At 31.8% G+C, this 140,838-nt stretch overlaps 14 protein-coding genes, 7 non-coding genes and 9 pseudogenes across 26 annotated transcripts in view; 21 read left to right on the forward strand and 9 right to left on the reverse strand.

The window, feature by feature from the left end:
- The first annotated feature begins 1,534 nt into the window (after positions 1–1,534).
- LOC111297404 (U11/U12 small nuclear ribonucleoprotein 65 kDa protein-like) lies at positions 1,535–5,209 on the forward strand (annotated as a pseudogene). The gene is made up of 8 exons (XR_016326312.1): positions 1,535–1,685; positions 1,987–2,179; positions 2,323–2,361; positions 2,458–2,539; positions 2,795–2,876; positions 3,018–3,212; positions 3,363–3,510; positions 4,414–5,209. The product of XR_016326312.1 is annotated as a U11/U12 small nuclear ribonucleoprotein 65 kDa protein-like (transcript).
- A 739-nt stretch (positions 5,210–5,948) lies between these two features.
- On the reverse strand, positions 5,949–8,100 carry LOC111296890 (Tryptophan/tyrosine permease). The gene is given in 2 exon segments (XM_022891365.2): positions 5,949–6,202; positions 6,308–8,100. Coding segments are annotated over 2 exon segments (1,647 nt in total). The 5' UTR covers positions 7,876–8,100; the 3' UTR covers positions 5,949–6,123.
- Positions 8,101–9,089: 989 nt separating this feature from the next.
- LOC111297026 (thioredoxin-like 1-1, chloroplastic) lies at positions 9,090–11,525 on the forward strand. The gene is made up of 4 exons (XM_022891557.2): positions 9,090–9,508; positions 9,825–10,004; positions 10,122–10,286; positions 10,781–11,525. Exons 1-4 carry the CDS (start codon positions 9,260–9,262, stop codon positions 11,075–11,077), a joined length of 891 nt encoding a protein of 296 aa, XP_022747292.2. The 5' UTR covers positions 9,090–9,259; the 3' UTR covers positions 11,078–11,525.
- An 8,767-nt stretch (positions 11,526–20,292) lies between these two features.
- LOC111297330 (uncharacterized) lies at positions 20,293–25,221 on the forward strand. Its single transcript, XM_022892046.2, has 4 exons — positions 20,293–20,562; positions 21,577–22,263; positions 23,902–23,942; positions 24,037–25,221. Exons 2-4 carry the CDS (start codon positions 21,945–21,947, stop codon positions 25,027–25,029), a joined length of 1,353 nt encoding a protein of 450 aa, XP_022747781.2. The 5' UTR covers positions 20,293–20,562; positions 21,577–21,944; the 3' UTR covers positions 25,030–25,221.
- Positions 25,222–26,833: 1,612 nt separating this feature from the next.
- LOC149515558 (uncharacterized) lies at positions 26,834–37,503 on the reverse strand (annotated as a pseudogene).
- Positions 37,499–38,882, forward strand: LOC111297405 (germin-like protein subfamily 1 member 7 pseudogene; annotated as a pseudogene).
- A 962-nt stretch (positions 38,883–39,844) lies between these two features.
- On the forward strand, positions 39,845–40,041 carry LOC149515559 (U2 spliceosomal RNA). The gene has a single exon (XR_016326416.1). It is a non-coding gene; the product is annotated as a U2 spliceosomal RNA (small nuclear RNA).
- Positions 40,042–42,857: 2,816 nt separating this feature from the next.
- Positions 42,858–46,334, forward strand: LOC111297406 (uncharacterized). Its single transcript, XM_089741717.1, has 4 exons — positions 42,858–42,878; positions 43,029–43,422; positions 45,088–45,128; positions 45,224–46,334. The coding sequence occupies exons 1-4, from the start codon at positions 42,858–42,860 to the stop codon at positions 46,214–46,216; spliced, it is 1,449 nt and encodes a 482-aa protein (XP_089597843.1). The 3' UTR covers positions 46,217–46,334.
- A 13,375-nt stretch (positions 46,335–59,709) lies between these two features.
- LOC149515560 (germin-like protein subfamily 1 member 7 pseudogene) lies at positions 59,710–60,559 on the forward strand (annotated as a pseudogene).
- A 694-nt stretch (positions 60,560–61,253) lies between these two features.
- On the forward strand, positions 61,254–61,450 carry LOC149515561 (U2 spliceosomal RNA). Its single transcript, XR_016326417.1, has one exon. It is a non-coding gene; the product is annotated as a U2 spliceosomal RNA (small nuclear RNA).
- A 92-nt stretch (positions 61,451–61,542) lies between these two features.
- Positions 61,543–62,124, forward strand: LOC149515562 (germin-like protein subfamily 1 member 18). The gene is made up of 3 exons (XM_089741719.1): positions 61,543–61,566; positions 61,692–61,922; positions 62,038–62,124. Exons 1-3 carry the CDS (start codon positions 61,543–61,545, stop codon positions 62,122–62,124), a joined length of 342 nt encoding a protein of 113 aa, XP_089597845.1.
- Positions 62,125–63,128: 1,004 nt separating this feature from the next.
- LOC149515563 (U2 spliceosomal RNA) lies at positions 63,129–63,325 on the forward strand. The gene has a single exon (XR_016326418.1). It is a non-coding gene; the product is annotated as a U2 spliceosomal RNA (small nuclear RNA).
- An 829-nt stretch (positions 63,326–64,154) lies between these two features.
- On the forward strand, positions 64,155–67,495 carry LOC149515564 (uncharacterized; annotated as a pseudogene).
- Positions 67,496–72,051: 4,556 nt separating this feature from the next.
- On the forward strand, positions 72,052–74,031 carry LOC149515565 (germin-like protein subfamily 1 member 7 pseudogene; annotated as a pseudogene).
- Positions 74,032–74,710: 679 nt separating this feature from the next.
- On the forward strand, positions 74,711–74,907 carry LOC149515566 (U2 spliceosomal RNA). The gene has a single exon (XR_016326415.1). It is a non-coding gene; the product is annotated as a U2 spliceosomal RNA (small nuclear RNA).
- A 1,677-nt stretch (positions 74,908–76,584) lies between these two features.
- On the forward strand, positions 76,585–76,781 carry LOC149515567 (U2 spliceosomal RNA). Its single transcript, XR_016326421.1, has one exon. It is a non-coding gene; the product is annotated as a U2 spliceosomal RNA (small nuclear RNA).
- Positions 76,782–84,985: 8,204 nt separating this feature from the next.
- On the forward strand, positions 84,986–85,983 carry LOC111297407 (germin-like protein subfamily 1 member 7 pseudogene; annotated as a pseudogene).
- Positions 85,984–86,813: 830 nt separating this feature from the next.
- On the forward strand, positions 86,814–87,010 carry LOC149515568 (U2 spliceosomal RNA). Its single transcript, XR_016326414.1, has one exon. It is a non-coding gene; the product is annotated as a U2 spliceosomal RNA (small nuclear RNA).
- Positions 87,011–88,725: 1,715 nt separating this feature from the next.
- Positions 88,726–88,922, forward strand: LOC149515569 (U2 spliceosomal RNA). The gene has a single exon (XR_016326420.1). It is a non-coding gene; the product is annotated as a U2 spliceosomal RNA (small nuclear RNA).
- A 740-nt stretch (positions 88,923–89,662) lies between these two features.
- LOC111296693 (E3 ubiquitin-protein ligase SIRP1 pseudogene) lies at positions 89,663–90,905 on the forward strand (annotated as a pseudogene).
- Positions 90,906–90,972: 67 nt separating this feature from the next.
- Positions 90,973–93,210, reverse strand: LOC111296610 (pyruvate kinase, cytosolic isozyme-like). The gene is made up of 3 exons (XM_022891006.2): positions 92,880–93,210; positions 92,058–92,519; positions 90,973–91,952 (listed from the first exon to the last, which is right to left on the reverse strand). The coding sequence occupies exons 1-3, from the start codon at positions 93,117–93,119 to the stop codon at positions 91,152–91,154; spliced, it is 1,503 nt and encodes a 500-aa protein (XP_022746741.2). The 5' UTR covers positions 93,120–93,210; the 3' UTR covers positions 90,973–91,151.
- Positions 93,211–95,163: 1,953 nt separating this feature from the next.
- LOC111296609 (glucosidase 2 subunit beta-like) lies at positions 95,164–100,596 on the reverse strand. The gene is made up of 14 exons (XM_089768980.1): positions 100,345–100,596; positions 100,109–100,222; positions 99,766–99,861; positions 99,355–99,594; positions 98,815–98,999; positions 97,704–98,010; positions 97,500–97,604; positions 97,310–97,411; positions 97,145–97,202; positions 97,000–97,068; positions 96,252–96,339; positions 95,893–95,954; positions 95,718–95,769; positions 95,164–95,639 (listed from the first exon to the last, which is right to left on the reverse strand). Exons 1-14 carry the CDS (start codon positions 100,460–100,462, stop codon positions 95,577–95,579), a joined length of 1,659 nt encoding a protein of 552 aa, XP_089625106.1. The 5' UTR covers positions 100,463–100,596; the 3' UTR covers positions 95,164–95,576.
- A 1,071-nt stretch (positions 100,597–101,667) lies between these two features.
- On the forward strand, positions 101,668–107,776 carry LOC111296081 (sodium/hydrogen exchanger 2-like). The gene is made up of 15 exons (XM_089768981.1): positions 101,668–102,270; positions 102,891–103,226; positions 103,356–103,474; positions 103,827–103,924; positions 104,110–104,169; positions 104,253–104,299; positions 104,394–104,588; positions 104,672–104,718; positions 105,009–105,075; positions 105,194–105,294; positions 105,430–105,531; positions 105,730–105,868; positions 105,955–106,017; positions 106,257–106,340; positions 107,143–107,776. The coding sequence occupies exons 2-15, from the start codon at positions 103,050–103,052 to the stop codon at positions 107,473–107,475; spliced, it is 1,632 nt and encodes a 543-aa protein (XP_089625107.1). The 5' UTR covers positions 101,668–102,270; positions 102,891–103,049; the 3' UTR covers positions 107,476–107,776.
- A 481-nt stretch (positions 107,777–108,257) lies between these two features.
- LOC111296082 (vesicle-associated protein 2-2-like) lies at positions 108,258–113,450 on the reverse strand. Of its 3 annotated transcripts, XM_089768982.1 has the most exons (10): positions 113,097–113,220; positions 112,591–113,002; positions 112,353–112,433; positions 111,576–111,646; positions 111,351–111,432; positions 110,688–110,803; positions 110,430–110,612; positions 109,747–110,166; positions 109,516–109,593; positions 108,258–108,590 (listed from the first exon to the last, which is right to left on the reverse strand). In XM_089768982.1, exons 3-10 carry the CDS (start codon positions 112,399–112,401, stop codon positions 108,477–108,479), a joined length of 1,113 nt encoding a protein of 370 aa, XP_089625108.1. In that variant the 5' UTR covers positions 112,402–112,433; positions 112,591–113,002; positions 113,097–113,220; the 3' UTR covers positions 108,258–108,476. The 3 variants fall into 3 exon arrangements, with proteins under 3 accessions (XP_089625108.1, XP_022745867.2, XP_022745869.2); XM_022890132.2 differs by lacking the exon at positions 112,591–113,002 and having other exon boundaries at positions 113,097–113,450; XM_022890134.2 differs by lacking the exons at positions 108,258–108,590; positions 112,591–113,002 and adding an exon at positions 109,095–109,238 and having other exon boundaries at positions 113,097–113,450.
- A 6,999-nt stretch (positions 113,451–120,449) lies between these two features.
- Positions 120,450–123,469, forward strand: LOC111296101 (acyl carrier protein 1, chloroplastic-like). The gene is made up of 4 exons (XM_022890154.2): positions 120,450–120,726; positions 121,470–121,580; positions 122,146–122,268; positions 122,978–123,469. The coding sequence occupies exons 1-4, from the start codon at positions 120,676–120,678 to the stop codon at positions 123,104–123,106; spliced, it is 414 nt and encodes a 137-aa protein (XP_022745889.1). The 5' UTR covers positions 120,450–120,675; the 3' UTR covers positions 123,107–123,469.
- An 18-nt stretch (positions 123,470–123,487) lies between these two features.
- LOC111296100 (protein CANDIDATE G PROTEIN-COUPLED RECEPTOR 2-like) lies at positions 123,488–126,795 on the reverse strand. Its single transcript, XM_022890153.2, has 6 exons — positions 126,316–126,795; positions 124,980–125,171; positions 124,442–124,604; positions 124,248–124,350; positions 124,054–124,135; positions 123,488–123,904 (listed from the first exon to the last, which is right to left on the reverse strand). The coding sequence occupies exons 1-6, from the start codon at positions 126,604–126,606 to the stop codon at positions 123,827–123,829; spliced, it is 909 nt and encodes a 302-aa protein (XP_022745888.2). The 5' UTR covers positions 126,607–126,795; the 3' UTR covers positions 123,488–123,826.
- Positions 126,796–127,430: 635 nt separating this feature from the next.
- Positions 127,431–130,870, reverse strand: LOC111296753 (beta-hexosaminidase 2-like). Its single transcript, XM_089768983.1, has 2 exons — positions 129,865–130,870; positions 127,431–128,536 (listed from the first exon to the last, which is right to left on the reverse strand). Exons 1-2 carry the CDS (start codon positions 130,700–130,702, stop codon positions 127,584–127,586), a joined length of 1,791 nt encoding a protein of 596 aa, XP_089625109.1. The 5' UTR covers positions 130,703–130,870; the 3' UTR covers positions 127,431–127,583.
- A 1,292-nt stretch (positions 130,871–132,162) lies between these two features.
- On the reverse strand, positions 132,163–138,669 carry LOC111296983 (protein CANDIDATE G PROTEIN-COUPLED RECEPTOR 8-like). 2 transcript variants are annotated; one of them, XM_089768984.1, is made up of 3 exons: positions 138,192–138,650; positions 136,850–137,041; positions 132,163–132,183 (listed from the first exon to the last, which is right to left on the reverse strand). In XM_089768984.1, exons 1-3 carry the CDS (start codon positions 138,480–138,482, stop codon positions 132,178–132,180), a joined length of 489 nt encoding a protein of 162 aa, XP_089625110.1. In that variant the 5' UTR covers positions 138,483–138,650; the 3' UTR covers positions 132,163–132,177. The 2 variants fall into 2 exon arrangements, with proteins under 2 accessions (XP_089625110.1, XP_022747233.1); XM_022891498.2 differs by lacking the exon at positions 132,163–132,183 and having other exon boundaries at positions 136,566–137,041; positions 138,192–138,669.
- On the forward strand, positions 134,348–137,044 carry LOC111296984 (superoxide dismutase [Cu-Zn]-like; annotated as a pseudogene). The gene is made up of 8 exons (XR_016346813.1): positions 134,348–134,497; positions 135,285–135,373; positions 135,459–135,560; positions 135,682–135,777; positions 135,917–135,948; positions 136,070–136,144; positions 136,516–136,569; positions 136,710–137,044. The product of XR_016346813.1 is annotated as a superoxide dismutase [Cu-Zn]-like (transcript).
- A 641-nt stretch (positions 138,670–139,310) lies between the features above and the next one.
- Positions 139,311–140,838, reverse strand: part of LOC111296981 (beta-hexosaminidase 2-like) — a 3,552-nt gene continuing 2,024 nt past the window's right edge. Inside the window, exon 2 of the mRNA XM_022891497.2 lies at positions 139,311–140,424. Coding sequence (XP_022747232.1) covers positions 139,472–140,424 — 953 coding nt within the window. The 3' untranslated portion in view covers positions 139,311–139,471. The remainder of the gene's footprint in view (positions 140,425–140,838) is intronic.

Below are 140,838 nucleotides of genomic sequence, written 5' to 3' on the forward strand. Positions count from 1 at the left end.
CTACATCAATTTGGTACTTTAAGAGTTGTACTCTCACATGCTCGATGCAAAAATTGAACCTTGATTTGATAAAAAAAAAAGAAAGTTTTCTCCTCGCCGATTAAACAAATCCATATGGGTGATTACATATGCTCCTTAAAAATTTTATTATGATTCTTAAAAAAGATTGATCCATTTTATAAACTTATCATTCATGATTACACATGCTCGCAATTATCCAAATTTTGGTTCAATTTAGTTGTTTATGATTTTTATTGATTCGTCAAAAACAAATTTTTAATATAAGAAATCATAATATGAAATAAAAAATATTATAAATTTTAAATTTTAAAATTCAAATATTATTTTTTAAAAATAATTATATAAATTAAATAAATTAAAATTTAATTTCTCAAAAAATTCAATACACTCTTTGACGTCCATGGTCTGAGCAAAATTATTGAAGTACCGAGCAATTGCTTCTGTTGAGGAAATGGGCAAATGATTCTGTAATAATGAATAGCATTAAGATAATGACAATGACAGTCACGAATACCACTGGCGCAAAAATCAACCTAAGAATCAGTAGCTTGTCGCATTTAAGGCCGGAAGCCTCCTTTTTCTTTTTCTATCTTTTGCTTTTTCTTTTTCTTACCTTTTCCTTTTAGAAAAGAAAAAAAAAAGTGGGGAATCTAGCTTCGAAAATTCTTATCAAGTTTTAATCTAAATACCAAAATATTCCCAACCAAATTCATAGCTATTAGAGAATTTTGAATAAGTTTAAGTGATATATTGTATCTACACTACTTTTGCAACAGCAAATACATCTCCCTTCTTTAATTCACCTCATAAAGTATAATTAAAGTTTTAATTAAAAAAAAATTAAAGCAACTGACATTGATGCTGCAATTTTATATTTATTTGTTCTCGCATGAATTTTCAAAATTTATCTTTTTTTTTAATGAAAAAATTAGTGTGAGAACTAATGAAGTATAATCAATCTCATACAATCTCACTCGTCAAAGAAAGGAATACAAAATTAATATCATATAAATTAACAATCAATCATATGATATGATATGTTGATAAAATATTAATTTTTTAATTTTAATGTTTAAAATTTAAAATTTGATAATCTTAAATAAAAAATGATTACAAATAAATTTGCTTTCATTAAGAAAATGTGAGCATTATATCAAGTTGAGGTTACAGTTAATAAAATGTTTTTAAAATTTAAAAGTAAATTAAAATTAATAAGATGAGAAAATGTAGTTAAGCCAAGTCAAAATTTGTGGTCTGAAAGCGAATTTGTAAGATAAAAACTCTTTGATAATGAAAATAAAAATTATGCAAATTAAAATATTAGGTGAACTTAATAAGGAAAATGAAAGTTGATAAACAAGCCCAAGATCATGTTTAGGTACAAAAGAAAGCCCAAGATTTTGGGTCTCAGAAGCCCATTATGAAATCCTCCAAGCCCCCCCACAGACCCACTCTTACAAACCCATCATTTGTTTCTTTTCATTGCGAACAAAATTCTTCAGGGAAGGAGCAGGCTACCGTGCTGCAGCAAGCAGCTAGGGCAAATCAGTACCCAAAACTCAAAGTTACACTTTTCGCTTTCCCTTGAAATGAAAATTATATAAAAATATGAAATTACACATGGGTTTTTGAAAAGTTTTCTTCTTTTGGACTAAAATTTGAATGTAAGAACATTTGTTCTTGTTAGTTTTGTTAAGTTTAATGTTGCCATGTGGGTGATGTATCATTTTTTTTTTAATCTTGTAAAGTTGATTTTATTTATCATATTATGAATTTTGATAATACCCACATCAAACAAATCAAAATTCAATGTAAGAAATATGTATGTTAATATTCCTTCTAGTTATCTGCATTGCAAAGACTTTTTTTTTTTTTTAAAGGTGTAATCTTTGGCTTATTCATTGTTATAGCAAAGGAAATAAATTACTGTGGATGCTTTAATGGCTGCTATTTCTGTCCTCACAGCCTTTTAGCAATCCTCAAATGCAGCATTTTGGATAACAAAGTGTTGATGGAGCAATGTCAAACCCTCTAGAATTGGATTCTGTAGAGACCCTTTTGATCCGGCATCTTCCTGAGGCCATTTCACACTACAGCCTTTTACGGCTTTTCTGTCACCATGGCGTATCCTCTGTTCCTCCTTGCTCTAGTGGAAAGTAAATAAATGTTAAATGTTTGGTGGTTCCTTATAAATTTCATTCAGTTCTCAATTAGCTTTCTAGAAACCCTTTATTATTTCTAGCTTATATATGAGTTATTTCTGTGGTTGCTCAGCCTGAGATTTATTGGTAATTGGAAAAGTCTTATCATTGGAGAGAGCTAGTAAGCCATCTGAGGAATGTAAACCTCACAAAATTGGAGTTCAGCTTGGAAAGGATTTTCCACAATTGGCATCTTGGGTGAAAGATGCTAACTAGACTAGATACCTGAATCAAGGTTCAAGATCAGGATCAATGCCTGCTAGTGAACCAATTGCTCCTACACTTGGTGTAGACTATCCATTTCCTCCTCACCTTGAGTGAGTCTTCCTCATATTTTCATGTTTTTTTTTCTCTATATCCAAAAACCCTTGAAATGTGACGTTGCAAATATAGTGTCAAGCATTTATGTACTCATGGTATAAAGAGTTGTTGGCTTTAAAGTTTGGTTTTCCAACTAGTGCATAACACTTTAAACAATAATTGTTTTATAGCATTGATCAGAGTATGCTGCTTTCTTTCTAAATGCTTTAATCATGTAGATATAAGCAAAATCTTATACACTTTTGATGCAGATATTCTTATGTTTGACCAGATGGAAATATGTTGTCCAATATTATTAATGCTCTTATTGCTGTTCCTCGCTTCTATACCCAGGTTTTCTTTAATTTCACCTTTATTGCAAAGCTACTTAATTATTTATTAATGTTTCTTCTTAGGTTCTTGTAATTAGGTTTTTACTTGATTTTATCTAATTGCTATTATTGGAGTCCGGAGATAAGAGTCTTTCAACTTCAGGTGTTGCACCTAATGAATAGAATGAATATTCCATCTCCATTTTGTATGGCTTTTCCCACTCCCCCTGTGCCACCTTCAGTACATGTGCCACAGCCACCACCCCCACCCCCACCCCCACCTCCTGCTCCCACACCTGCAAAGCCACTTTTGGCAGCTGCATCTTCTAGTGAATCAGAAATGGAGTCATCAGATGAGGTAAGATAGTTCTTCTAACTTGTAAACATCAGTAACCACATATTAGATTAAATTAATGAAACATATATGCCTGAAAGAAGCACTCTGGCCAAATTTAATCCTATATAATTCCTGTAGTTGGTGATTGTTCCTTGACTAATATGTTTGTAGGAGGTCAAAGACAAATGTGTGACAAAATCTAAAAGGAAGCGTGTGAGGCGAGAAGCTGTTGTAGGCCCTGCAATTGATAAAACTGTGGCTCATGAGGCTGTTGGAGTTTGTGACATTTCTATTAGTTGAACTTGGCCATTGTGCTTTGGTATGTTTCTCTAAGGTTTCTTGTGTTGCTGTGACAAATGAGTTTATGCATTTTGTGTACCTTGTAAAAGTTGCCTCATAACCTGCTCTGGTCTCTAAAGATTGTTTAAATCAAACCAGGGATGCATTCTAGGAGTAATTTTAAAGCAGTGATATCAGTTGTCCTACCTAGCAAAACCAGTTGGAAATAAGTTTCTCACTTGGTACTAACAAAAACAAAAATGAGAGAAACGAATTAGCTGTCTTCATGAGTTGTTATCTTGTCAACTTAATGGCTTTTAACAAAATTGCCAACCTGGTTTCCTTTCCCAGTAATTTTTTTCCATGTGATAAAGCTAGTAAAGCTAAACAACATTCAGCTCTCATATATCTGAAGAATAAAAGCTTTTGTTAATACTATGTTGTTTGTTAGCTGATGACAATCTTTTGAAGTTCAAAATTATGTTCTTGATACTCCCCTGCTAGGTTCTTTTTTTTTTTTTTTTTTTTTTCCTTAACAAAGGTAGCCATAGCCTAGCAATAAGAGAAAGGATTGCAAATACTGAGATTTGAACCTCAGACCTGTTAGATGCCGGGTGATTGTATGAACCACATGAGTTAAGCTCCGGGTTCCTTCTGCTAGTATTTTTAATACTATGCAACTATTAGCTTGTAAAATTCATGCCAATGAAAGACCTTTATTAATAAGTTTTTAGTTCTAGTAGCAAGCAATCGCTTTAAACCATGTTGTAGGATAGGTAATTCTTATTACACAATTAATTCACACTTTTTTCTTAATGCCTCACTGTAATAATTACTCCCAGGGAATGCTGTTTTAGCTCTAAGGTCTATTAATTCTTTGTGTTATCTCGTGTAGTGACGACAAATTTCTTATTCAGTGGTCAATTGTATTCCTTCTTTGCAGAACCTCATAAATGGATAACTGTTTAAAGGCAAACCAATAATCATCTAGTTTGGTCGGAATCCCGCCACTGCAAAAACAAATTAAAATAATATGCAGTGACATGAGCAAGTTTCCTTATGTCCACTGTATGGTTACTATATTGGTGATTATGGCTTTTTATGTTTTTAAGCAAGGATGTCTACCTCCATAATTTTGTAATCCCAAGGCTGCGGTGAGAGGAGATGTGTGCAAGAGCTTGTGAAATGATTATCTCGCCAATACATTTTAACAGAAATAATAACTTGGCCGCCTTGAGGGTCTACTTCAAATCATAATTCATATCATCAGCGGTGATGGAAGAGCAGAGCACAACAGGGTCTTGCTACTTGCTGCTACAGGGGTTTAAAGGTGCAGAGCCTCTGTTTAAGGCAGCAAGCCTTAATTTTGGTGTGGCTGTAGCATGACCCTTACGATTTTCCTTGGTCCACCCTAAACCTGGGTACAAGCATGCTGGTGATTGATCAATACAACAGTGCAAAGCAACTTTTTCCGAGGCCTGGGCCGCTTGGTACCCCCGATTGTTGACTTTTGAGGTCTCACTGCTCAAATGTGGTTTTCCCAAATTTTTTTTTCTTTTTCTTTGACATATTAATCACATTTAATATAACATTCATTGTTTGGAAGAAATGGAAAGATAAAAGGAAAGACTTTACACTTTTTTTGGCATCGAAGAGAAAGACAAAGGCTTTATGCTTGACTCTTGAGTTTGTAATATTGACTTTGTAAACAATGATTGGAATTTTTTCCTTGTTCTTCATTTTCACTGCCTTTTTTTTTTTTTTTTGACAGTCTTCATTTTCACTGCTTGATTCAAGAACTATTGGAAATTCCTGTTTCTATGTGTGGTAAATTTGTTAAGACTGTCAGCTGTCCAAAATGTAAGTGAATCATTTCAAATGAATTCCATAAAAAAAAAAAAAAGTTCTCCTCATAAACTTATTGCCTCTCTTTCAGAATTCAACTCCAAGATTTCTATTAGAGATTTCAAATTCTAACAAATTCTGTTTCTAAAGAGGGGACTTGAAGCAAAATCACGTACCAAAAAGATAAAGTACAACAAAATTGTTTTAACACATTTTCAAAGAAAATTTTGATGTAATAAAAGATTGGCAACCAAAACTTTCCCTATGCCATGTTAAGAAAGTAAAAGAGAGGAAATGAAGATTTTTTAGAATTCAATGGGGTTCAGCCTCCTACACCAAGTTCTATATCTTCCAAACACCTCAGTAGGTGATCATCAGCTGATGCATATACCTGAAGAATCATGTTCTCAGAGGTTTCCCTTTCTTTAACTAATGCTTTGCAGGAAGCATGCTCTGAATTCAGTTTCAACCTGAAGCCTGAAATTCAGTATCAATTGATTCCCTGGATGAAAATCTTAGCCCAGAAGGATCTCAACTACTTCACTTTAGGAAATGTGCAACTTCATATAAATAGATTGTATGATTATCAGAAGATTTGGTACTGAAATCAGATGAGTTACGCCTGCTGAGACATTCAATTGGAATGGTATAACAAGTGGCAGATATATGATTTCTATTCATTGTTTGTAGTTTAATAAAAAAAAATATTGCTATATAGAGCTGATCAATCGATCTTGACTATATAGAAGATATTTTTGTCTCGGTCGGGGAAGACAATGTTTTTCTGTTAGATCTACCTGCTAGCCATCTAATGCCAAATCCCCAAAATGACTGCAATGCCAAAGAGTAGTGCAAGTGTAGCATCTCCTCCCAGGAGGATAGACAACCTGCCAAGTTGAAGACGTTAAATCAAGAAATCAGGAAAATGCAGTAGAGACAGTAATGTTTACTCTGCCAGGAATATGCCGTAGATTGCTGTATACATGCAATACCTGAGCTTCTTCCTTGACTGCTGTATGTATACCATTGCTGGAGGAAGGATGCCAAACAGGAAGCAGTTTGCAAAAACCCCAGCAAAATCAAGGGCTCTTGAAAAGGTTGAAGGGAAAAAGGAAGCTATAAGAACTGGAGCACAAAGCACTAGTGGCATTACAAACATTTCAAATGACTTAAGCTCAGTCATTCTTAACAGCTGTTCATGTTCTGAGGCTGCAACACTATTTGATCCAAATGAAACTTTCCCAAAATTTCCACGATCCTTCTAATCTGAATAGATCACAAAACCAACTCTCCCAGAGCCATCACCATTAGAGACCAACTGAGACTGATAATGGTTTTGCTTTTCTAAACTTGTTATCCCTAAAATCAATTCCAAGGTATCAAGGAGTTGCTTTGGAAAGCTTACAGCATATCCTATCAGGCTAGTTGCCAAAGCAGAGAAGGCAAAGCCTTGAAGTGCAGATAAAGCAGAAGGATTCACAGAAAGTAAGAGGGATATAGGGTCTTTTGGTGAGGTAACTGAGGTAGTTCCAGCGAGCCCTAAAACAATCAAATTCCATGATAGAACCATAATCAATGGAACAGCCCCTCCAATAAGTACTGCTTTTCGAGCCTCAGTTATAGAATTTCCAGCAATCTTGCAAATAAAAGGAGTGATGACATGGAAGCCTAATGTGAGTACAGTAACAGGTATAGCTGGCAAAATTGATGACAGACTCCACGAGGCATGAGCAAAGGAGCCTATTACATTTGCTCTGGCCACAGATAAACCAATGGCTACTAATGCAGTTATGGAGAAAAGCATGAGGAAGCACAAAAGCCTGTTTGTAACATCAATGACCTTAAACGGAAAGAACATAATAACAGTCCCAACGGCAAGAGGAAACAAAGCGTGAGCCAATACCAAATTCATCCAGGGAGACCATTGACACATTATTGAACCAATGCCTGAAACACAAGCCACTAACAAAGAAAAACTAAGGGAGGCGTAAATGATCGCAACAAAAGCACCAAAATGACTTCCTAACGCCTTTGTTGCAAGGCCAGTAAAGCTCACCTCTGCAAGCCCATCTTCTTCTATTGCTGCAAAACTAAGCCCTGCCACAAGAATGATGGAGGAAATAACATAAACCCAAGAAAGAAGAATGGCAATGGTTGATGGAAGTGGACCTGATTTTATTGTTGCAGCTGGTAAACCCAGCATTCCAGGCCCAACTGCAGTACCAATAATTAAACTAACAGCACCCCAGAAGCTCTTCCCTTTGTCTTCTTGTTGGGATTCTTGTGGTGACTGATTCTTCAGTGTTTCAACATTATTTTCCTCATCATCAAGGGTAACAATAGGAAGATCCAAACTTCTGGGTGTACATTGTGCAGTTAAAAGGAGAGGTTTGAGATTCTTAGAGGGATATTGGTTTATGGTGAAGGATGTAGTAGGCTTATTATTGAATGCTGCTGCGTAGGGAATGGATAGCTCTGGAAGCTGGGTGTTGAGGCAAAGAAGATTAAATCTTGACTTCAATGGAGAGTAGGGAATGGATGGATGGTGAGAAAGTAGCATCTTGGCAAGAAAATTTTGTGAGCAATAGAATCTTTGTAATGGAGATTCCCGAGTAGTTTCTTTAGGTAAGAGCAATCGAGTCTTTGTAACGGAGATTCTGTTTAATGGGAAAATCTTCGGTTCTTTCTGGTCAGAGCAGTCAGATTGGAACTAAAACCTCAGAGGGAGATCAAATAATCACCATAATCATAAAATTTTAGACCGATTGGGGGCCCAAGAATGAAGAATGGGACCTATATCATAAACTATATCCTGTTGCATTGAAGTGTTCTGGATTGGCCTAAATGTGAGCAATGGGAATGATGGAATCCCAACCAAAATGAAAATGAAGAAGAAGAGCATGATTCAACTCTTGTTTCATGGGCCTTATTATAAGTGGGCGTACACAAAAAAGGTTGGGTAAGGTTGGTAACAAGCCCATGTCATAATTCATGGTAATTGATGTATTGTGCCATGTTTTATAAAAATATTATATATTATAATTCACATTGGTATTGAAAATATAAAATATAATATTTTTATATATATTTAATTTTTGATAAAATTTTAAATTATATTATTTTAATATTTTATAAAAATTTTTAATAATATTATCGTATCATAAATTATTAAATTTATTTTCATTGTCGCTTCTTTTTTTTTTAATTTTTATTCATAATCAGAGTTCTAGTAAATTTTTTTTTATTTTACAAATGAAATTAAAAAATTATCATAATTTTATTTTTTAAATATATTAGAAAATTTTCGTGTTATTTTACTAATTTTAGTTATAAAATATAAAAGCTTCGCTAATTATAATTTTTCAAATGAAATTTGCATATGAAAATGAAGAATACAAGGTTGATTTTTGGAAAATAAAATAAAAAGAAAAAGAAAAAATTTCAAAGCTGGCCCACAAAAACGTAATGAGGTGGCAAAGAACCGACCTTTTATCCAAAGCATATCCGAAACTTACTTGTATTGTTGCAAAATCTTAGGTCTAATGCCACGTGTCGAAAAAGTCACTAATCACGTCACGTGCATCTTCAAACCACCATAAAAACCGGAGGACGTTAAAGAAACCAAAGAAAAAACCTTATCCAAAACGTTTTTTCACATAAAAAATTGCCAATCACAAAAAATCATCGACCGTTAGATTCACATCAAGCAAACGGATCAACGGTTGAAGTCAATCCTTAGACCTTAAAATAACCAACAAAAGGGCAAAGCCAAGAGAGAACAGAAAGGAAAAGGAAACTAGGAAAGCACTTTTTCTTCAAAGATACAGAAAAAACTATTTTTTATATTTTAATCTTCACTGGGAATAAAGCAAAGGATCAATTGTCAATCTGGGTTTTGGTTTTTGTTGTGAGAAAAAAAGGGAAAAAATAGAAAAAAAATAGTTATGGCTGAGGTTTTGGGGATGGCAAATCTGTTCACAACTTGTAACTATAGTCAGAAGAAGAATCAAGAAGGTGGAGTTTCTTTGTTTTCTAAGAGAATTTCTGAGCTTTGTTTAAAAAAGAATAGTTTTCCTTCTTTGAAGGTGAAATCTCAGGCTTTGAGGAGTGATTTTAATGGGCAAAGACTGGTCTTTTTGGAGAAGAAAACTGTGAACAAGAGAAGGTTTTGTCAGTTTCCCATTAAAGCACAGGTTGGTTTAATTCACTTTTTTTTTATTTTTTTCCAATTTCAGGATCTTTCTTTTTTTTTTTTTTAATTTGTTTTGAGTTAATATTGTCTCTTAATTTATTTTATGATTTTTTTTAATTTTTTAATTTCTTGATAATTTACATGTGTTTCTATTATTAGCTTCCTACAGTGAAGTTCTTAGCTTAGTTTTCACATTCATAAAAGTAGAATATTGGTTTACGATTTTATTTTTTTTTTCATAATTGGATCTATTGCAAAAATCTATACAGAAATACTAATTGGTTTTTCTTTTTTCTAATCTTGTTTAACTGAATCAGATGCAAACTGGCCTTATTGGTAGAAGTCAAAAGTGGTGGGAGAAGGGGTTGCAACCAAATATGAAAGAAGTCACATCTGCACAAGATCTGGTTGACTCTCTTTTGAATGCTGGGGATAAACTTGCATTAGTAGATTTCTTTTCCCCTGGTTGTGGTGGCTGCAGGGCTCTTCATCCCAAGGTATAATAATATAGACTTATAGTTTTAGATATTTGCTTTTGCATAGTTGTTTATCACCATATTTTTGTAGTGTTTGTATTTGGATTAATTGTGGGTTTGGATGTTGGGATTTGGCAGATTTGCCAATTGGCAGAGATGAATCCAGATGTGCAGTTTCTTCAGGTGAATTACGAGGTGCATAAATCCATGTGCTATAGCCTTAATGTCCATGTGCTGCCTTTCTTCCGGTTCTATAGAGGAGCCCATGGGCGTCTATGCAGTTTTAGCTGCACCAATGCCACGGTTAGTCTTGTATCCCTCCCTTCTGATGCAAAGTTTATCTGATATGTTTAGTAGTTAGAATTGAAAACTAGCCTTTTTTGTCATTCTATGCTCTTGTTTTTATGTATGATGCGTGCCACTTGAACATATGGGACTTGATTTCCAGTAGGAAAAATCCATAATTCCGTTTGGATTAATTGATTTTCAATTAATTTACAATTTTCAAGATGTAAGAGCTACATGGCCATTTGTTTTTCCTAGCAGGAGTAACTTTTATGAAAATTGCATGGCGCATATTAGTTATCAATTGGTTTTGTAATGACGTTGAGGCTCAGCTATTTTTGTTGCTACCACTTAATTTCCAAGATTGTTGACAGGTATATTGCTGCTCATCTGATGCAACTGGTTTTGTATCTTAATTGACCTGAAATGATTAGTCTATAATGTATGGTACTTGTCCATTGTTCACCATGTTTATCATGATACATGTTCTTATCATAATGATGATTCCACAGATCAAAAAATTCAAAGATGCATTGGCCAAGCACACACCAGACCGATGCAGCCTTGGGCCGGTAAAAGGGCTTGAGGAGAAGGAGCTTTTGGCATTAGCTGCCAACAAAGATCTTTCCTTCAACTACACACCAAAACCAGTTCAACCTGCTCCTGTTCCTGCACAGGAAGAGGTTCTGGTATCAAAACAAGTTCCATCTGATTCAGGGACAAAGCTTCCTCTTCCTCTTCCTCTTGCTACAGCATCCTTAAAGCCCAAAGATAGTGAGGAGAAAAGCTTGGTTGGTGTTGGGAGATGATTTGGCTTGTTTTTCACCAACCTCATTCCCCTCCCAATCGCCATTGTACAGTTACTACTACAGTACTGCTCCCATGTTCATCTCTCATGTACTAATATCCATGTTAGAAATGAACATAGAGGAGTTGAAGCCATACGGCATCTTGTCTCCCCATGGAGTTGCAGGTTTTTGGATTTATTTTTTGGGATCCTAGCCTGCTTGATTCAAGGGTGTTTGAAGAGCAACTATAGCTGTGTATATGTTAGAGTCGTCATTTTTATGTTCAAGGGAAATCCACTTAGTGAATGTAAAAATCATATTGTTTTATAGTATTTATGGTTATAGAAATTGAAAAAGCCTTTTGTCTTTTTCATTTTCTATTTTCCCCTCTTTTATGTGTTGGAAACAGAATATGAGTATTTGTATTGGATATTTAGTATCAATGACAGGTTACTGCCTTGCCTTTTTATTTTCTTTGTTTTCTATTTTTGTTGAATTCGGATCACACAGCTTGTATCAAGGGATAGTCCATTAGATGTGGATGGTATGTTAGTGACAAATAGATTCCCAGATTCCACCAAAAGAGTAATAAAAGGAAAAATATCCCCAGATTCAATCATTCAAACAAGTGACTGGGATATGAACTGTTACTGTTAAGCACACATTATTATTTTTTTAATTTTGTGTATGTTTGTGGATAAGATAACAAGACAGTTTAAAATTTTAACAAAAATAATATATTGGTTAAGCAAAAGCTAAAAAATATTTTACCTGTTTATCACATCAATATGAATTGAATGCAATAATATTTATATTTTATACGTATTTGACAAAAAATAAATATAACATATTAGGTATATATCGTAATTAATGTGGGAATCCTTGAAAAGGATCATCCAAAATTAGTTTACGCAATACATGCCCTCTCCTTTGCTTACATTGACAGATATGCAAGGCACAGAAAAACAAAAGCGTCATGTTCCATGTATCCTTCGTTAAAAACTCAAAAAAGAAAATATCTAATAGTGTTGGCTGGTCCAGAAACCTTGGACGTTTCAAGAATTGTTTGGAATTCTGCCTGGACAGTGGACATCATCATCAACCACTGTCTAAAATTTGCAGGATTGTCTCAGAAGTGACCAGAACAGGTCCAGATCATTGGTTTTCTATCCTCAACATTGTCAAACAGGCATAAAGATCCCATTACCCTACTTGATTAAAATGAAACATAGATAAGCTCATTTGGATGGATCAGACTTGTTTTTTTTCATTAATTGTTAGATTCAACTTATCTTTTGCATCTGTAAATCCAAATGGATAGATCTTTTAATTTTTTAGATCATAAAAATGATGATTACAGGATTACAAAGTACTAATCGAATCCACAGAAAAAAAGAAAGTGTAATATGTAGTTGGCTGGACATGGAGTGGACCACAAGAGAATTATAGGTAGGAAATTTTGGAATAATGGGAAAAGGTCGGATAAGGTTTTGTGTGTGTACTGAGATGCATCAATGGAGCCTACCTTGCTTTTTCAGGATTTTTCTAAATCTCAAAGCTCCCTTCATCTGCTCCCAAGCGCCTAACCTCTTTCCCAACCTTCTTTACTGTTCCCATATGTCCAAGGCATATCCATTGAAGTGTTGCCAGGCTGCATTATTTGTGTTGTGTAATTCCTATGCAGTTAAAAATAATAATTTGTATATTTGTATTATGTTTATTTTGTATTATAAATAAGTATAAAATATTAAAATTTTATATTATAATTTACATAGATAAATCAAAAATAAAAAATTTTTAAAATTTTTATTAAATAATATATGATTTTTATTAAAATTTTAAATTATTTTATTTTTATATTTTTTGTATTTTTATTTTTTATCAAATCACTACATCATATTTAAAATTATCGTATCTTTCATTATTTCCTTTGGTTGAATTTAATTTGTGAGATGCAGGAGGAATTGATTCAAAGTTAAAAAGGAGGTTGTTTCTTGCTCACGTGAATCGTGAAAATATGCAGACGATTAGCCGAACAAGGCCTTGATTTAGTCCCGGTTGAATGCTTGAAATATGAGTAATTAATTAATCGGTTCGATTCGATAAAATTAATATTTAAATTAATTAATTTTTATTTAATAAGTAATTGAATTTATTAAAAATTTTTAAATAATCATCATAATTAAATTAATCAAATCAATTCAATTCAATTAATTGAATTAAATAACTTAATTTTTTTATCTTTTTATTATAAATAATTATTTAATTATAAACTTAATTGAATAAATTTTAAATTTAAATATCATTTAAATTAAATCACTAAAAATTTTAATAAATTTAAGAATATTATATAAGAAAAAGATAAATAAAAATATTTATTTTAATATTTTTATCTTTATTAAAAATTCGAGTCGATTATTAAATTTAAAAACTGAAAATTCATCAATTTAATCAAATTAATTAATCTAAAAAATTAACTATATGCAAAACTAAATAAATCAAACGGAATTGATCATTTTTCATCGATCTCGATTGATTAAATCGATTTAAACAGATTTCTCCTCACCACTAGCTTGAAACGTGTATTTCTTCCTAGACAGTGACGCTTCGGTTACTAACTCTACCACGTCATCTCTCTTCTTTATTTTTTTTTTCTTCACCCAATAACAAAACTAAATCATTTTACTATTTGCAAATTGCTAATAATAATGATTAAGGATGATTATAATATTATACTTAAAAAAATTATATTCATTATATTGTTTTAATAATATTTTTAAAAATTAATATATTATTTATTTTTTAAATATCACTTTAATTTAAATAAATATTATGATGCATAAAAGGTTGTGTCATGCACTTTTAACAAACATGAAGCATTAATCTACAGCCAATAGGAAGATAAAAATCATTGGGCATATAAACATTATTATTGCATACTCTAATAAGCTGGTTTTGTAAGAAGAAAGTGATGATTAGGAATGTCAATGGTAGAATGTGAAGTGAGTAGAGCATTTCTCATCTCATTTTTTATTTTTTATATTATATATATTTTCGTACCTATTTTCAACGTGTATTTTAAATTTATTTTTTTTTGTGAATATTTAATGGATATAAGTAATTCGTATATCTATGACTTAAAAAAAATAAATAAAAATAAATAAAAATAAATTTTTTTAATTTTTTAATTTTTATCTTACACATTTATTTAAATTTTTATAATTATTTTAAAATAATACAAACATATTAGTTCCAATTAATTTAAAATAAAATTTATATTATTAAATATATATAAATTTACATAGAGTATGTGTAAGATATGAATGTTATCTTACCCATTCTCATCCACCCTGTAACGAATAAAAATTTAAAATCATACCTATTTCCATTGTTATCCTCAAAATTTAATATCTAGTTACATTCTCACTATGATAAAAAATCAAATTGTTTATCAGGTTTGGATAAAATTGACATTTTTAGTGCTAATCATGGGACAAATGGTATAAAAACCAACTATTCACTCATTTGACTCTATACCAAGCAACCCAACCAGAGTAAGCCAATTTGACCGCTTAACAAAATGCCATGATAAGATACAGTGATAAAATTTAACCACACCGAACACTTAAAAAAGAGTAAATATGATGACAATAATAATAAAAGATATCATGAGATTGGATGAAAATGAAGAAGAATATCATACCTTACGTCTTTAAGAAATAAATAAGATGCATTAATCTCACATTAAATAAAAAAAAATCGATGAACATATAAATTTAGAGTTACACATCTTAATAAGTCGATTTTGAAAAATAGTGCTGTTAAATCTTTTCGAAAACGAATTTTTGAAAAGTTATAAATTTTTTCAAAAAAATCATACAATTTTTTAAAAATAAATTTTTAAAAACCTTTAAGAACTACCGAAAATAAATTTTTAAAAGTTCTTAAAAATTCCGAACATCTATTTTCATAACCTTAGATTTCACCAAATCTCCCTTTTTATCATATCTCATCTCCTCCTCTCTTTCCAATTGAAAACTTTAAAGGATTTTAAACCAAATCAAGCCAAATTCAAAGGAAATTTCACCATTTTGAAGTAAAATGCATAAATCAAAGGTAAATCATTTATTTTATTTTTTTTTACTTTTTCTTTGATTTTATACTTAATTTTGTAAGATTTTATGTTAAAATATTTTGATACGATTTAGAACTTTTGAAAATTGAATTTTAGAAAGTTTTAAAGTTTTTTAAAAGTGGATATCTTAAAATCTTTAAGAACTTTCGAAAATAAATTTTTAAAAAATTTTGAAAATTTATGAAAATTTATTTTCGAATAATTATATAATTTTTTAAAAATTTATTTCTAAAAAAAATTTATAACTTTTCAAAAATCCATCGTAAAAAATTAATACGAAAGAGAAAAGGTAATTTGACAATTCTCTTTTGAAATTAAATAATTTCACTTATAACAAAATTTTAAAAAAATAAAGTGTGAAAAAAAAAAAAACAAAGGTGTATACGACAATTCTCTTTGATAAAAAGACAACGTACCATCCACGCAATATTTACACTGCGCTACACATCTTTTTAACCTTTCTTTTCTGCAGGACCCTTAAAAAGGTATAAAAGAGGACACATTGGGCTTAACATCTTATCCTGGCATGATCCATTGGAAATCTTTACATGTGTTAGAGGCCGGACGCCCACAACTTTCGGCCTAAAAGACCTGATGAGAAGCTAAGAGGATGCGTGTACCCGTATCCATGCCTTCCAAAACATTGGGTCAGATTTATTGGGAAAAATGAACCATACAAAGGGTAAATGAATTCATATTAATAAACCACATTTTATCATAAAAAGCTAAGGGAAAATAGTAGATAAACTACAAATTACATAGGCCGATAATATAAAGAATCAAATTGAATAATATTCTAATACTTACCCTAGAGAAAAAAAGGATAATAAAAAAAATTATAATTTAATTCATTTAGTTCATACAATATCTTTAAAATGTAATATCTAATAAGTTTGAAATAAAAATTTAACATATGTAATTTTTTTTTATTTTCAAACTACCAATTTTATAAAAAGTTTAATAATGTTAATTGTTTAATGTCATTACTATGTATAGATAGATTGACATGTAAATAGATAGAATTAAAATATAAAGCTAATGAATCTACTAAGTTATGTAATTTTCACATAATGGGAATTGATAAAGCATTAGATTTGGTATATATAGATACTTTTGTAACACCAATAATATTTCTTGACATATAATCAATCACCAAAAGCCTAGCATGAGGAGCCGAAAGAAAAATGTAGCCAAAGAGTACTTGCCGGCTTCATATATCCATTCCATTTCAAATATCAAAACAGATCGATATAGCAAAGGATGGAGGAGTCGGAGACGGCAAGTCATCCTTGGCTGCACCATCCTTTCAAGACCTAAACGCTAGGCTGCTGGTGAAGGGTTGGCAATGGCACTCTGGCACAACAGAAGAGTAAAGCAAAAGAAAGAGTAGTTTTGAGTTATTTGAAAGGCAAAGAAGAGAAATGAAATAGTGAATGAAATGAAGCTCGGAAGAGGCTGATAAGCTGGACCTTATATAGAAGTGAAGTGAAAGAGAAAGGGCAGTGATCAGTGGCAATATGGGTTGATATTTTTTTATAAAAATGGCAACCATATCGAGGTGATGATGAGTGAGGACAGCTAATTCGAGACCCAATATTTGGTCCTAGTCGAATATGTGATAAGGTTTCTGCTGTCCCATCACACTATGAGAGACAGGTAGAATATGTTGATTATCAAGAAAATCTACTGAGTTTTCGATATCTGATAGGCTAACTGACCATAAAATAGTAACTTCTCGTCGAGTGCATGCATGTGTGTAAAGAAGAAAAATCAAAGTAGATATTTCAGTTAGGTTAAGTGATCATACAGTCATGGCAGAAAGTCTTATGAATACATAGATTTGATAATTTGTAAATTTTTATCATATATATTTATATTAAACACATATAAAATTAATCACAAACACGAATGATCTAGGGAAATAAGTGACTCGAGGATCAAGGCCCTGCTTTGCACTCAATACAATGCGAAAATATTACAAGCACAAGTAGCTTGGACACATTTCCCTACCGTCCATTTTTACCTTGGTTTGCCATACATGATCTGCTCTCACTGACAAAATTAACAGAAATCTTGATTGATTTGCATTTTTTTAAAGTAACAGAAATCTTGATTGATTTGCATTTTTTGTTCCTTTCCAGGGCTGAAACCTTTAAACTTTTACCTAAACTCACGCCCTTAAATGTCAGATTGACGGCAATATATGTTATACCACGAGCTTTAAGGGACAAAATCTCAGCATAATGGAAATTAAGGATTCCTACATGGAAAAAAGTGCCCCACTTGTTCATGGTAAGGTAGAAGACAAAGAAGAAAATTAAAGATGATCAGGATACAGGTCAGGAGTCAGCATGTGATAATTGGTGTTTCGGTGATTTCTAAGGTATCAGAAATCATTCCATGATTTTTAGAATTAAAAGGCACCTTTTCCTGCACTTTTTAAGGCAATGACAACTTTTGGTGTGTAGATACAATGGATGAAATCACATATTGAAGCTGCCATGCCAATCAACTCAAGGCAAAGATATGGGTCAGCTAGTCAAGATTTTGTTTCCCACAGTAATATATCTAAATTTCAAATCCAATTGCAGGCTAAAACGTACTAGTAGTTTGGTATCTCACCTCAATATTGCGTATGGAATTGCTGACTACAAACAACCTAATTAGCGGCTACTTGATTTAGTAGTGCTGATCAACAAAAGCGGAAATCGCTTGGCCGTAAGTCCCCATATGGCCAGGCCAACCTGGACCTTACCGGTTGCCATCAATCAAGTGATTTCATGCATGAACCATACAAAAATCTAGATTGATTGATTACCAATTCGATTGTGAAAAAGTGGTTCATGTCATGGATCAATCATGGATATGCTTCAAGTTGAAAGATACAGCCACCTATATAATTATGCTTTCAATATAATTAGGCTTTCATAGTTTTGGCCTTCTTCACCAACCAAACAGTATTGACCAAATTGTCTCAAACCAAACGAAACAAAAAGCATATAATATCTGTATAGTTACGTACTCTGATCAGTTTTAGCGATCATAAGGAATTTCTTAAAAACAAAAGCATGAAAGAGCTACCTTCAAGGTGGGTTTGCTTTGCAGAAACCAAGACGTAGATACCTCTTGGAACTCACATTTTCGTAGAAGAAACGTGCCCTAGTAACTCTCACGGTTGCAGGAGATATTATAACTAATACATTCTTTGGAAATTGGGTTCAAAACTTGGCTTATTATTAACATTTCCTATTAATAAATTAAGGTTAAACATGACTCTGGAGTTGAAAGAAAGGTCACTATTTTTTCTTGCATTTCATCAATTAAGGATCAAAGACTTTGGAGATGCATATTTAAACCGGATGATTTGTGTAATTATATCATGTAAAATAACAAAATTTATGCATTTGTATCATATTTTATACGAAAATTACGTGTCATAATTTATATTGATATAAAAATATGAAATATATTTTTTTAATTTTATTAAACTCATTTATCGTTATTGCTAAAATTTTAAAATATATCACTTTCGTACCTAATTTTCATATTATATTTATGTCGTGTTACTATGTCATATTTTAAATTATCATGCCTATCTATATTTATGGGAATAATTTATTGTGTATGTATTATAATTGAATTATCATTGTGATTATCGATATTTATTATTTTTTACGAATTTATAAATGATTGTAATTTATAGAAAAAGATCATGAAGTTCATATCAATCAATATAAACAAATTTAATAATGTTGCATGGATATTATGAATCTTATAGGAAAAAAGTAATACAAATTTTCCAAAGATTACGTTAGTAATTAATTAAATAAATAATTTTATTTAATCTAATTGATTTATATAGCTATTTTTATGACATGCATTCAAATTCTAAGATGGAGGGATGAGATTTATGGGACGAGAGAAGGCTACTTTCCATTGTGTAAGTCAATATCACATGTAAAAAATGCTATTTTCTAGTAATCTTATATTTTTTAAATAAAAATATATTACTGAGATAACAAGATCATTACTTGGGGCTGCAGGCCCATAATATGGTGGCATTTTGGTAAATAGCCACCCACAATAGAAAAGACCATTCCATGGCCTGGCATCGGAGATGTTCAGATATGGGCATGGATGTCTAAGTTATTAGGCCTCACTTCTGAGCCTTTAACCCAAACCCACCCTTACCCACAATGGGACCCCTAAAGGCGGAAAAGGAGCAAAACCCACAGTTTCAAGGTCCAAAAGAAGCTAGCTGGATCCCAATTTTCACTCTCTAGCTTCTATTTGCATTATTTAGGCTTGATATGCCACCTAGGATGCTTCTCCATATTACATTTTGGACATTGAAGGCATTTGATTTTCAAGTTGGACTCTTTTTGATTCACTTACCGTTACTAGGAAAATCATGATATTTTTTTTTTCACCGATTACATGACTTGGGGCAACGACGCAAGAGGTTCGATAAAATCCGAATGGACTATAAACGTAAATAATAAAAAAAAATGTTAGGAGCTTTATCACTAACAATCACGACTTAATTTTAATTATTAAAATTAAAATTTTAATATTTAATTAATAAATAAAAAAATTAACAATTTTATTTATGAATATTGAAATATTAAAAATAATCATACTCAAGCTGGACTTTTTTAAAGAAAGGCTAAAGTGATTTATTTAAAAAGTAAAAAATTGATAAAGAAAAAAAAAAAAGGCCAAACTTTTTTTATTTATTAAACTTGAGTCTTCTGGTATAAAATTAGCTTGGTTCATTTTTATTTCTCTATAAAACTTAAAATTTCTTCAAAAAAAAATCATTTTATCGAATTATTTTAGTAATAAATCAAAGAAGCAAAAGAATTTTTCACACAAAATTTTTTTTTTATATGGATAAAAAAAAAAAAACGTAATTCATGCTTTTAGTTGAACTACTCTCTCATTATTTTTATTGATTTAAATTAATGATTTAACTTTTTTTTAAAATTTTTATTGGCTTTTTAGAGAAGATAAGGCTGTGACTTTGTTAGGACAAGAACAGAAAACTTTGTCAGGTAGTGAATTTTTTTAGAAGACATTATCGTAATCTAACGTTGTCGTTGTAGTAGTAAAAATGCGATGCCCCGTCATTTTCACTTCACATCACATCATCCTCTTCCTTTGCCTTTTTCTTCATTCACTTTCTCTTTGTCTCATTTTCTTTTCCCTTTTTTTTTTCCTTCTAAAACAATCATAAAACAAAACAAAGAAAAGGAAACAAGAGCGTTTATAGAATGGCTCAAAACAGCTCAAAATAGGGTTTCGTTTGTTTTGCTTTACTTAAATCCCCCAGATTTCTTCATAACCCAGTTCAAGTTTAGCCTATTTTAAGGTACGCTCTTTTTCTCTCTTCATTTTGCTTCATGGGTTCTTTTTTTTTTTTTTTATGGTTTGTCTTTTTAGCTGATTAAATGATAAAAATGAGCAACTTTCTTATTGTTTGGTTTTTTTTTTCCCGTTTTTGAGTATTTTTCTTTTATGGGTAGTTGCTATTTTTGGATGAAAAATTTGAATCTTTTTGGGACCATTGAGGTATTGGAAGTGGGAGGTTATCATTTCCTTTTATAAGGTTTAGGAGTTGGAAATAAAGTTTTTTTTTTTTTAATGTTTCCAACGATCGATTGTGAGGTTAGATTGGTGTATTATTGTGAACATAATCTTAGGTTTAAAGGTGTTAAGAAACATAATAATACTACTTCATGTTTTCAGGACACTTATTCAGAAGTTCTTTAAGGTTTGTTACTAACAATGAATACTTGCCTGCTTTGTTCTGTGGTTTTCACTCTTTATTATTGCCTTTTGGCAATAATCTTGACTGCACCCGTTTATTGACTGTGGAATGCTGCTTTGCAAAGAAAAAAGACTTTGGAATGCTGCAACATAAATCTGTTCAAATCTACGATTCTTTGAACAAAAATGCAGCTAAAATGAGAAACGCTATAAAAGAGGTTAACAATGTGCAAAAATTAAAAAAAAAAAAGTTTGCAAATTGTGGCTGAATTTAAATTAAGTGCCGAAAAATAAAGTGTGAAGCTTGTAATTGACAGCACTTTCTTTGCACTTCTTTCAGCGATTGACATTGTGTTAGTCTGTTGTACGACTTACTGATTGTCGTTTCTTTGAGTGTGAATGTGCGTGTCTAGATGTATGATATTACTTGGTAATCGTATGCCTATGTTATCCTAAAATGCATTTTGTAGGCTTTATTATTGTTTTGTGCTCTTCATTTTCATTATTTTTCTATTTTATTTTTGAGATCTATAGCAATTAATTTTTTTCCTTTCTCTAGATAGACAATATTATTTTATTCAGTTGCTCATTACATTGTGCATATGGATGAATGCAGCCAGGAATAGCAGATTTGTGGTGAATCTTATTTGAAGTGGCATACTGGAGTGGAAAGTTACTTAAGTGCACTCCTGTGTCCCATTGTTATTCCTCCAAAGATGGGAATCTGATATGCCTTCTGGTTTGCTTCAAGTCTTGAGTGGATCGCAGTGAGCTTCAATAATATCTGTGCTTTAAGTTTGTTGACATTTGGCTATGCTTGATTTCTGATAAGCATGTAGAGTTCCATACTTTCATGAAAATCTTAAAATAGATTACTGGACAACCTTATTGTGCCAATAGAATATAGCTAATACGGGTGCACTTTGTTGTGTGGCCGCTAGGCCACATGGAACAAAATCACCAACAACCAGAAGGGACTGTTCCATGGATCATGATGAACCACATTGGAGGACAAACTCTAGTTTTTCACCTCCTCCATTGAGGATATGGGACTGTAGGTTACATTCAGATGGTTTGCCACATGGGTCACATGGTACAGGTTTACATGTTTCATCAATGCCCTCAAATAGCAGGGGTAGCAGAAGCAGGGTAGGCAGTGAAGAGTACATCAATCATCACCATTCTGTTTCCGATGGTGCACTCTCTTATTCTGGCAGCCCGCCTGATAGTGCTCAGGTACCACGATGGACTTCACCCATACAAAGGTTCAATCTAGAGGAACTCCCTGCCCCTAATGTTGGAGGTAATCTTAAGTTGATATTTCTTCTGTTATCTCACATGGCATTCCCTGCTTAAATTTTATTCTTATTTTTCTTGCAAATTGAGACTTACAATCTTATATCAGATGCCACTTTCTGTGTTGCATGTCTAAGTGCATTTTCCTTTTATCTTTTCCCTTCTTAACAGAATGCTAAATGTCTTGATACTTTCTTTTGGTCAACTAATATTTATATAATCATAGTTAATTATCTTTTCTGAAATGAAGGGCTGATGAAAATAGTTTGGATACCTATAATTGGTTAATATCGGAACAGATAAGTGGCATGATATCATAGATTCTTGGAAGTCTTTAGTTGCCATAATGCAATGAATACTTTAACTGTTCATTACTGACTATTTATTATGATTACCCTCATTCCTTATCTTCTCTATCTTACCATTAATGATTTCTATTATCATAGGTTTTGCCTTATCATACCAATTTTAATTTTATGATTTTTCATAATAGGATGTTGTCTTATCATTTAGTGAATTGTTCAAGAATGTATAAATGCAAAATTGGAAAATGATCTGTGCTTCGGAATTAGAGGATAGATAGAATACTAGGTTGATTTTTCATGATGATGATGTGTTCTGATTCATCTGAATCAATACCTTGTTAGAATTATAACTATGCATCTAAATTGCATGAATGTCTAAAAGGTCTTTTAGACTGGCATATAATTTTCTCTTGAAATTTTTTCTACTTCTGTGAATGAAACTAATTTCTCATTCCCATCGAAGATATATTTAAAATGTTAATCCTCTGGTTCAGCCTTGAGAGTTGAGATAACCAGCACTATAGGGTTCATTAAACATTTGAGGGGTCCTCTATTAATGATTACTTTTGGGCGTTGAGCTTGTCTGCCACCCATGGTGTAGCCAATTCTCCTTCATGATGAGTTTCTGTTGCTTCTGAGTTTTGTAGGGCAAAAAGTAAATAAAAATAAACTGCCACTTTTGCTGGCAGAATCAAGTCAGTTGACCCAATTCTGGCTGGTAGTTTACTATAATATTTTTTTTATTCCCAAGCTTCTGTTCCATTGCTTATATCTATATATCGGTTTTAGTGGATTGGCTGATTCATCCCTTTTAGTTTAGGTTGTTAGTTGAGGCTAGCCTGATTCAGCCTATTGGGGTTGTTGCATAAATGATGCTCTCAGATCATGGATCCATGGTGTCGTGCTTATTAATAGTAGTCTCTTACAATACAACAGTAAAATGCTGATTATAATATGTTGATCATGCTGTTAAAACTTGAAACATTTTGTGAAATTGCAGAAGTGATGGGTGTTTCCAGAGCAGTGACTTGTATTGTGAGGTGAAACTGTAGTTCACCAAAAAAAAAAAGATGTACGAAGTGAGGGATGTCATATGCTTAATCAAATTCTGTAGATATCTTTCTCTCCTCCTTTTAGAAGGCTATAGCTAGTTTGCCAATGACCATTTCCCTGAATTTTAAACCAATCAACCAAAATGAAGTTTATTATATATGATTTAGGGCAGACTAATTGTTTTTTCTCAAGTCAGATTTAACTATTATTTGCAGTTTCACTTTTATAGATTTCGTGTTATTTGTTCTATCATATGTTTGCTTTCTTAACCTATTTTTAATTATCAGGACCAATTCCCCAGACCTCTTGGTTCCCTTGCTCCGCTGAGGTGACTTGTGTTTCAACTTGTTGGGTTTGATATCAGTTTAATAAGAAAAAGCTTGTCATCAAGAATTTCACTCTTTTTGGTGTTCTTCTTGCAGAGGCAATATGTTTTTAAAGCAACTGCAGCATCCCCTAGCTTTGGATCCCTTTCCTCACTTTCTGAGTCTAGTCTCTGGGAATCCACTAGCAAGCAGCTCTTCTCATTTCCTAACCGCAACTTCTCTGGTCGATGTTCTTACATGACAAAAGCAGTTTACCCACTAGTGTTTCGCAACCCTGTCTCGGATTCTGAAGGCTTTGGTGATGCTGACATTAACGATGTTGGCAAGTTGACACCCAGTGAAGATCGCTTCTCACCATTTCACTGGCATGAAACCAGCTCCAGTGTTGAGCGCAAGTTTCACAAAACCCTTTCTGAACTTCAAAGGTCTGAAGCATCACCAGACCCCAGTGCTAGCTCTAGAAGAGAAGGTTTTAGGTGGAGCAGTGCCAGCAGTTATGATCTGGGGTTAGATGGAGAAAAGTTTGAAATGGCGGAGCATATGGATGTAGAGAGCCTGAGGTCCCCTATTGGTCCTGTGGTAGACAACAAGTGTGGAGTTTGCGGAAAACTTTTGTGGCAGAAGTCCCCCTGGAGTTCACATCGAATAATTAGAGGTGGTGACATGCCAACTGCTGGGGTTCTACCCTGCAGCCACGTGTTCCATGCTGAATGCTTGGAGCAAGTTACCCTGAAGTCCCAGATTAATGAACCTCCCTGTCCGTTGTGCCTCAAAACCGTTGGAGCACTAGAAGAATCTGTATCAGTTTCAGAACCTTTGCAAGTGGCTTTAAGATCTTTGCGAAGGAGCAGGGGTGCCATGATATCTGAAGACCAGGAAGATGATGAGGTCTCAAACCATATCAAGGAAAAACTAAGGAGAAACTGGGCTCCATCAACCCCACGATGGAATGACAGTTGTTCTTCAATAAAAAATCGTCTTAAGAAGCATTTCAAGTTTAGAGGAAAAGTAAGGAAAGATATATTCAGCACAAAGGTATTCCAGAGGATTGGTTCATCTTCTTCTAGTAGGGAAGCAGTTCGGCATTGAGTATCTATTTGGTAATTCCAGATACGTAACTCACTGGCAAATGATAGATTTAGTCATTTTGTGAACTCTCTGTTTCCTTTGAGTATATTATCCTTTCACCTTGGTTTCTCAATATGGTTGTAAGTACATCTTGAATGTCTTATTGCATGCTTAATCAGAATATGAGTTGCAAGTAAGTCAGGTTGTTTCTAATGTGTTATGAAATCAGCTATCTGTATGATCTATAATGTGTGAAGTTCAGTTGATAGACCATGATTTGCAATGATCTTAACAACCTTGAATGTTTGGAGATCAAATCTCGATTTTAATGTGTCAATTGTCAACTGTTGGGGAACAGAAGGGTGAATCTCAAAGCAAATAATAAAAGTTTCCTTCCTTTCTTTCCTTGGTCATATTCGCATGAAAAAAGAATGCATAAACCAGCATGGATGGCAGAGATTTGTCCCGGCTGAACCCATGGAGAAATATCATCTCCGGCGAGCATCAATCTCCAACTTTTTTTGGCTGTTATCTAACTCAATTTTGAAATGGATTTCGAGTTCAGGATTCAATAATTGCATGTAAATAAAAGGTGTTCGTTATTAGTTTTAGAAAGCATACGAGTGCCTAATCCGACATTCCCAAGACATAAAAAGAGAAGGCAAGAAGCAGCGTTTAAAAAAAAAGGGGCTTACAATTTCATAAAAATAAAACAATTTTCAAGCTATACCAATGGACCATTGAGGGTTCTACCCACCTAAGGGCCATGATTGAGATTTTATAGAGATGACTTTGGATCGAAGCTTTAATTCTATAAAAGGCCGCCCATGTTTGATATGATCTTAATATTCGGCCATCGCAATCGTCATGCCCTTTTCGTTTCCGCCATACGAAATTTTCGGATTAACGGGAACAAGTACATCTGCATATGATTTTCTAATTCATGCTAGTAACAGGTTTGTAGAGATGAATAGGATTTGGGTTGGGACTTGGGATTGAGTTAACCCATATCTAATTTTTGCAACAAATTGTAAACCCAAAATTTAGTTTTAATTAATAGTTTTTCTAGAACAATACCAAGGAGAAAAATTAGACTGGACTTTCTCACTTGTTGCTGAGTTGGTCGACTTGTACTAATCCTTTAAAACCGGTAATTGTTTTTATTGTCTTTTTTTTCTTTTTAACTTCTTAATTAAGAATATTAATATTAATAAAAAATAATGGCTCAGCTGGGTGGAATTGTCAAGCTAGAAAAAAATATTTTAGATATAAAATGAGTTGAAAAGAAAAAATTTATTAGTATTTTTTATAATAAAATATTTAATAAATATGAATTTTAATTTTAATATTTGTAAATTTTTTTATTTTTATTTTGTGACATTCTTAATAAAAAAATATGTTAGCTGATTAAATATTACTCTTTGGTTACGTGCATGTTCAGAAAAGCTAAGAATATCTAAGATGTTGATGTTGAGGGTCTGGGCAGGTAGATCAAAGTAAAATATAGATAGAATTCAAAGTGAGATTTGTAAAGTATTTTTTAAATGTGATTTAATAAAATTTTAATAAAAAAATTAACAGAATAAAAATTAAAAATATTATTTATAATTCAAATTTAATTAGCATTTATTCAAAAGTAAAAGTTTTATCAAAATTTTTATTAAAAATGATTAGTCAAAAAAAATTAAAATTTTTTAATTTTTTAAAAATTTTTTACACATTTAATTTATTTAATAAAATATTTTAATTTTAATTTTAATTTTTAATTTTTAATCATTTTAATAAAAAATTTTACAAACTTCACTTAAAAGTTTTGAAAACTTCATTTAAGTTTTCTTAAGACAAGTTACTGTATTCATTTATAGGGTTCATACATAATCTATTTATTAAATAATATAATATTTCATGAAATTTAAAAACTTCCAACACAGCAAATAAGGGGACAACCTAAATCCTCAATGTTGCCTTCCGCTTCTTAACCTAATAATTAAGAAGTTTTGAATAAAAGACGTGGGCGTATATTTTAACTACGTCAATCGTATTTCCCTTATAAGAGTTTTACACTTTTATAAATTAAAAAAAAAAAAAAAAGCAACGACATCGTTGACCCGATCACGATTAGAATAGACACAAACGCCATGCCCCATACACCACATCTTTTGACCCAAACCCCATACGCCGCTCACGTAACTCGTTGTTGCCACCACCCTTGGCGCCACCCTCAATATTTCCAGGTGCTTCGTTTGCAATATCAAGATTGTGATAGCTAGAACTGCCTTCATGCTCTCCACCAATATTTCCGCCACCAGCGGAGCGGCTCCCGCGAGATTGAGCTTCGTTCAACAATTCAGTAAAGTCCCTCGTAACTTCCTCTATCAAGCCCTTAATGCTTTCCTCGCTAAGGTTCTGACCATTATTCTCTTGAAGGTTATCAACTCCTGCTTCAATGACAACGTCCAGCAAGTCATCAGCCAGTTTTGCCATGGCTTTTTACTCTGAAAGCACTCTCCACTTCTCTTCAAGTGCACCTTTTTTTTAATTTTTATCAATAAAGCTTTTTCTTTGGTAATTTTGTCTTTATATATATATATATATATAGGGTGGATGTTGGATTACTTGGACTCCAATCTCAAGTTTACACACTATTTTTTTCAATCACTCTGAAGAGATTGTTGGTAATTTTTTAATATAGTTATAATTTGGTGTAATCGAAAATAAAATAATGATGACAATGATTTGTATCGATAATATTAACACATTCCTAATTTTTTTGCATTTGTTCCGTTTTCATAGCCACGTAATTTTTTTTAATAATTCTTAATTTCTCGCATTTGTTCTATGTCATAATCACTTCATTTTTTAAAGAAAAATTAATCTGTAATTTCTTTTTCTTCTTTTATCTTCTCTCTTTAGACCTTTTTTCCCCAGTAAAGTTAAACTTTTAACAATTTTTTGCTGTAATACACTAACATAACGCCGTCAGTTTTTTTCATAGTGAAAAAAAAAATTACAACAACATCTCACAATATATACATATTTATCAAATTATCTTAGTTTAAAATTTAAATAATAAATCAAATGGGTCTCTTCAAACAAAAAGAAACAAAAAAAAAAGGGATTTTAACAAAAAGAAATTCTTTCTTTTTTTGTAAAAATAAAATAAAATAAAATAATAGTGATGACATGACAAAAACTGTAAGACATTGAGAATTAAGTTTAAAAAAATACAATAGTTTTATAATATAATAAGATATGCTTAAAACCTCCTTCTCTATATTTTACGGTAAGAAGAAGCTACTCCAACCAACAGAAATGGGTAACGTTTTATGAGCTTTTTGAGTAAGGCTAAGGAACAATACGAGGAAGTAAAATGTTTTTATGAATTTAATTCAAAAATATTGGATGGTATGTAATTTTGAATGCTTGAAATCAATGAAAGATTCTTTTACTTAAAATGTCTATTAGTGAATAATACCTCTTAATACGTGCATTCATAGTATGCACGTGGTCTATTTTTTATACAAATATTTATGTTATGTTTTATAAAAAAATTATGTATCATAATTTTAATCGATGAAAAAATATAAAATATATTTTTTAATTTGTTAATTATATATGATTTTTTATAAAATTTTAAATTATATCATTTTTATATTTTTATATCATATTTTAAATTGTGAAGTAGCCATTGTTCTTCTCACGTTCAAGGGTCCCAGGCTTTCAACTATCATTAACTTGGCATGGCGCACCTCAACTAAAAATGCTTGTTAACTGGGTTGGGCCTTATTGTATAAAATGGTTAATTGGGACTGCAATACAAGCAGAGATCTAGTTGATCATGAACCCTAATTTCAAATAATTATATGGCTTTTGCTTGGTTAATCTGGTGATTGATTTGATGTGGCCCAATTCTTTGAATCAGCAGCCTTGCGCACTGCTATTTGCTGGTATGAAGCCTTGAATTTGCCTCGCGAAACGTCAAAACCCAAACAAATGGGCAATTTTATTAAGCAGTAAGCATCCTATACACACGGCAAGTGCAAAAGCAAACACGATCCTCACATTCACTGTAACAAAGCTGATGGAAACACACATTTCATATATAAACATAAACTCAGATTCTCTTGACAATGAGTTTATCCTTCGTTACAAAGATAAACTGCTAGCCTAACAAGCTCAATTTTCCTCTTCATTCTATGAACCTTTTCAACTACTTTTCCCAGTGCTGTTGCTTCTTCCTCTAACAACATCTTCATTAACATGGTCTCCCCTCTTATCTTTGCGACTGCAACTGTCATTCTATTCAGAGTCTTCCTTGCTTTCTGTTTGGGTAGGCAGGCAAATTAAAGATTAACAAGATATTCTAACAAGAAGAGAGGCTAAAAAATAATTATCCATATGATACCAGAAGGCCTGATGTTTTGCGCTTGGAGTTGCTCCTTTTTGTTTTTGCTATGATTTCTTTTCCTGCAAGCCAGTCAGGACACAAGGGGGGAGTAGAATCAAATGCTTGTGAGCGTATCGATTGTTTGATCAAAGAGAAAAAGAAAAGGAAAAAATAATTCCATGCAACTTTTTATTATTGAAACACATTAATTCCAAACGAAGTTGTTGTTTGTATATTTCACCTCTTTTCGTGCGAGCGGAGGAATATCGGCACTTCTGCGTGCCTTGTTTTTTCTCTCGTCTTGAAAATGCCCCAAATGAGCTGTAGACAGATTGAAGTTACAAAGATACTCTTCCGATCAGTCAATATGAAGATAATATTCAGGTTCTTTTCTAAATAATTTCTTCAGATCCACGTAAAAAAAAAAAAAAAAGAAACATGTAAGCCTTCTTTTCTTAAACTTTAAAGGGAAATTAATTAAAGAAATTAAATATATATCAGAGACCATTCAAGTCTAACCACGTCATGCACTCATATATAGTTTAATTATAGAAAAAAAATTGTATATTTAAAAAAATCCCATTAAGTGATACTTAATTAACATGGCGACATATATATATATATATATATATTTCCAGGTATAATAAAATATAAAAATAATTAAAAATAAAATATTACTTTTTTAAATTTTATTTATAAAATTAAAAACTATCGATATTAATATATCCGAGTGAAGTTAAAATTTTGACACTATTTGTGAAATTTTAAAAAGTTTAAATTCTAACACTATTTGTATAATTTAAAAAATTTAGCAGTGCATAGAAAATAAGATATTATCAACTTAATGTCTTTTCATTCATTTATTTTTAGTGTATAAGATTGTAATATTTGAAAATTTGAAGCAATGACTCCACGAGGAAATCACCAAAAAGCTGCGAGACTGGATAGAACTAAGGCTAGGGGATTATAAGCGAGGATTGGATCGGATTGATTCGATTATTTCGGTTAATACATGATATTAAAAATTTTTAAAATTTGATTTACATTAGAATTGATCTCTTTGAAGTACAAAAATGATTTGAATTAAATTTTTATCAATTTAATTTGTTTATCAATTTTTAAAAATTAATTATTTTTAATTATTTGTTTAACTTTTATATTAATTTAAATAGATCTAAATATAAAATAACTATTTTATTTTATATATATAAACTAATATAAATATATAATTCAATTTGATTTGAATATTTTTTATTTTACCACTTTTTATCCAAAAATCAAATTGAACCAAATTAAAACATACCATATCCGAATTTAAACCAAACTAAATATAAAATATAGATCCAAAGATAATAATTTCTAATTAATTTTTTATTTTCTCCATTTTTGTAGGTATAAAATCATAAAAAAAAAATACAGTTAACAAGCCAAATTACATATTAACCCAAAAAAATTGTAATTAATGTATAGGAAGAAATCATGGCTGCAGGTGATAAGAGAGATTGCTGTAACTTTGGCAATTTTCTCTAACCTTTGGCGGCCTGCTTGTTCATCTCTAACTTGCATCCTTCTTATCTTCTGGGACAAAAAGAAATTAAAGGCACGCGTCCATTGGTCAGGAGCAAAATTAAAACAATAATAATCCAAAGAAACAAACAGCAATCAGTATAATTAATTGATCATAGAAATTACTGCTGAAAATAAAATACAAGTATATGAATTGTATAGTATTTTATGCGCCCTTTGCTTCAAATTCCGACGACTGTGTTTTAACCGTTGTAACAGCTACTCAGTGCTTTCTGTTGCACAGTGAGTTGGTATATATAGACGGTTAAATAAAAACCCCCTAATATTATCATCAAAAGACACAACCTCCCCTGTAATATTTTCCCCCTTACCAACTGCATGGTAGATTTACCGATACTTAATTTTGGGTTGATCTAATGGAATCCAATTTTATTTGACTGCATCACTCTCTGATTTTGTTTAATTTTAAAGAATTTTTTAATTAAGATCTGGTTTTCAGTATCCATTCTTCACTAATTGATTTGTTTTAATTTTATTTTAAACTATTTTTGGTGTTAAAATTAAAAAAAAGGTTCCATAATTTTCTTTTTCATGTTAAGAATTTACTTGAAAGAACAGAATTTTATTTTTCTTTTAAATTGAAAATTTTTACTGAAATATTTTCAATTTTGCATCTAAGATTAAGAAATTGATACATATTTTATTTATTTATTTTAATATACATTAAAAAATATATATCATCTTATTAAAGATGACTGATATAATTTTTTTACATAAATTTTGATGCAAAATCAAACAAACTTGAAAAGGTCAAATTTGTTTAAGCATGCATTTTGCGTCATGATCTGTTTGTAACTTTTAGATTTGGCCGTTTCCAGCTGATCATATTAGGCACTGAATATTAAAGATTTATTATTATTATTATTATTATTATTATTATTATTATTTAGAATTAGCAATATAGAGTCATTATCCAAATTATGCCAAATCTCTTAGATAAAATGTCAATTTTACTATATATCTTATGACTTTTTGTGGAATGTTCTCTTTCATTAATCCCAACTACTTAAACATATATATATATATATATATGTAAAGTTTATTAAGCTTAACAAAATATCTTAAACATATATATATATATGTAACGTTTATTAAGCTTAACAAAATATCTTAAATATTATTTGTGCATTCATTTATTAAATGAACTGAACATGAACAAATGTTTGTTCATTTATTTATATTCACAAATAAGCTCGTTTATGATTCGATTAAAATTTATTTATTTATTATTTGTTTGCTATTCGTTTATAATAATATTAATAAAATTATATTTTTATTAATCATATTTTATAAGTGAAATTTATGAAGTTTTTTTATAAAAAATGAGTAAATAAAAATTCAAACCAATAGATTGACAAAATTCAATGTAAAAATAATAATATGTAAAAAAAAATTAAAAATATTATTTATAATACAAATTTGATCGATACCTATTTAATGGTAAAAATTCTATTAATATTTTTACTAAAAATATCTATTTAATAAATATATCAAAATTTATTAAAATTTTTTAAATTTTGTATGTTTGATCTATGTGATGAAATTTTTTAATCTATCAATTTTTATTTTTAACTTTAATTTTAATTTATTTATTTTTAATAAAAAAATTTCATAAACTCTACCTATGAAACTTCATATAATTTTTTTTTTCAAGACAGATCATCATCGGGCAACATTTCAACAAGTCGCTCGAGAATCGTCCGACTGCTTTCGACCATTAACAAAACATAAATGTCCATTGAAGATGAGTTCGTAAGTTCAAAGTCTAATCTTCATAAATTGTTTATTACAAATTGATAACATTGAATAATTTCGATGTGAACATCATGCTTTTTTATTATAATTATTCTCCTTCGTGTGCTGTAGAGAAATGCAATAAACCAAATTGATTTACAATAAAGTAATGCAAGTACCTGGCAAACTCCACATAAATTAGGTCATTCCTTACGTTTGATTGACATTTTCAGGATAATCATGCCTGCAAAAAAAAAAATGTATATATATATATATATATACATATATATACATATAAAAAGAAAGAAACAGACAACGAGATGATCATGTATAATATTGATGGAGAGTGACCCTCATGGCTGACCAATTTTTAAAGAGAGAATAGATTGGAGATTAGGTATGAAAGTGTGAATGGTTGAGTCTGAATTTGATTTTTTTTTTTTTTTTTTTACTTTTACCATTTCAATAATGTGGTTTTGGTTATTCTTGCACCTTAATTTTAATAATTATATTTTTATAAAAATCAATTTAAAGAGAATTGATAACATATATATATTAATTACGAAAGAATTGATAATAATATTAAAATTTTATAATCAAATTGACTTGGTTAATTAATTTTTTGTTGATACCATAACATGTTAAGTTATTCTTTTGACCGCCTAAATATATTAGGACAAAAAAACTATTTTTAGTAAAAAAGACTAAAACTTGGTTTTCTAGAGCTTAAAAAATATTAATTATTATTAATAAAATATAATATAATTTTTTTTATATGTTTTGTAACTGTAAAATTAATCCATCTCAACATATCAGGTAATCATTAAAATTTTATGTCATTCCAATTTAGGGTAAAATGTTAATATTATTGTTAATTATTCTTTTAAATATACTTTTAATAAAAAAAAAGGATTAAATTCTAAAAAATTTTGAAGTAGAATGACTAAACAGTAAAATTAGTATAATAAAAGGATCAAATTCAGATTTTAATCCTATTTGAATCCTATATACCCTAATTTGTTTTTTTAATTATTAGAAGTAAATATGGGTATTAACTCTAAAATCCTAATTTTTTTTATAAAAAAAACATCATTTTTATTTGTAAGAGGCCTCACATTGCATGTGTTATATTTAAAAATATTAATTTTACTCATACTTAATAAAAAACCATGATTTTTTACCCAAATAGATATGAGAATAGATGTTACATTGTAGAATGGATATGAGAATGGGTATATTTTAAACTTTTTATCGGCTATAGAAGTGAAAATGAGTAATATGGTACTGTCCTATATTTATATCATATTCTGTTTATATATTTATATATATTTAGTAAATAAAATTTTTATTAAATAATATAAATTATTATTTTAGATTATTTAGAAGTAATATATTTTTATTTAAAACATATATTAATTTATTTATAACAATAAATAAATATATAAAACAAAAATAAAGAGAAAGCTAAAGTTTTTATTTTTTTTTATTTTTTTCAAAATATTATGGGTATAAAAATTATTGCATACCTATTAAATAATCTCAAATACAAAAATAAAGATAAATTTAAAATATTTATTAAATATGAATACAAAATAAATATAACATAAAAATTTAAAATAAAAATAAAAATATTCTACTCACTTTATATCTTAGTCATTGATTTCCCTAATTATCCCTTGACGGTCAGTGGCTTTTGGCTAATTTTAAACCACGCAATGTCCAACATATTAAGCCTTCCACTTTCTAGTAGTCTTGCAATTTCCCCTCGATATGTCAGGAATCTAGTGGTGAAGCTTTAGGAAATACCTGATCAAAATATTGACATATTTACATTTAATCTTAAAAAAATAATAATTGCAACATTAAAATTTAAAAAAAAAATCATTAATATTTGGATTTTTGTGGAGTATCTCATCAAAGATAACAGAGACGAAATTATTTTTTTTTTTATATTTCGGATTATTAGCAATTGAACTATAATCATTACAAAGTTAGCAGAAAAAACACATTAAGGATTATTTAAATGAATGGTGAGATTAATTAACAGGAGTTGCCTTTGAATCCAAGTGAGGCCTAAAAGCCTTATTCAGGGAGGGGAGACATAGCTTTAAAAACTATACACCTGCAGACGCCATTCTTGAACTAATTAACAGGATAGCTTCAAAATATATGATATGAAAAAAAGATAACTTTCTCTCCCTGACACCAAACCAGAGAGGGAAATCTTATAATCTGAGCAAGAACCGAACCTCCAACTAGGTTTAAAAACAGGGAGAGCTAACCTGTTATGACCACAACTAACCAAATGATGCGATGAAAGGAGAAGATGGAGATTAGAAGGAAATAAAAGAACCAGAAAAATCATATCGTATGAAGTAGAGAGAGAATCTGTTGCCAGTCAGTCAGATAACCGTTTTTCTTTTTTGCATGACTCGAGCTGCTGTCGACCTATGGCTAACAACCTCGTAGACTCCATGCCGCTAAATACCTCAATATATATGACTACTAACAAGACTATTTTTTAGTCATATTCATGTATTTAGAGGTATAAATAATATATTAATATTTAATAATTATTTGAATTTGATTTAAATAAAATTTAAATTTAATTTAATTATTATTTAATTTAATTCAAGTTCAAATAACTCGATTTATTATTCAAATCGAATTCGAACATTTTTTTATTCAGTTTGAATAATTCATGAATTTAATCAAACTTTTATATTTTAATATATTTTAATTAATAAAATATTTTAAATTTAAGTTTGAATATAAATAATCAAATTTTTATCTAATATAAAAATCTATCTTATTTTTATATATTAATTGAGACTAATCGAATAAGTTCGAATAATTCAAATTTTAATTTAAGTTGAATTCAAACTTAAAAATAAAATTAATCGAGTTTGAATCGAATTTTAAATCTCAAATTTTAAATTAAATTCAAATTTAAAGTTAATATTATATTTACTATTAATTACATTTTTAATATTTTTTTTTAGACAAAAAGGAGTTATTTCCGCGCCTCTTTTTTGACTAGGAGCAAAGATTGCTATTTACTTTGGGCAGTGGATGTGGGAGCATGGGACATGCATGAATGCTCCTAACAAAAACAAAATGTGGGACATAACAAGAAAGTCGTATATTATATTTGGTGAAATGACGGCATTACGACATCATCACTATCATTGCTTCTGGATCAATCTCATGTAGGAAGTTAGATCAAATGCCAAGTCATTTTAAAAGCTTTTGCAGTCTAGATCATCCAAAAAATTACCTAGGAGTCATTTGATTCACGGATATTTTAGATTTTCTTTAAAAAAATTATTTTATTTGATAGATTTCAAAAAATGGATAATTAAATTATTTATTTATTTGTTTTGTTAACAATTTATTTGACATATAATTTATTTATATATTTACATAATATATAAATTATTATTTTAATTTATTTTTAAATTATTTATACATTTATTAAACATGTAAATTTTATATTTTTTATTTATTTAACATGTAAAAATATCTGTTTCTCTCACTTATTTAAAAATGGAATCTGAATCTTTAACCATGTTTTACGCAAACTAAATTGAATGTGAACCAAAGACAGTTCTCTTACATCATCATTATTTCTTGGTTACTCTAGTATAAAAAGAAAACGCTCGAACTTTATAATGGAGCATAGATACCAACTCCAGATGCAACTATGGCACTTAATCCGCAATCTCTGCATTTCTTTGGCTGTGCTTTAATTTGATTCGTAACAAGTCAGAAGTGCACTTAATCCACAATTTCTACATTTCTTTGGCTGCCCTCATGCCTTCGCCAATATTTCCACCATCAGCGGGGCGTCTCCCGCGAGGTTGAGCTTCGTTCAACACTTCAGTAAAGTCCGCGAGATTACTCAGGTAGGAAGAATCTGAAAAAAAAAGAAAAAGAAACGAAAAAACTACAGATGGAATAGGAAGAAGGTTTCAAGGGTTCCATTATGTATTACTTATCCCCTGTGATCCTTGAAAAAGATTATAGCATATGATATTTGACCGGTAAATTCGATACATAGAGAAGAGGCCATTAAAACCTTAGAGCTTGGGAAATGTCTCGAGTTGTCGTTTAATGGTGATGAAGAAATTATTATTGAGAAGCTGATGAAATTGAAACAGAGGGATTTAGATGATAATGCTAGCAACTAGTATTCGATAATTGGCACATGGTGGTTGTGTGTCTTATGATGATGTGGTTGATTCTTCATCAACAGGTCATTACTTGATATCTTTGATTCTTGTCTTGCTTTCGATGATTAGTTGTTTATATTTTCCTTCAAAACTCGAGTGTGGTGGGCTATTTCATTGTTTGTCATATTTTGGATACTTGTTTTTGTATCTTGATTGCTCTTGAATTTTGGAGATTGCAGGGTGCTTTTCTTCGTTTTATTTTTAGGAGATCTTTGACACTCATGCGGGTTTGTAATGGTATTGGGGATTATGTTTTTGCTAGTCTTGACTAGCTTTGTAACCTTTTGATTTAGAAAAAAAAAAAAAGTCCCTGATCATAGCTTCCTCTATCAAGCCCTTCATGCTTTCCTCGCTAAGGTTCCGACCATCATTCTCCTGAAGGTTATCAACTCCTGCCCCAACGACAACGTCCAGCAAGTCATCAGCCAGTTTTTCCATGGCTTTATACTCTGAAAACACTTTCTTCTTCTCTTCAAGTACACTTTCCGCTGCTATTAGCCATGCTTCCATGCTTATTTTCTCCTCTCGCATCATTGCCAATTCAGCTTTCATGGCCTCAAGTTCACCCTGTAGGCTGTATTGAACTGCCAAAAAAAAAAAACTATGAATCAAATATAAAGTCATAAATTTATATTAAAACAAGCAAAAAAACTAGCGAGTAGCAAGTTGGATGGTTTCAACAGGTAAATAACAAAAAATTGTAGGATACTTGCCGATTGGAAGCATTTTACTTATAATTTTTTTCCTATAATTTTTCGATTAACCATTCACAATATCAAATTATATAAGGATCAATTATTTATAAATAATATAATATTTTAATATATTCTACACAATTTAAGATTATAAATGATTAATTATATATTATAATAATTAAGATTTTATAAGATTTTCTTGCGAATTTAAATTTTTTTTCCGGTACGGTTAAACTTTTAACCTTAACAATTTTTTTTCTATATTACAATAACAAAACACCGTCAAATTTTTTTCATAGTCCAAAAAAAAGATAATAACATCTCATAATATATACATATTTATCAAATTATCTAAGTTTAAAATTTAAATAATAAACCAAATGGGTCTCTTCAAACAAAATTAAAGAACAAAAATTCTTTCTTTAACAAAAAGAAATCCTTTTTTTGTAAATTAAAAAAGTAAAAGACATAGTGAATTTTTCTTTAAAAAATTATTTTTTTTATGTAAAATATACTTATATATATTTGTATTGGTTTACTTTTATATTCAAGAGTATCCTATTTCAAAAATGAAATTAAGAAAAACTATATTCTGGCAAGTAAAAGTGCCAGTCGGCATTGAACGAAAAAAGTTTGAAAAAACAAAAATTGTATTTGTATTTGTATTTGTCATGGACTGATACCAACGAATCTACACTATATGTCAATCATGTAGTATTTGTCAATGGGGAGGTATGCAAGGATCTAAAGCTTGTCAAAGCACAAAACTTCTTTCCAGAGCTTAACATGGCAGGAAACGCACCAAATCAATTAGGATCGAAAGTCACAGCTGTCAATGTTGAACAAAGACCAGGACCTAACACTCTTTGGCATCTCTCTGGCTCAAATCGACTATGCACCCTACGGTGGCCTAAAACTCCCTCACACTCACCCTCGCGCCACAGACATCCTGGTTTTCTTGTAAAGAACACTTTATGTTGGCATTGTTACATCCAACACGACAAATCACCTTTTCACCATAGTCCTATATCCTGGAGATTTTTTTGTCTTCCCAGTTGGTCTAATTCACTTCCAGTTTAATATAGGGAAAACTTATGCTGTCGCTTTCGCTGCTTTGGGCAGCCAGAATCCCTGTGTGGTAACCATTGGTCCTGATATTCTTGCCAAGGCGTTCCAGGTGGATAACAATGTCGTCAAACATCTTCAGTCACAGTCCTGATAGAATAACAATAGAGAATATTTCAGCTTTCAACATCCATCAAGTTCTATTTTGTTTGTGATAGTTCTTTCGACGGTTTGCTCAGTAAGTATTATGTAAGCTTCTTTGTATGTTGAATTTGTTTTTAATCACGGTGTATGTATTGCAATTTGTTTAAATTCTTTGACCAAAAAAGGGGCTGTCTGTCTGTCCCCAAGGTGCCATGAAACAATAGAAACACCAAAAATAGTTCAATTAGACCATTCAACGTATCAAATTTGTGAATATCTAGACTAATACACATAAAATTAGCTACCCAAATTCAAATGAGCCTTAAAATGATTTTCATGAATGCCTTGGTTTTCTTTGATGAAGCACCTGAAGTTACTGATATTTCTCCACATTGTGAGCAGTTTGATGAACTTGGGTTTGATTTCTACATTGAAATCTGCTTAGCTTTGGTTCGCCATTCTGCTTCTGGTAATCTTTCCAATGCATTAATTAAAGATGTTTAGCTGCTCTGTTATACCCAGCAAACCTTGCTTCTCCTATGCAAATGTACACTAGAATTCTCCTAAACTTGAAATCCATTTCTTCTTTTTGTTCCAAACACCAGACTACCTGTTTCTCTTACCTATTTAAAAATAGAATTTGAATCTTTAACCTAATGGCAATTCATTTTATATCCTCATTATCTCTTAACTACTCCCATGAATGAGATGGAAAGTTTCAATTCCAAAAGTAAACGCTCAAACTTTATACTGGAGAATAGATGGTAATCTTATATGCAAATATGACACCTATTTCACAATTTCTACAATTCTTGATTTTTTAACAAGCCAAAATTGGCCCAGAAATAGCCTATTCAGGAAGGGTTTTTTGTTTGTTCGAGCACAGCAGTCAGAGCATTATTGTCGGTTTACTTAAAATCTCACATCAGAAGCGGACATGAGAAGCAGCAAGAAGCTGGCTTTAAATTAAGCGAAACTTGATCTGTCAAATCATACCTTTCTCGGCCTTTTGGCTAAGATCAAGTGTAGTATCTGTTCTTATCAGTTTAATATCTGATACGTGAGCCATTGGTTCACATGATATTAAATTTATTTTTTTAGGGGGAGAGTCCATTTACAGTAGCTTGCTGCTGCGACTCTCGCGTGTCGCCCAAGCGTTGCACTGCAGCTAGGGCCTGGCGCACCCCACCCAATTGAAGTTAAAGTTTTTTCTAAGTAGTTACAGTTTTGGACGCAACACACCATTGCACCGTAATTGCTCAGAAAAGCTGCCTTGTTGCAATGGAAGGTGTTAAAATCCTCGTGGTAATTTCCCTGTTGGCTCTCGTTTTCTCATTCGCCATTTCCTTCGATTGTAGCCCTCTTCAGGATTTCTCTTGTGTGTTTGAAAACCTGGTTTGAACTTTGAATGTATTCAATCAATTTCTAAGCACTACGCTAAAGAAATTCAACAAAGAACCAGAATTTCTGAACAAATTAGAATCTCTATGTTTTGCAATGCATGGTACAGTGGGAAGTTTATTAAGGACCCAAAGCTGGCCAAAGCAGAGGACTTCTCCCTTTCAGGACTCAATATGCCAGGCAACACATCAAATCAACTAGGATCAAAAGTTACTCCAGTCAGTGTTGAACAAATACCAGGCACACTTGGCATATTTTTGGCATGAATTGACTATGCACCTCATGGCCTAAACCAACCCAGATAATAGTCTCATCACTAAAGTCCTATATCCTGGAGGTATTTGCGTTTTCCCAGATTGTCTACTTAACTTCTAGTTCAATATAGGGAAGAGTAATGCAATTGTCTTTGCAGGTCGCAGCAGCCAGAATCCTATTGTGAATACCATTGCAAATGCAGTTTAATCGTGATGTTCGTGCCAAGGCTTTCCTGCTGGATAAGAATGTCGTTACCTATCTTCAGTCATGTTTCTAGTAGAATAACAATTAGATCATTGTTTTCAACAGACTTGTAGTCTTTGAAGTAGTCACTTATTTCTGATGATGTTCGACAGGTTTTCTCATTATAGAAATTAGTTCTTGTTGAGGAATGATGATGAGGTTCTTTATGTACGTTTTCTTTTTAAGGCTCTCTGTATGTTAAATTTGAGTTTTACAAGATTGCTTTTCCTTTACAAACTTGACCAATGTCGTGGTATAAGTCTGTTTTCAGTAACTTATTGAGGTCCTAAATTTGTGAATATTTGGATGAATACACATAAAATTAATTACCCAAAGTCACAAGAATATTAAAAATTTTGAAAAATGGGATTTCTGATTCTTTTAAGATGAATAAATTAAGAAAATTCCAGTACTAAGTGCCAGATCGAACTAGCAAAAGTCAAAAAGTCCAATGGTTTGATAAAAGAAAAGAAATGTGCAGCGATGAACAAAGTTAATAAGAAAGCAGCAATAAAATACAGGGCACAAAAGATTTGCAAAGCCAAAAGCTGTTTTTATCCTAATAAGAAGAAAAAGTGTTTCCCCCATTGTTGTTTCCTCTTTAACTACCTGTATATATGAACATGCTTCAAGGATATAGTTTTCTACGTTCTCATTATTTCTTGACCAACAAACCTGAATCACAGTCTAAAAGGTAGATCGCAGGAAAAAAATACAATGCTGAAACTCAATAATAGATCGAAGAGACCAACCCCCGAAGAAATTATTAGAGACAATGCACAACTCCAATCACAGTAGCTTGCTGCTGACGCTCTCGTGCGTCGCCCAAGCGTTGCACTAAAGCTCGGGCTTGACACTCCCCACCCAATCCAAGTTTAAGTTATTGGTATTTGAAGTTCGTTCAACAAGTGGTGTAACGTATATTATGCATGATTTTGCAATGTTGTTTTCCTAAATGGAAAAAGCTCAAAATCACGTAATTTTCAGTTTTGTACCCAATGCCAACATCCCAAAATTAGAGGTGCTGAGTAATCTCCAGGGAACCAATTGCCTAATTCTCATTACAAGAAAAGCAAATAAAAACTCCATATTTAAATATAAACTGTTTTGACATTAACTGGAGTTATGCGATTGAAGCATATACAATGATTATTGAACTAAAAGTGTCCTCCAACAGAAGAGAAGATTATGGAAAAAAAAAGAGAGGACACCATTCTTTTTGTCTACCCTTTTTTACCTCTAAACTCGTTTCATGATCTTTTCCACATCATAATTCATCAATTCCTTCATCCTCTATCTGAAAGGTACCAGAAAAACATCTTCTCTGCTCATCATTTTTAATGACATCTCTGTTTGTTAATGTCTCTTTTATCTTGTTTTTCTTTAAAATGTCTAAGTTGGTGTTAGAAAATAATATAAGAAAGGATTATTGTGTTATACTTTTAGCATTGAACAATTCAAGTTTAATCTTGTTCATAGTGTCCTGTTTCATTTGACATGTTCCAGATTTTTTTTCCCCTTTATGTTCTTGACTCATAGATGGAGCTGCCAATATTGTTCTTAGTTTCACTTCTAAGAAGAAACAAAGCATTCATTGTTATCTTTTCTAATATTAAAAAAATTTTCTTTTTGTTGTATTACAAGACGTTAATGTAAGTTTGTTGCGTTTGTAGAGAAAGATGGAGGATAGGATGGCAGGTAGGTACTGGTGTCACATGTGCTCTCAAATGGTGCATCCAATTTTAGACCCTGAGATCAAATGCCCTTTTTGTGAGAGCGGATTTGTGGAAGAAATGACCAGCATAAGACATTACTCCAACACCAACGGCATTGATTCAGGATCAGTGAACACTCTTGCCCTTTGGGATCCAATCTGGCTTGGTTTGATTGGTGGTTTAGGTTCTTCGCTGTTGCGTATCATAGGCAGGGAGCAAACCAGTGATAGCAACTCACAGGATGCATTGGATGATGAACTAGGAAGAGAATTTGAATCCTTGCTTAGGAGGATTTGTGGTGAATCTTAGTTGAAGTGGCATATTGGAGTGGAAAGTTACTTAATTGCACTCCTGTGTCCCATTGTTGCTCCTCCAAAGATGGGAATCTGATATGCCTTCTGCTTTGCTTCAAGTATTGAGTGGATCGCTGTGAGCTTCAATAATTTCTGTGCTTTAAGTTTGTTGACATTTGGCTATGCTTGATTTCTGATAAGCATGTAGAGTTCCATACTTTCATGAAAATCTTAAAATAGATTACTGGACAACCTTATTGTGCCAATAGAAAATAAGGAATACGGGTGCACTTTGTTGTGTGGCCGCTAGGCCACATGGAACAAAATCACCAACAACCAGAAGGGACCGTTCCTTGGATCATGATGAACCACTTTGGAGGACAAACTCTAGTTTTTCACCTCCTCCACTGAGGATATGGGACTGTAGGTTACATTCAGATGGTTTGCCAAGTGGGTCATATGGTGCAGGTTTACATGTTTCATCAATGCCCTCAAATAGCAGGGCTAGCAGAAGCAGGGTAGGCAGTGAAGAGTACATCAATCATCACCATTCTGTTTCCGATGGTGCACTATCAGGCCTGCCTGATAGTGCTCAGGTACCACGATGGACTTCAGCCATACAAAGGTTCAGTCTAGAGGAGCTCCATACCCCTAATGTTGGAGGTAATCTTAAGTTGATATTTCTTCTGTTATCAAACATGGCATTCCCTGCTTAAATTTTATTCTTATTTGTCTTGCAAATTGAGACATAATCTTATATCAGATGCCACTTTCTGTGTTGCATATCCTAGTGCATTTTCTTTTTATCCTTTCCCTTCTTAACAGAATGCTAAATGTCTTGATACTTTATTTTGGTCAACTAATATTTATATAATCATAGTTAATTATCTTTTTTGAAATGAAGGGTTGATGAAAAAAGTTCGGATGCCTATAATTGGTTAATACCGGAACAGATAAGTGGCATGATATCGTAGATTCTTGGAAGTCTTTAGTTGCCATAATGCAATGAATAATTTAACCGTTCATTACTGACTATTTATCATGATTACCCTCATTCCTTATCTTCTCTATCTTACCATTAATGATTTCTATTATCATAGGTTTTGCCTTATCATACCAATTTTAATTTTATGATTTTCCATAATAGGATTTTGTCTTGTCATTTAGTGAATTGTTCAAGAATGTATAAACACAAAATTGGAAAATGATCTCTGCTCCGGAATTAGAGGATAGATAGAATACTAGGTTGATTTTTCATGATGATGATGTGTTCTGATTCATCTGAATTAATACCTTGTTACAATTATAACTATGTATCTAAATTGCATGAATGTCTAAAAGGTCTTTTAGACTGGCATATAATTTTCTCTTGAAATTTTTTCTACTTCTGTGAATGAAACTAATTTCTCATTGCCATTGAAGATATATTTAAAATGTTAATCCTCTGGTCAGCCTCGAGAGTTGAGATAACCAGCACTATAGGGTTCATTAAACATTTGAGGGGTCCTCTATTAATGATTACTTTTGGGCATTGAGTTTGTCTGCCATCTATGGTGTAGCATTGAGTTTGTCTGCCATCTATGGTGTAGCCAATTCTCCTTCATAATGAGTTTCTGTTGCTTCTGAGTTTTGTAAGGCAAAAAGTAAATAAAAAAAAACTGCCACTTTTGCTGGCAGAATTAACTCAGTAGGCCCAATTCTAGCTGGTAGTTTACTATAATAATTTTTTTATTCCCAAGCTTCTGTTCCATTGCTTATATCTATATATCGGTTTTAGTGGATTGGCTGATTCATCCCTTTAAAATTGTTAGTTTAGGTTATTAGTTTAGGTTGTTAGTTGAGGCTAGCCTGATTCAGCCCATTGGGGTTGTTGCATAAATGATGCTCTCAGATCATGGATCCATGGTGTCATGCTTATTAATAGTAGTTCCTCTTACAATATAATATGTTGATCATGTTGTTTAAACTTGAAACATTTTGTGAAATTGCAGAAGTGATGGGTGTTTCCAGAGCAGTGACTTGTATTGTGAAGTGATACTGTAGTTCACAAAAAAAAAAATGTAGGAAGTGAGGGATGTCATTTGCTTAATCAAATTCTGTAGTTCACTTTCTCTCCTCCTTTTAGAAGGCTATAGCTAGTTTGCCAATGACTATTTCCCTGAATTTTATACCAATCAATACAAATGAAGTTTATTATATATGATTTAGGGTGGACTAATTGTTTTTTCTTAATTATGATTTAACTATTATTTGCAGTTTCATTTGTATAGATTTTGTATTATTTGTGCTATCATATGTTTGCTTTCTTAACCTATTTTTAATTATCAGGACCAATTCCCCAGACCTCTTGGTTCCCTTGCTCCGCTGAGGTGACTTGTGTTTCAACTTGTTGGGTTTGATATCAGTTTAATAAGAAAAAGTTTGTCATCAAGAATTTCACTTTTTTTTGGTGTTCTTCTTGCAGAGGCAATATGCTGTTAAAGCAACTGCAGCATCCCCTAGCTTTGGATCCCCTTGCTCACTCTCTGAGTCTAGTCTCTGGGAATCCACTAGCAAGCAGCTCTTCTCATTTCGTAACTACAACTTCTCTGGTCGACGTTCTTACATGAGAAAAGCGGTTTACCCACTAGTGTTTCACAACCCTGTCTCGGATTCTGAAGGCTTTGGTGATGCTGACATTAACGATGTTGGCAAGTTGACACCCCGTGAAGATCGCTTCCCACAATTTTACTGGCATGAAACCAGCTCTAGTGTTGAGCGCAAGTTTCACAAAACCCTTTCTGAACTTCAAAGGTCTGAAGCATCACCAGACCCCAGTGCTAGCTCTAGAAGAGAAAGTTTTAGGTGGAGCAGTGCCAGCAGTTATGATCTGGGGTTAGATGGAGAAAAGTTTGACATGACGGAGCATGTGGATGTAGAGAGCCTGAGGTCCCCAATTGGTCCTGTAGTAGACAACAAGTGTGGAGTTTGTGGAAAACTTTTGTGGCAGAAGTCCCCCTGGAGTTCACATCTAATAATTAGAGGTGGTGACATGCCAACTGCTGGGGTTCTAGCCTGCAGCCACGTGTTTCATGCTGAATGCTTGGAGCAAGTTACCCCAAAGTCCCAGATTAATGAACCTCCCTGTCCGTTGGGCCTCAAAACCATTGGAGCACTTGAAGAATCTGTATCAGCTTCAGAACCTTTGCAAGTGGCTTTAAGATCTTTACGAAGGAGCAGGGGTGCCATGATATCTGAACACCAGGAAGATGATGAAGTCTCAAATCATATCAAGGAAAAACTAAGGAGAAACTGTGCTGGACCGACCCCACGATGGAATGACAGTGGTTCTTTAATAAAAAGTCGTCTTAAGAAGCATTTCAAGTTTAAAGGAAAAGTAAGTAAAGATATTTTCAGCACAAAGGTATTCCAGAGGATTGGTTCATCTTCTTCTAGCAGGGAAGCAGTTAGTCATTGAGTGTCTATTCGGTTTCCAGATACATAACTCACTGGCAAATAGATTGATTTAGTCATTTTGTAAACTCTCTGTCTCCTTTCAATATATTATCCTTTCACTCTGGTTATCTTTTCTCAAATGGTGGTAAGTACATCTTGAACGTCTTATTGCATGCTTAATCACAATATGAGTTGCAAGCAAGTCAGGTTGTTTCTAATGTGTTATGAACTCAGCTATCTGTATGACCTATAATGCAACATACAGGAGCTTTTCTGTGAAGTTCAGTTGATAAACCATCATTTGCAATGATCTTAACAAACCTTGAATGTTTGGAGATCAAATCTCGATTTTAATGTGTCACTTGTCAACTGTTGGGGAACAAAAGTGTGAATCTGAAAGGAAATGATAAAAGTTTCCTTCCTTTCTTTCCTTGGTCATATTCGCATGAAAAAAGAATGCATAAACCAGCCACGGATGGCAAAGATTTGTCCCGGATGAACCCATGAAGAAATATTATCTCCGGCGAGCAACAATCTTCACCTTTATATGGCTGTTATCTAACTTAATTTTGAAATGGATTTCGAGTTCAGGATTCAATAATTGCATGTAAATAAAAGGTGTTCGTTATTAGTTTTAGAAAGCATACGACTGCCTAATCCGACATTCCCAAGACATGAAGAGAGGAGGCACGAAGCTGCGTTTAAAAAAAACGGGCTTACAAGTTCATAAAAATAAAACAATTTTACAAGCTACACCAATGGACCATTGAGGGTTCTACCCACCTAAGGGCCATGATTGAGATTTTATAGAGGTGACTTTGGATCGAAGCTTTAATTAAATAAAAGGCCGCCCATGAGATGACTTTGGATCGAAGCTTTAATTCTATAAAAGGCGGCCCATGTTTGACATGATCTTAATATTCGGCCATCGCAATCGTCATGCCTTTTTTATTTCCGCCATATGAAATTTTTAGATCACCGGGATCAAGTACATCTGCGTATCATTTTCTAATTCATGCTAGTAACAGGTTTGTAGAGATGAATAGGAGTTGGGTTGGGACTTGGGATTGAGTTAACCCATATCTAATTTTTGCAATAAATTTTTACCAAGAAGAAAAACTGGACTTTGGACTTTCTAACTTGGTTCATGCCCTACACCAATATTTCCGCCACCAGCGGGGCGGCTCCCGCGAGATTGGGCTTCGTTCAACAATTCAGTAGAGTTCCTCATAGCTTCCTCTATCAAGCCTTTCATGGACCATGATTCTCTTGAAGGTTATCAACTCCTGTTTCAAGTGCAGCAAGTCATCAGCCAGTTTTGCCATGGCTTTTTACTCTGAAAGCACTCTCTTCTTCCCTTCAAGTGCACTTTTTTTTTTCAATTTTTATCAATAAAGTTTTTTTTTGGTAATTATATATATATATATATATATGTATATATTGAGGGTGGATGTTGGATTAGTTGAACCTCAGTCTAAATTTTTGCGCACTATTTTTTCAATCACTCTTAAGAGATTGTTGGTAATTTTTTAATATAGTTATAATTTGGTGTAATTGAAAACAAAATAATGATGATAATGATTTGTACCGATAATAATAACACATTCCTAATTTTTTTACATTTGTTCCTTGTCATAGCCACGTAATTTTTTTTTAAAATAATTCTTAATTTCTCGCATTTGTTCTATGTCATAATCACTTCATTTTTTGAAGAAAAATGAATTTGTGATTTCTTTTTCTTCTTTTATCTTCTCTCTTTAGAATTTTTTTTTCCAATAAAGTTAAACTTTTAAACAAATTTTTTTTCTGTATTAAACTAACATAATTTTCACAGTGAAAAAAAAATGACAACAACATCTCACAATATATAAATATTTATCAAATTATCTTAGCTTAAAATTTAAATAATAAATCAAATGGGTCTCTTCAAACAAAAAGAAACAAAAAAAAAATTAGGGATTTTAACAAAAAGAAATTCTTTCTTTTTTGTAAAAAAAAATAAATATAAAAAAATAGTGATGACATGACAAAAACTATAAAACATTGAGAATTAAGTTAAAAAAATACAATAGTTGTATAATATAATAAGATATGGTTAAAACCTCCTTCTCTATATTTTACGGTACGAAGAAGCTACTCCAACCTACAGATATGGGTAACATTTTATGAACTTTTTGAGTGAGGCTAAGGATCAATAGGAGGAAGTAAAATGGTTTTATGAATTTAATTCAAAAATATTGGATGGTATGTAATTTTGAATGCTTGAAATCAATGAAAGATTCTTTTATTTAAAACGTTTATTAGTGAATACCTCTTAATACATGCATTCATAATATGCACGTGGTTTGTTTTTTATACAAATATTTGTATAATATTTTATAAAAAAATTACGTATCATAATTTTAATCGATGCAAAAATATGAAATGCATTTTTATTTTATTAATTATATATAATTTTTGATAAAATTTTAAATCATATTATTTTTATATTTTTTCATATTATTTTTATGTTATATTATTATATATTTTAAATTGTGAAGTGCTACTAGCCATTGTTCTTCTCAAGTTCAAGGGTCCCAGGCTTTGAACTATCATCAACTCGGCATGGCGCACTTCAACTAAACTCAAGCATAAAAAATGCTTGTTAACTGGGTTGGGCCTTATTGTATAAAATGGTTAATTGGGACTGCAATACAAGCAGGGATCTAGTTGATAATGAACCTTAATTTCAAATAATTATATGGCTTTTGATTTGGTTAATCTAGTGATTGATTCGATATGGCCCCATTCTTTGAATCAGCAGTCTTGCAAACTGCTATTTGCTGGTATGAAGCCTTGAATTTGCCCCTTGAAACGTCAATACCCAAACAAATGGGCAATTTGATTAAGCAGCAAGCATCCTATATACACGGCAAATGCAAAAGCAAACACGATCCTCACACTCACTGGAGCAAAGCTGATGGAAACACACATTTCATATATAAACACAAACTCACATTCTCTCGACAATGAGTTTATCCTTCGTTTCAAAGATAAACAGCTAGCCTAACAAGCTCAATTTCCCTCTTCATTCTATGAACCTTTTCAAATGCTTTTCCCAGTGCTGTTGCTTCTTCCTCTAACAACTTCTTCATTAACATGGTCTCCCCTCTTAACTTTGCGACTGCAACTGTCATTCTATTCAGAGTCTTCCTTACTTTCTGTTTGGGTAGGCAGGCAAATTAAAGATTAACAAGATATTCTAACAAGAAGAGAGGCTAAAAAATAATTATCCATATGATACCAGAAGGCCTGATGTTTTGCGCTTGGAGTTGCTCCGTTTTGTTTTTGCTATGATTTCTTTTCCTGCAGGCCAGTCAGGATACAAGGGGGGAGTAGAATCAAATGCTTGTGAGCGTGTCGATTGTTTGATCAAAGAGAAAAAGAAAAGGAAAAAATATTTCCATGCAACTTTTTATTATTGAAACGCATTAATTCCAAGCGAAGTTGTTGTTTGTATATTTCACCTCTTTTCATGCGAGCGGAGGAATATCGGCACTTCTGCGTGCCTTGTTTTTTCTCTCGTCTTGAAAATGCCCCAAATGAGCTGTAGACAGATTGAAGTTACAAAGATACTCTTCCGATCAGTCAATATGAAGATAATACTCATGTTCTATTCTAAATAATTTCTTCAGATCCACGTAAAAAAAAGAAGAAGCATGTAAGCCTTTTTTTTCTTAAACTTTAAAGAGAAATTAATTAAAGAAATTAAATATATATCAGAGACTATTCAAGTCTAATCACGTCATGCTAATCACGTCGTGCACTCATATATAGTTTAATTATAGAAAAAAATTTGTATTTTAAAAAAAAATCCCATTAAGTGATAATTAACATGACTGACAAATATATATATATATATACATATATATTTCAAGTTATAAAAAAAATAAAAATAATTAAAAATAAAATATGATTTTTTTAAATTTATTTATAAAATTAAAAGCTATCAATAGTAATGCATCCGCATCGAGTGAAGTTAAAATTTTGACACAATTTGTGAAATTTTAAAAAGTTTAAATTCTAACACTATTTGTATAATTTAAAAAATTTAGTAGTGCATAGAAAATAAGATATTATCAACTTAATGTCTTTTCATTCATTTATTTTTAGTGTATAAGATTGTAATATTTGAAAATTTGAAGCAATGACTCCACGAGGAAATCACCAAAAAGCTGAGAGACTGGATAGAACTAAGGCTAGGGGATTATAAGCGAGGATTGGATCGGTTAATACGTTATATTAAAAATTTTTAAAATTTGATTTACATTTGAATTGATTTTTTTAAAACACAAAATTGATTTGAACCAAAGTTTTATCAATTTAATTTGTTTATCAATTTTTTAAAATTAATTATTTTTAATTATTTGTTGTAATTTTTATATTAATTTAAATATATTTAAATAGATCTAAATATAAAATAATTATTTTATTTTATATATAAACTAATATAAATATATAATTCAATTTGATTTGAATATTTTTCATTTTACCACTTTTTATCCAAAAATCAAATTGAACCAAATTAAAACATATCATATCCGAATTTAAACCAAACTAAATATAAAATATAGATCCAAACATAATAATTTCTAATTAGTTTTTTATTTTCTCCATTTTTGTAGGTATCAAATCATAAATAAAAAAAACAGTTAACAAGCCAAATTACATATTAACCCAAAAAAATTGTAATTAATGTATAGGAAGAAATCATGGCTGCAGGTGATAAGAGAGATTACTGTAACTTTGGCAATTTTCTCTAACCTTTGGCGGCCTGCTTGTTCATCTTTAACCTGCATCCTTCTTATCTTCTGGGACAAAAGAAATTAAAGGCACGCGTCCATCGGTCAGGAGCAAAATTAAAACAATAATAATCCAAAGAAACAAACAGCAATCAGTATAATTAATTGATCATAGAAATTACTGCTGAAAATAAAATAGAAGTATATGAATTATATAGTATTTTATGCACCCTTTGCTTGAATTCGGACGACTGTGTTTTAACCGTTGTAACAGCTACTCAGTGCTTTCTGTTGCACAGTGGATGGGTATATATAGGGATGAAATCAACCATTATCATCAAAAGACACGACCTCCCCTGTATGGTAGATTTACCGATACTTAAGTTTGGGTTGATCTAATGGAATCCAATTTTATTTGACTGCATCACTCTCTGATTTTGTTTAATTTTAAAGAATTTTTTAATTAAGATCCGGTTTTTAGTATCCATTCTTCACTAATTGGTTTGTTTTAATTTTATTTTAAACTATTTTTGGTGTTAAAATTTTAAAAAAAGTTCCGTAATTTTCTTTTTCATGTTAAGAGTTTACTTGAAAGAACAGAATTTTATTTTTCTTTTAAATTGAAAATTTTTACTGAAATATTTTTAATTTTGCATCTAAGATTAAGAAATTGATACATATTTTATTAATTAATTAATTAATTTTAATATACATTAAAAAATATATATCATTTTATCATCGATGAATGAGATAATTTTTTTACATAAATTTTGATGCAAAATCAAAAGGTCAAATTTATTTAAGCATGCATTTTGCGTCATGGTCTGTATGTAACTTTTAGATTTGGCTGTTTCCAGCTGATCATATTAGGCATTGAAAATTTAAGATTTATGATTATTATTATTATTATTATTATTATTATTATTATTATTTAGAATTAGCAATATAGAGTCATTATCCAAATTATGCCAAATCTCTTGGATAAACTGTCAATTTTACTATATATCTTATGACTTTTTGTGGCATGTTCTCTTTCATTAAGCCTAACTACTTCAACATACATATATAAATATGTAACATATATTAAGCTCAACAAAATATCGTAAATATTATTTATGCATTCATTTATTAAATGAATTAAGCATAAACAGCTATTTATTCATTCATTTATGTTAATGAATAAACTAATTTATGATCCGTTTAAAACTCATTCATTTATTATTTGTTTGCTATTCGTTTATAATAGTATTAATAAAATTACATTTTTATTAATCCTATTTTATAAGTAAAATTAATGCAGTTTTTTTATAAAAATGAGTAAATAAAATTTAAATAAAACTTTGAATCAATAGATTGATAAAATTCAATATAAAGATTAATAATATGTAAAAAAATATTTAAAATATTATTTATAATTCAAATTTGATCGATACTTATTTAACGGTAAAAATTTATCAATATTTTTGCTAAAAATATATATTTAATAAATTTATTAAAATTTATTAAAATTTTATATATTTAATCTATGTGATTAGATTTTTTAATTTATCGATTTTGATTTTTAATTTTTAATTTTATTTACTCATTTTTAATAAAAATTTTCACAAACTCTACTTATGAAACTTCATATAAATTTTTTTCTAAGACAAATCATCATCGGGCAACATTTCAACAAGTCGCTCGAGAATCGTTCGATTGCTTGCGATCACTAACAAAAGATAAATATCTATTGAAGATGAGTTCGTAAGTTAAAAGTCTAATCTTCATAAATTGTTTATTACAATTTGATAGCATTGAATAATTTCGATGTGAACATCATGCTTTTTTATTATAATTATTCTCCTTCGTGTGCTGTAGAGAAATGCAATAAACCAAATTGATTTACAATAAAGTAATGCAAGTACCTGGATAACTCCACATAAATTAGGTCATTCCTTACGTTTGATTGACATTTTCAAGATAATCATGCCTGCAAAAAAATATATATACATATAAAAAGAAAGAAACAGACAACGAGATGATCATGTATAATATTGATGGAGACTGACCCTTATGGCTGACCAATTTTTAAAGAGAGAATAAATTGGAGATTAGGCATGGAAGTGTATATGATTGAGTCTGAATTTGATTTTTTTTTTTTACCATTTCAATAATGTGGTTTTGGTTATTCTTGCACCTTAATTTTAATAATTATATTTTTATAAAAATTAATTTAAAGAGAATTGCTAACATATATATTAATTACAAAAGAATTGATAATGATATTAAAATTTTATAATCAAATTGACTTGGTTAATTAATTTTTTGTTGATAACATAACATGTTAAGCTATTTTTTTGACCGCCTAAATATATTAGGACAAAAAAACTATTTTTAGTAAAAAAGACTAAAACTTGTTTTTCTAGAGCTTAAAAAATATTAATTATTATTAATAAAATATAATATAATTTTTTTTATATGTTATGTAACTGTAAAATTAATCCATCTCAACATATCAGGTAATCATTAAAATTTCATGTTATTCCAATTAAGGGTAAAATGTTAATATTATTGTTAATTATTCTTTTAAATATACTTTTAATAAAAAGAGAAGGATTAAATTCTCAAAAATTTTGAAGTAGAATGACTAAACAGTAAAATTAGTATAATAAAAGGACCAAATTCAGATTTTAATCCTATTTTATAAGTAAAATTAATGCAGTTTTTTTTATAAAAAAATGAGTAAATAAAATTTAAATAAAACTTTGAATCAATAGATTGATAAAATTCAATATAAAGATCAATAATATGTAAAAAAATATTTATAATATTATTTATAATTCAAATTTGATCGATACTTATTTAATAGTAAAAATTTATCAATATTTTTGCTAAAAATATCTATTTAATAAATTTATTAAAATTTATTAAAATTTTATATATTTAATCTATGTGATTAGATTTTTTAATTTATCGATTTTGATTTTTAATTTTTAATTTTATTTACTCATTTTTAATAAAAATTTTCACAAACTCTACTTATGAAACTTCATATAAATTTTTTTCTAAGACAAATCATCATCGGGTAACATTTCAACAAATCGCTCGAGAATCGTTCGACTGCTTGCGATCACTAACAAAACATAAATGTCCATTGAAGATGAGTTCGTAAGTTGAAAGTCTAATCTTCATAAATTGTTTATTACAAATTGATAACATTGAATAATTTCGATGTGAACATCATGCTTTTTTATTATAATTATTCTCCTTCGTGTGCTGTAGAGAAATGCAATAAACCAAATTGATTTACAATAAAGTAATGCAAGTACCTGAAAAACTCTAGATAAATTAGGTCATTCCTTACGTTTGATTGACATTTTCAGGATAATCATGCCTGCAAAAAAAAAAAAATGTATATATATATATATATATATATATATATACATATAAAAAGAAAGAAACAGACAACGAGATGATCATGTATAATATTGATGGAGAGTGACCCTCATGGCTGACCAATTTTTAAAGAGAGAATAGATTGGAGATTAGGTATGAAAGTGTGAATGGTTGAGTCTGAATTTGATTTTTTTTTTTTTTTTACTTTTACCATTTCAATAATGTGGTTTTGGTTATTCTTGCACCTTAATTTTAATAATTATATTTTTATAAAAATCAATTTAAAGAGAATTGATAACATATATATATTAATTACGAAAGAATTGATAATAATATTAAAATTTTATAATCAAATTGACTTGGTTAATTAATTTTTTGTTGATACCATAACATGTTAAGTTATTCTTTTGACCGCCTAAATATATTAGGACAAAAAAACTATTTTTAGTAAAAAAGACTAAAACTTGGTTTTCTAGAGCTTAAAAAATATTAATTATTATTAATAAAATATAATATAATTTTTTTTATATGTTTTGTAACTGTAAAATTAATCCATCTCAACATATCAGGTAATCATTAAAATTTTATGTCATTCCAATTTAGGGTAAAATGTTAATATTATTGTTAATTATTCTTTTAAATATACTTTTAATAAAAAGAGAAGGATTAAATTCTAAAAAATTTTGAAGTTGAATAACTAAACAGTAAAATTAGTATAATAAAAGGACCAAATTCAGATTTTAACCTATTTGAATCCTATATACCCTAATTTGTTTTTTTAATTATTAGAAGTAAATATGGCTATCAACTCTAAAATCATAAAATTAAAAAAAAATAATAACATCATTTTTATTTGTAAGAGGCCTCACATTGCATGTGTTATATTTAAGAATATTAATTTTACTCATACTTAATAAAAAAACATGATTTTTTACCTAAATAGATATGAGAATAGATGCTACATTGTAGCATGGATATGAGAATGGGTATATTTTAAATTTTTTATCGGCTATAGAAATGAAAATGAGTAATATAGTCCTGTCCTATATTTATATCATATTGTTTATATATTTATATATATTTAATAAATAAAATTTTTATTAAATAATATAAATTATTATTTTAGATTATTTAGAAGTAATATATTTTTATTTAAAATATATATTAATTTATTTATAAAAATAAATAAATATATAAAACAAAAATAAAAAGAAAGCTAAAGTTTTTATTTATTTTATTTTTTTCAAAATATTATGGGTATAAAAATTATTGCATACCTATTAAATAATCTCAAATATAAAAATAAAAATAAATTTAAAATATTTATTAAATATGAATACGAAAATAAATAAGCATAAAAATTTAAAATAAAAATAAAAATATTATACTCACTTTATATCTTAGTCATTGATTTCCCTAATTATCCCTTGACGGTCAGTGACTTTTGGCTAATTTTAAACCACGCAATTTCCAACATATTAAGCCTTCCACTTTCTAGTAGTCTTGCAATTTCCCCTCGATATGTCAGGAATCTAGTGGTGAAGCTTTAGGAAATACCTGATCAAAATATTGACATATTTACATTTATCTTAAAAAAATAATAATTACAACATTAAAATTAAAAAAAAATCATTAATATTTGGATTTTTGTGGAGTATCTCATCAAAGATAACAGAGACGAAATTTTTTTTTTTTTATATTTCAGATTATTAGCAATTGAACTATAATCATTACAAAGTTAGCAGAAAAAACACATTAAGGATTATTTAAATGAATGGTGAGATTAATTAACAGGAGTTGCCTTTGAATCCAAGTGAGGCCTAAAAGCCTTATTCAGGGAGGGGAGACATAGCTTTAAAAACTATACACCTGCAGACGCCATTCTTGAACTAATTAACAGGATAGCTTCAAAATATATGATATGAAAAAAAGATAACTTTCTCTCCCTGACACCAAACCAGAGAGGGAAATCTTATAATCTGAGCAAGAACCGAACCTCCAACTAGGTTTAAAAACAGGGAGAGCTAACCTGTTATGACCACAACTAACCAAATGATGCGATGAAAGGAGAAGATGGAGATTAGAAGGAAATAAAAGAACCAGAAAAATCATATCGTATGAAGTAGAGAGAGAATCTGTTGCCAGTCAGTCAGATAACCGTTTTTCTTTTTTGCATGACTCGAGCTGCTGTCGACCTATGGCTAACAACCTCGTAGACTCCATGCCGCTAAATACCTCAATATATATGACTACTAACAAGACTATTTTTTAGTCATATTCATGTATCATTATTAGAGGTATTATATATTAATATTTAATAATTATTTGAATTTGATTTAAATAAAATTTAAATTTAATTTAATTATTATTTAATTTAATTCAAGTTCAAATAACTCGATTTATTATTCAAATCGAATTCGAACATTTTTATATTCAGTTTGAATAACTCACGAATTTAATTAAATTTTTATATTTTAATATATTTTAATTAATAAAATATTTTAAATTTAAGTTTGAATATAAATAATCAAATTTTTATCTAATATAAAAATCTATCTTATTTTTATATATTAATCGAGACTAATCGAATAAGTTCGAATAATTTAAATTTTAATTTAAGTTGAATTCAAACTTAAAAATAAAATTAATCGAGTTTGAATCGAATTTTAAATTTCAAATTTTAAATTAAACTCAAATTTAAAGTTAATATTATATTTACTATTAATTACATTTTTAATATTTTTTTTTAGACAAAAAGGAGTTATTTCCGCGCCTCTTTTTTGACTAAGAGCAAAGATTGCTATTTACTTTGGGCAGTGGATGTGGGAGCATGGGACATGCATGAATGCTCCTAACAAAAACAAGATGTGGGACATAACAAGAAAGTCGTATATTATATTTGGTGAAATGACGGCATTACGACATCATCACTATCATTACTTCTGGATCAATCTCATGTAGGCAGTTAGATCAAATGCCAAGTCATTTTAAAAGCTTTTGCAGTCTAGATCATCCAAAAAATTACCTAGGAGTCATTTGATTCACGGATATTTTAGATTTTCTTTAAAAAAATTATTTTTAAAATTATTTTATTTGATAGATTTCAAAAAATGGATAATTAAATTATTTATTTATTTGTTTTGTTAACAATTTATTTGACATATAATTTATTTATATATTTACATAATATATAAATTATTATTTTAATTTATTTTTAAATTATTTATACATTTATTAAACATGTAAATTTTATATTTTTTATTTATTTAACATGTAAAAATATCTGTTTCTCTCACTTATTTAAAAATGGAATCTGAATCTTTAACCATGTTTTACGCAAACTAAATTGAATGTGAACCAAAGACAGTTCTCTTACATCATCATTATTTCTTGGTTACTCTAGTATGAAAAGAAAACGCTCGAACTTTATAATGGAGCATGGATACCAACTCCAGATGCAACTATGGCACTTAATCCGCAATCTCTGCATTTCTTTGGCTGTGCTTTAATTTGATTCGTAACAAGTCAGAAGTGCACTTAATCCACAATTTCTACATTTCTTTGGCTGCCCTCATGCCTTCACCAATATTTCCACCATCAGCGGGGCGTCTCCCGCGAGGTTGAGCTTCGTTCAACACTTCAGTAAAGTCCGCGAGATTACTCAGGTAGGAAGAATCTGAAAAAAAAAAGAAAAAGAAACGAAAAAACTACAGATCGAATAGGAAGAAGGTTTCAAGGGTTACATTGTGTATTACTTATCCCCTGTGATCCTTGAAAAAGATTATAGCATATGATATTTGACCGGTAAATTCGATACATAGAGAAGAGGCCATTAAAACCTTAGAGCTTGGGAAATGTCTCGAGTTGTCGTTTAATGGTGATGAAGAAATTATTATTGAGAAGCTGATGAAATTGAAACAGAGGGATTTAGATGATAATGCTAGCAACTAGTATTCGATAATTGGCACATGGTGGTTGTGTGTCTTATGATGATGTGGTTGATTCTTCATCAACTGGTCATTACTTGATATCTTTGATTCTTGTCTTGCTTTCGATGATTAGTTGTTTATATTTTCCTTCAAAACTCGAGTGTGGTGGGCTATTTCATTGTTTGTCATATTTTGGATACTTGTTTTTGTATCTTGATTGCTCTTGAATTTTGGAGATTGCAGGGTGCTTTTCTTCGTTTTATTTTTAGGAGATCTTTGACACTCATGCGGGTTGTAATGGTATTGGGGATTATGTTTTTGCTAGTCTTGACTAGCTTTGTAACCTTTTGATTTAGGAAAAAAAAAAAAAAAAAAGTCCCTGATCATAGCTTCCTCTATCAAGCCCTTCATGCTTTCCTCGCTAAGGTTCCGACCATCATTCTCCTGAAGGTTATCAACTCCTGCCCCAACGACAACGTCCAGCAAGTCATCAGCCTGTTTTTCCATGGCTTTATACTCTGAAAACACTTTCTTCTTCTCTTCAAGTACACTTTCCGCTGCTATTAGCCATGCTTCCATGCTTATTTTCTCCTCTCGCATCATTGCCAATTCAGCTTTCATGGCCTCAAGTTCACCCTGTAGGCTGTATTGAACTGCCAAAAAAAAAAAAAACTATGAATCAAATATAAAGTCATAAATTTATATTAAAACAAGCAAAAAAACTAGCGAGTAGCAAGTTGGATGGTTTCAACTGGTAAATAACAAAAAATTGTAGGATACTTGCCGATTGGAAGCATTTTACTTATAATTTTTTTCCTATAATTTTACGATTAACCATTCACAATATCAATATATAAGGATCAATTATTTATAAATAATATAATATTTTAATAGATTCTACACAATTTAAGATTATAAGTGATTAATTATATATTATAATAATTAAGATTTTATGAGATTTTCTTGCGAATTTAAATTTTTTTTCCGGTACAGTTAAACTTTTAACCTTAACAATTTTTTTTCTATATTACAATAACAAAACACCGTCAAATTTTTTTCATAGTCCAAAAAAAAGATAATAACATCTCATAATATATACATATTTATCAAATTATCTAAGTTTAAAATTTAAATAATAAACCAAATGGGTCTCTTCAAACAAAATTAAAGAAACAAAAATTCTTTTTTTAACAAAAAGAAATCCTTTTTTTGTAAATTAAAAAAGTAAAAGACATAGTGAATTTTTCTTTAAAAAATTTTTTTTTTTTTATGTAAAATATACTTATATATATTTGTATTGGTTTACTTTTATATTCAAGAGTATCCTATTTCAAAAATGAAATTAAGAAAAACTATATTCTGGCAAGTAAAAGTGCCAGTCGGCATTGAACGAAAAAAGTTTGAAAAAACAAAAATTGTAATTGTATTTGTATTTGTATTTGTCATGGACTGATACCAACGAATCTACACTATATGTCAATCATGTAGTATTTGTCAATGGGGAGGTATGCAAGGATCTAAAGCTTGTCAAAGCACAAAACTTCTTTCCAGAGCTTAACATGGCAGGAAACGCATCAAATCAATTAGGATCGAAAGTCACAGCTGTCAATGTTGAACAAAGACCAGGACCTAACACTCTTTGGCATCTCTCTGGCTCAAATCGACTATGCACCCTACGGTGGCCTAAAACTCCCTCACACTCACTCTTGCGCCAAAGACATCCTGGTTTTCTTGTAAAGAACACTTTATGTTGGCTTTGTTACATCCAACATGACAAATCATCTTTTCACCATAGTCCTATATCCTGGAGATTTTTTTGTCTTCCCAGATAGTCTAATTCACTTCCAGTTTAATATAGGGAAAACTTATGCTGTCGCTTTCGCTGCTTTGGGCAGCCAGAATCCCGGTGTGGTAACCATTGGTCCTGATATTCTTGCCAAGGCGTTCCAGGTGGATAACAATGTGGTAAAACATCTTCAGTCACAGTCCTGATAGAATAACAATAGAGAATATTTCAGCTTTCAACATCCATCAAGTTCTATTTTGTTTGTGATAGTTCTTTTGACGGTTTGCTCAGTAAGTATTATGTAAGCTTCTGTATATGTTGAATTTGTTTTTAATCATGGTGTATGTATTGCAATTTGTTTAAATTCTTTGACCAAAAAAGGGGTTGTCTGTCTGTCCCCAAGGTGCCATGAAACAATAGAAACACCAAAAATAATTCAATTAGACCATTCAACGTATCAAATTTGTGAATATCTAGACTGATACACATAAAATTAGCTACCCAAATTCAAATGAACCTTAAAATGATTTTCATGAATGCCTTGGTTTTCTTTGATGAAGCACCTGAAGTTACTGATATTTCTCCACATTGTGAGCAGTTTGATGAACTTGGGTTTGATTTCTACATTGAAATCTGCTTAGCTTTGGTTCGCCATTCTGCTTCTGGTAATCTTTCCAATGCATTAATTAAAGATGTTTAGCTGCTCCGTTATACCCAGCAAACCTTGTTTCTCCTATGCAAATGTACACTAGAATTCTCCTAAACTTGAAATCCATTTCTTCTTTTTGTTCCAAACACCAGACTACCTGTTTCTCTTACCTATTTAAAAATAGAATTTGAATCTTTAACCTAATGACAGTTCATTTTATATCCTCATTATCTCTTAACTACTCCCATGAATGAGATGGAAAGTTTCAATTCCAAAAGTAAACGCTCAAACTTTATACTGGAGAATAGATGGTAATCTTATATGCAAATATGACACCTATTTCGCAATTTCTACAATTCTTGATTTTTTAACAAGCCATAATTGGCCCAGAAATAGCCTATTCAGGAAGGGTTTTTTGTTTGTTCTAGCACAGCAGTCAGAGCATTATTGTCGGTTTACTTAAAATCTCACATCAGAAGCGGACATGAGAAGCAGCAAGAAGCTGGCTTTAAATTAAGCGAAACTTGATCTGTCAAATCATACCTTTCTCGGCCTTTTGGCTAAGATCAAGTGTAGTATCTGTTCTTATCAGTTTAATATCTGATACGTGAGCCATTGGTTCACATGATATTAAATTTATTTTTTTACGGGGAGAGTCCATTTACAGTAGCTTGCTGCTGCGACTCTCGCGTGTCGCCCAAGCGTTGCACTGCAGCTAGGTCCTGGCGCACCCCACCCAATTGAAGTTCAAGTTTTTTCTAAGTAGTTACAGTTTTGGACGCAACACACCATTGCACCGTAATTGCTCAGAAAAGCTGCCTTGTTGCAATGGAAGGTGTTAAAATCCTCGTGGTAATTTCCCTGTTGGCTCTCGTTTTCTCATTCGCCATTTCCTCCGATTGTAGCCCTCTTTAGGATTTCTCTTGTGTGTTTGAAAACCTGGTTTGAACTTTGAATGTATTCAATCAATTTCTAAGCACTACGCTAAAGAAATTCAACAAAGAACCAGAATTTCTGAACAAATTAGAATCTCTATGTTTGGCAATGCATGGTATAGTGGGAAGTTTATTAAGGACCCAAAGCTCGCCAAAGCAGAGGACTTCTCCCTTTCAGGACTCAATATGCCAGGCAACACATCAAATCAACTAGGATCAAAAGTTACTCCAGTCAGTGTTGAACAAATACCAGGCACACTTGGCATATTTTTGGCATGAATTGACTATGCACCTTATGGCCTAAACCAACCCAGATAATAGTCTCATCACTAAAGTCCTATATCCTGGAGGTATTTTCGTTTTCCCAGATTGCCTACTTAACTTCTAGTTCAATATAGGGAAGAGTAATGCAATTGTCTTTGCAGGTCGCAGCAGCCAGAATCCTATTGTGAATACCATTGCAAATGCAGTTTAATCGTGATGTTCGTGCCAAGGCTTTCCTGCTGGATAAGAATGTCGTTACCTATCTTCAGTCATGTTTCTAGTAGAATAACAATTAGATCATTGTTTTCAACAGACTTGAAGTCTTTGAAGTAGTAACTTATTTCTGATGATGTTCGACAGGTTTTCTCATTATAGAAATTAGTTCTTGTTGAGGAATGATGATGAGGCTCTTTATGTACGTTTTCTTTTTAAGGCTCTCTGTTTGTTAAATTTGAGTTTTACAAGATTGCTTTTTCTTTACAAACTTGACCAATGTCGTGGTATAAGTCTGTTTTCAGTAACTTGTTGAGGTCCTAAATTTGTGAATATTTGGATGAATACACATAAAATTAATTACCCAAAGTCACAAGAATATTAAAAATTTTGAAAAATGGGATTTCTGATTCTTTTAAGATGAATAAATTAAGAAAATTCCAGTACTAAGTGCCAGATCGAACTAGCAAAAGTCAAAAAGTCCAATGGTTTGATAAAAGAAAAGAAATATGCAGCGATGAACAAAGTTAATAAGAAAGCAGCAATAAAATACAGGGCACAAAAGATTTGCAAAGCCAAAAGCTGTTTTTATCCTAATAAGAAGAAAAAGTGTTTCCCCCATTGTTGTTTACTCTTTAACTACCTGTATATATGAACATGATTGTTGTTTCCTCTTTAACTACCTGTATATATGAACATGCTTCAAGGATATAGTTTTCTACGTTCTCATTATTTCTTGACCAACAAACCTGAATCATAGTCTAAAAGGGAGATTGCAGGAAAAAAATAGAATGCTGAAACTCAATAATAGATCGAAGAGACCAACCCCCGAAGAAATTATTAGAGACAATGCACAACTCCATTCACCATTCTTTCGTGCGCCATCGAGTTTCTTCAGGACTCTAAATTCTAAAACCTTATGTTTAGATCCCACATGATGCCACTAAGACAAGAAGAGACAGGAAAATGCCCTTAAGAAAAGTGGGCTTGAAGACAGTAAGCATACCTTTCTCGGCCTTTTGGCTAAGATCAAGTGTAGTATCTGTTCTTATCAGTTTAATATCTGATACGTGGGTCATTGGCTCACATGATATTAAATTAATTTTTTTAGGGGGAGAGCTCTTTCACAGTAGCTTGCTGCTGAGGCTCTCGTGCGTCGCCCAAGCGTTGCACTAAAGCTCGGGCTTGACGCTCCCCACCCAATCCAAGTTTAAGTTATTGGTATTTGAAGTTCGTTCAACAAGTGGTGTAACGTATATTATGCATGATTTTGCAATGTTGTTTTCCTAAATGGAAAAAGCTCAAAATCACGTAATTTTCAGTTCTGTACCCAATGCCAACATCCCAAAATCAGAGGTGCTGAGTAATCTCCAGGGAACCAATTGCCTAATTCTCATTACAAGAAAAGCAAATAAAAACTCCATATTTAAATATAGACTGTTTTGACATTAACTGGAGTTATGCGATTGGAGCATATACAATGATTGATAGAATAGCTATTGAACTAAAATTGTCCTCCAACAGAAGAGAAGATTAGGGAAAAAAAAGAGAGGACACCATTCTTTTTGTCTACCCTTTTTTACCTCTAAAATAGTTTCATGATCTTTTCCACATCATAATTCATCAATTCCTTGATCCTCTATCTGAAAGGTACCAGAAAAACATCTTCTCTGCTCATCATTTTTAATGACATCTCTGTTTGTTAATGTCTCTTTTATCTTGTTTTTCTTTAAAATGTCTAAGTTGGTGTTAGAAAATAATATAAGAAAGGATTATTGTGTTATACTTTTAGCATTGAACAATTCAAGTTTAATCTTGTTCATAGTGTCCTGTTTCCATTTGACATGTTCCAGATTTTTTTTTTCCCCTTTATGTTCTTGACTCATAGATGGAGCTGCCAATATTGTTCTTAGTTTCACTTCTAAGAAGAAACAAAGCATTCATTGTTATCTTTTGTAATATTAAAAAAATTTTCTTTTTGTTGTATTACAAGACGTTAATGTAAGTTTGTTGCGTTTGTAGAGAAAGATGGAGGATAGGATGGCAGGTAGGTACTGGTGTCACATGTGCTCTCAAATGGTGCATCCAATTTTAGACCCTGAGATCAAATGCCCCTTTTGTGAGAGCGGATTTGTGGAAGAAATGACCAGCATAAGACATTACTCCAACACCAACGGCATTGATTCAGGATCAGTGAACACTCTTGCCCTTTGGGATCCAATCTGGCTTGGTTTGATTGGTGGTTTAGGTTCTTCGCTGTTGCGTATCATAGGCAGGGAGCAAACCAGTGATAGCAACTCAGAGGATGCATTGGATGATGAACTAGGAAGAGAATTTGAATCCTTGCTTAGGAGGATTTGTGGTGAATCTTAGTTGAAGTGGCATATTGGAGTGGAAAGTTACTTAAGTGCACTCCTGTGTCCCATTGTTGCTCCTCCAAAGATGGGAATCTGATATGCCTTCTGCTTTGCTTCAAGTATTGAGTGGATCGCTGTGAGCTTCAATAATTTCTGTGGTTTAAGTTTGTTGACATTTGGCTATGCTTGATTTCTGATAAGCATGTAGAGTTCCATACTTTCATGAAAATCTTAAAATAGATTACTGGACAACCTTATTGTGCCAATAGAAAATAACGAATACGGGTGCACTTTGTTGTGTGGCCGCTAGGCCACATGGAGCAAAATCACCAACAACCAGAAGGGACCGTTCCTTGGATCATGATGAACCACATTGGAGGACAAACTCTAGTTTTTCACCTCCTCCATTGAGGATATGGGACTGTAGGTTACATTCAGATGGTTTGCCACGTGGGTCATATGGTGCAGGTTTACATGTTTCATCAATGCCCTCAAATAGCAGGGCTAGCAGAAGCAGGGTAGGCAGTGAAGAGTGCATCAATCATCACCATTCTGTTTCCGATGGTGCACTATCAGGCCTGCCTGATAGTGCTTAGGTACCACGATGGACTTCAGCCATACAAAGGTTCAATCTAGAGGAGCTCCCTACCCCTAATGTTGGAGGTAATCTTAAGTTGATATTTCTTCTGTTATCAAACATGGCATTCCCTGCTTAAATTTTATTCTTATTTTTCTTGCAAATTGAGACATAATCTTATATCAGATGCCACTTTCTGTGTTGCATATCCTAGTGCATTTTCTTTTTATCCTTTCCCTTCTTAACAGAATGCTAAATGTCTTGATACTTTATTTTGGTCAACTAATATTTATATAATCATAGTTAATTATCTTTTTTGAACTGAAGGGTTGATGAAAAAAGTTAGGATGCCTATAATTGGTTAATACCGGAACGGATAAGTGGCATGATATCGTAGATTCATGGAAGTCTTTATTTGCCATAATGCAATGAATAATTTAACCGTTCATTACTGACTATTTATCATGATTACCCTCATTCCTTATCTTCTCTATCTTACCATTAATGATTTCTATTATCATAGGTTTTGCCTTATCATACCAATTTTAATTTTATGATTTTCCATAATAGGATTTTGTCTTGTCATTTAGTGAATTGTTCAAGAATGTATAAACACAAAATTGGAAAATGATCTCTGCTCCGGAATTAGAGGATAGATAGAATACTAGGTTGATTTTTCATGATGATGATGTGTTCTGATTCATCTGAATTAATACCTTGTTACAATTATAACTATGTATCTAAATTGCATGAATGTCTAAAAGGTCTTTTAGACTGGCATATAATTTTCTCTTGAAATTTTTTCTACTTCTGTGAATGAAACTAATTTCTCATTGCCATAGAAGATATATTTAAAATGTTAATCCTCTGGTTCAGCCTTGAGAGTTGAGATAACCAGCACTATAGGGTTCATTAAACATTTGAGGGGTCCTCTATTAATGATTACTTTTGGGCATGGTGTTTGTCTGCCATCTATGGTGTAGCCAATTCTCCTTCATAATGAGTTTCTGTTGCTTCTGAGTTTTGTAAGGCAAAAAGTAAATAAAAAAAAACTGCCACTTTTGCTGGCAGAATTAACTATTATTTGCAGTTTCATTTGTATAGATTTTGTATTATTTGTGCTATCATATGTTTGCTTTCTTAACCTATTTTTAATTATCAGGAACAATTCCCCAGACCTCTTGGTTCCCTTGCTCCGCTGAGGTGACTTGTGTTTCAACTTGTTGGGTTTGATATCAGTTTAATAAGAAAAAGTTTGTCATCAAGAATTTCACTTTTTTTTGGTGTTCTTCTTGCAGAGGCAATATGCTGTTAAAGCAACTGCAGCATCCCCTAGCTTTGGATCCCCTTGCTCACTCCCTGAGTCTAGTCTCTGGGAATCCACTAGCAAGCAGCTCTTCTCATTTCGTAACTACAACTTCTCTGGTCGACGTTCTTACATGAGAAAAGCGGTTTACCCACTAGTGTTTCACAACCCTGTCTCGGATTCTGAAGGCTTTGGTGATGCTGACATTAACGATGTTGGCAAGTTGACACCCCGTGAAGATCGCTTCCCACAATTTTACTGGCATGAAACCAGCTCCAGTGTTGAGCGCAAGTTTCACAAAACCCTTTCTGAACTTCAAAGGTCTGAAGCATCATCAGACCCCAGTGCTAGCTCTGGAAGAGAAGGTTTTAGGTGGAGCAGTGCGAGCAGTTATGATCTGGGGTGAGATGGAGAAAAGTTTGACATGACGGAGCATGTGGATGTAGAGAGCCTGAGGTCCCCTATTGGTCCTGTGATAGACAACAAGTGTGGAGTTTGTGGAAAACTTTTGTGGCAGAAGTCCCCCTGGAGTTCACATCTAATAATTAGAGGTGGTGACATGCCAACTGCTGGGGTTCTATCCTGCAGCCACGTGTTTCATGCTGAATGCTTGGAGCAAGTTACCCCAAAGTCCCAGATTAATGAACCTCCGTGTCCGTTGGGCCTCAAAACCATTGGAGCACTTGAAGATCTGTATCAGCTTCAGAACCTTTGCAAGTGGCTTTAAGATCTTTACGAAGGAGCAGGGGTGCCATGATATCTGAACACCAGGAAGATGATGAAGTCTCAAATCATATCAAGGAAAAACTAAGGAGAAACTGTGCTGGACGGACCCCACGATGGAATGACAGTGGTTCTTCAATAAAAGTCGTCTTAAGAAGCATTTCAAGTTTAAAGGAAAAGTAAGTAAAGATATTTTTCAGCACAAAGGTATTCCAGTGGATTGGTTCATCTTCTTCTAGCAGGGAAGCAGTTAGTCATTGAGTGTCTATTCGGTTTCCAGATACGTAACTCACTGGCAAATAGATTGATTTAGTCATTTTGTAAACTCTCTGTCTCCTTTCAATATATTATCCTTTCACTCTGGTTATCTTTTCTCAAATGGTGGTAAGTACATCTTGAACGTCTTATTGCATGCTTAATCACAATATGAGTTGCAAGCAAGTCAGGTTGTTTCTAATGTGTTATGAACTCAGCTATCTGTATGACCTATAATGCAACATACAGGAGCTTTTTCTGTGAAGTTCAGTTGATAAACCATCATTTGCAATGATCTTAACAAACCTTGAATGTTTGGAGATCAAATCTCGATTTTAATGTGTCACTTGTCAACTGTTGGGGAACAAAAGTGTGAATCTCAAAGCAAATGATAGAAGTTTCCTTCGTTTCTTTCCTTGGTCATATTCGCATGAAAAAAGAATGCATAAACCAGCCACGGATGGCAAAGATTTGTCCCGGATGAACCCATGAAGAAATATTATCTCCGGCGAGCAACAATCTTCACCTTTATATGGCTGTTATCTAACGTAATTTTGAAATGGATTTCGAGTTCAGGATTCAATAATTGCATGTAAATAAAAGGTGTTCGTTATTAGTTTTAGAAAGCATACGAGTGCCTAATCCGACATTCCCAAGACATGAAGAGAGGAGGCACGAAGCTGCGTTTAAAAAAAGGGGCTGACAAGTTCATAAAAATAAAACAATTTTACAAGCTATACCAATGGACCATTGAGGGTTCTACCCACCTAGGGCCATGATTGAGATTTTATAGAGATGACTTTGGATCGAAGCTTTAATTCTATAAAAGGCGGCCCATGTTTGACATGATCTTAATATTCGGCCATCGCAATCGTCATGCCTTTTTTATTTCCACCATATGAAATTTTTAGATCACTGGGATCAAGTACATCTGCGTATCATTTTCTAATTCATGCTAGTAACAGGTTTGTAGAGATGAAATAGGAGTTGGGTTGGGACTTGGGATTGAGTTAACCCATTTCTAATTTTTGCAATAAATTTTTACCAAGAAGAAAAACTGGACTTTGGACTTTCTAACTTGGTTCATGCCCTACACCAATATTTCCCCACCAGCGGGGCGGCTCCCGCTAGATTGGGCTTCGTTCAACAACTCAGTAAAGTTCCTCATAGCTTCCTCTATCAAGCCTTTCATGGACCATGATTCTCTTGAAGGTTATCAACTCCTGTTTCAATGACAACGTCCAGCAAGTCATCAGCCAGTTTTGCCATGGCTTTTTACTCTGAAAGCACTCTCTTCTTCCCTTCAAGTGCACTTTTTTATTTCAATTTTTATCAATAAAGTTTTTTTTTGGTAATTATATATATATATATATTTATATATTGAGGGTGGATGTTGGATTAGTTGGACCTCAATCTAAATTTTTGCGCACTATTTTTTCAATCACTCTTAAGAGATTGTTGGTAATTTTTTAATATAGTTATAATTTGGTGTAATTGAAAACAAAATAATGATGATAATGAATTGTACCGATAATATTAACGCATTCCTAATTTTTTTGCATTTGTTCCTTGTCATAGCCACGTAATTTTTTTTAAAAATAATTCTTAATTTCTCGCATTTGTTCTATGTCATAATCACTTCATTTTTTGAAGAAAAATGAATTTGTGATTTTTTTTTTCTTCTTTTATCTTCTCTCTTTAGAAATTTTTTTCCCAATAAAGTTAAACTTTTAAACAAATTTTTTGCTGTATTACACTAACATAACGCCGTCAGTTCTTTTTCATAGTGAAAAAAAAAAATGACAACAACATCTCACAATATATACATATTTATCAAATTATCTTAGCTTAAAATTTAAATAATAAATCAAATGGGTCTATTCAAACAAAAAGAAACAGAAAAAAAAAAAGGGATCGTAACAAAAATAAATTCTTTCTTTTTTGTAAAAAAAATAGAAAATAAAAAAATGGTGATAACATGACAAAAACTATAAGACATTGAGAATTAAGTTAAAAAAAAAATACAATAGTTTTATAATATAATAAGATATGCTTAAAACCTCCTTCTTTATATTTTACGGTTAGAAGAAGCTACTCCAACCAACAGAAATGGGTAACGTTTTATGAACTTTTTGAGTAAGGCTAAGGAACAATATTGTTATTCTTGTTCCTTAATTTTTTTTTTTTTTTACTTTTACCATTTCAATAATGTGGTTTTGGTTATTCTTGCACCTTAATTTTAATAATTATATTTTTATAAAAATCATTTTAAAGAGAATTGATAACATATATATATTAATTACAAAAGAATTGATAATGATATTAAAATTTTATAATCAAATTGACTTGGTTAATTAATTTTTTGTTGATACCATAACATGTTAAGCTATTCTTTTGACCTCCTAAATATATTAGGACAAAAAAACTATTTTTAATAAAAAAGACTAAAACTTGTTTTTCTAGAGTTTAACAAATATTAATTATTATTAATAAAATATAATATAATTTTTTTATATGTTATGTAACTGTAAAATTAATCCATCTCAACATATGAGGTAATCATTAAAATTTTATGTCATTCCAATTTAGGGTAAAATGTTAATATTATTGTTAATTATTCTTTTAAATATACTTTTAATAAAAAAAGGATTAAATTCTAAAAATTTTGAAGTAGAATGACTAAACAGTAAAATTAGTATAATAAAAGGATCAAATTCAGATTTTAATCCTATTTGAATCCTATATACCCTAATTTGTTTTTTTAATTATTAGAAGTAAATATGGGTATTAACTCTAAAATCCTAATTTTTTTTTAAGAAAAACATCATTTTTATTTGTAAGAGGCCTCACATTGCATGTGTTACATTTAAATATATCAATTTTGTTCATACTCAATAAAAAACATAAGTTTTTATCCGAATCGATACGAGAATTGATATGATTTTAAATTTTTTATCAAATATAAAAATAGAGTCAAATAATATAGTATATGTCCGATATTTACACACATACTTTACATATATATTTAGTAAATAAAATTTTTATTAAATAGTATAAATTATTATTTTAGGTTAATTAGAAGAAATATATTTTTATTTAAAATATATATTAACTTATTTATAAAAAAATAAATATGCAAAATAAAAATAAAAATTTTTATTTATTTTGTTTTTTTTCAAAATATTATAGGCACGAAAATTATTTCATTTTAATTTCGAAGCTAAAAATAAAAATAAATTTAAAATATTCATTAAATATGAATATAAAATAAATATAAACATCTAAGATATAAATAAAAAATATTCTACTCACTTTATATTTTAATCATTGATATCCCTAATTATCCCTTGACGGTCAGTGATTTTTGGCTAATTTTAAACCGCGCAATTTCCAACATGTTAAACCTTCCACTTTCTCGTAGTCTTGCAATTTCCCCTCGATTTGTCAGGAATGTAGTGGTGAATAAGCTTTAGGAAATACCTGATCAAAAGATTGACATATTTACATTTATCTAAAAAAATAATAATAATTACAACATTAAAATTAAAAAAAAATCATTAACATTTGGATTTTTGTAAAGCGTCTGATCAAAGATAGCAAAGACGCCATCATTTTTTAATATTTCAGATTATTAGCAATTGAACTATAATTATTAAAATAAGCTAGCAGAAAAAAACACATTAAGGATTTTTTAAATGATTATTTAAATAGATGGTAAGATTGATTTTGATGATATTAAAAATAATAGTAAAAGTAAATTTTATTATTATAACAGTAAAATTAATTATTATAATAATGAGATTAAAATTAACAATAAAATATGTGTTTAAATATAAAAATAACAATAAGAATGAGATAAATTATAATAAGAATATAAAATGATTATTAAAAAATTTATATTAAAACTTATATATAATAAATTTATAATATATATTTAATATTTGTGAAATTAATAAATAATTAAAAATTATTAAAATTATTTTATGTCAAGTAATATTTTTATTAATAAATTAAAAAATACTAAAATTATTTTTATATCAAACAATACTTTATTATTAAATATTTAAAAATTATTTTTTATGTATATTATTTTTGTAGCAAACAACAAAATAATAAAAATAACAAAAAAACCAAGGCTAAAGCGAAATATTTTTGTTCCGTCACTATTGTTTGAGGGGTAAAAAAGATAAAGAAAAATAAAAGGTATTACGAGAAATGAGGCTGTAGCGAAGATGAAAATTTTTCACCGGCCGATAGGGCGTGGCCAGTGGAAAAAAGATGATATAAGGTGAGTTTGAAGCCAGCTCCAACTGCATTAATGTTGTTTGCTAAATGCATGCATAACGCATTTAGCACAGAAGAAATCTCCATTGATGTTGTTTGCCAAATGCTTGTATGATGCTTTGGCCACAACTTTTCAAACAAAGAAAAAACTCCACCGGAGTTGGCTTCGAATCCAAGTGGGCCCTAAAAGCCTTATTCAGGGAGGGGAGACATAGCTTAAAATAATATACACCTGCAGACGCCATTCTTGAACTAATTAACAGGATAGCTTCAAAATATATGATTTGAAAAAAGATAACTTTCTCTCCCTGACACCAAACCAGAGAGGGAAATCTTATAACCTGAGCAAGAACCGAACCTCCAACTAGGTTTAGCGACCAGGGAGAGCTTACCTGTTATGACCACAACTAACCAAATGATGCGATGAAAGGAGAAGATGGAGATTGGAAGGAAATAAAAGAACCAGAAAAATCATATCGTATGAAGAAGAGAATCTGTTGCCAGTCAGTCATAACTGGTTTTCTTTTTTGCATAACTCGAGCTGCTGTTGAACTATGGCTAAATATATATATACATGGCCACTAACAAGACTATTATAACTACGGCCCATAAGCCTTAAAAAATAAGAAAATGACTTGTGTTTTTTTTAGTCATAGTTAAGGGTATAAATGATATATTAGTGTAAATATATAGATGTGTGTTTGGGATGAATTGAGATCAATTAGTTAGAGATATTAGTACTTTTATTAGTATACTATAATATTATTATATATATTATATTATACACTATAATTATTATTATTATATATATTATATTATACATTATAATTATTATTATCAATATATGTTATATATTATATATTATATACTATAGTTATTATTATATATATTATATTATACATTACATTATATATTATAGCTATTATTACTATAATTTTACGATTAACCATTCACAATATCAAATTATATAAAGATTTATAAAAATAAATTTTATATAATATTTTAATAGATTCTACACAATTTAAGATTATATATGATTAATTATATATTATAATAATTAAGATTTTATGAGATTTTTATATTATGCGATTTTCCTGCGAATTTAAAATTTTTTTCCAGTATAGTTGAACTTTTAACCTTAACAATTTTTTCTTGATATTACAATAACATGACACCGTCAAATTTTTTTCATAGTGCAAAAAAAGATAATAACATCTCATAATATATACATATTTATCAAATTATCTAAGTTTAAAATTTAAATAATAAACCAAATGGGTCTGTTCAAACAAAAAGAAACAAAAAAATTTCTTTTTTTAACAAAAAGAAATCCTTTTTTGTAAATTAAAAAATAAAAGACATAGTGAATTTTTCTTTAAAAAAATTATTTTATTTATGTAAAATATACTTATATATATTTGTATTGGTTTACTTTTATATTCAAGAGTATCCTATTTCAAAAATGAAATTAAGAAAAACTATATTCTGGCAAGTAAAGGTGCCAGTCGGCATTGACCGAAAAAAGTTTGAAAAAACAAAAATTGTATTTGTATTTGTATTTGTCATGGACTGATACCAACGAATCTACACTATATGTCGATCATGTAGTATTTGTCAATGGGGAGGTATGCAAGGATCTAAAGCTTGTCAAAGCACAAAACTTCTTTCCAGAGCTTAACATGGCAGGAAACGCATCAAATCAGTTAGGATCGAAAGTCACAGCTGTCAATGTTGAACAAAGACCAGGACCTAACACTCTTTGGCATCTCTCTGCCTCAAATCGACTATGCACCCTACGGTGGCCTAAAACTCCCTCACACTCACCCTCGCGCCACAGACATCCTGGTTTTCTTGTAAAGAACACTTTATGTTGGCATTGTTACATCCAACACGACAAATCATCTTTTCACCATAGTCCTATATCCTGGAGATTTTTTTGTCTTCCCAGTTGGTCTAATTCACTTCCAGTTTAATATAGGGAAAACTTATGCTGCTTTGGGCAGCCAGAATCCCGGTGTGGTAACCATTGGTCCTGATATTCTTGCCAAGGCGTTCCAGGTGGATAACAATGTCGTAAAACATCTTCAGTCACAGTCCTGATAGAATAACAATAGAGAATATTTCAGCTTTCAACATCCATCAAGTTCTATTTTGTTTGTGATAGTTCTTTCGACGGTTTGCTCAGTAAGTATTATGTAAGCTTCTTTGTATGTTGAATTTGTTTTTAATCACGGTGTATGTATTGCAATTTGTTTAAATTCTTTGACCAAAAAAGGGGCTGTCTGTCTGTCCCCAAGGTGCCATGAAACAATAGAAACACCAAAAATAGTTCAATTAGACCATTCAACGTATCAAATTTGTGAATATCTAGACTAATACACATAAAATTAGCTACCCAAATTCAAATGAGCCTTAAAATGATTTTCATGAATGCCTTGGTTTTCTTTGATGAAGCACCTGAAGTTACTGATATTTCTCCACATTGTGAGCAGTTTGATGAACTTGGGTTTGATTTCTACATTGAAATCTGCTTAGCTTTGGTTCGCCATTCTGCTTCTGGTAATCTTTCCAATGCATTAATTAAAGATGTTTAGCTGCTCTGTTATACCCAGCAAACCTTGCTTCTCCTATGCAAATGTACACTAGAATTCTCCTAAACTTGAAATCCATTTCTTCTTTTTGTTCCAAACACCAGACTACCTGTTTCTCTTACCTATTTAAAAATAGAATTTGAATCTTTAACCTAATGGCAATTCATTTTATATCCTCATTATCTCTTAACTACTCCCATGAATGAGATGGAAAGTTTCAATTCCAAAAGTAAACGCTCAAACTTTATACTGGAGAATAGATGGTAATCTTATATGCAAATATGACACCTATTTCACAATTTCTACAATTCTTGATTTTTTAACAAGCCAAAATTGGCCCAGAAATAGCCTATTCAGGAAGGGTTTTTTGTTTGTTCGAGCACAGCAGTCAGAGCATTATTGTCGGTTTACTTAAAATTTCACATCAGAAGCGGACATGAGAAGCAGCAAGAAGCTGGCTTTAAATTAAGCGAAACTTGATCTGTCAAATCATACCTTTCTCGGCCTTTTGGCTAAGATCAAGTGTAGTATCTGTTCTTATCAGTTTAATATCTGATACGTGAGCCATTGGTTCACATGATATTAAATTTATTTTTTAAGGGGGAGAGTCCATTTACAGTAGCTTGCTGCTGCGACTCTCGCGTGTCGCCCAAGCGTTGCACTGCAGCTAGGGCCTGGCGCACCCCACCCAATTGAAGTTAAAGTTTTTTCTAAGTAGTTACAGTTTTGGACGCAACACACCATTGCACCGTAATTGCTCAGAAAAGCTGCCTTGTTGCAATGGAAGGTGTTAAAATCCTCGTGGTAATTTCCCTGTTGGCTCTCGTTTTCTCATTCGCCATTTCCTCCGATTGTAGCCCTCTTCAGGATTTCTCTTGTGTGTTTGAAAACCTGGTTTGAACTTTGAATGTATTCAATCAATTTCTAAGCACTACGCTCAAGAAATTCAACAAAGAACCAGAATTTCTGAACAAATTAGAATCTCTATGTTTTGCAATGCATGGTATAGTGGGAAGTTTATTAAGGACCCAAAGCTGGCCAAAGCAGAGGACTTCTCCCTTTCAGGACTCAATATGCCAGGCAACACATCAAATCAACTAGGATCAAAAGTTACTCCAGTCAGTGTTGAACAAATACCAGGCACACTTGGCATATTTTTGGCATGAATTGACTATGCACCTCATGGCCTAAACCAACCCAGATAATAGTCTCATCACTAAAGTCCTATATCCTGGAGGTATTTGCGTTTTCCCAGATTGTCTACTTAACTTCTAGTTCAATATAGGGAAGAGTAATGCAATTGTCTTTGCAGGTCGCAGCAGCCAGAATCCTATTGTGAATACCATTGCAAATGCAGTTTAATCGTGATGTTCGTGCCAAGGCTTTCCTGCTGGATAAGAATGTCGTTACCTATCTTCAGTCATGTTTCTAGTAGAATAACAATTAGATCATTGTTTTCAACAGACTTGTAGTCTTTGAAGTAGTCACTTATTTCTGATGATGTTCGACAGGTTTTCTCATTATAGAAATTAGTTCTTGTTGAGGAATGATGATGAGGTTCTTTATGTACGTTTTCTTTTTAAGGCTCTCTGTATGTTAAATTTGAGTTTTACAAGATTGCTTTTCCTTTACAAACTTGACCAATGTCGTGGTATAAGTCTGTTTTCAGTAACTTATTGAGGTCCTAAATTTGTGAATATTTGGATGAATACACATAAAATTAATTACCCAAAGTCACAAGAATATTAAAAATTTTGAAAAATGGGATTTCTGATTCTTTTAAGATGAATAAATTAAGAAAATTCCAGTACTAAGTGCCAGATCGAACTAGCAAAAGTCAAAAAGTCCAATGGTTTGATAAAAGAAAAGAAATGTGCAGCGATGAACAAAGTTAATAAGAAAGCAGCAATAAAATACAGGGCACAAAAGATTTGCAAAGCCAAAAGCTGTTTTTATCCTAATAAGAAGAAAAAGTGTTTCCCCCATTGTTGTTTACTCTTTAACTACCTGTATATATGAACATGCTTCAAGGATATAGTTTTCTACGTTCTCATTATTTCTTGACCAACAAACCTGAATCATAGTCTAAAAGGGAGATTGCAGGAAAAAAATAGAATGCTGAAACTCAATAATAGATCGAAGAGACCAACCCCCGAAGAAATTATTAGAGACAATGCACAACTCCATTCACCATTCTTTCGTGCGCCATCGAGTTTCTTCAGGACTCTAAATTCTAAAACCTTATGTTTAGATCCCACATGACGCCTAAATTCTAAAACCTTATGTTTAGATCCCACATGATGCCACTAAGACAAGAAGAGACAGGAAAATGCCTTTAAGAAAAGTGGGCTTGAAGACAGTAAGCATACCTTTCTCGGCCTTTTGGCTAAGATCAAGTGTAGTATCTGTTCTTATCAGTTTAATATCTGATACGTGGGTCATTGGCTCACATGATGTTAAATTAATTTTTTTAGGGGGAGAGCTCTTTCACAATAGCTTGCTGCTGAGGCTCTCGTGCGTCGCCCAAGCGTTGCATTAAAGCTCGGGCTTGACGCTCCCCACCCAATCCAAGTTTAAGTTATTGGTATTTGAAGTTCGTTCAACAAGTGGTGTAACGTATATTATGCATGATTTTGCAATGTTGTTTTCCTAAATGGAAAAAGCTCAAAATCACGTAATTTTCAGTTCTGTACCCAATGCCAACATCCCAAAATTAGAGGTGCTGAGTAATCTCTAGGGAACCAATTGCCTAATTCTCATTACAAGAAAAGCAAATAAAAACTCCATATTTAAATATAAACTGTTTTGACATTAACTGTAGTTATGCGATTGAAGCATATACAATGATTGATAGAATAGCTATTGAACTAAAATTGTCCTCCAACAGAGGAGAAGATTAGGGAAAAAAAAATAGGACACCATTCTTTTTGTCTCCTTTTTTACCTCTAAACTCGTTTCATGATCTTTTCCACATCATAATTCATCAATTCCTTCATCCTCTATCTGAAAGGTACCAGAAAAACACTCTTGCCCTTTGGGCTCCAATCTGGCTTGGTTTGATTGGTGGTTTAGGTTCTTCGCTGTTGCGTATCATAGGCAGGGAGCAAACCAGTGATAGCAACTCACAGGATGCATTGGATGATGAACTAGGAAGAGAATTTGATTCCTTGCTTAGGAGGATTTGTGGTGAATCTTAGTTGAAGTGGCATATTGGAGTGGAAAGTTACTTAAGTGCACTCCTGTGTCCCATTGTTGTTCCTCCAAAGATGGGAATCTGATATGCCTTCCGCTTTGCTTCAAGTATTGAGTGGATCGCTGTGAGCTTCAATAATTTCTGTGCTTTAAGTTTGTTGACATTTGGCTATGCTTGATTTCTGATAAGCATGTAGAGTTCCATACTTTCATGAAAATCTTAAAATAGATTACTGGACAACCTTATTGTGCCAATAGAAAATAACGAATACGGGTGCACTTTGTTGTGTGGCCGCTAGGCCACATGGAACAAAATCACCAACAACCAGAAGGGACCGTTCCTTGGATCATGATGAACCACATTGGAGGACAAACTCTAGTTTTTCACCTCCTCCATTGAGGATATGGGACTGTAGGTTACATTCAGATGGTTTGCCACGTGGGTCATATGGTGCAGGTTTACATGTTTCATCAATGCCCTCAAATGGCAGGGCTAGCAGAAGCAGGGTAGGCAGTGAAGAGTACATCAATCATCACCATTCTGTTTCCGATGGTGCACTATCAGGCCTGCCTGATAGTGCTCAGGTACCACGATGGACTTCAGCCATACAAAGGTTCAATATAGAGGAGCTCCCTACCCCTAATGTTGGAGGTAATCTTAAGTTGATATTTCTTCTGTTATCAAACATGGCATTCCCTGCTTAAATTTTATTCTTATTTTTCTTGCAAATTGAGACATAATCTTATATCAGATGCCACTTTCTGTGTTGCATATCCTAGTGCATTTTCTTTTTATCCTTTCCCTTCTTAACAGAATGCTAAATGTCTTGATACTTTATTTTGGTCAACTAATATTTATATAATCATAGTTAATTATCTTTTTTGAAATGAAGGGTTGATGAAAAAAGTTCGGATGCCTATAATTGGTTAATATCGGAACAGATAAGTGGCGTGATATCGTAGATTCTTGGAAGTCTTTAGTTGCCGTAATGCAATGAATAATTTAACCGTTCATTACTGACTATTTATCACGATTACCCTCATTCCTTATCTTCTCTATCTTACCATTAATGATTTCTATTATCATAGGTTTTGCCTTATCATACCAATTTTAATTTTATGATTTTCCATAATAGGATTTTGTCTTGTCATTTAGTGAATTGTTCAAGAATGTATAAACACAAAATTGGAAAATGATCTCTGCTCCGGAATTAGAGGATAGATAGAATACTAGGTTGATTTTTCATGATGATGATGTGTTCTGATTCATCTGAATTAATACCTTGTTACAATTATAACTATGTATCTAAATTGCATGAATGTCTAAAAGGTCTTTTAGACTGGCATATAATTTTCTCTTGAAATTTTTTCTACTTCTGTGAATGAAACTAATTTCTCATTGCCATTGAAGATATATTTAAAATGTTAATCCTCTGGTTCAGCCTTGAGAGTTGAGATAACCAGCACTATAGGGTTCATTAAACATTTGAGGGGTCCTCTATTAATGATTACTTTTGGGCATTGAGTTTGTCTGCCATCTATGGTGTAGCCAATTCTCCTTCATAATGAGTTTCTGTTGCTTCTGAGTTTTGTAAGGCAAAAAGTAAATAAAAAAAAACTGCCACTTTTGCTGGCAGAATTAACTCAGTAGGCCCAATTCTAGCTGGTAGTTTACTATAATATTTTTTTTATTCCCAAGCTTCTGTTCCATTGCTTATATCTATATATCGGTTTTAGTGGATTGGCTGATTCATCCCTTTAAAATTGTTAGTTTAGGTTATTAGTTTAGGTTGTTAGTTGAGGCTAGCCTGATTCAGCCCATTGGGGTTGTTGCATAAATGATGCTCTAAGATCATGGATCCATGGTGTCATGCTTATTAATAGTAGTTCCTCTTACAATACAACAGTAAAATGCTGATTATAATATGTTGATCATGTTGTTAAAACTTGAAACATTTTGTGAAATTGCAGAAGTGATGGGTGTTTCCAGAGCAGTGACTTGTATTGTGAAGTGAAACTGTAGTTCACCAAAAAAAAAAAAAAATGTAGGAAGTGAGGGATGTCATTTGCTTAATCAAATTCTGTAGTTCACTTTCTCTCCTCCTTTTAGAAGGCTATAGCTAGTTTGCCAATGACTATTTCCCTGAATTTTATACCAATCAATACAAATGAAGTTTATTATATATGATTTAGGGCAGACTAATTGTTTTTTCTTAATTATGATTTAACTATTATTTGCAGTTTCATTTATATAGATTTTGTATTATTTGTGCTATCATATGTTTGCTTTCTTAACCTATTTTTAATTATCAGGACCAATTCCCCAGACGTCTTGGTTCCCTTGCTCCGCTGAGGTGACTTGTGTTTCAACTTGTTGGGTTTGATATCAGTTTAATAAGAAAAAGTTTGTCATCAAGAATTTCACTTTTTTTTGGTGTTCTTCTCGCAGAGGTATGCTGTTTTGGTGAGATTTCTTCAATTATATTTTTAGTTGTTGATTAACTTTAGTTTTAATTAAAGAAGAACTTTGTATACTTATTATTTGATAGTGAAAATTTTTTCAATGGTACGTGATTTTTTTTCTTTACATTGTAGGGTTTTTTACGTAAATCTTGATGTATTTTATTTTTTTTGTATTTTTTTTATTAATTGTTATTTATTACTTTTATATTGTTGTGATTATTCAGGCGCAATAGAATTTGACTCTTGAAACGTCAATACCCAAACAAATGGGCAATTTTATTAAGCAGCAAGCATCCTTTATACACGGCAAATGCAAAAGCAAACACGATCCTCACACTCACTGTAACAAAGCTGATGGAAACACACATTTCATATATAAACATAAACTCAGATTCTCTTGACAATAAGTTTGTCCTTCGTTACAATGATAAACTGCTAGCCTAACAAGTTCAATTTCCCTCTTCATTCTATGAACCTTTTCAACTACTTTTCCTAGTGCTGTTGCTTCTTCCTCTAACAACTTCTTCATTAACATGGTCTCCCCTCTTATCTTTACGACTGAAATTGTCATTCTATTCAGAGTCTTCCTTGCTTTCTGTTTGGGTAGGCACGCAAATTAAAGAATAACAAGATATTCTAACAAGAAGAGAGACTAGAAAATAATTATTCATATGATACCAGAAGGCCTGATGATTTGCGCTTGGAGCTGCTCTTTTTTGTTTTTGCTATGATTTCTTTTCCTGCAGGCCAGTCGGGTACAAGGGGGGAGTAGAATCAAATGCTTTTGAGCGTGTCGATTGTTTGATCAAAGAGAAAAAGAAAAGGAAAAAATAATTCCATGCAACTTTTTATTATTGAAACACATTAATTCCAAGCGAAGTTGTTTGTATATTTCACCTCTTTTCATGCGAGCGGTGGAATATCGGCATTTCTGCGTGCCTTATTTTTTCTCTCGTCTTGAAAATGCCCAAAATGAGCTGTAGACAGATTGAAGTTACAAAGATACTCTTCCGATCAGTCAATATGAAGATAATATTCATGTTCTATTCTAAATAATTTCTTCAGATCCACGTAAAAAAACAAAGAAGCATGTAAGCCTTTTTTTTCTTAAACTTTAAAGAGAAATTAATTAAAGAAATTAAATATATATCAGAGACTATTCAAGTCTAATCACGTCATGCTAATCACGTCGTGCACTCATATATAGTTTAATTATAGAAAAAAATTTGTATATTTAAAAAAAAATCCCATTAAGTGATAATTAACATGACTGACATATGTATATACATATATATATATATACATATATATTTCAAGTTATAAAAAAAATAAAAATAATTAAAAATAAAATATGATTTTTTTAATTTATTTATAAAATTAAAAGCTATCAATAGTAATGCATCCGCATCGAGTGAAGTTAAAATTTTGATACTATTTGTAACATTTTAAAAAGTTTAAATTCTAACACTACTTGTATAATTTAGAAAATTTAGCAGAAAAAAAGATATTATCTACTTAAAGTCTTTTTATTCATTTATTTTTAGTGTGTAAGATTGTAATATTTGAAAATTTGAAGCAATGACTCCATAAGGAAATCACCAAAGGCTGCGAGCCTGGATAGAACCAAGGCTAGGGATTAGAACAGAGGATTGGATTGGATCGGATTGATTCGGTTAATACATTATATTATAAATTTTTAAAATTTGATTCAAATTTGAATTGATTTTTCTAAAACACAAAATTGATTTGAACCAAAGTTTTATCAATTTAATTTGTTTATCAATTTTTAAAAATTAATTATTTTTAATTATTTGTTGTAATTTTTATATTAATTTAAATATATTTAAATAGATCTAAATATAAAATAATTAATTTATTTTATATATAAACTAATATAAATATATAATTCAATTTGATTTGAATATTTTTCATTTTACCACTTTTTATCCAAAAATCAAATTGAACCAAATTAAAACATATCATATCCGAATTTAAACCAAACTAAATATAAAATATAGATCCAAACATAATAATTTCTAATTAGTTTTTTATTTTCTCCATTTTTGTAGGTATCAAATCATAAAAAAAAAAATACAGTTAACAAGCCAAATTACATATTAACCCAAAAAAATTGTAATTAATGTATAGGAAGAAATCATGGCTGCAGGTGATAAGAGAGATTGCGGTAACTTTGGCAATTTTCTCTAACCTTTGGGGGCCTGCTTGTTCATCTCTAACCTGCATCCTTCTTATCTTCTCGGAGAAAAAGAAATTAAAGCAACGCGTCCATCGGTCAGGAGCAAAATTAAAACAATAATAATCCAAAGAAACAAACAGCAAACAGTATAATTAATTGATCATAGAAATTACTGCTGAAAATAAAATAGAAGTATATGAATTATATAGTATTTTATGCACCCTTTGCTTGAATTCCGACGACTGTGTTTTAACCGTTGTAACAGCTACTCAGTGCTTTCTGTTGCACAGTGGGGTGGTATATATAGGCGGTGAAATCAAAAACCCCTAGCATTATCATCAAAAGACACAACCTCCCCTGTAATATTTTCCCCCTTACCAATTCTATGGTAGATTTACTGATACATAATTTTGGGTTGATGTAATGGAATCTAATTTTATTTGATTTTAAATTATATATATTCAAATTCGATTAATTATATTTTAATCATTCGTCTTTTGTACGGAAAAGAGTTATTTCCATGCTTTTTTTTTTTTTTTTTTTACAAATATCAAGAGATTTCTCTGCCCTTTTGGCCGTGGATGTGGGAGTATGGGACCTGCATGAATGCTCCTAACAAACAAGATGTGGGACATAACAATAAAGTCGTATATTATATCATCATCACTATCATTACCTCCAGATCACTCTCATGTGAAGTCAGATACAATGTCAAGTCATTTTAAAAGCTTTTATAGCCCAGATAATCCAAAAAATTATCTAGGGTGTCATTTGATATTTTTGATTTTCTTTAAAAAAATGGTTTTTTAAATCATTTTATTTGATAGATTTCAAAAAATGGATAATTAAATTATTTATTAATTTATTTTGTTAACAATTTATTTAACATATAATTTATTTATATATTTACATAATATATAAATTATTATTTTAATTTATTTTTAAATTATTTATACCTTTATTGAACATGTAAATTTTATATATTTTTTTTCTTTTTTAACATGTAAAAATGCCTGTTTCTCCCACCTAGCTATTTAAAAATGGAATCTGAATCTTTAACCATGTTTTACAGAAACTAAGTTGAATGTGAACCAAAGACAGTTCTCTTACATCATCATTATTTCTTGGTTACTCTCACGATTGAGAATGCCATTTCTATACCCAAAGAAAACGCTTAAACTTTATAATGGAGCATAGATACTAACTCCAGATGCAACTATGGCGCTTAATCCACAATCTCTGCATTTTTTTGGCTGTGCTTTAATTTGATTCGTAACAAGTCAGAAGCACACTTAATCCACAATTTTTGCATTTCTTTGGCTGCCCTCATGCCCTCCACCAATTTTTACTCCATCAGCGGGGCAGCTTCCGCGAGATTGAGCTTCGTTCAACACTTCAGTAAAGTCCGTAAGATTATTCAGGTAGGAAGAATCTAAAAGATCATAAAATAAAGAAAAAGAAACGAAAAAATTACAAATGGAGTAGGGAAAAAGTTTCAAGGGTTTCATTGTGTATTCCTTATCCCCTGTAATCTTTGAAAAAGATTATAACATCTCAGATAATGATATTTGACGGATAAATTCAATGTATAGAGAAGAGGCCATTAAAAGCTGGGAGCTTGTGAAATATCTCGGGTTGTCGTTTAATGGTGATGAAGAAATTATTATTAAGAAGCTAATGATATTGAAATAGAGGGATTTAGATAATAATGCTAGCAGCTAGTGTTTGATAGTTGGCACATGGTGGTTCTGTGTTTTATGATGGTGTGATTGATTTTCCATCAACTGGTCATTACTTGATATCTATCTTTGAATCCATAATAAGTATATCCTTTTCTTGCTTTCGATGATTAATTGTCTATATTTTCCTTCAAAACTCAAGTATGGTGGGCTCTTTCATAGTTTGTCATATTTTGGATTCTTGTTTTTGTATCTTAGATTGCTCTTGAATTTTCTGGAAAGATTGTAGAGTGTTTTTCTTCGTTTTATTTTTAGGAGATCTTTGACACTCATATGGGTTTGTAATGGTATTGGGGATTCTGTTTTTGCTAGTCTTGACTAACTGCTTTGTAACCTTTTGGTTACTTTATCAAATTTTGGCTTAGAAAAAAAAAAAAAAAAGGGTCCCTGATCATGGCTTCCTCTATCAATCCCTTCACGCTTTTCTCGTTAAGGTTCTGACCATTATTCTCCTGAAGGTTATCAACTCCTGCTTCAATGACAACGTCCAGCAAGTCATCAGCCAGTTTTTCCATGGCTTTATACTCTGAAAACACTTTCTTCTTCTCTTCAAGTACGCTTTCCGCAGCTATTAGCCATGCTTCCATGCACATTTTCTCCTTTCGCATCATTGCCAATTCAGCTTTCATGGCCTCATGTTCACCCTGTAGGCTGTATTGAACTGCCAAAAAAAAAAAACTATGTATCAAATATAAAGTCATTAATTTATATTAAAACAAGCAAAAAAACTAACGAGTAGCAAGTTGGAGGTTCTCAACAGGTAAATAACAAAAAATTGTAGAATACTAGCCGATTGGAAGCATTTTACTTATAATTTTTTTACTATAATTTTAAGATTAACCATTCACAATATAGAATTATATAAAGATAAATTATTTATAAATATAAAATTTATATAATATTTTAATAAATTCTACGCAATTTAAGATTACAAATGATTAATTATATATTATAATAATTGAGATTTTATGAGATTTTCATATTATGAGATTTTCCTGCGAATGTAAAATTTTTTTTCCAGTACAGTTAAACTTTTAACCTTAACAATTTTTTCTCTATATTACAATAACAGAACACCGTCAAATTTTTTCATGGTGCAAAAAAAGATAATAACATCTCATAATATATACATATTTATCAAATTATCTAAGTTTAAAATTTAAATAATAAACCAAATGGGTCTCTTCAAACCAAAAGAAACAAAAAAATTTCTTTTTTTAACAAAAAAAATCATTTTTTTGTAAATTAAAAAAAATAAAAGACAGTGAATTTTTCTTTTTAAAAAAATTATTTTATTTATGTAAAATATACTTATATATATATATATTTGTATTGGTTTACTTTTATATTCAAGAGTATCCTATTTCAAAAAAGAAATTAAGAAAAACTACATTCTGGCAAGTAAAGGTGCCAGTCGGCATTGAACGAAAAAAGTTTGAAAAAACAAAAATTGTATTTGTATAGTTTATGGACTGATACCAACTAATCTACACTATATGTCAATCATGTAGTATTTGTTAATGGGGAGGTATGCAAGGATCTAAAGCTTGTCAAAGCAGAAAACTTCTTTCCAGGGCTTGGCAGGAAACGCATCAAATCAATTGGGATCGAAAGTCATTCCTGTCAATGTTGAACGAAGACCAGGACTTAACAGTCTTGGCATCTCTCTGGCTCAAATCGACTATGCCCCCTACGGTGGCCTAAACCTCCCTCACACTCACCCTCGTGCCACAGACATGCTGGTTTTCTTATAAAGAACACTTTATGTTGGCTTTGTTACATCCAACACGGCAAATCGTCTTTTCACCAAAGTCCTATAGCCTGGAGATTTTTGTCTTCCCACTTGGTCTAATTCACTTCCAGTCTAATGTAGGGAAAACTTATGCTGTTGCCTTTGCTGCTTTGGGAGCCAGAATCCTGGTGTGGTAACCATTGGAAACGCAGTGTTTGGATGGATCCCATTAGTCCTGATATTCTTGCCAAGGCATTCCAGGTGGATAACAATGTGGTGAAGCATCTTCAATCACAGTTCTGATAAAATAAAAATAGAGAATATTTCAGCTTTCAACATCCATCAAGTTCTATTCTGTTTGTGATTGTTCTTTTGACGGTTTGCTCAGTAAGTGTTATGTAAGCTTGTTTATATGTTGAATTTGTTTTTAATCATGGTGTATGTATTGCAATTTGTTTAAATTCTTGGACCAAAAAAGGGTTTGTCTGTCTGTCCCCAAGGTGCCATGAAACAATAGAAACACCAAAAATAATTCAATTAAACCATTCAACGTATCAAATTTGTGAATATCTAGACTAATACACATAAAACTAGCTACCCAAATTCAAATGAACCTTAAAATGATTTTCATGACGGGATGAAGCACCTGAAGTTAAAGATATTTCTCCACATTGTGAGTAGTTTGATGAACTTGGGTTTGATTTCTACATTGCGATCTGCTTAGCTTTGGTTTGCCTTTCTGCTTCTGTTAATCTTTCCAATGCATTAATAAAAGATGTTTAGCTGCTCTGTTATACCCAGCAAACCTTGTTTCTCCTATGCAAATGTACACAAGAATTCTCCTAAACCTGAAATCCATTTCTTTCTTGTTCCAAACACCAGATTACCTCTTTCTCCCATCTATTTAAAAATGGAATTTGAATCTTTAACCGAAAGACAGTTCATTTTATATCCTCGTTATCTCTTAACTACTTTCACGAATGAGATGGAAAGTTTCCCTGCCAAAAGAAATCGCTCAGACTTTATATCGGAGAATAGATAGTAATCTTATATGCAAATATGGCACTTATTTCACAATTTCTACAATTCTTGATTTTTTAACAAGCCACAATTGGCCCAGAAATAGCCTATTCAAGAAGGGTTTTTTTTGTTTGTTCGAGCATAGCAGTCAGAGCGTTATTGTCGGTTTACTTAAAATACCACATCAGAAGCGGACGTGAGAAGCAGTAAGAAGCTGGCTTTAAATTAAGCGAAACTTGATCTGTCAAATCATACCTTTCTCGGCCTTTTGGCTAAGATCAAGTGTAGTATCTGTTCTTATCAGTTTAATATCTGATACGTGAGCCATTGGTTCACATGATATTAAATTTATTTTTCTAGGGGGAGAGTCCATTTACAGTAGCTTGCTGCTGGGGCTCTCGTGTGTCGCCCAAGCGTTGCACTACAGCTAGGGCCTGGCGCACCCCACCCAATTGAAGTTAAAGTTTCTTCTAAGTCGTTACAGTTTTGGACGCAACACACCATTGCACCGTAATTGCTCAGAAAAGCTGCCTTGTTGCAATGGAAGGTGTTAAAATCCTCGTGGTAATTTCTCTGTTGGCTCTCGTTTTCTCATTCGCCATTTCCTCCGATTCTAGCCCTCTTCAGGACTTCTTGTGTGTGTTTGAAAACCTGGTTTGAACTTTGAATGTGTTCAATCAATTTCTTTAGCATTGTAATTTCTAAGCACTATGCTAAAGAAATTCAACAAAGAACCAGAATTTCTGAACAAACTAGAATCTCTATGTTTTGCAATGCATGGTATGGTGGGAAGTTCATTAAGGACCCAAAGCTCGCCAAAGCAGAGTACTTCTCCCTTTCAGGACTCGATACCCCCGGAAACACATCAAATCAACTAGGATCAAAAGTTACTCCAGTCAGCGTTGAACAAATACCAGGCACACTTGGCATATCTTTGGCTTGAATTGACTATGCACCTTATGGCCTAAACCAACCCAGATAATCGTCTCATCACTAAAGTCCCATGCCATGGAGATGTTTTCGTTTTCCCAGATTATTTACTTAACTTCCAGTTCAATATAGGGAAGAGTAATGTCTTTGTAGGTCGCAGCAGCCAGAATTCTGGTGTTAATGCAGTTTAATCCTGATGTTCTTGCCAAGGCTTTCCTGCTGGATAAGAATGTCGTTACCTATCTTCAGTCATGTTTCTACTGGAATAACAATTAGATCATTGTTTTCAACGGACTTGAAGTCTTTGAAGTAGTAACTTATTTCTGATGATGTTCGACAGATTTTCTCATTATAGAAAATTAGTTCTTGTTGAGGTATGATGATGAGGTTCTTTATGTACGTTTTCTTTTTAAGGCTCTCTGTATGTTAAATTTGAGTTTTAAAAGATTGCGGTTTTACAAACTTGACCAATGTCATGGTATACATCGGTTTTCGGTAACTTATTGGGGTCCTAAATTTGTGAATATTTGGATGAATACACATAAAATCAGTTACCCAAATTCACAAGAACATAAAAGATTTTGAAAAATGGGATTTCTGATTCTTTTAAGATGAATAAATTAGGAAAATTCCAATACTAAGTGCCAGATCGAATTAGCATAAGTTAAAAAAATCCAATGGTTTGATAAAAAGAAATGTGCAGCGATGAACAAAGTTAATAAGAAAGCAGCAATAAAATACAGGGCACAAAAGATTTGCAAATTCAAAAGCTGTTTTTATCCTCATAAGAAGAAAAAGTGTTTCCGCCATTGTTGTTTCCTCTTTAACTACTTGTATATATGAACAAGATTGTTGTTTCCTCTTTAATTACCTGTATATATGAACATGATTGTTGTTTCCTCTTTAACTACCTGTATATATGAACATGGTTCAAGGATATAGTTTTCTACGTTCTCATTATTGCTTTACTAACAACCATGAATCATTCTCTAAAAGGAAGATTTCAGGAAAAAAGAAATAAGTTGCTGAAACTCAATAATAGATCGAAGAGACCAACCCCTGATGAAATTATCAGAGCCAATGCTGAACTCCATTTACCAGTTTTTCATGCGCCATCGAGTTTCTTCAGGACTCTAAATTCTAAAACCTTATGTTTAGATCCCACATGACGCCACTAAGACAAGAAGAGACAGGAAAATGCCTTTAAGAAAAGCGGGCTTGAAAGTTCTCAGCATACCTTTCTCGGCCTTTTGGCTAAGATCAAGTGTAGTATCTGTTCTTATCAGTTTAATATCTGATACGTGAGCCATTGGCTCACATGATATTAAATTAATTTTTTTTGGGGGAGAGCTCATTTACAGTAGCTTGCTGCTGAGGCTCTCGTGCGTCGCCCAAGCGTTGCAGTAAAGCCCGGGCTAGGCGCTCCCCGCCCAATCCAAGTTTAAGTTTATGGTATTCGAAGTTCGTTCAACAAGTGGTGTAACGCATATTAAGAATGATTTTGCAATGTCTTCCTGAATGGAAAAAGTTCAAAATCAAGTAATTTTCAGTTCTGTACCCAATGCCAACATCCCAAAATTAGAGGTGCTGAGTAATCTTACCGGAACCAATTGCCTAATTTTCATTAAAAGAAAAGCAATTAAAAACTCTATATTTAAATATAAACTGTTTTGACATTAACTGTAGTTATGCGATTGAAGCATATACGTAGAATAGCTATTGAACTAAAATTGTCCTCCAACAGAAGAGAAGATTGGGGGAAAAAAAAGAGAGGACGCCATTCTTTTTGTCTACCCTTTTTTACCTCTAAACTCATTTCATGATCTTTTCCCCATCATAGTTCATCAATTCCTTCATCCTCTATCTGAAAGGTACCAGAAAAACATCTTCTCTGCTCATCATTTTTAATGACATCTCTGTTTGTTAATGTTTCTTTTATCTTGTTTTTCTTTACAATGTCTAAGTTGGTGTTAGAAAATAATATAAGAAAGGATTATTGTGTTACATTTTTAGCATTGAACAATTCAAGTTTAATCTTGTTCATAGCGTTCTGTTTCCATTTGACATGTTCCAGATTTTTTTTCCCCTTGATGTTCTTGACTCATAGATGTAGCTGCCAATATTGTTCTTAGTTTCACTTCTAAGAAGAAACAAAGCATTCATTGTTACCTTTTCTAACATTAAAAAATTTTTTCTTTTGTTATATTACAAGAAGTTAATGTAAGTTTGTTGCGTATGTAGAGAAAGATGGAGGATAGGATGGCTGGTAGGTATTGGTGTCACATGTGCTCTCAAATGGTGAATCCAATGCTAGAGCCTGAGATCAAATGCCCTTTTTGTGAGAGCGGATTTGTGGAAGAAATGACCAGCATAAGACATAACTCCAACACCAATGGCATTGATTCAGGATCAGTGAACACTCTTTCCCTTTGGGCTCCAATCTTGCTCGGTTTGATTGGAGGTTTAGGTTCTTCGCAGTTGCGTATCATAGGCAGGGAGCAAACCAGTGATAGCAACTCACAGGATGCATTAGATGATGAACTAGGAAGAGAATTTGAATCCTTGCTTAGGAGGAGGAGAAGAGCTTCGGCTTCAGCTTCAGCTCTTCGGATGCTTCAGGATATGCGTGCTGTCGCAGCTTCTGAATCTGAGAATTCTGAAAATGGTAGAGATAGGAGTGGTAGAATGATCTTATTCGATCCATTCAATGATGAGGCCTTAATTGTTCAAGGTTCATTTGGGTTTAACCAAGGACAAAACTCAAGCCATAGGGCAGCCAGCTCTTTTGGTGATTACCTGATGGGAACTGGTTGGGATCGTTTGTTACAGTATTTGGCAGAAAATGATCCTAATCGCTATGGAACCCCACCAGCACAGAAAGAAGCAGTTGAAGCAATGCCAACTGTTACTGTAGAGGACAGTGTGCAGTGTTCTGTATGCTTGGAGGATATTGAGATTGGTAGTGAAGCAAAGGAGATGCCATGTAAACATAAATTCCATGCTAGGTGTATTTCTCCATGGCTGGAACTTCATAGCTCTTGCCCAGTATGCAGGTACCAGCTGCCTTCGGATGATTCCAAGATTGAGGCAAATGTCACCAGAAATAGTGAAGGAAGAGTTGGCAGTAATGATGCCCAAAGTAGTAGCAGGGTAGGAACTGGAAGAAGGTATTGGATCCCTATTCCATGGCCATATGATGGTTTACTCACATCACCAGGTCCCCAAAGTGATTCCACCTCAGCTCCCTCATCAGAGGCCATGCCAGGAAGTGCAAATGCAGCTCAGACAGATACAGATGATAATTAAAAATCTTTTCCTTCAGATGATTTTATTAAGTATTTCTGGCCTAACCTGAAATTTTTCTGCAACATACTTTGCTGCATTGAGGTAATCTCTTTGCTGCTGTTGTAACATTGTTTTATTCCAAAAATGAAAAGAAAAAATATTTTATTTATACATTGTATTAAAAAAAATCTCAAATTTTGATTAAAATGAAAAATGATGAATTGATTAAATATTTCCTTTCATGAAATTGCAATGGCATAACACTCATTTGAAATTGTCCTCCAATACTAAATCAAACTTGTTTATTAAAGCTACCAAAACTAAGCTAGAAAGAAAGTATCACTTGTTAGAAGCCGCAAAAATCTAATCAGACTCTATAGAACTGTCATGATCTTCATCACTGAAGGGTGCAATGCTACAATTGAGTCTCCTGGTCTGCAAAGTCCGTTTTCCTTTGCATATTGAAGGGCAAACTTGGTTGTTTCCTCCGTAGACTCAGTGTAAGAAGCTTTTGCAGAGCCAGAGCTCAAAACAGGGATCAGACCCCTGAAAATAAGGCAATGCCTGGCCGGAGCTTCATCACTGCATGACCACTCAAGGGAATCTGTTGTTATCTCTGGGATGATCATAGACAAAATAGGCATACTTGGCCTGTACTTGGACACCAGCTTTGCAGTGGCTCCACCTTTGGTTAGGACCAAAATTAGAGATGCTTTAATGCAATTAGCTGTCCTCACAGCTGAGGAAGCCAGACTTTCCAGTGGGCTCATAGGCATAGGTGCAGTTTCCGTTATTCTCTTGAAGAGATCTCCATAGCTTATAAAGCTTTCTGCCTCCATGCAAATTCTGGCCATGGTTTGAACAGCAAGGTCAGGGTATGATCCAGCAGCAGTTTCTCCGCTTAGCATCACGCAGTCAGTACCATCAAGAACTGCATTAGCAACATCAGTAGCTTCAGCTCTAGTAGGCCTTGGAGATTTTATCATAGACTCCAGCATCTGAGTAGCAGTCACCACAGGCTTTCCCTGTAAATTGGCCCTAATAATCATCAATTTCTGAGCCAGGAATATCTTCTCAATTGGGATCTCCATTCCCAAATCACCCCTTGCAACCATAAATGCATCTGAATTTGCTAGAATATCATCAAAATTAGCAACCCCTTCTTGATTTTCAACCTGCCAATCAACAAAACAAATGTTAAAAATGGAGAAACACATTAAGTGCTAACTTTGTCAGCATATGTTCTACAAGTCTCATTGTCTGTTAAAAACATGACAAACCTTTGACATGAGAAGTATGTTTTTTCCATGCTCTCCCAGCAACTTTCTGACCTCTTCAAGGTCTGAACCTTTACGAACAAAAGACAAGGCAATCATGTCTATCTTATTTGGAACACCCCATTGCAGGATATCCTCTTTGTCCTTCTCTGTTAAGGTTGGAAGATCAACCACAACCCCCGGAAGATTGACGTTCTTCCTCTCACCCAGAACTGCAGAGTTCTCACAACGGCAATGGACCAATCCCAATTCCTTATCACAAGCCAAGACAGTTAATGTAATTGTGCCATCAGAACACAAGATTACACTCCCAGGCTTCAAATCTTCAGCCAACTTTTTGTAACTCATACAGATAACATTCTCATCACCCTTTCTGCTATAGTCAGTGGTGATAGTTATCTTTTTACCCTGAGTGAGTTTTATGGGCTTCCCATCCTTCAGAAAGCCAGTTCGAATCTCTGGTCCCTGACATATTAAACATTGTCAGGACGAATTCCCCAGATTATGCACTGTAACTTTTAAAATAATTGTCTGAAAATACATAGAACATGAACAGGCAAAATCTCTTTCCATTGCTTTGAAACTTGGAAAAACGTTAGAGATCATATTAATTTATCAACAAATACACACCCTTTTCAATAAAGTTGAATCAGAAAGAGATTAAAGACAGCAACTTAAACATACAAAAGAACTTTAACTAATAATCCATAAATCAAACACAGGCTAAAAGTATGAACCTGAAAAGAAACACCAGAGAAAACAAAGTTGAAACATAAAAGAAAACAAACCATATTTAAGAGCGTTGAAAAAGAAACAAAAGGGTACCTTAGTATCCAACATGACAGCACAAAGAATGCCAGTGTTGATCATGGCGGTCCTTAGATTATCCAAGGTTTCCTGGTGGTATGCATGGGAGCCATGCGAGAAGTTGAAACGAGCAACGTTCATGCCAGCTCTCAAAAGCCTCTCAATCATCTCAACCGATCTCGAAGCTGGCCCTAAGGTGCAAACGATCTTTGTCTTTGGTCTCACCATGCCCTTTCCTCCTGTTAGCACGTTCTCCATAACTAAGAAAAAATAAAACCAGGTTTTAGGGTTATGTATAAGGTATGGTTAATGCCAAGTTTTTGGCGTCGTTTAGGATTTTGTTAAGGGTTTTGACATGGTGTTTTGTTTTATATACAAGTTCTATGGAAGTAAACAGGTAGTCATAATAAGAGTCGAAATCCCTTCGGGTCAAGGAAAATTTTCAATTTTTTTTTTCTCTATAATTGGTATATATTTTATTATTAAATTCTCATTTTTTTTAAAATATAATTATTAAAAAATTAAAAAATTATACAAATTCCAAAGCCACCATGTAAGCTATAGGTTTTAATAATATAAGTTATACTACAAATTTATATTTAATACTAGCAGAAGTGACCAATGTTTTTTTTTATTTTATCATAATATTTTCAACGATTTTAATATAAGATATTTTTCTGAAAATTTGGCATAAAAATTGTTGATTCCTGACCTTACAATTGTTTTTCCATGAAGTTCTTGATGTTCCCTTATCTGAGGCGAATCTATAGGGCAACGGGTTATGTCCCAAAAAATTGATAATCGTTCCGACCCTTTAATATAAAACTCACCCATTTTTTATTAGGAAAAATTTAGGTGAAATTGGTGAAATTTTTAGTTAAAAATAATCAAATTAAAATTAAAATAAAAAATTAAAACTGATAAACTAAAAAAATATCGTTACATAGATTAAATATATAAAATTTAAAAAAATTTTAATAAATTTTGATATATAATTTTTATAAATATTTTTAATAAAAAAATTGATAAATTTTTATCATTGAATAAATATCGATTAAATTTGAATTATAAATAATTTTTTAATAATTTTTTTTACATTGATCTTCACATTAAATTTTATTAATTTATTAATTTAAAATTTTTATTAAATTATTTAAAAAAAACACTTTATAAACTTCCGACTAAATAACTTTATATAAGTTTTTTTCCTTTTCAATTTATTTGCTGATTCGGCTTCCCTTCATGATTTTTCTAACTTTGCGCCTGCCCTTATATACATACATACATATATATATATATATATATATTCCAATTTAACGTAATTAGTAGCTTAATTATTTGCTTGATCAGTAGAAAAATGGGGTTTAATAATACCATATTTAAGAAATTTTAAAGTGAAGATTTGCAAAGAGTAGCCTCCAACAAGACAGAACTGACATAGAAGCACAAGTATAATTCTTGGATCACAGTATCTGTCCATTGGTTTTTTTGCAATATAAAATAATAGATTTCTTTCACTAATAATGTAAAGGATAATTCCTTCGTATGCCACTTTTCATAAAATTCTGGCATTATATTTTATTATAATGGCTTGGAATAGTTTGAACATTAAACAATTTGTTATAGTCCACTCACATCCATGGGATTGTCTCCAAAGGCATCAAAATCTTGAACTAAGTTCTTCTCATTCAAGAAGCAAATTACAAAATTATTCTAATTTTCATTAAAAAAAATTATTCAAATCACTAAAAAGTAGCATTGCTTTGACGAAGATCAAAAATTAAGAAATTTTTTTTTTAAAAAGGAAATTGTAGCTCGAGACGAAAAAAAAAAAAACCAAACCGTAAAATATTTACACTCTAAATTTATTAAATGTCACGTTTTAAAAATAATTAAATGAATCAATTAAATTAAAATTTGAATTTAAGGTATTAAACCATTTGTCAAACTGTTCAACCTGAAGATATCATGGTGGGTGTGTTAATAAAGAAGTTATTCTGCAATTTGCATCACTAACTACAAACAAAAGTTGGCATTCTGGCATTTATTCAGTGCGTGCAAATGAAGCATAATCATAAAAATAAAATGAAAAGAACATAGATGCTGTGTGCCCCTTCAATATCTTCACAAATCACTTTTTCTTTTGTCTGGTGTAACTTTTAGCCCTTTCCAACCAAATGATTTATGCAAAATACTATATCAAGAATGCAGGCACACAGCATATCAAATGCATAACTCCCTTTGTATAGTAGATTCACCATTCCTTATAAAACAAAGAGAAGACTATGGCATCTGAGTCTCATTTCTTGTACTTCTAAAATTATTCTTTGCCAATCTTGTACTTGAGAGAATGTCATGGAGTTCCAAACAAATGATACATGTCTATACTGCTTTCTAGGAACTTCTAATATCATGTAACCTACGAGGCACAGCAAAAATCTGGATCCTGTTTCTCAGCCACAAAAGAAATATAAGAAATTATAAGAGTTGCCTAAAGTTAAGCAGAAAAATATCTGGTGTATCTGTCACAAATTGCAATCAGCTTCGAGTTTCTGATCCACTCTTTGCGAAGGACTACAGCTGTTACATGAAGTTCGCTCATAGAGAAAGATATCAGTTGGCTAGTCCGAAACAAAGCATGGAAAACAATCAGATAACCACCAAAGTATGAATACTGTCTGACTAGCCAGGATGATGTAAGTAGATGTCAGCAAGTCAAAGCTCATCATGACTCCATGATTGTTCTCGGTTCATTGATTCTAGTTTCTGTTTGAGTTCCTGCCAGACCCACCACTGTTATAGAAGATATAAAATAAAAGCAAAAGATCAAGAGGGCTTCTTGTGCAATAAAATTACCTTAAGCTTTTCCTCAAGGCAGAGGGCAGGGGCATTCATGAGAGCAACATATCTGCCATGACCAAGCAGAGTTAGATGGCATAGTTTTTAAACTACATGCGCACATGCATGACTGTATGTGCATGTGCACAATCAAGAGAGAGGGAGAGAGAGAAGAATGGAGGGAGGGATATACTCGCAGCGGCTCGGTTCATCCACACCAGTTAGTTCAGTTTTTAGTCCACACCTTAGCTTAACCTATAAAAACAAAAGGATCAATTATAAGAATTTTGCATCTAAAAGGAGAGCTTCTTGAGAACAAGCCATTTAGCCAGCCTGGATCACCCAATTTATATTCTTGAATTTTTTCGTGATGAGGAACAAAATTATCATTAACATATCTAGGTTATTTCAAAATGGAGCAACTTTTCTTCAGGATCAATCCAAAATTAATCTGCAATCAAATACCATCCAGATAGCTAACATGGGCCACAAATGGAGGAAAAATCTTACAGTTCTGTATAACAACCCTATTTATCCACATATAAATGTTACCTTTAAACTTCTATCAGGTCCATTCCAGCATCCATCTCCGTTTGAGAACATCATCATTCTATATGAATTCCCAAACTTCTCCCAGTTCCTATAATGAGGGGGAAAGAATACATTTAATACAAAAAAGAACTATTTCTCAAGAAAAGGCATCAACCAGCCAATGGCCTTTCTAAATAGGCTGCGGTGCCTTAAAATCAAAATTCATAGATTTAAGTGAACAAACCAGCCTTCTGCTCCCACTTCCATTGTTTTCTTTTCTCAATGTTTTGCCAATACCCTCAACATTTGAACTTTGTTGTATACAACACTACCTCTACTTGCTCATGATTAAAGGTCGAAATAGTAGGTTTTCTCCCCCGTCTCACCATTTAAATATATACTTTTTGTCAAATACTTAAATTACAATCTAAACTTGAAATATTTTGGCCTCATACTGTAGAATTGTTGATAATAATTCAGAAAAAGGAATGATTAATTTTCAAAATCTCTCCTCAGCTGTCCTGTTCATACTTACTTCCTTGCTTCAAAGAATCAGTTTTGCGACTAATTATCATGTTAATAAATCAGAACAGGAAGTAACATTCCAGCATATTCATGAATACTCCCTTGTCACTTACAACCACATTTCCGTGATCAACCTAATTTGCAGCACAAATCTATGGTAGCTGTGACACAGGCAAATTCTATAAAATGCCCCTAGCATTTGGCACTTATGGAAGTGATTAGGAAAAGAAAAGGAAATACATACCCCAACCGGGTTTCACTGCTGCCTTCCTCTTGTATTGCATCTTTAAATGGACAAACTTTGTACACATACCTGAAACCAAAAAATTCATTGCCCAAAGCAACAACAATGAGAGAGTAAACAAGAACAAGGTAAGCTTTATTCTTACTTGTCCTGCTTGGACTCAAAGCAACGATCATAGAATAAATAGAATTCCTTCTCTCTTCCTGGAGTTTAAAAGCAAAATTCAATAAGTGGAGAAAAAATACCAATACATTTCTTGTATAACTTTTACTATATAGTAAAAAGTCACCAAATTATATCTCTGACTCACCAAAATCATATTTGAACTTTTCTGTCAAACTTGAAATCCTTAACTCTATATCAGACAACTTTGCAGTGTAGTTATCATATTCCTTCCGAACCTGATTTGCATCTACAAAAAGCAAAAAGCAAAAATAATGCATTTTATATGTTCATTAATTGTTTATAGTACAATGGATATTGGCAACTGTATTGCTTACCTAGATTAGCAACGGGGGCCGAAAACAAGTTAACTGACTGAAGGAAGTTCTGAGCAGTTTCCTGTATCTTAACCAACCAAGATTGATGGCTTAGAGTTGCTATATCTGAAGATATCAAGAAATCGAAAAGAAAACAGTTTATATAAGATATAAGTATAACCATGCAAATGATTCTTTTCCCAACTACTTCAGAAGAGCTAGAACCTGATGACTTTTCACGATCTTCTGCTACAGACTCTTCATCTTCAGCATCTCTAGCATCTTTTCTGCCTTTCTCCTGATGCTTTTGAGTCTTTTCATTGAATTGTAAAGCATTATTATCAATATGTTCATCATATGAACTCTCATATGAACTCTCTTCTTTGTCTCTGTTGCCCATGTGATCACTTTTAGCAGGATCAATCTCCTCAACTTGGTCCCCAGTCTTTTTCCCTGTCCAGCGTGATGCAATGAGGCGACCAAGTTCTTCTCTTGACAATCCTTCAGTACTTTCATTTTCATCTTTCTCACTCTGAAACCAATTGATCCATATACAGTAATGGACAATATTCTCTAACAAATTATTTCCCTAAAGTAAATTAAGCATATTATAACATGAAATGACCCAATTGTTTGTCCATCTGTAAGTTTAAGCTTTTAGATTTGCCATGTCAACATACAATGTTTACAATTTAAATATCAAGATCATATTTAATCTCCAACAAGTATTAATCATATCCAATATTCAATCAATAGTGAGCATTTCTGCATCCAAATTTGAAAGAATCACCAGTAAAAAGTTTAGACATGGCCTTCAGTTATCATCCTTTAAATCATAGGACATAGTGCAGTCAAAATGCAACAAAGAGTGAGAGGAGGGAGAACATATTATGTAGAGCTCATCTAGAGCCAGTAAATCTATATCACTTCTCCTGAAATATTCGCTCTCTAGAAGATTTAGGAAGGAATAAATGTTTAGTTGCGAATCAAGCTTTTTCCATCCCTGAATAAAACACCATACTTTTTCGCGTAGTTTGACACTATAACCGATATCTTGTTTTTAATTCTTCATTACTCCATTGTTTCATTTGCCCAGCAAGATTTTGCCATATCCTTTTTCTCTCAGTTTTTCCTCAAGTAAGAAGGAATCAAAATTGCGAAGAATAAGGAAAATCTTTAAAAGCAAAACTGAAACAGAATAAGTAAAAGGAAAGTGATACTAGATCACAAAGCAAGCAGAAATGACACATGGGAAAATATAGAAGATACAATAGAAAAGAAAAATAAGAGTACAAGATAGAAGGTAGGCATCAAATTGATTTGCATAATATCTCACCTGATCTGATGGAGATTCCCCTGATAGACCCATTTTTTCAACATCTGATATTTTCAAGGGTTCTATTTGGCCATCAACATTCTCCTCAGGTCCACTCTTTTCATTTTCAATTTTCTCATTCGAAGCTTCTTTTATCTTATCTTCTTTCTCCAGAAGCTCTCTTTGTTTCAACTTCTGAATTTGCTCTTCATGTACGACATTGTGAATCAAATCAAATAAACGAGGCATATAGCATGACATATATTATCAGTTGCTTAGCAAAGTTATATATTTGGCATATATATAAAGCCATGAAGCAACAATGGCCAGCAAGCAATCTTTTTCAAGACATACGCATGTATTCATATTTATATTCTTCAGTTCTTCTATAATATTAAACTTATATAAGGCATTAATAATGAGAATTCAGAAAATCTATATTAAGTAGGAGGCAACAGCACTTTTGGCAATAATCATTATAATAATGATTATTTAATGAACTTCGAGGGATATAAACCATAAACCATAAATATTAAAAGAACAAACAAATCGGAGGTGTACCTTCGAGTTGCTTAACAACCTTCTCAAGAACTTCTTTTTCATTTTTCAGCCCCAATAATTCTGCTTTGTCTCTGGCTATTGCTTGTTTTGCTTGCTCAATCTCTTGTTTTCTCAAGGCAACACCTTCATGATACATTTCAATCTTTTCCTTCAACTTCTCCCTTGCTACTTTGCCAGCCTCCCAGCATGTATTAGGACATTTCACTTTACCATCATACTCATCACTCCCATCACAGCAATCTGCTCTTTTTATTCATATAGTAAAATAATCAATAAAACTAACTACAGATCAAAAAGGGCATAGCATACTAGCACATGGTATGGAAAATGTACTTCAACAAGTTTTAAAAAAGGCAAACAACAATTCAACAGATGATCCAAAAGTTTCAGATTGCTGAAAACAAAACATACCACAAATGCCATCATTGACTCTGGAGGAAAACAGCAAAGAAGAAGAATGCCCAGCATTCCTACAATAAAACTTTCCTTGCGGACAAGCTGATGTTCCTGCAACCAACATTTTAAAAAATTAAAGAAAATTATAGCAAACGAACAAAGCAGAGAAAAGAACAAGTAACTCTAAGTCTCTAGCATAAACAAGACATCCAAATTCCTCAAGCAACATGTTTCATCATTCTTTCAAATAAATCAAAACCCAAAAATAAAATCAAACCATTGATAACAAAAGAAATAACAAATATATCAGTCTAAGAAAAGAAAAGGAAACCAAATAGAGAGAGAGAGAGAGAGGAACCTGGCTCATCAGTGCCATCTGGGCAGTCGCAGAAATCGTCATTGAGTTGGGTTTTGGTGAACTTCTTTGATCCATTCTTACACTTTATGACCTCATCTTTGAAGTAATCTTCATCTGTTTATGTTTCATTTAATTCAAAAAAACAAAGAACCCAGTTTTCATTACAAAAATATGAAGCCAAAAAGGATGAAACTTTAAAGAGAAAGGCAAAAAAAAGGTACAAAAAAATAGTGTACCTTGGGGAGGAATTCCAACGAAGGAAACGGAAGGAAGAGAAGAAGATGACACATGGGATGGAATTATAAAGGAGAAGATGGCCAAAGAAAGAAATGTAAAAGAAAGGGTGAGTTTCATTTTTGAAGTATATAGGATTAAAGTTGCAAATGCAGGGAAAATTTATGAGTTGTTTTTGAGGTGAAAGTTTTCAGAGTTTCAGTTGATCTGAAGAAAGAAATGAACGGAGAGCAGGTGAAGATTTCAACGTAGGATTTCTAAAATTATATTAGTAGGACGTCGAAACGACATGTCGTTTTTTGAGGTTATATCATTTAAAAAAAAAAAAAAAAAAAAGAAATCAACTCTAGCCCAAGCCCTGATTTTTTTAATTCTTAAAATTTCTTTTTTCTACTTGAGCACTGGAGTTCCTGAACAAGGGTCGTAAAAAAAAATGGAACGGAAATTATTTGAAGTTAATAGAAAGAAAAACCCTAGTTAATTAGAAAATCATTATTAAAAAAAAAAATCATAAACACTTAACAGGGGAATTGCTGGAAAAAGAAAAGCATTGAAGAAGGAAGCCATTTTATTTTTGGGCAAGGATGGATCATAATGGTTAAGGCCCAAAGATAAAGCCCAAATAAATTACTAGGTTATTTGGTGTTTCTTTGGGCCCAATAAAACAACTTTTTGGGCCAAAACATAACAACAATCTTCATAGTGTCATTTTTTATGGAGCCCATTGCATATATGTAACTTCAGAAAAAAAAATTAAAATTTAATTGATGTAAAAGTTATTTTTTTATTATTATTTAATTGATGTTAAAAAAAACTTTATCTGTTCATTTAAGTTGATTTTATTGTTAAATAATTTGATAATAATATGCAAATATTTTTAACTATATTTTAAAATTAAAATTTAATTGATTAATATTTCTAATATTTATTTCATTTTTGTAAAAAATAAAAACAAACTATTTTGTAATTCAAAAATAGTTTGGTCAATGATTATTGATTAGACATAAATAATCTCGATAACAAAATTAAAGAAATATATCATTGTAATAGAAGAAGCATTCTACCATAAATTATGAATATTGATTCAAGTGATTAGAAATTTTATTTTTATAATAATTTTAAGTTTAAATTTATAAAAAATTATAAATAATAATTTTTTATAAATTGATAAAAATCGATATAAATAAATCAACTTAATTAAACAGAGCCCGTAACTCCGAAAAGACAAATTATTAGCGGTTAATTGTGTAACTGTTTCCAAAGGAGGGAGATGTAAAGTTGTTACGTGCGCTACTATTTCCGACTCCTAAGTACCATATTCCCCTACATCCAATCTCATATCAAACCATCATCAAAACCCCACAATTCACCCTTCAACAAATCAGAAATAAATACACGGTCCTGATTCAAGTTTACATTTTAATTTTTTTTTCCCATCCGCCGTATTTTAACACCCATTCATCTATCACCCGCATCCCGCGTAACACGCGCCTCTCCTTCTTCTCTCTCTAACAAACTTCTTGTTCTTTTTTTTTTTTTTTAATTTCTGAAATTTTCTTGTAAAATAAAAGCTCCATTTTCGATCTCTCAAAGCAGTTTCAAAATTTTTTCAACGTTCTCTCATTTTGTTTTTTTTTTTTCGTTTTGTTTATTTCTCTCCCATCAAAAACAAAATTTTGAAGCTGAAAAAAAAAAAGAAGAAAATTGCGGCAACTTTTTGCGTGACCCGTGGGAGAGAAGCTTTGGATTCTCTTTTTCCATTATTTTTTCGTTACCTTTCTCTTCGAATTGGCGGGCCTTTGAAATTGCATGTTGTTTTTATTCGATAAAATCACAAATTATTTGCAAAAGTAGAAAAGAAAAAAAAAAGTTGAACAGAGCTGAAATACGAATGCTTTGTTGCTGCACACTGTTGATTCTTCTATTCGGTAAGTTTTAGTTCTTTTTGTTGTGTTTAGATGTTTGGTTGCTGAGATTGTGGGAGGAAAGGAAAGTAAAAGAAGATAACATTTTTTACTTTTTTTGCTGTGTTTTGCCGTTTTGATTCAATGAAATGGCAATATATTTGTAAAAGAAATTCAAAAAAGTGGAAATATAAATGCTTTCTTCATGCATGTTGCTGTTGTTGCTTCCTCATGTCGATTCGATAAGTTTTTCTTGGATGTTTGATGACTAAGAAAGTGGAGCCGTGAAAAAGAAAAGGAAAAGAAAATTATTTGTTGTTGTTTTTCAGTTAGAAGAATCGTTTTAGAATAACTAACTTCCGTAACTGACAATAATTTCTAAATTCTTCACTTTTTTCTTCTTACCTACATTTTTAATTATATATTAAGATTAATGATTTCTATTTTTTCTCAATATTTCGAGTTTTTTTTTTTTTTAATTTTCAGTATCTATATTTGCTTAATCGAGAGTTCAAGACAACGAGAGCCATAAAAACAGAATTAAACAAAGACAAATGGAAAAAAAAATGGAGGTTTTGAGAATGAATATGCGAGGAAATGAGTTTAACTCTTTGGTTTTTTTTTATTGGTTTTTGTAAATGCAGAGTTCGTGTAAATCATGAGATTCGAAAGTTCTTGAAACGGACAGTTCAGAGACAGAGAAATTTTCGAAGATTTTGAAGTGTTGAAGGAAAATCTAAATTTAAAGCTTTGGATCAAGTCAGTTGGTTTTTCAATAAGTTTTGATAAGAAAAGAGGTCAATATGGTGGCACCGCAGTTAGCTGCTGTCTTTACCAAGTTGCAAACGCTATCTACTTCAGACCATGCGTCTATAGTCTCTATGAACCTATTCGTCGCACTTCTTTGTGCATGTATTGTGATTGGTCATCTTTTGGAGGAAAATAGATGGATGAACGAATCAATTACTGCACTTGTCATTGTGAGTTTCTCTCTTGACATCTATGGGCACTGATTTTACTCTTTTATGAACCATTCTGCTAAGTTTTGTTTGCTTGGAATATGTGTTTTACTCGTCTGATATATTTGATTTAATTGATATTCTCGGCAGGGTCTTTGTACAGGGGTCGTTATCTTGTTGACGAGTGGGGGAAAAAGCTCGCATCTTTTAGTCTTCAGTGAAGATCTTTTCTTTATTTATCTTCTGCCCCCTATTATATTCAATGCTGGGTAAGTGTGTTTTCCTTTGATTTTCATTTCTCCTTTTAATGGAAAATAGAGTTTTTATTATAGCTTATAAAAGGTAAAATAGATGGATATGCAACACTTAAGCAATATGAACCTTTATTTTGTTTAAACATATTTTCCTTTGTTTTCCTTTGTTCTCTATCCTGACTTGAACTTGAGTGCATTGAGAATTTCCCCATGTTTTCAATATTGTAAATGGAGGAACATAGGTGTCTTTTCTATGATATTGAGATTTTTTTTTTAATTTAAATTTGTTAAGAGTAAAAAATGAAGACTACTTTTAGTTAATTATTTGCCTTCTTAAAACTTTTCTGATCTCTGCTTTCTCTACCAGGTTTCAGGTGAAAAAGAAGCAATTTTTCCGTAACTTTATCACCATCATGCTGTTTGGGGCTGTTGGTACATTAATATCTTGTACAATTATATCTTTGGGTATTTTCCACAACTTTATGGATTCAGTTATGCAGATATACAATTTCTTTTCTCTTTTGTTTTTGTGAGTGGGGATTGGCAGCTAGGGAGCAGTTTTAGGAGTTGGTATAGTTTGTTGATGTACATCCTAGTATTGCCAAGATTAATTTTGCAGGTAATGATTGCAACTCTGATGCTTCAAACAGGTGTTATTCAGTTCTTTAAGGAAATGGACATTGGCTCATTGGATATTGGAGATTTTCTATGTATTTTCCCTTATTTCTCCCTTATTTTTCAAACTGGCTTTGTTCATGTTTGGGTATCTTACTATTTTCCCTACTATTTTCAGCAATTGGTGCAATCTTTGCTGCAACAGATTCTGTTTGCACACTGCAGGTATGCATAAGTTAAAATTGTAGCAGCATTTCTAAATTGAAACGACTAGTATATCAAACTTGCTAAAGTGAAGCTGTTTCTTCTGATGATACAGGTGCTTAATCAGGATGAGACTCCATTACTCTACAGTCTGGTTTTTGGAGAGGGTGTTGTAAATGATGCAACATCAGTGGTGCTTTTTAATGCAATCCAGAGTTTTGACCTCACTAATACCAATCCCAGAATTGCCTTGGAGTTTATTGCCAGCTTTTTGTATTTATTTTTAGCAAGCACTCTGCTGGGAGTAGTTGTAAGCCTCTTTTCGTACAAATCTGATTCATTCTCTGAACACCGCAGTTCCAGCTAGGTGTGATATTTTTCTTTTCCTCACAGGTTGGGCTAGTAAGTGCTTACATCATCAAAAAGTTGTACTTTGGCAGGTATATTTTTTTTATGGTATTTGGGTTTTTGTATCAACTAGTTTTTCAGCAATTGTCTTCTATTGATCAAACAACCTCAAAATACTTCTATAAGAATCTAATGCTCATCACCAGGGAATGATGGTTTACACAAAAGTAGTGTGTTTTAATCATTTGTGATATTAAAAAGTTTTAGTTAACAAGAACTTCAACTGAACATGAATTTTGTTATTACAGTACAGTGTCAATGGTATAATGTCTTTGAAGCCTAGAACTAATTACTGAATGTATTTGACTTTAACATGATTCAGGCACTCTACAGATCGTGAGTTTGCTCTTATGATGCTCATGGCATACCTTTCATATATCATGGCTGAAGTAAGACTCTTCTTAGCATAATATGGCAGTTTCTTGCAACCCTTCCTTTTATGATGAGCTTCTAAATTTGATGATTAATGTGCTTGTTTAATAACTCTAAGAGTTGCCTGCTTTGCAGCTGTTAAATTTGAGTGGCATTCTCACGGTCTTTTTTTGTGGGATAGTTATGTCCCATTACACCTGGCACAATGTTACTGAGAGTTCAAGAGTAACTACCAAGTATGTCTACTCCACCGTGTTATCTTAGGGCAATAAAGGTCATGAGTGATTGATATTAGGAGAAAAAAACTCCCTCAAAACAAATTTTAACTTTTTATATGCCTCAATTAATTCAGTTCTTTTGTTTAAACACAGGCATGCTTTTGCTACTTTGTCATTTGTTGCTGAGACTTTTATCTTTCTTTATGTCGGCATGGATGCCTTGGACATTGAGAAATGGAGATTTGTAAATGATAGGTATGCTCTATGCACCTGCTAGGAAGTACTCTAACCAGATTTTGGTGGAAGTGTATATTAATGAGTCATTTTTTGTCTTGAACCTCTTTTTCAGATTTTCTTTTCCATTTCCTTTTCTCCCATGCAACTTGTACAACATAACTTCCATTTACAGAATGACCTATTGTTGTGACATTGTATTTGATTTCCTTTATTCAGGCCTGGAACATCCGTTGCTGTTAGTTCTGTGCTGGTTGCTCTGGTTATGGCTGGAAGAGCTGCTTTCGTGTTTCCCCTGTCCTTTTTATCCAACTTAGCAAAGAAATCAGCTAGTGAAAAAATCAGCTTTAGGCAACAAGTACAAGTTCTTGGTGTTCTTTCCGCTCCCAAATCAATTGATGATGTTAATTGACATTACTATTTCTCTGTATTTCTTTCGTTCAGATCATAATATGGTGGGCTGGTCTCATGAGAGGTGCTGTATCTATGGCACTTGCATATAATCAGGTAAAGTCTGGATAATCTTATTTCTCTTGAAACAAAAATTTTTGTTACACGTCATGAAAAGTAGCTTCCTTGTATTAAAGTTGGCTAAAAGATTATGAGGAAATTAAAAAATGCTTGATGCATGTTTGAAAATAAGTTCAAACACTAATTGATAGAATGAGAGGAAAAGGGGGAGGAGAGAGATTTGTTGGATTGATATCATCTGATAGACTTTTACCTTTTCCTTAATGTAAATGCAGTTTACAAGAGCAGGGCACACTCAATTGCGAGGGAATGCAATTATGATTACAAGCACTATCACTGTTGTTCTTTTCAGCACTGTGGTAAGATGTCTCCTGCCTTCATTTTAACTGCTTAGAGATTGGATGCTTTCTCCCAAAAAGGCATGGCATTTTATGTTTTGAAAATGTTGAAGGTTTTGCTTTAAAATTAATAGCTCAAATATGTTTGGTTATTTGAGCTTTATCACATAATCTGTTAATTTGTAAAAGTTTTGAATTGCATAAAAATGGTTGAGTTCTTACTTGGGCGAACATCTTTTATCATTCTTGGCTCTTTGGTTAAGATCAAAGGTAGAACCTAGCTTTCAATAAGGCCTAGTACAGAATTACTGTTGAAGCCATTGTGTTTAAAAGCTACTTTTGATTCAACCTCAATGCTAAATAATAAAAATAATATGATTTTTCAGTTTAAAATTTTGATTTGCAAACCTAAGCCAAAAAGTTCCTCAAAAAGTGCTTTTGCGATAAAAAATTAAGGTTGGGATAAAAAAATTCACTGTATTATCTCTATAATTTTTTAATATTTTATTATTTTATATATATTTTTTAGACTTTTCAATTACTCACAATATTTTTTTACGGCAATACCATACGTTTAAAATTTCTAACTACAATTTTTAAATGCATTTTTTCCAACCCAGTTTTTCCAACAGCTTAATTAGCCCTAATTGATGTCATCTTATCTGACAATTCAAGTTTTACGTTGCCGAAGTGTGTATTTACACCATAGAATCAACTGCACAAAACCCTATTTTTGCATCTCTTTGCAACTTTTTTTTTTTTGTCTTGAGCGTAGGAGTTTCTTGGAGGTGTTACAAACTCTTTATCTGTTGGTTCTGCACAGGTTTTCGGTATAATGACTAAACCTCTAATAAGGTTCTTGCTGCCTCATCCCAAAGCAACAACTAGCATGCTTTCAGACCCATCCACTCCAAAATCGATCACGGTTCCATTTCTTGGAAGTCGGCAGGACTCCTTTGATGATAGTCCAGCTGGAATTCATCGACCGGCCAGCTTTCGCACACTTCTTACAACTCCAACGCACACTGTTCATCACTACTGGCGTAAGTTTGATAATGCCATCATGCGTCCAATGTTTGGTGGCCGTGGTTTTGTGCCTTTTGTTCCTGGCTTCCCAACAGAAAGGAGTGGACATCCTCAACCTCAATGGCAATGAGGTGGCTGAACAAGATGCACAAAAATTTATAAGTACTCTGGATCGGAGTTGGTAACGAAAACATGAACATCGGTTGAAAATTTTGTAGAATTTTTAACTAGTCTGGCAGGCCAGCAAGGAGCCAGCAGAGTATGTTCTGTAATTACCTCTGGTATGTATGTATCATGTATAGGTTACTTTTGGTACATTTTAAGTTTCCTTAAAAGGTTCTTGTTTATACTTCCGCATATATGTTGACATCATAATGTACTCTTTTTTTGACATTTGAGAGTTGAAAATGTAAAATTTAAGATTTGCAACAGCTTTTTGTAGGTTTGCACGTTTATTTTGCAAATGCATATGAATTCTCCCACATTGAGAAAGATCATTTTTGACAAAAGAAAACTCTCTTTGGTACGAACACTAATAGACTTGACAATTTATATATTTGTTAAAAATTTATATGTTTGTATTGTACTTATTTTTTATATGTTTATCTATTGATATCGTGTTTATCTCATATCAAACACATATTTATATAATTTTTATTTCGTATCAAATACATAAAAAATATAAAAGTTATCATATTATTTTTTATTTTATTAAAAATTTAAATCATATCGCTTTAATAAATTTTTTATCACATTAAATTATTTTTATATTGTATTATCATATTCGTTACGTTTTACTTGAGGTAATCTTTTACGAAGTTCTCTTCGCAAAGATTGGATGTAGTAGCAAATCAAAAACTTACATCCATGAATTCCACACCCAATTTGATCCTCTACGAAAATGACTCCGAGTCAAAGCAGAATTTCCTTGGAAAAGTTTCATAAGAATTTCAATTCAAGATGATAATTATCAACAAAAGACAGTTCCCACTAATCTAAGGGTTAACCTCATGTTCTTTTCATTTCCTTTTGGCCAAACAAGTAAACACAAACCTTTACTGGCTATGAGCAGGAAAGTATTTATACTCTAGATTTCTTAACTATCAACAAACCCTGTATGACTGTTGCAGGTCAATGGCACAGATGGTATCCGAGATAGACACTGACGAGTGCTACCACACAAACAAATAGGAGAGGAAATCCCACTTCAACTCTTCTTAGATTAGTCTTTTTCTTCAATATCGCCTGCATAAATATACAGTTTACTGTCAATAATTTAAAGGGTTTCCGCATGAACTGAAATATACAATGTTTTTGCTGCAATCTTATAAAACTGCCTTTCGGTCTAAGTTTATAACTTTAAAGCAAACAGGTTTCAGGTGACTGGTTCAGAATTCTATGATATGGAGTTTTTATCTAAGAGTGTAAATAAACCGAACATGAATGAAGTTTATTATGTTCGTCATCTATTTGTTTGTAATAGTTTATTAAGCTTAATAAACAAACAGAATCAAGCGTATTCACAAACTGTTCGTTAAATGCTCGATTTGTTTAATCAAACATGAATGAACTTTGATATATTTGTGATTTGTTCATTCAATTAACGGATCTTGAAATATTATTTACAATTATTTGTTAAGTTTAATAAAGGGACAAAAACAAGTCTGTTTACAAACTATTCGCATAACGTTCTGTTCGTTTATACTCCTAGTTTTAACTTCTTTTCCTATATGATTAGAAAAAGAAGGGTACTAAGTAGAACCGAAATTCGCCCTCCACCTCTCCCACACACTTCTTTATCTCTCCAATTCTAAGCATCTCCTAATGAGAAGGCCATTATCCCACCCTGAATAGAAATCAGGAGAACTGTGCTGGAAAGGGTTTATAGCAGACCTAAAAGACAGAAGGAAAGGTCACATGGTAAAAAATAATCACTGGCCTATTCTAAGAAAGTGAGAAAGAGAAGGCATTCAGAGGGCAGGCATACACATGATGATCATTCATAATTAACAGTTCGAAAGCTAAAAGCCTAAAAAATTGCCCGTAAAAGTGGCATCACAACCCCCACTAAAGAAGTGGTTAGGAGAATTGACTGTCCATGATGGACCTCGTGATATTTAACATATAACAAGAATCTACGAGAAGAAGAACGCACAGACAGAAAACTTACAAGTTCCTCTTGTAGGATCTTCCTCTCTTGAGTGCTTAACCTCCTCTCCTCTGTCAGTTTTGAAATGGTAGCTTCAGCCTGAAATGGATATGACCAGTTGACCACTAGTGTTACTGAAACTTTATAAGGTGGCGAGACAAGAGATGCAAATTAATGATGGCAAAATATAGTTCAACCTTATCCTAAACTGTCAACATCAAGCATCATTCTTTGTCTTGTAAACAAACTTACCTTTCCTAGCTTAGATTCAAGGTCATTTAGTTTTGATTTCATTTCCTCCAAGTCTTTGGCAAACTTCAGCTCCTTCACAGTCTGCAATGTTTTCACCTCGCCATCATTCAATGCATTGAACTCCTTTTCCTTCACTGTCTTTAATTCCTCAGTATCAATTATATCCTCCATTGGCTTTGATTCCACATCTTTCACTGGCTTTAACTCCTTGCTATTGACAAAACTATTCTTTGGCTTCAGCTCTGAATCTTTTGTTAATTTTAAGTCCTCACCATTAACATCATTCTTAGGCTTCAGCTCTGCATCCTTCTTTGGCTTTAAATCCTCCGCATATAATGTATCCTTCCTTGGCTTCCACTCCGCATTCTTTGTTGGCTTATCCTCAAAATTTATCATCTTTGACTCCTCAGCCTCAGCAAACTGGCAGAGAGAAGAGTACGTCGATAATTTCTAGAAGGTATTAGGTACAATATCCTTCCTTGATTTGAAGTTTGTGTTTAAATCTCATACTCAAACAAAAATTGCATCAAGTTTACTTTCAGATTAAAAATATATATATTTCCTGTAAAAGATAATGCAATCACACATACACACACATTTGAGTATATACACATGTATGGATGTAGAACTATAAATAACTTTATTTTAAGGGTTAAAAGATAGACAAAATAAGTAGATCTAACCCTCTGCAGTGGTGCAAGAATCCCAAGTGTACTTAGTATTGGCTCTTTTGGTATTGAAGCATCATAGTCTATTCCCTGATTCATCGGGCCATTAATTGGTGATAATACTGGCGAATGAGGAGGGCTGACAAGGGCAACCTTAAGCTTGTTCTCTTCAATATATCTTCCACTGTCCTTGACAAACTGCCAAGCAAAAGAATGAGCGAAATTCACTTACTATTATCAAATAAAGCACAAGCAGAGCAGAAAATCACTTACTGTGGCAGATGTAATGTCTTTATCACTTGTCCCTGCCGGTACAACTGTGCTTTGAATTAAGAACTTATCTTTACATATCATATCAGGAGGAGCTTCACGCTGAGCTTGCATGGTAACTAAATGAAAAAAAATCAAGAGTGAGAATATATGGTATAGCTGGAGGCGGTTAAGAAAATGATAAAGAACATCATATGAAAAATTCAGTACTATATTTTATTTCTAAGTTGCATCACTAGCTTTGATTCACTTTTCCAGCTAATGAGGCAGCACCATGGCAAATTGTCCTAAAGGTCAACATTCTCAATTGTCAAGTAAAGAATTTTTGTTTCCTCAATAGATTTGCACTCCCAGGAAACTAATCATGAACTATCAGATGCAATAGAAACCAGCAATTTCAAGGAGCAGGCTCTACATTTAAAGGACCTTAAAGGGTGGAAAATTTACCCTTATCCCAACTCTTTCGCTTTCCCAGATGGCAAAATGCTTGAAATGTCTAGGGTCCATCAGCCAGGTGACCTCTTATAGACTTCTAATGATAACACTATCTTCATTTACTCATGAGCCATTAAGATTAAAGACCACTTAAGCTTTGAAATTCATTTGTTATATTCATGCACATAGAAATATACAATCCTCAAACATTTATATACAAAAACACCTTACCTTTAAAATCACATACTGATTTTGGCATAATAATACCAATATTAGGCAGCACGCAGTATTTCTTAGGAGATGTAGTTTTAACCTGCAAAATATCACTGCTCCAATTACATTGGAATCCAGCATTCTAACATTCAACCTCATGATATAAACCTTAAAAATTTCAAAAACCATGGACATAAATTAAATAAAAAGGAAAAGCATAGAATGCTGGTTCAGAGTTCAGACCTTGAAAGCAACATATTGGTTAGTTTTATTTGTAAGTGTAATCGAGCAGGAGCATTGCTTCTTCAACATAACTACCAATACAAAAAATAAATTTAAATGAGAAATAAATAAATAATAGAGCTATTTAAATAATATGTTATTAGCAGAATTAATCAAACCCTTCGATTCTTTACCAATATATCCACAAAAAATAAATAAAAAAGCTACAAAAAATCCTTATTCTTTACTCTTTTTAGTTGTATTTCATTTTTAGAAAAAGACTGCCCTGTGAATCCGGGAAAGAGTCGGATCCACTGGGTCTAAAGTTGTATTTTATTTTTAAGAAAATTATTAGAAAAAAAAAAAAGGATAAAAACGACAGTTAATTTTGAACAGCACGACAAAAAAAATAAAAAAATAATATAATTTAAAATTTTAACAAAAATTATATATAAATTTATCAAAAATCAAAAAATTTATTTTGTTTTTAGTTTATTAAAATAAATTATGATAGATAATTTTTATATTTTATGTATATTGAACATAAATAATATTGTACGGATACACAGATTACCATATCTACAACCAAATTTAAACAAATCCTTCTTGTTTCCCCGCGTATTTAGTGACAAAACAAAGAAATTATTCTAAAAATTCAAAAAAAATTTCCAATAATAGAAAAAAATTGAAAAGTTACTTTATCGAATTATTATAATATTTTTTTGCCAAAAAGGAAACTATTATAAGAATCTTTATGCAATAAAAGCGAAAGGGGCAATCAAGTAATTATGCACTCACATACGAATCTAAGTTCCTTTGGCTCAATCTCCAAAAGTTGCTTATCCATTTCCCTTCTTCACTTAGCATCCAAACCTTGATCTGCATATATATAATAATCAAACTAGTCAGCAATATTATCCAAATATTGATTAGCTAATTTCTTTTTTCATTTTTCAAAATATCCGAATTAGAATTCAATATTAAAAAAACACTGATTAATACATGGAAAAGAAAAAAAAGAAAGTGAAGTTGAAACCAAATCGAGTTGTGGCGTGGTTTGACTCAGATCAGACTCGAAGCAACTCTGGCTGAAGTCAAAACTACAAATAAGCGATGATTCGAGTTCGTTAAAACTGAGGTGAAGGTATATTGAAATCAAAGTAGAAAAAGTAGAAGAGGTTTAAAATTTTGAAAGCAAAATAATGACTCGGTTTCAACTCGGATCGATTCCCTTTTGATTGAAAACAACCCAAAACTCCGCCATTTTGATCTCAAAATTAAGCCGTGAAAATTTTGAGGCCCAAACGAACTCGGTACTGACTCGAGTTTCAACTCAAGAGAAACAGCAATAACGTTACGGCACTGACATCGTATCGTCGTCTTTGAATTCGATCCGGAGATCAAAACTCAAGAAAGAACCAGTCAAAACGACACCGATTTCCAGCTCTCTAGTTTCCACAGTACATGAAATTCAGCACGAAAAAAAAAAAAGGAAACAGAAAAACGACAACGTGTTTAAAAATCAGTGGAGCGAAAGCTTACCTGTATTAACGAAAGAATCTCTGGCGAGAGAGAAAGAGAGAGGAAAGAGAGAGAAACTGAGAGAGAATATATAGCGAGAAAATAAAGAGTTTGGTGGAACTTAAAAAATAAATAAATCAACAAATCAACGAAGCGACGAGTCCCAGAAATTCGTTTGGAGAGAGAGAAAGTTGTTTGGGGGATTTGGTGGCGGAAGTGGTGAAATGGGGAGTCAAAAAGAAAAGACTGTGAAGAAGGGAAGTGAAAGACAAGCATAGAAAGATTGCAAGTTTTTTAAGAAAGAAAAAGCAAAGCAAAATACAGGAGCATTTGTACCCGCCGTTTCCTTCACTCCGTTTTGCTTTTCTTCGTGCTTTTCATTTCCCTGTCATTTTTCCAAATTTATTTTTTGGTCAAATGCTCTGAAATTTTTTGTAAAATATTAAATTTAATATTTAAATTTAAAATTTTGTAATATAATATTTAAAATATTATTATATTAATTAATATAATATTTATTTTTAATATAATTAATTCAAAATTTAAATATCGTATTAATTAATAATTAAATTATCATTTTTAAAATTTTAAAATTTATATATCATATTGAAATTTTTATTTTCATTAACTCTTATTATATTATGCTAAATTTTTAAAATTATATAAAATTATAATGAAGAAATTTTGATTTAATTTTTTATTGTTTGAATAAATCGTTAATTAGATAAATATTTAACTATGGTTAAATTTTTGGGATTTGGATATGGTTGGCATTGTTTCTATTCTGAATTCTTAATTGTTGTACTAACATAAAGAACTTACTTATTTTGGGAAGATTTACTGCATCCACGTCATTTAATTATCTATGTTTTGGCCATATTATTTAATCATGTTAAATTAGCGTTTGATATTTGGTAATGTTAAAAATTAGTTTCCATTTATGATTTTTATAAAGGAAGTTGTAATTTTGAAATAAAAAAATAGATTGAATGTATTAGAATTTGTGTTTTAAATTTGTTAAATGTTACATGTTAAAAATAATTATATAAATTATTATATTAAATTTCGTATTTAATTATTTTTATTTTTATTAAGAAAAAACTATGGCTTTTTTTTTTTTTACCTATAGCAAGCAATGTAAGTCAATTTTAATCATTTCTAAAATGAATGAAGAAACAAATAGAGAGAAGAAAAGAAATAAATAAAAAAATTTTATCTAATTACATCATTTTTAATTGGAAGGAGTAAAAGGAGTATCAAAATTTCACTACATTTAATTATTTCTATATAATGTTGATTATACCAAAAAAATGTTCTTAAATAAGAGAAAATGCCATGATTTGGATTTAACATGACTTCCAATCTTTAATCACATGGTTTTTGAGCCCGATAATTAGTTGGTCACAATTCCAATTAATATTTAAATTCTAAAGTAGTTTCTAATGCTTTTTAGTGGAGTAGAAAATTAAATAAAAAAGAGATAAATATTAAAAAGTTAGATGAACTGCATGGATTATGTGATTGATGATATTGATTTTACTACTTTATAATTTGATAAAAATTAGTAGTAATAAATTAGATTATGATTTTATCATTGATAATGGAATTTGTTAATTTTTTTTTTGGTTACTTTTTTTTTTAATTCACTAGAAACCTTTTGCAGTTTGCTTATTTATTTATTTATTATTTAATCAAATAAATTAATTTTATAAATTTTTATTCACTTCTCTTAAGAGATAATTCTTAGGTAGTATTTGCAAATTCTCTTTTTTTTTTTTAAGATTTTATGTCTTTTGTAAAAAAAAAAAATGACAATTGCCCTGTGAATAATATTAGTCTTAATTAATTAAGATTGAATGTTTTTCATAGGTTAAAATAATAAAAAAGTTTCTAAACTTTATCATTTTATTTAAATAAATTTTATATTTTTATTAAGATTCAAATCTTCAATTTTAAATTCACATTTAAATAAATCCTTACTTTTTAATTTATATTTAAATAAGTTTTTAATTTATAATTTTTACCTAAAAATTTTTTTTCTATAAATCAACTTTTTATTTGAAATAAGGATATATGTAAATATAAATAAAAAGATAAAACTTTATTTAAATACAATAAAAATATAAAATTTTATTTAAATAAAATTAAATCATTCAAAATCTTTTTTACTTTTTAACCTTTGTCATTCTTGAAAGTTAAACAAATGGTTTAAAACTCAATGAGCTGATGGCTAAGTTCACAAAAAGGAAAAAAAAAGAAGTGTTTAATTTGGTCAAAAAATTTATGTGACCCACTATATTTAATACAAAATTAAATACTGACCAATTTTTCTTCCTTAAAAAGAGGGCACTTTGAAGCAGCAATTGCCGTTGTCTTCACTTGTGAGGATAAACACATGATTTCGACTATTTACTTTGTTTAATTAATTATTATATTTACTTTCTAAATACTCCTTTTTTATGTTTTAAAAATTAATTAATTAATTAATTATATTTATATAATTATTCATTGAAAAAAATTAAAATTTGTTCAACGCTTGCCAACGTCAAGTTTTATAGAAATCAATTATAAATAAAACGGCCAAAAAATTATAACATTTTTTTAAATGTCTGACAGAAATTAAAAATTATAAATTTAGAAAGATTTAAGTATATAATATTTTCTTCATATTAATTAAATAAATAAGAATTAGGGTTTAAGGATATATTAAAATAAAAAAATTACACGCATTTTTCCTTTAATCATTAATTTATAAAATATGTGATTCAATAACATAACTAAAAAAAATTCCTTTTGAAATTATTTTTCCGCATGTGTCTCAATTAAATAATTTTTTTAATTAAACAATTATAGAAGTTTGTGTTTTTCACAAATATTTATTGGAAGTATTTGTGCGTGAAGAAAAAAAATAATTTTTTTGGTAAAAAAATTTAAAATAAATAGATTATTTAATTTCTCATATCAGAGTAAGATGTGTCATATTTTACAACTTAAAATAGATGATTACAGATCATCCATTCGAAATAATTTCAATAAATAACCACCGATAAAATTTAAATTCAAAATTTCTTCATCGATGAAGATAAACTTAATCAATTAAATAAATTATTTGTTGATAAAAAATAATAATTAATAAATAAATTCTTTTATCCTTTTTTATTGAGATACACACGTATATTATTATTATCATCATTGGAATTTATTATTATTATTATTATTATTATTATTCGGTGATGCATGAGCTAGCTACCCTTCGTATCCAATAAAGGGGAGATTCTATAATCAAAAGGTTGCCAAAAAGCCAAAGTACCCCAAAGGTGAACATAGTGGAATATGATTGAGACAAAAAATAATGCATTATGAAAATGTTCTTTTTCCCAGCTTTCATTTTTTTTTTCTATTAAAAAATTTAACTTGTCAAAAGAATATGTTACAACAAATCAAGTCAAATTTTGATCAAAATAGTTTCAGGCTGTACATTTGTTTAGGATTGTGGTGCCTTTAATTAGGTCCCATTACAATAAAGTACATAACAATACGGTGCTTTCATCTTTTCATGGAAAAAGTTGCAATCCAATGAGGAATAAAATTGATACAATAAAAATTACAAAATCACACATGAAAATGTCATATCACGAAGTGTTAACCTTGATCGACTGTTATGATTTTAAATTCAAATTGTTCGATATCAAATTTTAATTATTAAAATTAAAGATGAAAAAGTTGATTATTTTTAAAGAATATATTCAAAACTAACTCGTGTTAATCTTTTAAATTAGCTTTGAAATTGAAAAGATGAATCATCAATGTATTAAATAATAAATTTTTAATTAATAAGTTGTTATTATAATAATATTAAATTTGATTTTAAAATTAAAAATTTCGAATTCAAAATTTCATACAAAAAAGTATATACTTTTGCGAATTAGAAATTTACATATCCATGATGCTTTAAGGATTAAAAATGACAAAATTAAAAGTCTCCATCTCGAATTTTAGTCATAATTAAAAAAAATGTAATTTTTTTAAAAGTAGAAATTCAAGCACGCTTGATGCTTAATTTTTACATAAAATATGGGTCATCATCGTAATTTTAAGCTGAAAACAGTGAATTATGATTCAATGATGAAACTTTGGTCGGCAAAGGAAGATTGAGGCTCTTGATTATTGGAAGCATGAAAATGAAATAAAACCAACCAGTTAGTTGGGGGGAGGCGGGAACTTGACAGCAACCATGAAGAAACAAAGGAGTGAGATCGATGTGTACGTGAAAACCACTTCTCAATCTTCCATATTCAACTGCCATTTATTTGTGGACCACCATTTGAATGGTTTGGCAACATGCATGGCTCATACTTTATATCATCACATTTAATATTGACAATGAAACTTGCCCGGGGAAGGCTTCAAAACCATCAAAAATAAATTTTATTATTATTATTATTATTAAGTGTTCATCATTCATGCACAATTCCAACATTTTTATGTGTGTGTATGACTAAAAACAGGTGGATTGAGACTTTGTTATAAAAATATTGATGCATAAAATTTTGATATGATATTTTTAATGTGAATATTTGATTCGATAATTGATATATTTTTTATTTGAATTCTTTATTTTAAATAAAAATAAATATTAATTTTTATCGATTAAAAAAATAGAAATAAAGTAAAACTTAGGGTTGACCACTATTGGAAGCTTCTTTGTAATTGGGCTTAAAGATCTAGATTCGAAATAAAATCCGTCAAACTAACATTTTTTTAAAGAAAAAGCTTTATCACTTAAACATTTGGCAAAGACTTCTACTTTGGTTAAAGTCTTTCAACATATGAAACAAGGTGAAATCAAAGACAAGAAAACATAAAATGACATAAGTAACGTGATTATTGGTAAAAAGGTTGCATGATTTTGTCGTGAAAATTGACTTAAAAAACCAAAGTTTGGATTGGACGATATAATTTTTATACATGAGCATGAGTGAAAAAATTTTCCTCATTTTTCATAATTAAATTTGCATGTGAATTATAAAATCATATCATTCTTGGTCATCTAATCTTATTTATAAGAATTATAAAACGTTATTAATTAATATTATAAATTTGTTTAGGAAATTAAAAAATTAAAAGATTCATATATGGGATAATAATTCTTACTATATATAATGTCTCTTTCTGTGGTTTTTTTTTTATAATTATCATTTCAAATATTATTCAACAAGTTTAAATTTTAAATTTAAATATTTATGCCTTAATTATGAAAAAAGAAAAAAAAAAAACGAGAACTCTTTCTGATAAAATTAGTAATAAAAAGAAGAATTTGAAGGCAATTCCATTATCTTTTGCGCTAATTAGGCCCCAGCCCAATCTTATCAACAGATGGGACAAAATCATTTTTATTGATACAAGAACTTGGTGGCAGGTTCATTCGTAACGACAAAAAACAAACCAGAAACTTCAGAATCGAAAACATCTCTGGTGAGGAGGTTCTTCACCCTAATCCCTCTTAAACCCTCTGTCCCCATCCCATGCCTTTTCACGGCCATTGAATTCCATGTCACCTTTGTCTGAGGGTTCGAAAATAGCCCTGCTCAGCATGATAATCGATGACCTAAATGCATCTATGTTGTGAATCATATAACCATAGAACTGTACGTGTAGAGGTAGTGGTGGAGGAGTAAGGAGTAAGTGCTGGTGATCTGGGTCTGGGATCAGGAGGGTGAAAGGTAAATCAAACAGATGTAAACTGATTTAGAAATTTTTAAGAATGGAGGAGCGAGGAATTTTTAAGATCAAACAGAAAATCTATATCTGAGAATTTTTTCGAATTATGCAAAATAGATTTTCAAGAATCGTTTTTTAAAATTCGTGTATTTTAAAATTTTTTTTTTTGAGAATATATAATTTTTTTTAAATATATATATTTAATTATAAACTTTTAACAATAAAAAAATTAGAATATTTAACATTTGGGTCATTAAAACATGTCATCAATAGATTAATAAATTTGATAGTTAGGATTGACGTTGAAAGGTAGGCCAAATTGATGTAAACTGATTTAGGAACTTTTAAGAGTGGAGGAGCAAGGAATTTTTAAGACCAAACGGAAAATCTATATCTGAGAATTTTTTTGAATTATGCAAAATGGATTTTCGAGAGTCAGCACTATTCACGAAAATTCATGTATTTTTGAAAATTTTTTTAAAAAAATTTATATAATTTTTTTTAAATATATATATTTAATTATAAATTTTTTATAATAAAAAAATTAAAATCTTTAATTTTAGGATCATTAAAAAATGTCATTAATAAATTGATAAATTTAATAATAAAAATTGATGATTAAAATATTAAATATTATCATATTTGTAAGTCTGTTGATGATTTTATTAATGTCAATGTTTTATAGAGTGTTCAAGCTCAAACTAATATACATGTATATATATATATATATATATATATATGAGTAATTAACATGCCCATTATTACTTAATTATATATGCAAATGAAAAAAATATGTTAAGTTTCAAGTATGCATGGACATAAAAATATTTTTATCTTAGGTCTAGAAAACCAAAAACTCCATTTTGCTCATGCAAAATAAAAAAAAAATAATGTTCTCAATTTTTTGGAGGTACAAGAGAAAAAACAAATTTATGCCATAAATGTTAAGAACATTAATTTTAGTTTCATTTATACATATGATTAAGTAAATAGATTCATAAGCATATGATTAAAGTTTTTCAATGATTAAAAATGAAAATGAGTTTTTTAGAAATAGAAATCAAAAAAACCTAAAATTTTATTGAATATTTATTTTCGAAAAGACTCAAGTTTTTTGAAAATAGATATAAAAAAAATTTGAGTCCCTTTGAAAATAAATATTTGAGAAATTTTGAAACTTATAAAAAATAGATATCCAAGATAAAACGAATATCCAAAAATTTTTAAAATTTATTGAATATTTATTTTTGAGAAATTTTAAAGTTTTTTGAATATTTATTTTCGAAAAACTCGATTTTAAAAAATAAAAAAAAATAAGAAAAAAAAGATAACAATGAAAAATAAAAAGTAAAAGGTGTGATGTATTTAGTTAAAATGAAAAATTCAATTTTAAATTTAAAATGTATTTAGAAATGAACGGAATATAATATTAATAGGATATAAATAAAATTCTCCTTTTATATTATGTAAAATATTAATAATTTTATATTTGTATTATACTTTATAAAAAATTAATTGTTATAATTTATATTAATATCAAAATATAAAATATATGATTTTAATTTTATTAAATTTATATTAAAATTTTAAATCATACCAAAAAAACTTTTTTTTCGTATCATTTCATTTCCGTTGCACAATTCCATCCGAGTCAGTATCAAAAAGCACAAACTAGCAAACTTACCCAATTAAAAAAAATAAAAAAAGAAACCCTACCTTGGATTCAGAAATACAAAATCCTTGCCAATATCGCAAAACATACAGCTATAAATATCCCCCTAAGCCCTTACCTACCCATATTCCCTACACTCGCATCGGGCTCTCCGCCATATTTGACTGCTTATAATCTCTTTGTTTTCCTCTTCAACAACATTCCCAAATGGCTTCCATTGCCGGTTCATCAATCTCCATGCAACCTCGCCACACCCTGGTATTTCTTCTCTTCAATCTTTTCCTTATTCAAATCTTTATAGTTGCATTTCAATTATTGCTTTTATTTTTCGTTTGTTGCTTTCTTTTTCACCGATCGGTTTGTTCTCTTAGTTGGTCTTGCTAAGATTTTACTTTTTTGTTTGTAGTTTTTAATCAAATGTTATTTTTTAGTGTTCGAAATGAGGCTTTTGTGTTAATTTTGTTAGTTCAAGGTCTTTCATGGCTGATTTGATCTGGGTAATCTGAGAGCAAAACGCAAAAGCCAGAAGGAGTATTGTTTATGTTTGCATCCCGATGAGCTGTTGTAGAGAGGAAAACTATAGATTTTATGGGTATTGTTGGTTTTTAGTTCTAGAAGGTCTGTTGTCCTAGTTTTTGCTAAGCATGATTTTTTATGGAATTGTATTGATATTTGATGTAGATTAGCAGATATGAATGAAATAATTTACGGGTAAAGATGGGACTTTTGGGACCAAGGGAATCACATATTGTCAAATGTCATTGTAGATAAATTATTGATGTTTAGACTACTTATGCAAATTAATGGCGTGTTTTTGGTTTTTCTTGTGAATTTTGTTTGTAAATGTAGTAAAATAGGCTATGATGGAAATGCAAAAGTAAAGTTTCTATTTTGCTTGTATAGAGTTTTGAGATATCCTAGAAGATAGTTGTTTCTCCTATTGCTATTCTGTTTATTTGAATCATTGATTGATTTCTGTGTTGTTGAACATCTTTTAACAGGCTACCACCAGGGTTTCTGGGTTGAAATTGGTTCCATTCATGAACCAGGGAAGAAGCAGCCTCTCATTTAGGTTGCATCCAATGCCTGCTCGCCTGCGGATTTCATGTGCTGTATGTTTCTCAATGATTGAAATGATATTAGTTTCTATACTATGAGTTATTACCAATTGCTTGGGGCAAAGACTGCACAATGAGATTACATATTTTTCATGTGTTCATTTGACCGCCAATAACAAGGAAATTAACTTTGAATAGTCAATTGAATAGAAATGTGGCAAAGATATTAATCCACCTGTGGACTCTCTCCTTTGACTATTTCTCTCTTATAGGATTGTTGGAAAATATGGTTTAACTGTTTGTTTTCTCAGTTTATGCTATTAGGTTGTCAACTCTAAGGGGCGTGGGGAATGGTCTGTAAATCAATTGCTTTTAGTACCTGTTTGTCTATTATCATGTTTGTTTTTATCCCTACCTTGCAGGCACTTTGCATGAGGTCCATTGTATCTGCATATACATTGATCTCTCTTCATTTTTTAAAAAAAATATTTCATGTGCATCATATGCAGGGTTTGTTGTAACTATGCTAAGTTATGATCTAGGCATTTATGTAGAAATGACAGTTATACTTTTGGTGAATAACATAACGTTGATGTCTGAGTTAAATGTCATTGGGCAGGCCAAACCAGAGACCGTGGATAAGGTATGTGAAATAGTAAGGAAACAACTAGCTATATCAAAAGACAATCCAGTCACTGGTGAATCAAAGTTTTCTGAACTTGGAGCTGATTCTCTTGATACGGTACTCTCTCAACTATGTATAACCATCTGAAGTTTGCCCTTTTTTTCTTTTTTTTTCTTTTCTTCCTTTTCTTCATATTTGGGTAAAAGTAGGGTGCAAGATCAAGGAGAGCATGTATTTGTTTAAGTCTGAAGAATTTTTGTCCACCTGTTTGTTTTAGATGCATAGGTCTATATATGTATTCGTTGGATTATCGGTCTTTCTCTAACCAATTTATCAGGATGGGCAGCAGTTTTATTTGCTGTCCATGTTAAGTCATTTCCAATCTTCTATCTTAGCTTTGCTGACAACTCTTTGGTTTTGTTCTGATTGATTCTAAAGCAGCATGTCCACTCTATAATGTGCCTTAAAGTCATGCTTCTTCCTTAGAAGGCCAAGTTTAGCAGAGGGAATATATGTAGGACACATCACAGGGCATTTCTGGCTTAAGGAGATGAGTATGGCAAACAAAAAAAATTTCCTGACCTTTTATATTTTGGCAACTATAATAAAATTGTCCAATTGGTTCTTCCCACAGTATGAAGTCCTCTCTCCCCTCCTTTTTGGTTTCCTTGGTGCATGGTGACCAATAGAATAAACATGGTTTTTGTTAGTTCATTCCCAACTCCATTTTATCCCATTCTTCGTTGTACGCTCTGTCATTGAGTTGTTTTGTACTTGAAGATTGTTGCTTGGTGTTCGTGTTGTAATTGGTAGAATGCTGTTTCAGGTTGAGATTGTGATGGGGATTGAGGAAGAATTTGGAATCACTGTGGAAGAGGAGAATGCCCAAACCATTGCAACTGTTCAGGATGCTGCAAATCTCGTTGAGAAGCTCTGCAGCGAGAAAGGTGCCTAGAAACAAGGATCTAAGTTGGAGGTTCATCTGCCCTTAATTGATGTCCCTTACTAGCCTGCAATCTCTTGAGCATTTGCCAATCATGTTGTGAACTCTAGTTTATTTATTTGATCAATCTTAGAAAACTTATAAATTATGGGGATTTTCAGTTAGGTTGTTCGTAAGTCAAGGGCATACTATTTTAACTGATCGTGCAATGTTTTTACATCTGTAGTGACTTATGGAGCTGAGGTGTCCTTGAAAAAGGTTAAGCTATTCCAAGAGCTCAACACCCAGCTAAGAGGACTTAAATATTAGATCAAGGGCAGAAATGACTTTGGGTTGAATCTTATTGAAATTAGATCAAGGGCTTTTATTTATTTATATTTTTTAGCTACAAGATTGTACAAACTGTTCTTATTTGCACTTCACATATAATATGAAAAATAGCATAGCATTACAAGACCAAACTCAAACTCAAACTCTCAACCATCTGAGCTCAAACCATGTAGCTACTTTATCATACATGATAAACAAAAAAGCAAGAACTAACTAATCAAGTGAGGTATCAAGAACCTTAAGGTACATTCTGGATCATTGACTTTGTTTCCAAAGCAGTAATCGTACATGCTACGTGCAGAAATTGATCAAACATCCCTTCAATCGGACATAGTTCCATTTGATTTCATTTACAGAGCCTACTGACAACAGAATCTTGTAATCCAAAAGTTGATACAGTGCTTACTCCCAGTCACCGTCAAAGAAACCGGCGTCTTTCATCTCCGAGTAGTACACATTCTCTAGATGCAAGTCTTCCTCCTGCACAGATTAAAGATATTTAATTATATTATAAGGCTTTGCTAAAGAACCAATTAACAAGATGAAACTTTTACTATGAATCCGAAATAAAGACTACAAGATTACGGAAGGGGAGGAGAAGATCATAATGGATGCAGATATATGATTACCTGGAAAAAATCTGCCAGAAAAGTTACATACAGAAGAGGAAGGTAAAAGGCATGGTAGCAAACAATTGTGGCGCTGTACAACCTGTCAATTATTTTTTGTGTTCTTTTTAAAGAAGCCCTTGGTAAAGAACACAATATACTAATATAAATAGCAAACAAAATTCTCCAACTAAAAGGAATAAAACTTGTATTACCAATACCCAAAACCAGCACCATTTCCAGTTAGTCCACAAGCAAATAGCGCAAGTGCGTTCAAGATGAACATGACAACAACATATTTGTAGAATGCAGGTCTTGCTGCAGAAGAAGAGAGAAGATTCCAGGTAACATAACTGTACAACTACTGTTAAATCACTAGCAAAAATGTAAGTAAGTTAGATGAACATACCAGGTAACCTTTCTCTCCACTTGGAACGGTACATAAACAGTATGGAGCCATAAATAACAGTCAGCACTAGCCTGTGAACAACCCACAAGCCCCATTTCACTTGATGTGGATGCTCGATGTTGTCAATGAACAAGGGGACACCAAATCCAAATAGGTAAACAGCCTAAACAAGGAAAATGTGCATTGAGATATTAAATATCATATGATACAATCCATTGATTCAAAAATGTCAAAAAGGATTCACAGTAGTAAAAAAGACAAATATGAATAATATTGTATGTCTTTAAATATTAGAAAATAAAAAGAAGCTAAACATGTATATACAATCATACTTCACATCTAGATTGCTGAAGAAGTTAAAGTATGTTACAACTAAAAGTAGGCCACATGGAATGCAGACTCTGCTATTAATATTAAAGTGCAGTAAGGAAGAAACTGTCATGTTCTTCCACCACCATCAGATGCATGTCTTGACAAAGTCAGCAACAGATAGTGCTACTTCCAAGAAGGGTGCAACATTTAAGAATAAAAGAAATACCTTCAGAAGTAAGTCCAAACCAACAATAAGCCCTGAAACAACAAATGTTCGTGTCAAAGCTTCCAACCCGCTGGCATAATTTCCTTGAAGCAAAAAGGCCACCAAGCTAACTTCCAGGAACAACATCCCAGAAGTAGTAAATAATGATAGGATATTCCATGCCATTTCCTTTCCAGGAGTGCATTCCCAAGCCTGCATCAATCAAGAGAAAGTTTAAAGCTAGCCATCCAGCTAGGAAGCAGAAAAAATTATCTTACTCACAACTAGAATAAGGATCTTCAAACGCATGTAATATTTCATTAATCCAAGTGGATATAAGTTGTTTCAAATCATATAATTCAGTACCCAACTTGTTCAAACCATCAAATGATATGCTGCCCAGCTGCTTAACACAATAAGCCAGATTAAGAATAACATGCTTTCTATTAAGGTACTCCCAAGACAATCTAATCATCAACATACAAGGCACATGTAAAAATTAAAACCAAAAAAATCTTACTCATGCTTATAAAACAGAAATATACAGAATTAAAAAGGCAAAATCAGGATATCATATACCATTCATGGCTTCATGCTAATAATAGAGTTAGCTGCAAACTCATGCCATATAGAGAGCTTAGTGCTTAGAGCCTTAGACCCATGTAACGGACATGTAAGCTCAAGAAACAAGGCTTTTATCATACACATTTTCAATCCAATTATCCTTATTCATTCAATTATTAGCTTCTCAAAGTTGTTCATACATATAAAAAAAACCCCACCTAAAAACTGAATCTGGGCAACTGTCCAATAATCCTATTCCTAATATCCCATAAGATGAAAAGATCACTGAACAACTTTCAGCTTTTTCTAGTGAACCAAAGACACACAAGTTACGTTCTACCAATTTAGGAACCATTCAGTTGTTGCATTTGCCACAGAAGCAAAAAAGAAAAAGCATTTGGATATAAACTAAATAGTAAACACTATCTGTGAAGAATTAAAAATTAAAAAACAATTACACTCATTTAGATACAAAATAATTGATTTTACACTAAAGTAGACCAAATTATGCTACAATTAGTGTCATATTTTGGTAATTCGTTCATTTTTACTATGCTGTTTACCATTCCATTTTCCTTTATAGCAACTTCCATTGCTATTTGCTTTATAGTAATAAAAGCAACCACCAGAAGATTAAAGCCTTAGCAAATGCCCATCATTAAATTCAGAGAAACAACCAAAAGCAATTCAATTTCATCTAAAAAAGAGCAAGTTTAAACCATCAATAAGCAAATTCAAGAGAAACCCAAATCTTTAAAGTCAATTTAGAGAACAAAAAAAAAAAGCCACAAACCTGAAGAAAACACCAAGCAAGATTGAGCAAGCTAACGAGCCAAACGCAACCATAATAAGAAATCATGATATAAGACCTTCCATGAGAGAGCTTTTGGAAGCTTTTTTTGGCTTGAAAACCCAAGAAAAGAACAAAAATAAGAGAGGAAATAATGAGAGCTAAGTTATGCCAAAGCCCATGGCATTCAAAGAGCCACCCATGCAACCCATTAACAGATGAAGAAGAAGAAGAAGAAAAATTATTAGGGTTTTGAGGGAATTGAGAATCTGTAATACTTTCAAGAGATTGCATTCCTTTTTAGTTGGTTAATTGCATAAAAAGTGGGGATGAAAGAAGTTTAAAAATTAAAAATGGGAAATTGAGATTTTCGGGATTTAGGTTTTGTAATTTTGAAAGGATTGGTTTTTGTTGATCGAATCAGGCTGCTGACGAGCTGATAGAAGAAATTAATTTGAAAAAAAAAATGAAAAATGAATAAGCAAATTTTCATGGGCCAAGTTTGGATTTTAACCTTTTAGGCTAGTTAAACTAAGGATCCAAGAAACTTATTTTTGGACTACATTGGGTTTTTGTTCCACCAAGAATTCTGGAAAACTATTCAAACGGCTGAAACCCCACAGAATAGTGTGTCAAAAGGTGGAGCGGTAATTCATGCATTTTTGTTTAATTATTTCATATCATGTTAAATACAAAAATTAAAATGTCACGATTCGCGTTGATATCTTAAGCATGAAACATATATATATATTTTATTTTTACCAAATACATATATAATTTTTATTAAAATTTTAAATCGTATTATATTCATATATTTTTTTGTATTGTATCGCCAATGTAATGCATTTCCCCCTCCCTTCAACTTTAAATTTCATTTATTGGTGTGGGTCTCAATTTTATTGTGTTTCCATTTCATGAGTCGTTGTCTTTCAATTGCATTTTCTCATGCAACTCTTTCTATCATCTAGCCTTCCTCCTGCATAATTTCTCTAAAGAATTCCTGCCTTTGGGTTTCACACTCTTGCATGATTTCTTCTCAGAAACAATTGCTTGTTTTTCTCCAATGTGTTAACTACTTATTGCTAGAAGCAAGAAGAAATTTAGAAGCTATGCAATACAATATAAGACGCATTCTTTTGCTAATCAATTGAAACATCAATACAAGTTGTAAATGTAAGAGGCATAGAGCAAGTGAATTAGAGAACCAAATTTCATTTAACTTGTTTCTCAATTCTGTGTTGAACAAGAACAATTAATTGAAAACTATAAAATCAAAATGAATTGACTATATTGCACATTCCTGGATTCCTAACACACCACAGTGGTTGAATTGGTTCAGCCTTGATCCCTCTACTTACCATTCTATACCTCCACTCATTCAACCTATCAGTTGCCTCAGCATACCTCTTTTTCCCACTCTCATCACGGTTTCCTGACCACAATGCCTCAGCCATTGCTGAAGTTCTTGGCCAAATCCTTGAATCCAAAACTGTAGGATCAGCTTGTTCTGACCACAATGCCACCTCTCCACCTAGCACCAATTTGGCTTCATCTTCACTCAAACCATAAATTATGTCATAGTTATAAATTGTTTGCCAAGTTTTAAATGGTCCACACCATGACCCTCCATTTCCAGAGTTACCTCCTGCTGTTTGCTGATCATATTGGCTATCATTCCCTAAAAAATCTCCATGGCCACAATCCAAATAATAGAACTCTGAAGACGACACAATTGCCCGGTATCCAGCTTCAGTGATCTTTTTGGTATTGTTTGTGCCATTGATCCATGTTTGTAAAATGGTATGCTCCCTTGGAAGAAATGAGGGGTCTACTTTAACCTCGTCATCTAATAAAACATCCTCCCAATAGACAACGGTACGATTAAGGGATATAATGTAAGGCAAAGTAGAGTTTATAAAGGTTTCCAGGACCTGGCTGAGGGTTCCACCATTGGAAAGGAAAGACAGAATCGTGGGATCAGCTTTCCAACATCCAGGAACTATCTCATCAGCTCCTCCATGGTAAAATGTCTCAGGGAATAGAGTGGCTGCATCACGAATTACATTCTTGATAACTTGGTAGGTTTTGGGGTTTAAGGGGTTTAAATAGCCAGTTCCTGGTTCAGATGCGAGCCTGTCAGCCCATTGACTTCCAGCTGGCCACCAGAACATGTTAGCACAGGCAACAATTTCCGGGTAGGCTTCTGCCCATGATCCTGTATGGCCTGCAATTGCAAAGTAAAAATTTTGTGATCAGCTCATTTTATGTAACGTGCAGTGTGCACTTGGCTTAGGAAAAAACAAATTGCTCTGTTTCTTAGCATTGTACTTAGTCAATGTTAAAATACAACAAAAATTTAGATAAATAGCATTGAAGTTACTTAGTTAAAGATGCAAGTTTCGGGCACTTGATATTTAAAAGCATGAAAAAGTTTTTAATACTATTTACTAAGTACTATTTTTGCTTGCATGATATTGACATGAAACCATGGTTTCATAAATAAATACTTTCTCCATGTTGGTCTCACAGACTTATCTCTAAAGATGCAATACCTGATCTAGTCAATGTTGGACCATGACCGTGTTCATGTTTTTATAATCAGGAATCATGACATATGCAATTGATTGGGACCGATAGAATGAGATTAGGCGAATGGACTGAATTTGTAAGATTCAAAGCTACATAGTGAATGACTGATACATTTCCTTTCATTATTACTAGGAGCTGGTTTTACGGCTTGACCACTTCAAAGTTGGAGCATATTTAGGATCTAGGAAAGTGGTTTATCTTTTGGGGGTTGGGGTGGGGATGGGGAATTGAACCTGCTCTTTGAACAGGAGATAATGCACTAATCATTGAGCTAACAAAAGTGCTCTTTCAAGCTTGTGTGAATAGGCAAAATGCGTAGCTCCAATCATCAAGGAAATTTCATGACAGATAAGATCTGAGATTTTATGTTGAGATACGGAAAGAGGTTCAAGATTCCGTAGTTAATATAGGGAAAAAAAAAACCTCAATACAGGTTAAAAGGAATACTAAAACTCAAATATTTGTGACTCGTAGTTTCCTATTAAACGATCCTGATGTTTCATGTTTGGTAAGGAAATTCAAGAATTGTTGCAACCAATTTAGTAAACTGACAAGGCAGAATTTTCGCCTTCTTTAGTCATTTTAATCACAATCATCTATAAGATGAGACTCATTCCATATGAACATGATTGTATTCACAACTACTACATGATTAAGTATTGTAGAGGAAAAAATTACTGTTATAACAAACTGACCTGGTGAATCGATTTCAGGTAGGACCCTCACTCCATATATATATATATATATATATATATATATAAATGGTCCTGATATTTCATGTTTGCTGGGGAAATTCAAGAATTTTTGCAACCAATTTAGTTAACAGACAAGGCAAAATTTTCGCCTTCTTTATTCATTTTGATCACAGTCATCTATAAGATGAGACTTATTGCACATGAACATGAGTGTATTCACAAAGTCATACTTTGCTAGAGGAAAAAATTACTGTTATAACAAACTGACCTGGTGAATCGATTTCTGGCAGGACCCTGACCCCATGTTCCAAGCCAAACTGAACAATCCTAGCCACATCTGAGGGAAAGTATATCATGTCAGGTCCATAAGATCCCTTGGCTGCAAGCTCAGGCTCCGAGGGCACCATTAAAGGAAAAGAATGTGAATCCGTAATATGCCAATGGAACACATTAAGCTTGTTAGCACTCATTGCTTCTATGGTCCTCAATATGTCTTCCACCCCATAATAATTCCTTGATGTATCCAACAATACTCCCCTGTGAGCAAACAAGGGAGCATCCCAGACATACAAACCCACCGGGACGGCTGAGGGATCACCCCACACCAGCTGGGAAAACGTCTCTAGACCCATCATTGCTCCCCATACAGTGGTGGCTGTCAAATAGGCGGTGACACCTACTTCAGAAATGGAGAGAGAGTAGGATTCATTGACCCCATGTTGGAGAGGGGCGGTGAGATCACTTATATTCACGATAAGAGTTTGTAGAGTGGATGAGTTGGAGATGTTGACCGAAGGGGAGACAAGGGGATGGTGGTGCTCCGTCTTGATAAGGCGGAGGTAGCGGTTGATGGCGGGGGTTAGGTATTGGTGGTCAGCGGAATTGATGGTGAAGCTTGGTGAGAGGAATGTGGCAACAGGTTTTGGCCATAAAATTAGCCTTGGTTTAGGCCAAACGTTGATTGCAGATTGCAGGGACACGATTGGAGATGGGAAAACTAATGACAGACAGACTATGATGGCAAATTTTGAGATGGAAGGCAAAAAAACTTGGATCATTTTACCTTTTCCTTCAGAACATCTCATTTCAATTGCTTTGTTCTTCATGGTTTGTGGCTAAGACTATGAACCATTGGGCAAATGAGAAAGAAATGCTTTGATAAAATGCACTGGCTGGTGGCCCAAGTTACTCTTCTTTTATAGTACTATTGCCTGTTCTTTCCATTTGGAATTTTGTATTTGACTTGTCTATGGCAACGACTTTAATTTCCCCATTGTCTTTGTCACTATGAAAAGAAAATGTACATTAAAAGTTTTACATTAGAAAAACACAGGACAAGATGCAATCGAGACATTTTTATAAGCCAACTGTAGTAATTGTCAAGTAACCCCATCGTCCAAGGTAATTTTAAGCCAACCTACCAGCTTTGAAATCAACGACAACCAGGAGTAATACTTCAATTTTGTCATGTTCCAGGGTAAAGTGCCAAAGGAAGAACATGATTTTTGTCTAATTTTCATCTGCATGTAGCACTTGCTTGACATAATATGATTATTGTTTTGATTTTCTGTCACTTTTGTTTCCCCTTTTTAACAGATTTTTTAACTCTTTTGGCACAAAACAACAATCCAATATATTATTACTAATTTTTCTTGCTTTAAATCTCTTATATTCAGTTACATTTTTAGCTTTCAAAGTAGTAATGATTTACCTTCACATCTAATATGGAGTAGGTTTCCATGGCTAAAGTCACCATTACAAACATGCCGGCTTTGCCAATTGTCTATGATTATTGGAATCTCATTGCCGGCTTTGCCAATTGTCTATGATTATTGGAATCTCATTGCCGGCTTTGCCATTTTCTTATGTAAACTCAAATAGTTTTGTTCCTAATTACACCCTGGAATACTAGTAGTCAACTCTTGGACTCTCAAAGCAATAAAACAAAACTCTATCCTACCTACCAAAGAATCTATATGTTTTCCTGTAATTAAACATAGAAAGCTTCACATCTTCAATTTCCTGCAAGGTCTTCTTGATTCTCCAAGGGATATCAGCTTCATCTTGGGAACAGATACTGCAATTCCCATTAGTATTCATTTGTAGGTTTTCCAATTATGTACAAATGGAAATTGTTAAAATCGATCACTGAAATTAGAAATTTAGTATTCGAAATGATATTTATGGTGTAATAATCTTTCTTCCTGATGGAGAAATAATAAGAGTGATATTGAGTATTCACCAAAAGCAAGAAAATAGTAAGGACAGACAAGAATTAACTGTCTTTCTAATATTACAGAACAAACGTATAAATTCATACACTGCCAAAGTTGGAAGCTGAATCAAGGAGAATCTTGGTGCATTAGTGTTCTCCTATGTTTCTTGTCTTGTCTGGCTGTAATACCAGATTTGAGATTCCTGCTTAGTTATGAACGAATGAAGTTGCTAAACTGCAAACTACCTAGGATAACAAATGGAGGCCAAAAACAAGGGGGCTCTCTTACTCAGTCGGCAACTTTCTATTTCAATGAGTTGAGAAATAAATATTGTGACCAAGCATTTGGCAGAATTTTGTTGGTTCTTAACCCTGAAAATATAATTAAATCTTAACATTAGCCCCAAATGTTGACAAATGAGAAGCTGTATTTTTTTTTTTAAATCGAAAATAGATTAGTTGTTTAGTTTATTAAGATAAGATGTGTCGTATTAAACAGTACAAAAAATAATGAGATGATCTCAATAAAAAATCACCGACTGAACTCAAATTTAAAATCACTTATGTCGAAAAGAATGATCATACTAATTGAGCCAACCTATTTTTAGTATAAGCTGTATTTTTAAACCGTAGAATATTACCTGTTTTAAGTTTTTTTGGTTTATGCAGGCTAAGAAATAATCTCATTTGGTGCCTCTCCTGCCTAAAGCATGAGACATGAAATATGAGGCAATTCCTTTTAAGCTAAAAGTCTCCACATGAGTCCAGCTACATTAGTTGACTAAACGGCTACTGGCCATTTCATTTCAAAAGGAAAATAAAGAAACGGAAGGCCATCCATCCATTCAACAAATGAGAAAGAAAGAGCAGAAGCTTTAAGCTTCTCACATATTAGGCACCGAAAAGAAAAGAAGAAAAAATGGCCAAGTGATGTAGCGGATGATGCAATAGCAGAGGGAATGAAGCCTACATAAAGGCTGAAGCTGCTAATTTTTATCCATCGATTAATCCTTAGCAATCCATCAAGTGAGTTTGACTGTTTCAGGAAGAGCAAGAGGTGTTTATTTCTATTTCTTTGAGTGACTATAATTATTCTTTTCTTATAATAGAGAGTTTCTATATTTTCCATATTTAATTTTTAATAAAATCTTTACATACACTTGCTTGTAGACGTAGCCTAACAGGATATAGTCTTCAGCCTTTTGATTTAGTGACAAAAAAAAAAAACGTTCAACACACGCAGTCGCCTCCTCTTATTGGGCTTTGATTTCTCACCATGAATAAAAAAGTTGATGAAATTGGGCCATTTCCTACTCTGGGGTCAGTGTCCTGATCTGTTAAAATAGCTGGGGCAGCCCTTTAAAATGTTAGGAAAGTTGAAAAGTCACCTAATTTTGACAACTCAACGTTGCCACACAGCGGATAATTTCATTTCCATGATAATGAAATTTTTTTACTAATTTTTGTTTATTGGAAAAAATGGCTCTTGTGACAAAAATTAATAAAAATTTATCAAGAATTTATTTGTGCGCTTAAATGTTAATAGTTAATTAAAATTAACATAAACAAATTTATATTTGAGTAAATAGTTAATATTTAAAAATTAAAATTTGAGTAAATAGTATATGATAAAAAATTTCTCATTGAGCATCATAATTAAATTTAAAATGAACTTTCTTTAATAAAGAATAATTAATAAAAAAATATTTTATTAGTATTACAAATGAACATAATGGTGCATTAGATAGCTTAAAAGAATTAAAATGACTTTTACCTAAACATTTAGACCTCCAAAATGGCTTTATACAATTTTTTTTTTTTATGAATCATAAGAATTCTTTTGTAATATATATATTTTTTGTATTTTTAAAAATTTATTATAATTATATATTCTTTCATTTTAAAAAACAAAAAAACTGAGTCTTAATTCTTTTATATTCCAAAAGTTTTTTTTTTCATAATTTCTTATTTTTTTGGTATAAAAAATTATGAAACATTTAATTTTAAAAAAATTAGTTTTTTAATAGGAAAAAAGTTTAAATTTTAATATAATAATAATATAATGTCATATTTATTTTCTTAAATTTCAAAAATAAAATTTAAAAAACGCAAGGAAAATAAATTTCCAAAATATATGTTGCACTTTATTTGTCAAAATGAAAAAAAAAAAAAAAGAACTTTATGTGATTATAATTAGGAAAAAATTTGAAAAAAATGAAATTATTGAAAGAAATTTTAGATTTTTTTTAAATAGAGATATTTGAAAACATTTGTTAAGAATTTTTTTTTGAGTTTTTCCCCAAAACTCAAAACCATTTAATATTTGAAAAAAAAAATTAAAAAAAACCACTGAAAATTATAACAGTCTCAATTTTGTAATAGAACGATCATTTAAAAAATAAAAAAGGACCATTAAAATAATAATAATAATAAAAGAAGCCCATGGTAAAATCAGAAACTGTCCCAAATCTTATTGGTTGGATTAGATTTTACAATTTTGTAAAAGATTTTTCTTTCTTTTTTCAGATAGCACAATTACCATTATACCTTCAAACGGGTGGGTGGCGATAAACACTAGAAACCTGCCTCCCTTTTTCCATAAATTTGATTAAATTCCTAGACAACGCTTATTTTTATCACCTTTTTTTGTTGTTTTCTTTCATATACTGTGAAGGGGTACTCTGAGGTTAGCTTCTTTTGACTTCTTAATTTCCATTCAATTTTTAGGGTTTCTAAGTTCTGATCTGATTCATTTATGTATCTTAAGCTTGATTTGCTGTTCTCCAGTTTTTATTCAAGATCTGCTCTAGCTTTATTTTGTACCTAGATTTTGCTTGCATGTAGGATTTTTTCGATTATAACATCAGCTTGGTTTTGATGGCTGTGAAATGTGAATCCTAGTTTTTGGATGTGATTGAAGAAAGTTAAACAATAAAATGGTTTTTTTTGTTTTAAATACATATTAAAGATGATTCTTTGCTGAAGAAAGTAGTTGAATTTTCAATTTTTAAACCATAGATTTTCTTTTCATTTTTTTTTATTATCTATCCTTAGTTGAGAGAATTTTTTTTCTTTTGCTGTTATATGATTTAAAAATAATGCATGAAAATAATCCATTTTTATAGTTTAGAGAAATTATCTTCTTTGGTGAAGATTTGCTATTTGGTAACCCTGTTGGTTTAGGGTTTAGGGTTAGATGTATAATATATGATTGATGAACTTTAATGGATTTATATTTGATGCTCTATTGGTGTATAATTAGTAATTTTTCAACTTTTCAAAACTAGCATTTATTTACTTGGTTTTGGAAAAAATTGATGATGTAGTGAAACAGAAACTAACTTTCGAGTGTATATAAACTATCAGAATTATATTTTTTGACCCTTGTCTACCATTGTCATTTATGTTGCTATCAAAGGTATTTTCATTTATGTAAAATTGTTTGCTGGGATATCTAATATTGTGTAGTATAGATCACATTGAAAAATGGTGAAGGCCGTTGCCGTCCTTAGTAGCAGTGAAGGTGTTAGTGGAACTATTTTCTTTGCTCAAGAGGGAGATGGTAAATCACAACCCTGATAAGACTTCTTGGTTCTTTATTTCTGTCTTTTTTTTCAAAGTTATTTAATCTTTTCTGCCATTTTTAGGTCCAACTACCGTGACTGGGAACATTTCTGGTCTTAAGCCTGGGCTCCATGGCTTCCACGTTCATGCCCTTGGGGACACAACAAATGGTTGCATGTCAACTGGTAAAAATTCTGAAAGATTTGAGTTTTTGCTTTTTTGTTTGAAGTTGGAAGGCAAGAGAAAAAAACAGTATCTGATGTTAATTTTTTGGGGATTTTTACTTTGTGATTAATCTGTTTGCAGGACCCCACTTTAATCCTGCTGGAAAAGAGCATGGTGCCCCCGACGACGAGAATCGCCATGCTGGTGATCTAGGAAATGTCACTGTTGGTGATGATGGTATGAATGTTTTCTTTCCGTCAATGACCATAAGCTTTCTAGTTCATTTTATATTTGGCTTTCTTTTCTTTGTTTCGATTCAAGTTTTTTAAGTTTATATTTCATGTATTAACACTGTTAATTTATTTGTATGGTCTAGGCTGTGCGACTTTCTCTATTATTGACAAACAGGTTTTTGTTCAACTCCTTATTCTTTTGTGCTTACATTTGATTTCTTTCACTTAAGGCTTGTTGTCTAACCTGTGATCAACTTAAGTTCATTTCTGAAAGTTATTGTTCCATACCTTGGCAGATTCCTCTCGCTGGGCCACACTCCATTATTGGAAGAGCTGTTGTTGTGCATGGGATCCTGACGACCTTGGCAAGGGTAATAATTCAAAATTTTGAGTCTGTTTAAGTTGTTTACTTCTTTTATATTTAGTCTTGCTCATGCTAGGAACACTAGTTAACTAGTGGTTCGACTTCCTGAATCATTCCCCTGCCCCCGGTTGCAAGAGAAAATCAAATTTGAAATACTATGCTTATGGCTCATGCTTTTGTCTATGGAGATTAGGCCAGCAGGGGATGTAAGCAAGTTATCGGATGCCTTTAGTTTAAGCAGGGGATTTAAGCAAGTTATTGGATGCCTGTAGTTTAATCTTACTTAAAAATCTTCCAGGAACTTTGAAATTGAATTGGGTATTAGGGGCATTATCAAGTTTGTTCTCTCTTCTTATTGATGGTTAATTATATTGGCAGGGGGTCATGAGCTTAGCAAAACCACAGGAAATGCCGGTGGCAGAGTAGCTTGTGGTAAGTTAGCCATCTTTGATCACATTTAAATATTAGAAAATAAAAAGAAGCTAAACATGTATATACAATCATACTTCACATCTAGATTGCTGAAGAAGTTAAAGTATGTTACAACTAAAAGTAGGCCACGTGGAATGCAGACTCTGCTATTAATATTAAAGTGCAGTAAGGAAGAAACTGTCATGTTCTTCCACCACCATCTGATGCATGTCTTGACAAAGTCAGCAACAGATAGTGCTACTTCCAAGAAGGGTGCAACATTTAAGAATAAAAGAAATACCTTCAGAAGTAAGTCCAAACCAGCAATAAGCCCTGAAACAACAAATGTTCGTGTCAAAGCTTCCAACCCGCTGGCATAATTTCCTTGAAGCAAAAAGGCCACCAAGCTAACTTCCAGGAACAACATCCCAGAAGTAGTAAATAATGATAGGATATTCCATGCCATTTCCTTTCCAGGAGTGCATTCCCAAGCCTGCATCAATCAAGAGAAAGTTTAAAGCTAGCCATCCAGCTAGGAAGCAGAAAAAATTATCTTACTCACAACTAGAATAAGGATCTTCAAACGCATGTAATATTTCATTAATCCAAGTGGATATAAGTTGTTTCAAATCATATAATTCAGTACCCAACTTGTTCAAACCATCAAATGATATGCTGCCCAGCTGCTTAACACAATAAGCCAGATTAAGAATAACATGCTTTCCATTAAGGTCCCAAGACAATCTAATCATCAACATACAAGGTACATGTAAAAATTAAAACCAAAAAAATCTTACTCATGCTTATAAAGCAGAAATATACAGAATTAAAAAGGCAAATCATTATATCATATACCATTCATGGCTTCATGCTAATAATAGAGTTAGCTGCAAACTCATGCCATATAGAGAGCTTAGTGCTTAGAGCCTTAGACCCATGTATCGGACATGTAAGCTCAAGAAACAATGCTTTTATCATACACATTTTCAATCCAATTATCCTTATTCATTCAATTATTAGCTTCTCAAAGTTGTTCATACATATAAAAAAAACCCCACCTAAAAACTGAATCTGGGCAACTGTCCAATAATCCTATTCCTAATATCCCATAAGATGAAAAGATCACTGAACAACTTTCAGCTTTTTCTAGTGAACCAAAGACACACAAGTTACGTTCTACCAATTTAGGAACCATTCAGTTGTTGCATTTGCCACAGAAGCAAAAAAGAAAAAGCATATTGGATATAAACTAAATAGTAAACACTATCTGTGAAGAATTAAAAATTTAAAAAAAAATTACACTCATTTAGATACAAAATAATTGATTTTACACTAAAGTAGACCAAATTATGCTACAATTAGTGTCATATTTTGGTAATTCGTTCATTTTTAACCAATTGACTATGCTGTTTACCATTCCATTTTCCTTTATAGCAACTTCCATTGCTATTTGCTTTATAGTAATAAAAGCAACCACCAGAAGATTAAAGCCTTAGCAAATGCCCATCATTAAATTCAGAGAAACAACCAAAAGCAATTCAATTTCATCTAAAAAAGAGCAAGTTTAAACCATCAATAAGCAAATTCAAGAGAAACCCAAATCTTTAAAGTCAACTTAGAGAACAAAAAAAAAAGCCACAAACCTGAAGAAAACACCAAGCAAGATTGAGCAAGCTAACGAGCCAAACGCAACCATAATAAGAAATCATGATATAAGACCTTCCATGAGAGAGCTTTTGGAAGCTTTTTTTGGCTTGAAAACCCAAGAAAAGAACGAAAATAAGAGAGGAAATAATGAGAGCTAAGTTATGCCAAAGCCCATGGCATTCAAAGAGCCACCCATGCAACCCATTAACAGATGAAGAAGAAGAAGAAGAAAAATTATTAGGGTTTTGAGGGAATTGGGAATCTGTGATACTTTCAAGAGATTGCATTCCTTTTTAGTTGGTTAATTGCATAAAAAGTGGGGATGAAAGAAGTTTAAAAATTAAAAATGGGAAATTGAGATTTTCGGGATTTAGGTTTTGTAATTTTGAAAGGATTGGTTTTTGTTGATCGAATTAGGCTGCTGACGAGCTGATAGAAGAAATTAATTTGAAAAAAGAAAAGAAAAATGAATAAGCAAATTGTCATGGGCCAAGTTTGGATTTTAGCCCTTTAGGCTAGTTAAACTAAGGATCCAAGAACCTTATTTTTGGACTACACTGGGTTTTTGTCCCACCAAGAATTCTGGAAAACTATTCAAACGGCTGAAACCCCACAGAATAGTGTGTCAAAAGGTAGAGCGGTAATTCATGCATTTTTGTTTAATTATTTCATATCATGTTAAATACAAAAATTAAAATGTCACGATTCGCGTTGATATCTTAAGCATGAAACATATATATATTTTTTATTTTTACCAAATACATATATAATTTTTATTAAAATTTTAAATCATATTATATTCATATATTTTTTTGTATTGTATCACCAATGTAATGCATTTCCCCCTCCCTTCAACTTTAAATTTCATTTACTGGTGTGGGTCTCAATTTTATTGTCTTTCCATTTCATGAATCTTTGTCATGAATCTTTGTCTTTCAGTTGCATTTTCTTATGCAACTCTTTCTATCATCTAGCTTCCTCCTGCATAATTTCTCTGAAAAATTGCTGCCTTTGGGTTTCACACTCTTGCATGATTTCTTCCCAGAAACAATTGCTTGTTTTTCTCCAATGTGTTAACTATTTATTGCTAGAAGTAAGAAGAAAATTAGAAGCTATGCAATATAATATAAGACACATTCTTTTGCTAATCAATTGAAACATCAATACAAGTTGTAAATGTAAGAGGCATAAAGCAAGTGAATTAGAGAACCAAATTTCATCTAACTTGTTTCTCAATTCTGTGTTGAACAAGAACAATTAATTGAAAACTATAAAATCAAAATGAATTGACTATATTGCACATTCCTGGATTCCTAACACACCACAATGGTTGAATTGGTTCAGCCTTGATCCCTCTACTTACCATTCTATACCTCCACTCATTCAACCTATCAGTTGCCTCAGCATACCTCTTTTTCCCACTCTCATCACGGTTTCCTGACCACAATGCCTCAGCCATTGCTGAAGTTCTTGGCCAAATCCTTGAATCCAAAACTGTAGGATCAGCTTGTTCTGACCACAATGCCACCTCTCCACCTAGCACCAATTTGGCTTCATCTTCACTCAAACCATTAGTTATGTCATAGTTATAAATTGTTTGCCATGTTTTAAATGGTCCACACCAAGATCCTCCATTTCCAGAGTTACCTCCTGCTGTTTGCTGATCATATTGGCTATCATTCCCTAAAAAACCTCCATGTCCACAATCCAAATAATAGAAATCTGAAGACGATACAATTGCCCGGTATCCAGCTTCAGTGATCTTTTTGGTACTGTTTGTGCCATGGATCCATGTTTGTAAAATGGTATGCTCCCTTGGAAGAAATGAGGGGTCTACTTTAACCTTGTCATCTAATAAAACATCCTCCCAATAGACCGCGGTACGATTAAGGGATATAATGTAAGGCAAAGTAGAGTTAATAAAGGTTTCCAGGACCTGGCTGAGGGTTCCACCATTGGAAAGGAAAGACTGAATCGTGGGATCAGCTTTCCAACATCCAGGAACTATCTCATCAGCTCCTCCATGGTAAAATGTCTCGGGGAATAGAGTGGCTACATCATGAATTACGTTCTTGATAACTTTGTAGGTTTTGGGGTTTAAGGGGTTTAAATGGCCAGTTCCTGGTTCAGATGCGAGCCTGTCAGGCCATTGACTTCCAGCTGGCCACCAGAACATGTTAGCACAGGCAACAATTTCTGGGTAGGCTTCTGCCCATGATCCTGTATGGCCTGCAATTGCAAAGTAAAAATTTTGTGATCATCTCATTTCATGTAAGGTGCAGTGTGCACTTGGTTTAGAAAAAAACAAATTGCTCTGTTTCTTAGGATTGGACTTAGTCAATGTTAAAATACAACAAAAATTTAGATAAATAGCATTGAAGTTAATTAGTTAAAGATGCAAGTTTCAGGCACTTGATATTTACAAGCATGAAAAAGGTCTTAATACTATTTACTAAGTACTATTTTTGCTTGCATGATATTGACATGAAACCATGGTTTCTTAAATAAATACTTTCTCCATGTTGGTCTCACAGACTTATCTCTAAAGATGCAATACCTGATCTAGTCAATGTTGGACCATGACCATGTTCATGTTTTTATAATCAGGAATCATGACATATGCAATTGACTGTGACCGATAGA

The sequence above is a fragment of the Durio zibethinus genome, chromosome 12, assembly GCF_047325235.1.
Source record: "Durio zibethinus cultivar Kanyao isolate XHJ-2024 chromosome 12, ASM4732523v1, whole genome shotgun sequence".
NCBI classification, from domain to species: Eukaryota; Viridiplantae; Streptophyta; class Magnoliopsida; order Malvales; family Malvaceae; genus Durio; species Durio zibethinus.

Excerpts from the sequence above, each read along its gene's own strand:
- LOC111297026 (XM_022891557.2), top strand. The coding sequence starts at position 9,260 with ATGGCTGAGGTTTTGGGGATGGCAAATCTGTTCACAACTTGTAACTAT. Across the intron at positions 9,509-9,824 it reads AGTTTCCCATTAAAGCACAG|ATGCAAACTGGCCTTATTGG; the intron begins GTTGGTTTAATT and ends TAACTGAATCAG. Across the intron at positions 10,005-10,121 it reads GCAGGGCTCTTCATCCCAAG|ATTTGCCAATTGGCAGAGAT; the intron begins GTATAATAATAT and ends GGGATTTGGCAG.
- LOC111296101 (XM_022890154.2), top strand. The coding sequence starts at position 120,676 with ATGGCTTCCATTGCCGGTTCATCAATCTCCATGCAACCTCGCCACACC. Across the intron at positions 120,727-121,469 it reads TGCAACCTCGCCACACCCTG|GCTACCACCAGGGTTTCTGG; the intron begins GTATTTCTTCTC and ends ATCTTTTAACAG. Across the intron at positions 121,581-122,145 it reads GCCTGCGGATTTCATGTGCT|GCCAAACCAGAGACCGTGGA; the intron begins GTATGTTTCTCA and ends GTCATTGGGCAG.
- LOC111296753 (XM_089768983.1), bottom strand. The coding sequence starts at position 130,702 with ATGAAGAACAAAGCAATTGAAATGAGATGTTCTGAAGGAAAAGGTAAA. Across the intron at positions 128,537-129,864 it reads GCCAGAAATCGATTCACCAG|GCCATACAGGATCATGGGCA; the intron begins GTCAGTTTGTTA and ends TTGCAATTGCAG.
- LOC111296983 (XM_022891498.2), bottom strand. The coding sequence starts at position 138,482 with ATGCAATCTCTTGAAAGTATCACAGATTCCCAATTCCCTCAAAACCCT. Across the intron at positions 137,042-138,191 it reads TTGCTTGGTGTTTTCTTCAG|GCTTGGGAATGCACTCCTGG; the intron begins GTTTGTGGCTTT and ends TGATTGATGCAG.
- LOC149515562 (XM_089741719.1), top strand. The coding sequence starts at position 61,543 with ATGGAAGGTGTTAAAATCCTCGTG. Across the intron at positions 61,567-61,691 it reads AAGGTGTTAAAATCCTCGTG|CACTACGCTAAAGAAATTCA; the intron begins GTAATTTCCCTG and ends TCAATTTCTAAG. Across the intron at positions 61,923-62,037 it reads GCACACTTGGCATATTTTTG|TTCAATATAGGGAAGAGTAA; the intron begins GCATGAATTGAC and ends CTTAACTTCTAG.
- LOC111296082 (XM_022890132.2), bottom strand. The coding sequence starts at position 112,401 with ATGGATAAGCAACTTTTGGAGATTGAGCCAAAGGAACTTAGATTCGTA. Across the intron at positions 110,167-110,429 it reads TTCTTGCACCACTGCAGAGG|TTTGCTGAGGCTGAGGAGTC; the intron begins GTTAGATCTACT and ends TCTCTCTGCCAG. Across the intron at positions 109,594-109,746 it reads TTGAATCTAAGCTAGGAAAG|GCTGAAGCTACCATTTCAAA; the intron begins GTAAGTTTGTTT and ends TATCCATTTCAG.
- LOC111296081 (XM_089768981.1), top strand. The coding sequence starts at position 103,050 with ATGGTGGCACCGCAGTTAGCTGCTGTCTTTACCAAGTTGCAAACGCTA. Across the intron at positions 104,170-104,252 it reads GGATATTGGAGATTTTCTAT|CAATTGGTGCAATCTTTGCT; the intron begins GTATTTTCCCTT and ends TACTATTTTCAG. Across the intron at positions 105,076-105,193 it reads TTTCATATATCATGGCTGAA|CTGTTAAATTTGAGTGGCAT; the intron begins GTAAGACTCTTC and ends CCTGCTTTGCAG.
- LOC111297406 (XM_089741717.1), top strand. The coding sequence starts at position 42,858 with ATGCCTTCTGCTTTGCTTCAA. Across the intron at positions 42,879-43,028 it reads TGCCTTCTGCTTTGCTTCAA|AAAATAAGGAATACGGGTGC; the intron begins GTATTGAGTGGA and ends TTGTGCCAATAG. Across the intron at positions 43,423-45,087 it reads CCATACCCCTAATGTTGGAG|GACCAATTCCCCAGACCTCT; the intron begins GTAATCTTAAGT and ends TTTAATTATCAG.
- LOC111296100 (XM_022890153.2), bottom strand. The coding sequence starts at position 126,606 with ATGCAATCTCTTGAAAGTATTACAGATTCTCAATTCCCTCAAAACCCT. Across the intron at positions 124,136-124,247 it reads GGTGCTGGTTTTGGGTATTG|GTTGTACAGCGCCACAATTG; the intron begins GTAATACAAGTT and ends AATAATTGACAG. Across the intron at positions 123,905-124,053 it reads TTCTGGCAGATTTTTTCCAG|GAGGAAGACTTGCATCTAGA; the intron begins GTAATCATATAT and ends TAATCTGTGCAG.
- LOC111296610 (XM_022891006.2), bottom strand. The coding sequence starts at position 93,119 with ATGGAGAACGTGCTAACAGGAGGAAAGGGCATGGTGAGACCAAAGACA. Across the intron at positions 92,520-92,879 it reads CTGTCATGTTGGATACTAAG|GGACCAGAGATTCGAACTGG; the intron begins GTACCCTTTTGT and ends TTAATATGTCAG. Across the intron at positions 91,953-92,057 it reads ACATACTTCTCATGTCAAAG|GTTGAAAATCAAGAAGGGGT; the intron begins GTTTGTCATGTT and ends GTTGATTGGCAG.
- LOC111296609 (XM_089768980.1), bottom strand. The coding sequence starts at position 100,462 with ATGAAACTCACCCTTTCTTTTACATTTCTTTCTTTGGCCATCTTCTCC. Across the intron at positions 95,955-96,251 it reads GACCTGATAGAAGTTTAAAG|GTTAAGCTAAGGTGTGGACT; the intron begins GTAACATTTATA and ends TTGTTTTTATAG. Across the intron at positions 95,770-95,892 it reads GATGAACCGAGCCGCTGCGA|ATATGTTGCTCTCATGAATG; the intron begins GTATATCCCTCC and ends TGGTCATGGCAG.
- LOC111297330 (XM_022892046.2), top strand. The coding sequence starts at position 21,945 with ATGGATCATGATGAACCACATTGGAGGACAAACTCTAGTTTTTCACCT. Across the intron at positions 22,264-23,901 it reads CCCTGCCCCTAATGTTGGAG|GACCAATTCCCCAGACCTCT; the intron begins GTAATCTTAAGT and ends TTTAATTATCAG. Across the intron at positions 23,943-24,036 it reads GGTTCCCTTGCTCCGCTGAG|AGGCAATATGTTTTTAAAGC; the intron begins GTGACTTGTGTT and ends TTCTTCTTGCAG.